Source organism: Alosa sapidissima, chromosome 18, assembly GCF_018492685.1.
Source record: "Alosa sapidissima isolate fAloSap1 chromosome 18, fAloSap1.pri, whole genome shotgun sequence".
Taxonomy (NCBI): domain Eukaryota; kingdom Metazoa; phylum Chordata; class Actinopteri; order Clupeiformes; family Clupeidae; genus Alosa; species Alosa sapidissima.
In genome coordinates, this window is record NC_055974.1 from 6537198 (window position 1) to 6681376 (window position 144179).

General features: G+C 42.4%; 7 protein-coding genes across 24 annotated transcripts; all 7 read right to left on the minus strand.

The window, feature by feature from the left end:
* Positions 1-13739: 13739 nt before the first annotated feature.
* On the minus strand, positions 13740-37949 carry tbc1d10ab (TBC1 domain family, member 10Ab). Of its 3 annotated transcripts, none has more exons than XR_006024830.1 (10): positions 36836-37949; positions 32087-32189; positions 30296-30403; positions 29794-29900; positions 29345-29459; positions 28281-28346; positions 26636-26825; positions 23224-23378; positions 21574-22768; positions 13740-13750 (listed from the first exon to the last, which is right to left on the minus strand). XR_006024830.1 is itself a non-coding variant. In XM_042069549.1 (10 exons), the coding sequence occupies exons 2-10, from the start codon at positions 37021-37023 to the stop codon at positions 22313-22315; spliced, it is 1488 nt and encodes a 495-aa protein (XP_041925483.1). In that variant the 5' UTR covers positions 37024-37046; positions 37628-37949; the 3' UTR covers positions 19056-22312. The 3 variants fall into 3 exon arrangements, 2 of the variants coding, with proteins under 2 accessions (XP_041925483.1, XP_041925484.1); XM_042069549.1 differs by lacking the exon at positions 13740-13750 and having other exon boundaries at positions 19056-22768; positions 36836-37046; positions 37628-37949; XM_042069550.1 differs by lacking the exon at positions 13740-13750 and having other exon boundaries at positions 19056-22768; positions 32087-32186; positions 36836-37948.
* An 896-nt stretch (positions 37950-38845) lies between these two features.
* atxn2 (ataxin 2) lies at positions 38846-64013 on the minus strand. Of its 10 annotated transcripts, none has more exons than XM_042071027.1 (25): positions 63485-64013; positions 61292-61325; positions 59732-59791; positions 59303-59374; positions 58729-58879; positions 57639-57653; positions 55568-55692; positions 53640-53731; positions 53216-53404; positions 52364-52527; positions 50927-51187; positions 49456-49635; positions 48924-49103; positions 47728-47835; positions 47537-47601; positions 46978-47342; positions 46065-46131; positions 45558-45704; positions 43722-43739; positions 42996-43062; positions 41975-42168; positions 41263-41389; positions 40263-40633; positions 39715-39889; positions 38846-39184 (listed from the first exon to the last, which is right to left on the minus strand). In XM_042071027.1, the coding sequence occupies exons 1-25, from the start codon at positions 63598-63600 to the stop codon at positions 39156-39158; spliced, it is 3372 nt and encodes a 1123-aa protein (XP_041926961.1). In that variant the 5' UTR covers positions 63601-64013; the 3' UTR covers positions 38846-39155. The 10 variants fall into 10 exon arrangements, with proteins under 10 accessions (XP_041926961.1, XP_041926960.1, XP_041926967.1 ...); XM_042071026.1 differs by having other exon boundaries at positions 42990-43062; XM_042071033.1 differs by lacking the exon at positions 63485-64013 and adding an exon at positions 62239-62264 and having other exon boundaries at positions 42990-43062.
* A 1314-nt stretch (positions 64014-65327) lies between these two features.
* On the minus strand, positions 65328-80595 carry mapkapk5 (MAPK activated protein kinase 5). Its single transcript, XM_042071038.1, has 14 exons — positions 79721-80595; positions 78156-78229; positions 75738-75813; positions 75282-75379; positions 74772-74880; positions 74492-74581; positions 74221-74316; positions 73561-73641; positions 73017-73204; positions 72573-72693; positions 72068-72198; positions 69891-70006; positions 69339-69443; positions 65328-68159 (listed from the first exon to the last, which is right to left on the minus strand). Exons 1-14 carry the CDS (start codon positions 79754-79756, stop codon positions 68065-68067), a joined length of 1416 nt encoding a protein of 471 aa, XP_041926972.1. The 5' UTR covers positions 79757-80595; the 3' UTR covers positions 65328-68064.
* Positions 80596-81315: 720 nt separating this feature from the next.
* LOC121690457 (aldehyde dehydrogenase, mitochondrial-like) lies at positions 81316-102256 on the minus strand. The gene is made up of 13 exons (XM_042071037.1): positions 102037-102256; positions 99214-99318; positions 98738-98878; positions 97398-97477; positions 95579-95690; positions 89750-89878; positions 89465-89578; positions 89262-89364; positions 88724-88908; positions 88168-88332; positions 87909-88066; positions 87637-87751; positions 81316-81691 (listed from the first exon to the last, which is right to left on the minus strand). Exons 1-13 carry the CDS (start codon positions 102151-102153, stop codon positions 81659-81661), a joined length of 1557 nt encoding a protein of 518 aa, XP_041926971.1. The 5' UTR covers positions 102154-102256; the 3' UTR covers positions 81316-81658.
* Positions 102257-114755: 12499 nt separating this feature from the next.
* LOC121689989 (acyl-CoA dehydrogenase family member 10-like) lies at positions 114756-121086 on the minus strand. 7 transcript variants are annotated; one of them, XM_042070262.1, is made up of 12 exons: positions 121018-121086; positions 120143-120314; positions 119913-120061; positions 119471-119665; positions 118962-119120; positions 118404-118678; positions 118229-118297; positions 117651-117823; positions 117249-117396; positions 116893-117038; positions 116344-116517; positions 114756-115397 (listed from the first exon to the last, which is right to left on the minus strand). In XM_042070262.1, exons 2-12 carry the CDS (start codon positions 120282-120284, stop codon positions 115258-115260), a joined length of 1770 nt encoding a protein of 589 aa, XP_041926196.1. In that variant the 5' UTR covers positions 120285-120314; positions 121018-121086; the 3' UTR covers positions 114756-115257. The 7 variants fall into 7 exon arrangements, with proteins under 7 accessions (XP_041926196.1, XP_041926197.1, XP_041926194.1 ...); XM_042070263.1 differs by having other exon boundaries at positions 120960-121082; XM_042070260.1 differs by having other exon boundaries at positions 120863-121082.
* Positions 121087-121291: 205 nt separating this feature from the next.
* tmem116 (transmembrane protein 116) lies at positions 121292-131990 on the minus strand. The gene is made up of 11 exons (XM_042070264.1): positions 131784-131990; positions 131497-131543; positions 131338-131401; positions 131011-131139; positions 123984-124088; positions 123773-123822; positions 123474-123557; positions 123129-123270; positions 122601-122745; positions 122434-122513; positions 121292-122296 (listed from the first exon to the last, which is right to left on the minus strand). Exons 1-11 carry the CDS (start codon positions 131847-131849, stop codon positions 122114-122116), a joined length of 1095 nt encoding a protein of 364 aa, XP_041926198.1. The 5' UTR covers positions 131850-131990; the 3' UTR covers positions 121292-122113.
* A 5187-nt stretch (positions 131991-137177) lies between these two features.
* Positions 137178-138469, minus strand: zgc:153044 (uncharacterized protein LOC751678 homolog). The gene has a single exon (XM_042071020.1). It carries the CDS (start codon positions 138004-138006, stop codon positions 137422-137424), a length of 585 nt encoding a protein of 194 aa, XP_041926954.1. The 5' UTR covers positions 138007-138469; the 3' UTR covers positions 137178-137421.
* Between the last annotated feature and the right edge of the window lie 5710 nt (positions 138470-144179).

Below are 144179 nucleotides of genomic sequence, written 5' to 3' on the forward strand. Positions count from 1 at the left end.
TCAGACTCGGGCCTCTCCAATGCTGTGGAGGTTTGTGTGTCAGACTCGGGCCTCTCCAATTCTGTGGAGGTTTGTGTGTCAGACTCGGGCTCTCCAATGCTGTGGAAAAAACCTGTGGGTGCAATGGAGATGCAAGGTCAAGTCAGTTTTTTTTGTTTTTAAAAAGCAGTAGTTTTGAGAGATGACAGCTGGCCGATATTGTCGTAGTTTGTCAGTGTGGTTATTAGTCACTTCAGTGAGATACTCCCTATTTGGTCTCAGTTTCATCTTCTACTTATTCTCTCTCTCTCTCTCGTTCTCCATCTCTCCCCCACCCCATCCATCCTCTTCTTGGCTGTTTGCAAATGAAAAAAAGCTCAAGCTAAAAGCCAGCTTCCCTTTATTTTAACACTGACCCTATTTATAAACGGGGGACTTTTCCCCCTCTCTCTGCGCAGCACACATAAGTAGGAGAGGATGTCCTGGACTGCGGCCTGCTTATCTAAAGTGAAATCGCAGATCATCAACGCCCCACTCCAACCCCACCCCTCCCTCCTGCGTAATCACCTGGCCACTTTCCTTATCACCGCCCTTTATCTTATCACTCTCTCTTTAACATATCTTAACACACTGGTAGTCACATTCCAGGGGAAAACAAAACAAATGGTCTTGATAGGCTCAAAAGAAATTAAGTGGATCATAGTGGCAACCCAAGCCATTCCTCATGTATAGGCTGGTGAATGCCTTCTAGTTTATTCTGTGCTGCTTGCTGGTGGCATGTCTTGTTTTTCCAACTGCTTGGATGGCTTGTTCCAGGTTTACAGCATTGTTGTTGTTGAGATGTTTGTTGCTTGTGCAGTGTGTCTCCCCGCAGTAAACCACACAAGCAGCATTCTCTGACTGAGGTAAACAGAGTACATTTGAAGTGGTGGGTTGTGTTCATCCCTGAAATGGGAAACTGAAAGGGTGGTTAGCTCTGGACGACGATCACGCCTGAGAAGGCTCTAATCATCCCACACTACACTCTACATCTAGTGGGCTTGTTGGCTTTAGCAGAAAATAGTCCTTTAATTTAAAGGTAGTGTCAAAAGAAGTGGTCCATGATTGTGACATTACTTGAAAATAGGCACTGGAAAAAAAGATAACCATCTATCAAGAATATAATTCTTTCATGTTCAGAGCCCCAAAGACGGCATGGGCAAAACAAATTAAGTTTCAAGTTTTTTCACCAGTAAGCTTCATGCAAGGGAGAGAGAGAGAGAGCTCAAATGCAGATTGTTGGTTGAGTTTTTTTCCGTAACAAATGATGGCGTGGAGTGTGCAAAGGGGTCTTCTGAAGGCTGTTTGAAGTGTGTCGCTCTCACACGCACACACCACAGGCGTGGCCCCCTGTTGGTCTGTCGACAGCTGGCAGTATGGGGAGGCCTGATTTTGTGATTTCTTCTGGTGTCCGTCAAACACAGCTACCATGGCAACCTCATTTGTGACCCATGACAAGCATCCTTGAAGACTGAAAAATGACTATAGAACACAGGCCATTAACTAACATCAGAAACAACCCACAATTTTCTATGGGATGATGAATTAAGAAAGTATCTATCTATCTATCTATCTATCTATCTATCTATCTATCTATCTATCATGTCATTAAAGAGGAGCAGCAGCCTTCAGTAATACTTGTGTAAATATAGTCCTGACATAAGCATAAAACACTCTCAAATACACCACCAAAAATATGACTGAAAAATGACTATGACAGCAGCCTTCAGTAATACTATCTTAATAAAATATAGTCCTGACATAAGCATAAAACACTCTCAAATACACCACCAAAAATATTCCAGTTACCCAGGATGAATGACTTTTGACTATATTTGACAGTCTAAGCCAAAACATAAAAAGGATTGGGATTTAAGTAATTTATGTAAAGACATATGTAACAATTACATGTGTAGAATTTAGTTTGGACAGGTGTCTCGAGGTGAGGCTAGACAGACTCTACTCTCTCTCTAACATGGATCCACTTTCCTAATTACCAAACCTCTTGTAGTGTTACTTTAACAAGTGAGGAGCAGTTGACTAACATGACCATGCTAAACACTAGAGGCAGACTGTTTGAACGAGCTCACACCTCTGTCTCCATTAAACATACTCCTCACCAGTTCCTTCAACACATCTTGTGGCCCCAACAACATAGTTGTTAGCAACCGTCACCTAGCATTCTCTCTAAACTGACAGCCTGTTCAAATGATCATGTGGGCCTAAGTGGCCCACACAAAAAAAACAGGTTTATTTGGCCATCCGTACGCCAATTGTTTTGGTACAATTAGAAATACAATTGGCACAATAGCTAATCTCCAATGATGCACACTCATATCCACCCACTCATGCAGATTCAAGGCCATCAGAGAGGGAGGAAGAACAAAGAAAGAAAGTTTCAAAATACTTCCAGTCACAAGTGAGTTGCCTCTTTGTCAGTGCAAAGCGACAGCTGACAACAGCACTTTGATGATTTATAAAAAGACTAACAGTGTGAATAAAAAGGGATGTGGACAAAAAATAAAATAAAAATCAATCCAACACAAAATATCCGGTCAGTTTCCCAGAGACGACCCACTAATTACTTTGGGCAAACATCCCTGGCCGGACAAAGGCCCATCCTGTCCACCTCCCTCTCTCCCCTCTCTTTAATGTATTCCTGAGAGCCCCAAAATCTCTAATTTTAGTGTCCCTATAATGCTTTTTTGGAGTTTTCCATGATAAACAAGCTGCTCTGAGACAAAAATACATAACCAGTTGGACTGACAGCAAGTACTGCCAACATCAGTAGAGAAATGCATGAAATGTTGCCAGTCTGAAAGCCTTTGATTTATATGATAATATGGTATGAGGCCATCTGGGCCTTTGTGCATATCAAGGTGTCCTTGATAGATGTAGGGTGATATTTTCTTCACTCAGCCCTTAACTTTTCCCCTCTTAAGTGCCCTCTCAGCCAGCCAGGTTAATATCAAAACAAACATCCCCTCCTCAAGTCTGTGTGTGTGCTCGGCCTAACGAGCTGTTGAACCTAATCGGATGCTAATCAAGTTGGAGTGTGGGTGCGAGCCACGTTCTGACCATTTGTGTATGTGCTCATCTTTCATACTGTGTGTCTGTGTGTGTGTGTGTGTGAGTGTTTCCTTAGGCCGTGCTCTCTGACTTCGGAAAGCGTAATCAACGCAGACTGCTTAGCTCTTTTCCTCTAGCTGTCCAATTAGCCTGAGCTGAAAGACAGATTCCTCGTGCTGCCGCTGCCGGTCCGTCGCTGTTTATCTAAGGGCCTCTTATCTCCCCGGTCACACACTCTTTCTCTCTCTCTCTCTGTGTGTGTGTGTGTGTGTTTGAGTGTTTGTGTGTTTCTGTGTTTCTCTCTCTCTCTCTCTCTCTCTGTGTGTGTGCGTGTGTGAGAGAGAGAATGAGAGAGAGAGAAACACAGAAACACACACACGCACACGCACACACACACACACAGACACACACACACACACTGAGGGGCCCACGTATGGGCCGGGTGGTTTCCAATTGCGATTTTTCTTGTGTTTGTTTGACTCTTTCCTGTGTTTGGGCCAAACCAAAATGCATGGAGCTGTGTTGTATTATATGTTTGTTGGTGATGTTTACTGGTGGTGTACATACTTATCTGCGTAAGCTTAGCAAGCACATTGCTTGCACATTGGGATGGAGAGCATGTACTTTTTTATTGTGCAATGTCCAAATAAAAGACAAACACAAACAAAAAAAGTAACAGTGTTGACACACTGACAGAAAAGAACCAAAGATATGATCTTACACGATCTTTATATTCACACTGTATAGACTTCTGGCAGTGCAGGAACAAGGGTCACAATCTGTTTCTCTGACCTCTTCCGGGCAGGTCACGTCCCTCTACTTTTGCGGATGGACCGAAACAGTGGCTCAGGCAGGAAGTGCTATCTTGAGGTGCCGTTGGGCTCCTGGGTGACGTACAGGCGTCCGGCTGGTGTTTGTTAGTTACTCTGGGAAAGCCCTTTCATTCAGGGCAATCACTCTCTCCCTGTCTGTCTGCCTGCTCTGCTCTGTGGTCCTTTTCATTCAAAGACAACAGTCTTTGCTGAGGTAAATATTTGGCTTTCTCCTAAACATCGGCTTGCGGCGAGGGAAGTCCTGAGTGGCCACTGTTAATGTTTGACTAAAAATAGCCAATGCATAACAGTCTGACAAAGCAAGGTGGTGCACCACCGAAAACATCACACATGGGGTGGGGGCTTGTGTGTATGTGTGCGTATGTGTGTGTGTGTGTGTGTGTGTGTGTGTGTGTGTGTGTGTGTGTGTGTGTGTGTGTGTGTAAATATAGTCTTGACGAAAGTATAAAGGACTTACAGGTACACCACCTAAAACACCACACATAGGGTTGGGGCTTGTGTGTGTGTGTGTGTGTGTGTGTGTGTGTAAATTTAATCTTGATGCTACAGGGAAAAGTGGACAACCCTGCCAGCTATTGTTTTAAGGGGGGAAAGGAGAAGGTCTTGGCTGCACCAAGCGCCACACACCCCCTGCTGCTCTGTCCAGGAGGACCACGTCCTTCCTTCTATGCCACTTTGACGACCTATGGCTCCCTATGGGCTACTCAGCACCAGTGTCCTCCACAGTGGGCAGCCATGATGGAGCCACTGGCCAACAGACCAGCCGGGCTGGCCAGGAAAGAGACCCAGCCTTACAGGATATGTGTCAATCTGCTGGGGTCTAACAACAGCATGGGGGGGATTAGAAACGTCACATGGGGTTGCACTCATTGATCAGGCTTTTGTTTCTCTTCCTGAGGTGGTCAGCTCTTATTGTCCACACCACAAAAATCACTATTCCAGGTTTCTGAAATAGCCATAGCCGTGCTACATGTACATGCGGTATACGCTATGTACTCTTAGGCTGCATGCAAAAAGGCATGCAGCTTACTTTGTGGTACTTTGGCCCCCTAAACATTCAGAATTCTGCAGTAACCTTCTGAGTAATAGTATAGAAATGTATAAACACACACAAATCAATGACTGTATAGTTTCAGATCTGTCAACGCACATCAGATGTGAATCCATGCTGGAGACGGACTGAGTACATGTTAAGGAGACAAGGTGAAGGCTGCAGGACTGGGGGGAAAGTCAGTGGACGACCCTTGCATACTGTAGTCCATCCGGCAGTCTGACTGATCTATACCACAAGAACACCCCTGGGACACTGAGGAATAGACTGAGGAACTGCTTTTATCATGCTGTGGGCCCGATGGGCGAGACCTCTGGTGAAGTGGCATGGAATAAACCAATCGCATGCGACCAGTGTTATCTATCTATCTTTTATTAATTAACTTCGGCCTGACAGTCCCTTCGGGCATCTCTGGCCACAGATATTCTTTCTGTGTTACAGACTGTGAGGAAAAGGATGGGAAGTTGTTCTAAACGTGTGTGCATCTTTCTTGTCGCGTTAAGGATTGTGGCAAAACATCCTGACATAATAGTTGCAATTATCATATTATGGTTTCATGGTAAATGGTATGCAGCCTGCAAGCATGAAAATGCCATTTCAGTTTCATATACACATGTTCTTGTGTTAACATGAAATGGACTAGATCAGAGGAATTCACAGTGGCCTAAAGGCTTCGCACAAATGTGTGAGTTTGTGCAGAAAACAAACGCACACATCTATCTGAAGACCTCAAGTTTTTTTTTTTTTACTGAATCTTACCATGTAGAATCTACATCAAATCATGTCTATACACAGATTCCTTTGCTGATGAAAGAAGTTCCTTCATTGTGGAAAAGTGCTGAGTAACTGATAAGGCTACATGTTTCAAATGAGAGTCCAAGACCTGTTGACCATTTGGGATCTGTAATGACACTTCCTGCTCACGAATATGACAGTTTGTTAGGGTGGCAAGTGCAACTAATGATTATTTTCATAGTCGATTAATCTGTTTATTTTTTTTAATTGATTAGTTGTTTGAACAATAAATTGTCAGAATTTGGTAAGAAAATGTTGATTCGACTTCCCCAAAGCCCAAGATTATGTCCTCAAATGCTTTGTTTTGTCCCCCATGGAGGAGTAAGTAGAAAATATTCCCGTTTAATAAGCTGTGATCAACGGTATTCTCTTAAAAAATGCCAAATAGTTTGTGATTAATTTCATAGTTGACAATTAGTCAATTAGTTGTTGCAGCCCTGCTGTGTTATTACTGTGTTTGTTGTCTTACTTCAGGGTCATATGGACCGGCTGAACCAGCAGAATAAGGCTGTGAGGTGTGGGCGTCTCACCTTTTCACCTTTGGCCAGCCGGACTGCACAAACAGGACCCGGCCAGGAAGAGTGAACAGAGGCACATAAATCTCTTTCACAGGGCCACATCCTCTGCCCATATGTTTAAACAGTAGGAGAGGGAACAGCATTCTTCTTTTCACTATGACTCTGCTTCTATCTTAGCACTCCTATACATCTCTATCTCTCTCTCTCTCTCATACACACACACATACAGACACAAACCAAACACACACGCACACACACACGCACGCAGACCCAAACACACACACATAGACATAAACACAGACACAAATGCAGACGCGTGCACTTTCTCCTTTCTCCTTAGATATACAGGTGGAATTAGAATATCATGGAAAAGTTCATTTTTACCCCCTAATTTAGTTCAAAAGGTGGATATTTCATATATTCTAGATTCATTAGATATAAAGTGAAATATGTCAAGCCATTTTGTTGTAATCTTAATGATTATGGCTTACAGCTCATTAAAACCAAAAATGATCTCAAAACATTAGAATAAGGAGGTTATAATATAGAAATGTCGACCTTTTGAAAATAAATGATCTAATCTGACTAATCTAAAATAGTTCATTTATACACTCAATACTTGTTCTAGCTCCTATTGCACAAATTACTGCATCAATGTGGCGTGGTATGGAGGCAATCAGCCTGTGGCACTGCTGAGGTATTATGGAAGCCTAAGTTGCTTTGAAACCTTAAGGTTATCTGTATTGTTGGGTCTGGTGTCTCTCATTTTCAGCAGATGAAATCATGATATGCACTAAAGTATCCTGGTAAAAGGCTGCATTACTGTAACTCTGGACTTGATAAAACACAGTGGACCAACACCAGCAAATGACAAGGCACCCCAAATAATCACGGACTGTGGAAACATCAAACTGGACTTCAAGCAACTTGGATTCTGTGCCTCTCCACTCTTCCTCCAGACTCTTGGGATATTGATTGGACCCTGATATCCAAATGAAATGCAAATTCTGTTTTTATGTGAAAAGAGGAGTTTGGACCACTGAAAAACGGTCCAGTTCTGTCTCTTCTTAGCCCAGGTATAAGATGATCTAACCTGGGGCCTATTGCACAAAACTAGGATAAGGGATTAAGCCGGGATATCTTGGTTATCCTGTCTCAATTTATCCGTGATCCAGTTGCACAAAAGCGGGATAGGGGGCAGCAGGATATGTTATGGTATAAGTTACCATGGCGATTTATTCTGTGGAGCTAGCCTGCTCCAGACCAGGCTAAATTCCAGGATCTATTTAATCTCATCCCTTATGTCAGCAGTCACCACAAACGAAAACCAATAGTTATTCCACTGCCCACTACACATTGTTATCACATATACCTAGACCCACGGTCATTATTTAAATGTTTGTGATCATTAATTAACTTTGACATACTGGCCATTCCCGACCTGTCATGCGACAATGTGACGTCACGGGAGTGCCTAACCATTTTGCGCGTGGTGGTCGCGGAACTAGTTGCAATATTCTCCTAAACAGAGGTGTTGCTGTTTGTTGCTGTTGTGAAAAGGCTGTTGCTACCTACTTCACACCGTAGAAGAAGCAATGAAGCCGCTCTAGTTGCCATGGTGAATCAGTGAATCTGTGATCGGTGGCAGGGTCTATTTGAGGGAGCCGTGAGCGCGCCCTTATCCAGGATAGGTTTCACCTGGCTTGATGAATCCGTGTCTGTTCATCCTGGCTTGCTCGTTGTGCAACCAATTAAGCCTGTACACCCTTGTTTTGGATCCATTGAGTGCAGCTCAGTAACTTATCCCGGATGTCTTAATTCTGCTTTTGTGCAATAGGCCCCTGGTCTCTGATTCAGGAGTAGCTTGACACTAGGATTTCCTGGACACATCTGTGCATGGTGGCTCTTGATGCAGACTCTAGCCTCAGTCCACTCCTTGTGAAGTTCCCTCAAGTTTATGAATCAACTTGGCTTGACAATTTTCTCAAGGCTGCTGTCATCCTTGTTGCTTGCACACCTTTTCCTACCACACTTTTCCATTCCAGTCAACTTTCCATGAATGTGCTGTCATACAGCACTCCGTGAACACCCTGCCCACCTTCTGTGGCTTACCCTCCTCGTGGGGGGTGTCAGTGAGAGCCTTCTGGACAACTATCAAGGCTGCAGTCTTTCCCGTGATTGTGGTTGTGTTTACTGAACCAGACTAAGAGCTAAAGGCTCAGGAAACCTACATTTTTGTATTGTAACCTCTTTATTGTAATATTTTGAGATACTCATTTTTGGTTTTCATGATCTGTAAGCCGTAATCATCAAGATTACAATCAAATGGCTTGACATATTTTTGAACTAAATACTGGGAAAAACTTCCACCATCAGTTTCTTGAGAACTTTAATAAGGGAACACATGGAACCATTATATGGTTCCCCTGCAACATTGCTCAAAAAGTTGCCTCTTGTCCATATCTGTGCCCATTGGCTTCAATATAACCCCATTTAGCGCTTACACAGTATAGTTAAAACCAACTAAAAGAGTCATGATCCTACCTGATCAACAGCTTTACACAGTGCAAGATCATTCTGGGTATGCATTGACAATGTCAGAGACTTCATTCTCTGCATAGCAGTATATCATGAGTTTGAAGCCGTAACTTTAAGGTGATAAAACTGCATTGGGTTCCTCTAAACCCACATTCTCTGGCCCTCAGTGGGTTCGGTGGTTACTTTGTGCCACTTGACAAGTTCAGTTGTGACTTCCTGAGTCTGATAGAGGCTATGAGATGTTACAGACAGGTCAGCAGAGTTGATCTGTTGACTGTTTGCAGATTTATGGCATGTTGTTGGCAGAGAAAAGCTGTTGCTTTCAAACACTGCCCACTTTATACACAGAATCAGTGTAGTGATGAAGTAATAGATTAAATAGACGTGTGTGTGTGTGTGTGTGTGTGTGTGTTGGGGGGAGGGGGGCATGGCCACAGGCCATCTGGGCCAGATGAGAAAGCTTGGCTGGGTTGGTTTCCTACAGGTGAGGGTGACCTTAGTCATAATCTGGGGTTGAAGGTAAACACTTAGTCAGTTTGCAGATGTTCAGGTTGGCAGTAGATGTAGGCCTACATGTAATCATCCACATAAAATTTAGGATGAATATGATTTTATTTTATTTTTTTCTTCAGCTGATGACACATGGGGCAGCTGTTTTTACATTCCCATTGATATTGGGCATCAGTTTTTCTTCTGGAGTACTTAAATCCTCAGTAGGCAAAGTATCATGATCATCCAATCAGAACACATAGAACTTGTTATGTGGTTGCTCAGCAACAATGCTCAAAAAATAGCCCAATGTATCATCACCTTTCCTCCTCAACTACTGTCTACATGTATGACGATAGCAAAAACTTATATCTGCAGGACGAAACTAATCAATTCCATTTCATTTTGCTTATTTATAATGACAACACACATTAATGAATGTTTCTGTAAATGTGCCAGTGTTAGCCAGCAGGCTATTGGCTTGCATTTCCATGGATGTAGAGATGGACCTGAAATGATACACAATGGTCTTTAGTCCCATAATGAAGAACAAGCCTGCCTCTTGTAACCATGATTAACATTCAGTTATGGTTGTTAAGGGTTTAGTTACGGTTAGTTAAACATTTTCCCAGTATTTGAAAGGCATACTCTTTGAACATATACATAGTTCAATGAGAAATGAGAAAATGCTTGATAGGACAAAGATGACATTTGTTTTGTTAGCTGAACTTGTTAGCCAACTAACTCTCTGAACATGATTGATCAGATATTGTCAATTTGCTACACATGAAGACCATTTGCTATATATGGTTACTGATGCATCATGGTCTTCATGATAATCTGCTTCAGTGGATTCACTGAAGGGTCAAAAGGTCTTTGGCAATAAATTGATATTAAAGATGAAAGACCCAGTCAGGTAATGCTATAGGAACAAATTAGAAACAGAGTATCATTTACAATGATGCACATCACATTAAGAACAGAATATTCCAATGATGCACATCAAGGGAGAGACAGCATGGCATGAGCACAAACATCCACCAGTTGCTCTAACTAAGCAGGAATATAGTCAGGGTCTAGGCTAAGTATCCTTCCAGGCTGACGGGAGATGGTGTTGGTCAACTCATTTTACGCGAGCCACAACGAAACAGTGCCAACCTGGCAATCCAGAGCAGATAGCTACTGATGCAGGGGATGCACCCATGCAGAACAGCGAAACACTGCAAATCCATAATATGCCCTCTTATCTTTAAACACAGATATACTCAGAGACATTACAGAGACAGAATTTCATCTCTATATGGAAGAACATGTAACAGAGAAGCTAACTCGAATGCTTCTATCCAGCCATAACTGTATGGCAAGCCGAAAGCCAATTGAGCATTTATTCAGATATCTTGATATCAGGCATAATTGTCATGTACATGCAAGCCATTTCTGTCCACTAGTTAACTAGTGAGCCATTTCTGTGTGAACTAGTTAACTAGTGACAACCAAAATGCTCACTAGTTAACTAGTAAGGCCCAAATTCTCTCTAGTTAACTAGTTCATATGTTTCATATCTTACTAGTTAACTAGTAATGCTCAGCATGTTCACTAGTTAACTAGTGGACACTGAAATGTGCACTAGTTAACTAGTTTAAAGACTTCTATATTTTACTAGTCAACTAGTAAGGTGCACAAATGTTTACTAGCTGACTACTGAATGTCAAATTCCCACTTGTTAACTTCTATGTAATTTGGCCAGCCGCTTGAGCATTTATTCTGATATCTTGATATCAGGCCAACATGCAAGCCATTTTTGTCAACTAGTTAACTAGTGAGCCATGTTTGTGCACACTAGTTAATTAGTGACAGCATAAATGCCCACTAGTTAACTAGTGAACACATATTAGCTTCACTAGTTAACTAGTGAGAGCCAGAAATGTCCATTAGTTAACTAGTAAAGGCCAAAATGCATACCAGTCAGCTAGTTGAAGGCTTTTGGGTCTCACTAGTTAACTAGTGACAGCCAAAAATGTGCACATGTTTACTAGTGAAGGCAAAACTCCTCACTAGTTAACTAGTTGGAGTAGGTCAATGTCACTAGTTAACTAGTGAACCATAAATGGCTTACTAGCTAGCTAAGTGATGGCAGCAGGCTCACTAGTTAACTAGTTGATGCATCCTTTGTCCAAACTAGTTAACTAGTGAGGTCATAAATGTATACTAGTAAACTAGTTGAAGCCTAAATTCACACTAGTCAGCTAGTGACGCAGAATTAAAATTAGGAGGCGGAGAACTCTGGAAATTGAGGCTTTCTATTGGCTCCCTATGTCCAAATAGAACATGACAACCAATCACAGCGCAGAATTTCACAAAATCCCACCCACAACATTTGCATGTGGCACACAAGTTAACATGCTGGCCAAAGGAACTTTAACTAGTAAACTAGTGGCTTCAATGTGACACTTACATGTAAACTAGTGAAGGCAGAACTGCTCACTAGTTAACTAGTGAAGACACAAATGTCCACTAGTTAACTAGTGAGGTCTAAAAAGTGTCACTAGTTTACTAGTGTGCACCAAAACACCCACTAGTGAACTAGTGATGGCAATTTCCATTCGACTAGTTAACTAGCGAGGTGCAAAAAGTGTCACTAGTTTACTAGTGTGCTCCAAAATGCCCACTAGTTAACTAGTGAAGGCCATTTCAGCCCCACTAGTTAACTAGTGAGATGCCAAAATGGTTACTTGTTAACATGTAAAGGCAAAAATACCCTCTAGTTAACTAGTGAGGGTGTTGTGGGCCTTGCTAGTTAACTAGTGGCATGTATATTTTGTTCACTAGTTAAGTAGTTACACCTAAAAAGAGAAACAAGCCGACCATTTTTGTCCACTAGTTAACTAGTGGAACAATTGAAGTCTCACTAGTTTGCATGTGTGGCAGTGAAGCAGCTCACTAGTTAACTAGAATCAAATCAATCAGTTGTCCCACTGAAGCCACTAGTTTACTAGCTAGAGTACCTTTGGCCTAGCCTGACGAGCCAGACCCACATTAAAATGTAGGGTCTGGACACTCACCGTTCGCAGTGCTCAGTCCGAGGGGCGGGATAATCAGTTGTCTTTCAAATTCCCTCTGCACGCAATAGGACCGCGGCAGCGCTATGAGTCCCATGCGTTTCCCACCAGCGGAGCTAGTTGGCTAGTTCAAACGTTAGCCTACTTAATAAAAGCTTAACTCGTGTCACACTGTTCGCCAGCAGCAACATCCATCTTATTTGTTTTCAAGTAGCAGGGAATTCAAGCCAAACCGTTGCAACTCTGCCATCAATCATTATGTTAAGCCCACCTAACAACTTTATACACGATTTCATTGGCCTGATTAAGTTTCGATTTCTGGAGCTCACAAGCCAACGGAGAGTTGCTAGACTAGCCCTGGCAGCAAATGTAATTTGCGCCCGCTAGGGGCGCGTCTAGATTTCTAGGCTACCTTTGGCCAGCATGTTAACTTGTGTGCCACATGCAAATGTTGTGGGTGGGACTTCGTGAAATTCTGCACTGTGATTGGTTGTCATGTTCTATTTGGACATATGGAGCCAATAGAAAGCCTCAATTTCCTGAATTCTCCGCCTCTTAATTTGAATTCTGCGCCACTAGTTGACGAGTGTGAATTTTGTCTTGAACTAGTTTACTAGTATACATTTATGACCTCACTAGTTAACTAGTTTGGACAAATGATGCATCAACTAGTTAACTAGTGAGCCTACTGCCATCACCTAACTAGCTAGTAAGCCATTTATGGTTCACTAGTTAACTAGTGACATTGACCTATTGCAACTAGTTAACTAGTGAGGTGTTTTGCCTTAACTAGTAAACATGTGCACATTTTTGGCTGTCACTAGTTAACTAGTGAGACCCAAAAGCCTTCAACTAGCTGACTGGTAGGCATTTTGGCTTTTACTAGTTAACTAGTAGACATTTCTGGCTCTCACTTTTTAACTAGTGAAGCTAAAATGTGTTCACTAGTTAACTAGTGAGCCTTTTGGATTTGTGCAATTAATTAAGACTGTGCCATTCTCTTCCAGATCTGACTGTTTGATTTATTACAACCATCTGTTTATAGTCATGCATTTCTATTGTAAGAACATTCCTTGACACCATTTCAGAAATGAGCAATTTGATAATAAATAGAATGGCGATGAGTTTAAAAGAAATGTGTCTAATGAGGCAGAACATCACTCCATTGCATCTGCTCTGTGGCCAAATGTTTCCCTCTTTAGCTCTCATATAGCCCCACTAACTTACAGAGTAAGAAGTGTAGGAGACGTAAATAACAAACAGGAAAACGACGCCTCAGAGACTTGCATGCAGAAAAGAGTTGCACACTTCCAAACGCACAGAACATGAGCATGGCACAGCCCACGAGGAGGGCACAGTGCTGGGGCAGAGTTTGGGACACTGCAGGTGGCGAGGGTGGCAGCGTGCCAACAGTAATGGAAGAGATAGCCTTCGCTTAAGAGCGCAGCCGAAACAGGAGATGGCCGAGTGGAGAATTATGGCATTTTACTGAAGTCTGTGCTTTTTAAGTGGAGTGGTGTCGTATGACCCTGAAATTCACGCTTTCTAACACAAGGTCTTAGACAAATTACACGCACGCACGCACGCACGCACACGCACATACACACACACAGCGCAAATGTATCACCCATGAATACTACAGTCGAAACACAATGAGCTATTGTGCCCCGTGGCTTCAAGGTTCCGTTGCTGGTATGGTTAAGCAATCAGTCCATATTTAAGCTGGTCTCAGTGCTTTCTCATTTTTAAAAGCTGTCACTGTGTGTGTGTGTGTGACTCACATATTCCCAGACACCGCCAATGCAGATGCACACTGACACACACCCACTGGCATGACATCACACAGTCTGCCATTGTTTAGGCTTTTGAAGTTACACAATATGACTTTGGCAATGGAGGACTTTCTGTGCATTGTAAGGATCTTAGGACAAAATGTACATTTAGGTTTTCTTTGCAAGTATTCTTTCAAGAGGAAATTTATTCTTTGAAGAATAAATCTCTTTGAGACACCCCATAACGTGTACAGAAATATATAGAGAGAAACTCTATTTCCATCGGAGTCTCCTATCACCGGCTGCTCCCGCTTTGATCTCTTCCTCAGCCCAGGCCGGACTTCCCAAGAATGCGTTTCCACAGCAGCAGACTGAAGCATCCACAGAAAACAGTCTGAACACTGAACAGTCTATCAATATTTCTCATGATGAAGGTTTTGTGTGCACCCATAGTACAGGACTGCCATACACAGCAAAAGAATGTAAATACACATTACTGTCAATACAAAGAGTGGGCATATGATCTCAATATAATGTGCTAATATTACACTGTCCAGAATACATCTAAATATACAATTTTGTTTGTGTGTGTATTTATTATGTGTAAGTACATGTGTCTGTATATTAATGTTTATTGTATGTTTATGTCTGTGTATGTGTGTGTATATTTATATTTATTGTGTGTCTGTATATTAATGTTTATTGTATGTTTGTGTGTGTGTGTATATGAGGGTGAGAGAGAGGGGGATGAATGTGTTTGTGTGTCCTGCTCCAGAGCTCCAGATATCCTCGTGGCCGGCTAAGGAGAGGAGAGGAGTGGAGAGCGAGTGCTCATCTACGACAGGAAGAGAGGAGACAGCAGGGACCTGCACTCACAATGCCAGGAAGTGACTGCAGATCGCATCGAGATTGAAGGAAAAACACCCTCCTCAGATAAAAACTAAACAAGTCTCCTCGGTGACCTGGCTGTATGTGACACACACACACACACACACACACACACACACACACTGAAGACAGTCGGATGGGCATGTAGCTCTGAGTACTCAGAAAACAGCCATGCCAGTAAACATACCCAAATGCAATAACAACAACAGGAACAATACCCATATAAATCACTTAATCTCGTTATCCATCTCTTACCATAAAAGGCCTTTTTTAATATTCTGCACAGCCAAAAGAAAACAGGCTATATGACACACATGGTGAGATTTTAAGATGGCTAGGAGGGATTAGAAGAGTTTAATCTCTTTAAAAGGCTAATTACAACCTATCCATGTTTGGAGTGTTTATGGTAGATTAGATATACTGGCCCATGCCGTGATTCATGTATTTATTTCTGTTGTTGTTTGGGATTGCTCATGTGTGGCTGGCTTGTGAATACTGCGCTAATTTAACACAGGAAGACAGAAAACCGAGGGAGAGAACACACAGTTAAGCCATTAGATTATATGAGATCATTAACAAAGATGTTTTTATGTCAATTTACAATGAATTGCTCAAATGTCCCTTCTCATCTCCCCCCTCTAGTTCCAGAGAACCTCTTTGGTTTAGGATTTTAAAATTGCTTGAAATATTTCATTTTTTTGTGCTGGATTCCATTCTCTAAACAGCTTAGATGACAATGGACCTCTGAAGGCAAATAAAATGTTTTAAATAGTAAAGGCATGCAGGGAAGCGCAGCCGAAATGTCCCCTCTCACAAAGTCATCCTGTGTCGAGACTCTTCCTGTGCAGCAGTCCCACTAAAAGCATCTGTTTGACCTTTTGACCCCTGCCTGTATCAAGCAGCTTCCTGTCCGACACATACACATGTGTGCCAGCTACTGGAGTTTTCCATGTCAGTGATGGACAAACACCAACAAACAAACAAACACACACACACACATTCTCTCATGCACACTCTTTCTTTCTAACAGACACATACACACACAGATACAGATACGCACGCATGCATGCAGAGACAGACAGACATGCGCACACACACACAGACACAATCAACTTGGGTCTTCAGTCAAAACACGTACACACCCAGACATACACGCAGCTGCACAAATGCACACACGGGTGTGCACACACACACACACACACACACACACACAATCAACTTGAGCCTTCAGTCAAAACAGGGATATGCAGATGGACGGTGTTTATCTGATGGGAATTATTTCATCTAATGAGAATAATGGCCTCAACTGTCCCTTCCTCTTCCCTCTTGAGTGAGCAGGGTCAACAAAGGAGCTCTTGAATTTGTTATCCATGCTGGACACACGATTATATGGCTCTAGACCTTCAGGCTACAGGGGCATTACCCTCATCAAACACACTTGGGTTAAACAGTAGGCTATGTTCAAAGGCTACGTGCACAAAGAATCAACTCAGCCAACCAGTCTCCATCAAAAGGCCTGTTCATGTACAGGACCTCATCTCATCTCTTCCCATTAACTAAGCTAAGGAAGGAAAGTCTTATTTCTATACAGTAGCAAAGGTCGAGCTCTATTTTTTTTCTACAAAAATTGGCATATTTAAGTCAGTTTTTGAGATGTTTATCAACTGAAATGCTAATGAAGAATGTAACTAAAAACATTTCGATGAAGATAAAACTTCCTTGCAAAAGTGCTAATCCAGTCATTTCAGTGCAACTTCAGGCACCTTTTTCCTTCGACATGTTGACATTCCTGTGGCCTCCTGGCCAGTGCAGAATGGATCAGTGTGGGTAGGGGGTTAAGACCTACGGTGGAGAAGAAGGGCTCCTGGTGTTGCACGTCAACAAAGAGGTTTGGAGGGGCCCCAAAATCCTCTTATGGTGCAAAATAATCTTGCAGACAGCCCATGCATATGTCTCTGTGAGCTTATCAGTGCCTTCAGAGTGGTTCTCTTTCAAGCATAAACAACCCCGATTTAAAAGAGCAAGGTGATAACAGTTACAGTTAGACTGAGTAGTTATTGATTGAGTTAAACTCAAAATGTGATATCACAGCACAACATTTAACACTAACTAAATCCCTGGCTGACCAGTAAACCAATGACTGAAGGGTGACTGGTAAAGACTTAAAACCTTTGAGTTGAATAACAGCCAGACATACACTGAAACTAAACAGCGTTGAGCTGAGACCAGGCTGTTGTGCGGCGGGCCCTGTGCAGTGCCCCATTGCGGTATGTCTGGCCCGGCCAGAGAAAGGGGGCCCAAGTGGAAGTCACCTGTTGAGGATTTTCTCCAGGCTCCTATTACCAAGGACGTGATGCCATTTCGCCCCCGGTGTTTTCTGGGAACGCTTGGCCTTTGTGCGTTCGATGCTGGAAACAGGATCCAGTGAAAAAAGGGGGCCTGTGACGGAATGCACATTTCTCACAGTTAAAGGGCCTGGGACTGCACGGGCCGACACACACACGGAGGCAAGGACAGACAGGGAGGGTGTGTGTGTGTGTTTTGGGGGGGGGGGGCTCTTTAAGACCTCATATCAGTGAGATGGAAGACGGGTGTTCTTACTGGCTCCAGAGATAGAGGGTGAGTGCGAGATAGTGTCCAACTATGTGTGTGTGTGTGTGTGTGTGTGTGAGAGAGTGAGTGAGTAAATGAGTGAGTGAGTGAGTGAGTGAAAGTGACTCAGTTGTGAGAAAGAGACATAACACAAATTGTGACCACAAAACCAACCAAGTTTTAACATCAGACTTCCCACTTCCTCTTTAAAAAAGATACTGCCCCCATATCGTGTGTGTGTGTGACAGAAAAAGACACAAAACCAACCAAATTTCGACGTATTATGTTGCCTCTAGCATGCAAAGCTCACCAGACTTCCCACTTTGATATGGAAGCTCTGCTCACAGATGTGCTTCCCCCTCTTTAAAAAAGAAAGAGTGCCCCATACCATGCGTATAACATTACTGGAGGTGCAGAGGTGCATTACCACGGTGATCTGACCCACCTCTCTGTGTTCTGTTCTGCCATCCTGCAGAGCTGCGCGGTGGGAGTGTGTGGCGGAGGGGGTGACCTCAGTGCTGGGACACCTGTTCCTCAGAGGGGGAGATGGGAGGAGCGCAAGGAGCTCAGTTAGCTGCAGGGAAGCATGTCAGGGTCAGGGCACTGCTGCAGGATTGCAAAGACAATCAAATTTCTTCAACTCATCATCAAATTGGTAATTTTCTGATGATAACGAGAGTTTTAACTATGCATAGGCTCAGGGAGGAAATGGGATTGGTGTAGGCTACCATCAGGAGACCACTGCAACAGTCTGGTCAGGTGTTGTTGAATGACACAGAAAGGCAGTCAGCACGCATGTAGTTAGCATAACAGACAGATTACTCCAGGGCCGGTGGGTTCCTTGTGCACACTTGAGCCACTGGAAGCGACATCCACTATATGAGCTTCGTATTTCAAAGGCTTCAGCTGTTCTGTTGCCAATTAAAATATATGAACACTGCACAACATTGCCAATCAGGAAGTATTAGAAAAGTATTTTCCGTTAAGAGGCACACAGATAAGGCATTAGACATACTTGTATTTGACAACTATCGGGGGTTGAGAGGAGAGGGGTAGATTGGGGCTACGGGGACTAGAGCTGGGAAAGCTATACAAATCAAACTGACTTGACTTGAAGCTGACGGAGACGTGGGGAGGCTTGCCAGGCCCCATTGAGATGCTAAACACCAGAGACCGACTGAAAGAGCTGGACGAACAGGTGTCCAGGGAGAGCGCACGCAGGGGGGGGGGGGGGGGGGTGGGGAGGGAGAGAGGATGCCTTGGTTCACCAGGACAGAAGAAGCTCTTTCTCTCTCTTCATCCTCCCCTTTCTTCTTCTTCATCATCCATGAATCATCAGACCATCATCATCACCACCACATCCATGGATTTCTTGAAGGTTCTATCAGATGAAATAGGCGGCACTAGGTGTAAATACGACAATAAAGCCATGCTTGTGACATAGTATCAAATTTTATTTTGAGGGAGAGGTGACAGGAATCCAGCCTTCCAAAGACACAACACTTCATTCTATTGGAAGAGTGAACATAAAGAGGACATGTGCCAACATCTTCTGGTCCACAAGGTACAGAAATAAATGTGCATAGATTGGTCCATTAGTTTCATTACCATTTCACAATCAGGTCGACACTTGTTTGTTTCAATGTTCAACTAAAAAAAAAGAGACGATGAATTTCCTTCAACGGTCTTAAAGTGCTTTGGCACAACATCTCTCTTTCAATAAAATCTCTTCATACAACTGATAAATCGGCACTCCCAAAATGAACTCAAATAAATGCTTTAGGCCTCTCTCATACATATATTAATCATCAAAAAATTCTGGTCTTACATCGATTTAGGACAGGAATACAGAAACGGTCCGATCATTTGACAAGATACAACCATGAGGCTTGTCTGCACGGTTATAGTTCCTATGCGGTCTGATGACCTCTCCAATCCCGTAGTGCTTTGCATCTGCAGTGGAAATCAGACAATCACGTAGGAACAGAACGGCAGCTAACAAGCGTTAGCACCAGAGGGAAGATGACCAACATCCCATGGATGACTGGTACAGGTTACCGTGGCAAAGGGTACGATTCATTGGAAAAGTGTTTGTATAGGGAACGCATAAAACAAGTTTAACATACAGAACTAATTAAATATGATGAAGGATCATCCCATGCAAAAACTCCTGACCTAACCAAATCTAACCAAACCAAACCAGATATTAAGTAAATGAGGGATTTGGCTGAGGACAAAGTGCTTTTCTCCCCTATTAAAATCTATATAATTGGCTAAGCAATGTACAACTTTATACACAAGGAAAAAAAATAGACTCCTTTTTTCATTGTTGTTCCCAAAGGTGCTGTATACAACATCCCTTCAAAATAGTCACAGATCTGTACATTAATAAACGTGCGAAATATTTCTCAGTAACATTACCAAAGACAGGCAGAGTAGTGCTAACTCTCTCATCTATCTCTGAAAGTCCATCATGAAGACGAAGTGTGAAACATGTCCGAGTGGTGGTCAGATGCAGAGCTTGAGTGTACACGCTAGTGGTCTGATTGTACTGCTTGCAGAGATATGTCTGGATTCATACTTAGTAGGCTCATACTCCATACTTAGATTTCATACTTCGTAAGCTACTCATACTCCATACTAAGATTTGATACTTAGTAGGCTACTCATACTCCATACTAAGATTTGATACTTAGTAGGCTACTCATACTCCATACTAAGATTTCATACTGCTGATTGACGTCGAGCTGTGAAGGACTGTTGAGGCACAGCTGCCTGGTTGGGTTCAGAGCGTGTATGTGATTGGCTAAGAATGGGAAAGGTCTGTGAATCTGGCATTCACCCACTCATTCTCCCACTCTACCCTTGCTCTCCTGCTAAACCATGGGAAGAGCCACCAAAGTGTCCTAGCATGTAAGTCAAGAAATGATCATGATCAATGCATTCTATGAAGCAGCATTGGGTTTGTTGTCTCAGCATAAAGGGTCTTTGTGTGTGTGTGTGTGTGTCTTAAAAGCTGACAGTAAAAGTCACTAAGCACCAATACACAGGTAGCTATACCTGTAAGCAGTGGGGATGAAATGTACTACAATATTTAAAGATGTGCATATGGTGATCAGTGCCTCAGGTGAACCTGGATAAGACAGCTCTTTTGTGTTCTGCATCAAAATGGCCAGCTTGCCTATAGTGATCAAATGAGAAATAAACTTCCATTGCAGCTAAATCCAGTTCGCTTTTTGCCACCAGGATTATCCCAAATCACAACCTCCAGATACTAAAAGAGGTCCACCAGGGCCACCCTGTGGCCAAACAGAGACACTACAACCAGAGTGGAATACGGTGGTCTAGTTAAGAGTCTGGAAAACAAGAACCTGCATTGATGCAGAACAGGACTATCTGGTGATGGTGTCCATTCAGACTGGGAAACACTAGCCGACTTGGCTCACAGGTTAGCACTTATACATTTGCATGATGTCTGATGTCAAACAGGAGTCGATGAAGAGATGAAAGTTTCACACGGAGTACTAGCTGTTTCATTTCCCTTTCTGAGCCACTTGGTCGGCATTAAGTAGGCAAAAAGCGGAAACTCTGTGGCATTAAATAGTGATGCAAATTTACCCAGGAAGACAACTTCCACCACATCAACACATTTTTGTCATGTACTGGAATCGAAAAACTGTTACCAGATTGAAAATGGTAACACATGACGTACAACCTCCCTAATGCCTGAGACTCCTGTTGGTCCTTCATCAACTCCTGATAACTTACGAGTCATGTATGAAATAACAAAGTTAGAGACCAACTTTATTTTTCTGCTATCTGAGAAAGTGAGCCTAGAGCCTTAACAACTGTTGTATAACCTCACCATGGACCACTTTGCTTTGATCACCACCCTTTATCTGGTGTGCTGGGGCAGTATGGATCTATATATTATAAGCCATCTGATATGACATGTGTGATAACTAGCAGCACCACTGTGTACTATCTGAGACACTGGTGTTAGAGAAACTACGAAAACAAATGGGCAAGTTTGACAAGAGGTCATCTCTTCAGGGCATACAGCTTTACTGAGAAGAGGAAGATATGGCAAAGGCTGCTTTAGCACAGAGCTAAACCAATGAGCCAGGTCAGCTGCCCACTCTCCTGGCCCTGTAGTGCATTATGGGGTCTGTATCCGTGGCTATGCATTAGCTGCAGGCCTTGGAGGAGGATACCAGATCTAGGTTCTCATCGGCTCTGCAGCATCTACCCTATGGCTGTGAGTGAGAGTGTGTGTGTATATGTCTGTGTGTACCTGTTAGGCCCCTCTCCACAAATATAAATGCCACCCAAACAAAAGTGTCTTTGATTAAAAATCACCCCACCTTCTCCCCATGCCATGTCACTGACATCCACACCCCTCTCATCTGTGCAAAAAGACACAAAGCCCCACCACGTCTCTCCCACTCATTTGATGCCTTTCACTCCTGAAACTTTGGCAGTAGATCGATGCTCCCTTGGTTGCCAAAACGTCCTCCCTTCCAGTTAAAGATCCTGAGTGTTAAATCGTGGATGGGGGTTTTCCATGGATACGCCCATATCGGTCACGCTGGATGGCCGATACAACAGCGTGGCGATGGCAGTCTGTGGCTGGTCAGCAGCAGGGTCAAATGTCCTCTCCCCACCACGCCACCCCACCCCGACCCCGACCCTACAGGTAGGTGTCGTGCTCGCCGCTGCTTAGACTCTGCTGTGACCCCAGCGTGCTCGGTGAGTCTTCGGGCTCGGCGAGCGCGGGGTACGGGTTGGTCACCTCCACCGGTGGCAACTCCGCGACCGCTGCCGTCTGTCCCCTCTCCTCGTCCTCCGCCTCTTCCTCCTTCTCGCCCTTGCCCTTCGTCTTCTTCTTCACCTTCTTCGTCTTCTTGTCCTCGGCGGATGCTGGCCGTCCCCCGTCGTTCTCGACCGCCACCGGCGACTCCACGATGATGGTGGGGTTCTGGCGGAGGTCCTGGCGGCTGGGCGGCTCGGCGCTCATGATGGCGCGGGCGCCGTGCATCCTGGGAGGGGACTTGGCGTGCAGCTCGCCGTGCGTCTCCTTCCAGCGCCGCAACTGGGACAGGTGCTCCTTCTCCACGTCCCGCTCTGACACCTGCAGCTCAATCACCTGCACACACACACACACACACCACACGAGAAGAGATAGACCATCAGATGAGATGCCGTTATGTTATATATCCTACAGTTCTGTTGCTGGTGAAGTAACTGATCATCATCCTTAAATATTACTATACATACACAATATATGGTGTCCACCTTTGTAGTGAAGTGAAGAAATTTCAAGCCAATTTTTCAATAAGAAAATGTCTATAGTACTGCTGATGCTGACCAACATTAAGTACAACTGGTCTGCTATTAGGTCATAGAGGACCAGTTCATTTCAATTCATTTGACCTGATGAGTCCCTAGCCTAGCTCAACAAAACACAATAATGACTGACTAAGACATGTGCTCAGTTACATCAGCATGAGTAAGGGACGTTTTTCAGATTAACTGTGTGGGATATAACAAAGGATCTGATTGGCTCTCCCATGTTGGTACAGGTCTGGGATTGGCTCCTACCTCGTTGACCAGGAAAGTCTCGTGCATGTAGCGCGGCTCGATGTGCCTGAGCAGCTCCATGGTCTCGTACTGGCCCTGGTAGGCCTTCAGCTTCTCCTGAGATCCCAGCATGCATCTCAACAGCACCAGCCCCACCCGGAAGATGATCTTCACCCCTGGGAGAGACAAGAGGTGAGTGGTGAGAACATGCACATGGGCTCTCTTGACATTCCTTTTACTGTATGTGATTTCAGACCTGCCAACCCAGAAGAGATATTTTGAGTACACTTTTTTAGCTCATCTTGGTCTACATGTGTGCAGCCAAATATCAGCGCAACATATACCGCTCTTGAAAAAATTAAGAGACCACTGCACAGTTTTTCTGATATCATCCTACAGTTGCTGAGTGACATTTAAACGAGTTGCAAATTTGAATATGACTCAAAATACAGCAGCCATGCCATGTATCAAAATAAAATACTGTATTTTGTATTTTGAAAATACTAAATATATTTTTTTTAACGGAGTATGAAATACATCGGTACACTGGGTGAGTTGACTAAGTAGACAATGTCTGACAGCAACAGACTTTCTACCTGACAAGGCATTCCATAATCAAATATGCTGATCCCCCTGTTACTGACATCCCAATATAACCTTATGGTCACCCAAAAAAGGCTAGTTTTAAAGTAACTCATGTTCAAAGAACTCATAATGATATCCTAATTTACTTTCTTGATGTTCAGTAATAGATAAAAGAGCTGCTATGCTACAGGAATTCTGTTATGTTCATATTTTGTTGCAAAAGAATCATATTTAATTTGTTTATCTTCTTTAGTGCTGCTTTAAGTTAAGTTGTTTACATGAGATAAAGAGTTCAGTTCCAAAACGCTATATCTCCATTTTTGAAAATATTACTAAAGTCATGTTATTTATTTGTGTATTTCAGATAATATTAATGAAACTGCTGTTGTGTTGTTTGGACTGAGTAAAGATAAATTAATTAAAAAAGATTTATAAAAAATCATTAAAATGGAGGATATATCGTTCCGGAACCAAACTGTTCAAATATTCATGGATTTTCAACATCATTGTGTTATACAGGTGCCATGTACTGAGGCATTCAGATGTACTTAGCATCGCAACATCGATGTTAAAGGAAGATAACTTAGATATTTAAGACTCATCTATTTCATGACTAGACTCCTAGACCGTTTTATGTACCGGTAACTGTAAACAAATTGGACAGCCCTTTACATTATAAAGTATGTAAATGTATGTACATTACAAAGTATGTTAGTATTGTTGGCAATCATGTTATTATTATTATTATTTTTTTTTTTTTGGGGGGTGGGGGGGTATTAATTTCCACCTAGCACTGATCCATAAACAAACATAATTCTGCAACCTAATCACTTCTAACTAACCGTTCCAGTAAGGTTCCGATAGCAATGGTTATGGTTATGGGACTTTGCAGTGAATCATCCTCCTATATTTTTTATACTCCTATTACATTTTAATTATCCTTTTATTTTATTTTATTATATAATAAAGCACTTGTATGAAAGATGCTACTGTAAATAAATAAACCGGTCTAGTGAATAAATATGGATATGAGGATAACTACATAATCAAAAGAGTCAAGAGAGACAATGATTCCAAAGATTCCATTGAATGATGCATTTAACTGGTAACAATAGTCTTGTATTAAACCATTCTGTTTAGGGTCATAAAGGTGGCTAAGCAACATCATCATAAAACAGAGCATAGGGTAAACTGGAATTTTTGTTCACTTTTGCTTGAGTTTGTGTAGAAGTTGGCTGGTTTTAGATTTTTTTGATAATTTGATAGCTGATTTCTGGCGATCTGTTTTTAATGTGGTTCTGCTGGTTCTTAGCCTGCTGCCTGGCAGCAAGGCAGGATGAAGGCAAAACAATCAAGAGACGCGTCAGAAAATACGGACTGGTGGAGTTAAAAAGAGAACTGGAGGCTTTGGGAGTTAACATTGATGAGGACGTGGATGAGACTAAAAAGAAAAACAAAAAGACCAAAAAGAAATTACAAAAGCTCCTAATAAAGGAGCTGAAGCGGGTTGAGCACGGCAAAATTGGTCTGGACAACAGGGTTTACGAAGACGGGTTCAAAATGCCCATGGAGATCCCTGAACATGTCCTAGCTGCTCTGAATGAACTTGAGGCTTTGGGAGTTAACACTGATGAGGACATGGATGAAACTGAAAAGAAAAACAAAAAGAAGACCAAAATGGAACTGCAAAGGTTCCTAATAAATGAGCTGAAGCAGGTCGAGCATGACAAAAATGCACTGGACAACGAAGTTTACAAAGAGGAAATCACAATGCCCATGGAGATCCCTGAAGATGTCCTAAATGTCCTGGATGATCTGGACACATTCTTGGACAAAGAGTTGGAAGTATCAGAGAGAAATGAGCGAGAACATGATGTAAAAGCTAATGCTCGACAGTCTCCTGTATGAAGTGGACTCGACTCTGGGTGAGTAGAATACATCTGCTCACATTGGGTGTACCCATTTAAGGAGTAGCCTTGCACCACCAAAACCTGACTTGAGCAATAAGTGAGCTATGTAAAAAGTGAGCTCATATTTAAAACATCATAATGGTTTAGCAGTTAGACTAATTTTAATGAAATGCTCCCCCAATTTGTTTAGCTTCAGAAGGACGAATGATGAGGAAGAGAAAGAGGCCAGAGGCTGGAGACAGGAAGGAGGAGGCCGAGCGGGAGGCCTGTTTCTGGAGTGCCACACAGAAGCACAAAGGCTCCGTCCCCAGGAGGAGGTTTCGGAGGGGAAGACACAGCGGCAGATGGCTGACAAGGACAAGAACCATCAATAAAATTCATACCAGAAGCCAGACTTGTGGTGATCTTTACTGTTCCCCGATTTATTTCTCAAATATAATTCTGCAACCTAATGACTTGTAGGACCAGTAAGGACCAGAAGGGAACTTAAGATCCCACTACATATTTTATTTGTTTTATAAAAAGTACATAATATAATACATAATATATGGTTAAGATTAAATTTGTGTGTGTGTGTGTGTGTGTGTGTGTGTGTGTGTGTGTGTGTGTGTGTGTGTGTGTGTGTTGGTGGGGGTGTAATACAATAATACAGGGCTGCCAAGTAAAAAGCTCTAAAGGCAGTAACACCGACATGGAGAGAGGACTGAAAGTTTGCCAGGAATGCCATTACACTGCTGGTATTTAAATGGGTTTTCCATCCAAAATGGAGAACATCCCACACAGCAACTCCTCAATGTTTTAAAGACTGAACTTGAATTTCAGCAAGCCATCTGTAGAGTCTCTGCGGACGGTCTACCCAAGTCAAGTCAGTGTTACCCAATCTTACCCAGGCCCTTCTGTGAGGGTCACTCTGAGGGTCACTCGGAGGCTCTCCTTACCCTCGCAGAAGAACATGTCCCAGACGCGTAGCACCGAGGCCCAGGGCAGTGTGCGCGAGAAGGCGCACATGAACCACTCGGTCATGTAGAGGATGGGCTCGATCTTGTGCTTCTTCAGGTGGCGGTGCGCCACGGGGGAGGCGCGCTTCAGCAGCGCAAACAGGATCTCCCCGTCCAGCTGGATGGCCTCCTGGAGACGGCAAGCAAAGTCCAGGTCAAGTTTGCAATATTCATTCCATTTTATTCATTTATAGAGGACCATTAACAGCTAATATTGTCTTATTCTTCTTTATCAGAGCAAGCAAGAGCAAGCAGGAAGGAAGGGAGGATATTAAACTGGGTGCACTAAGGTGTCTATAGACTAAATATACACATGCTCATGTGCATATCCATCCAGCAGGGGGCGCACTATTCACTCTGACAGAAAGGGGGCCTTAGAACAGTGCCTGAGGGATATTAAACTAGAGTCCTCTGTGCCTGCTATCCACATCAGTGCTAGCAGCACCCCAACAGACTGCAAAGCGTTTGACACTAAGAATGAGCCATAGTGAAGACAGTAGGGAAAAACATAAAAAGAAAGAGTGAGAGGGGAAAGAGAAAGAGAGAGAGAGAAGGAACTCATGAGTGTAATTTAATTCCTCCATTATCTACCGCAAACTGCTCCGCAATGACTGGCTGCTAATAGCTTGTTAGCTTACAAAGGTCAGCAGTGAGACGGCCTACAGTGTACATGCACGCCCACACACACACACACACACACACGCGCACACACACACACACACACACACACACACGCGCACACACACAAACACACAAAAAAAGCAGCCCAAGGGCAAAAGATTGCTCCTAGCTCAGCCAACAAACAACAAATACTTTGGTTGTGCCTCTTAAACACATTAGCCCTGACAAAACCGTGCGTGTTGGCCAGTAAATTCTCCCACATAAACACGAGTCTCACTGCACAGCTGTGGAAAGCTCGTCTGGCCTGAGTGACCAGGCCTTGATGGACGAGCTGCTGTGGAATGTCATGTGTGTGTGGACAGCTTATCTTCACTCTCCCATTAGCGGTCAGTTAAAACGCATGCAATGGAGTTAATGTGCCATCAAATATTATTACATGGCCTTCAAAAGGAAAAAGACTAATTCTATTTGCATGTCAACATTCTGGTCCTAACCGAGACTCTACAAATGGAACAAAGTTCCCTTCTGTTCCCTTTAGATGTAAAAACAAACAGCGGCAAAAAGCTCAAAATAACCTCAGTGAAGCCCAAAACTCTTTTTGTATGGCTTGTGTGTCTCTTTACAACCTGGGCTCGGTAAATGAAGAGCCCTGAGTTTTCCATTACGGCCCTAAAGGTTGTGGTGACCCTTGGACCTGTCGGCATGTGACCGCCATGCAGGGCAGACGCCCACGGGCACACGAAGAGCCGCTAACAACATCCTGTCTGTGCCAAAGCACGTGTGTGCCATGTGCATGCCAGCTGAGGGATGGTGCTTTCAGTATCAGGGTGTAAACACGGTTGTAATGTCTTGGCCTGATAATGTGTGAGTGTGTGTGTGTGAGGGTGTAATGTCTTGACCTGATAATGTGTGTGTGTGAGAGGGGGTTTGACAGCAAGTGTGAAAGGAAAAGGTTTTCATTTACCAGTCCAGCACTGTAGTATCCGGGGAGGTACTTCTCACAGATCTGCACCAAACCCCAGAATGCATCCTGAGAGAGGAAAACACACACACACACACACACACACACACACACACACACACACACACACACATGCAGGTACAGAGACGCACACAAACCGTATAAACACATTCTGAACGTTCTGTTCAAGCAGTCTTGAGAGGTACATCCTTAACTACACACAGTCAGCATTTGAGTGTGGCAGATGATTAACTCCTGAATAATATTTAATGGCAACTACAAGATCAAGAGAGCTACCCTTTCCTACATACTCATATGCCCTGGTCAGTGACAAATGCACCTTACACAGGGCATCTGGATCAAGGATCCTTCATTGCCATTCCAACATTCATAAGCAATATAAAAATTCTAGTGCTCAGGTCCCGGTGATTCAACAGTGCACACAGTAACACCACAAAATGTCATGATAAAAGTACCACAGATGAATAGAATAAATACAATAAAATAGAATAAAATCTACATCTAAAAAAGTTATTTTATCTGTGTTAATGGTCAATGTATGATGATGTATGATGGTGCATCAAGACTTGTGAGTGAGTATGACCACTAGTGTGTGTATGAAACGGTGGCTATAGACTACTGAGGTGTGTTTGTGAACGCTTGCGAACGAATTCGCGAACGCTTGCGAACGTTTGCAAACAGTTTTCCGTTAGCCTTGAGTTTTCGGCGAACGTTTGCGAACAATCGCAAACAGTCTGAGGAGGTAGTTCTCCGCGAACATACTGTGGAACTGGACGTGAGCTTGATGAAAGCAACATTGCAACTACCGTTACAATGGAATGTTAACACACAAATCGTTCAAATTTAACTGTTCAAAGAAAACTGTTTGCCAATTTTGAACGCAACTCTGATGTGTGTATGAAACGGAGGCTGTAGACTAGTGGTGTGTGTATGAAACGGAGGCTGTAGACTAGTGGTGTGTGTAGGAAACGGAGGCTGTAGACTAGTGGTGTGTGTAGGAAACTGCGGCTGTAGACTAGTGGTGTGTGTAGGAGAGTCAGCCTCACCTCAGCAGGCATGTGCATGAGGAGAACGGCAGCGATGGGAGCCTGGGCCTGGCAGTAGCCCTCCTCCGGCCGGTGGAGAGTGTAGGCTTTTAACACACGGAATAGATCCTGCTGCCTACACACACACACACACACACACACACACAATATGAATACCTCATTAGAGGATGATAGTCCGTTTTAGGCATTTAGGTTTAACTACCTGTGGAAGCAATGCATACCTAAGGCTAAGGGTACATACAGGCCTGTCTTTAAATCAGAGTGAACATGCATAAGCTATTGTGTTTCCAGGGGATTTTGACCGAATGACCCTGCTGTTATAAGTGACATGCTGTCGTCAGCTGACCCACGAGGCCCCTACAGGCCTGTTGAGAGTAAATATGGTTAACAGCTAACCCATTAAAGCGCTATGTCAGCACACAGACAGAGAGACAGACAGCAGGCCTCACCCATGGCCTCCCCGCGCCACAAACATCTCGTGGAAGGGGAACTGTCGGTGCAGGTCCTTCTCGATCACATCCAGCCAGCGTGGGTCACCTGGCTGACTGTCCAGCTCCTGGGACAAAGGGATGCATGAGTCAGTAAAACAAAAGACTTTCTTTATGTATGTGTGTGTGCGTGTGTGCGTGTATGGTTTTATATGTAACTATGCACTATTCTTGTTACATCTACATAACTGCATTGTCATACATAATGTGTATATATAGTATTGCACGTATACATCATGTGTCTGTATCTTCACAGTGTGGGGTGAGAGCACAAGTCACTTAAACACAGGTCTCGGTGCCTATATATCGGTTTGATATTATTGTTGCACCAATATCAAATGACTGCGCTTCTTTGAGTATTGAGTAACAGAGACTATTTTGAAAACACAGAACTGCTGCATGCATATGCGTGAGTCTGCATGTTCAGTGTGTGTGTGTGTGTGGTGAGGCGGACATCTCTCACCTGGAACTTGCCCAGGTTTTGCTCCTTCTTCACTTTCCCCCCTGACAGGTAAAGCCAGGCACGGCCCCGCAAAGAGGGAGGGATGCCCTTCTGACAACGCACCTTCACCTGTGAACGAGGGAGGAAAGAGAGAGAGAGAGAGGAAAGGAGAAGGAGACAGACAAGAAGGCAGTCGGTGGAGGACAAAGAGGATCAGAAGTAAGAGGAGGAAAACAAGAGTGAGAAAGTGTGGAAGAAAGAAAGAGAGAGAGGAATAAGAAGGAATGATGGACACAGAAAAAGAGATACATTTAGCAAGGTAGGTTCAGCCTCAATACTAAAAAACACATAAATAAAGCTACATTACAAAACAAACATGGTGCAAAACACAATGAGGCAGAGTTAACAGGGACCACATAACACAATTCTATATACATATTTGTAGCATTGAACTTTGGACCCATTCATAAAGTTCTAGTGGCTGTGATGAGGGAACCAGTGGCCTGTTAGCATAGGAATCAGCTAGTCCAACAGACAGTGACATAAAAAAAAGGGAACACAGCCCTGTTATCTATGTACTGACTTTAGAAAGCTCATGCTGATACAAAAATGTCTTGCCTCTAGGCTTTCGAAAGTACCCCTCATGGTATTTCAGACCTTCCTGCCACAACTTTCCTGGGTTGTGACATTTACAGTGTTTGTCAAGATATCAGTCCAAAGTTAAAAAAGAACATTTTGAAACAGACTGATTAAATAAACTGAAGAAGAATGTGTGACTACTTCACTGTTTTTTTTTTTTTTAAATGTTCTAAACATCCTAATCTAATCCACAATGTACATGGGGATAATTACCACCAGTGTGGAAGAATTGCCCTGTTTGTTTTATTATACATTTTCTTGAATTTCCCCTTGGGGATCAATAAAGTAAGTATCTATCTATCTATCTATCTATCTATCTATCTATCTATCTATCTATCTATCTATCTATCTATCTATCTATCTATAGCCACAAATCACCAGTTTGATAACTTGTTCAAAAATTACATAATCACAGTAAAGATTTGAAACAAATTGTCACAGTAAAACTGACAACATGTTCTAGGAGTCTGACGAGTCCTGCAATGTGACATTAGTGCATGCTAAAACAGCAGCCCATGTCGACACTGACAATGTGGCCTTTGTTTGCCCTATGAGGGGTGATCATCTGTGGAAACCTAGTCATAGCCACGCTGCTGTGGGCCATGGCAACTATGTGTTGCTGTAACCATGTGAGTGGCTGCAACCCATACAAGACCCACAACACAATACAATACAGAGAAATTTGGATAACAGCACAAACAGCCCACTCACTGTTTCTGTGTGTGTGTGTGTGTGTGTGTGTGTGTGTGTGTGTGTGTGTGTGTCAGTCAACTGTCATCGTTACACACCAATTTCCCAACCACTTGGCTACCAGCAGGACTATATATTGGCACATCCACATTCCAACCAAGGACTGTTGTTGTCCAGTTACACCACGTAGTTGACATCTATAGTGTGATAAGCAGACCTGTGCACCATGGTTACAAGCGGACTTTATCTTATGAGCGGAGCTATGTGCAAGCTTACAAGCATGACATGCCAACATGTGGCAGGTGGCGGGTGACTGCGTAAAGCAAAGGGGAATAGCCCAGAACCGTTTCATATGGTGGGAATGATATTAGACTGGATTTGCCACAAGATCTGGGCTTTCACTACATCCAGAATGATCCAAAGTATGCCTTTCAGAGGGCAAGCTCAGTAAATTAAGTGTGTGTGTGTGGAGTTGGTGCTCACTTTCTTGTGTCTCTTGGCCATCCACTTGTCCCAGTTGTTGAGCATGTCCAGCCACTTGGCCTCCCTCTGCCTGAGGATCTCTGGAGGAACGTCTTCGGCGCTGCTGGACAGACACAGACACAATCAGCACACATGCAGACACAACACATCTGTCAGCCCACAGCAGCCCTTTGGTCCCTGCACAGCATCGCATCTGCGACACTTAACAATGCTACAGCTTTAGCATTTGCTAACAACTTTGGTGTCTACAGCAGTAAACGCTGCAGTGTTAGGCTATATGGGGGAGACACACACACACACAGTATAGGAATGGATTCTAAAGGAGTGAATAAAGGAAGTGAATGAGTGAAGGGGCTCCTTAGCAACCATAGTACGAGGATTGGCTCAGGACTGTAGAGGAAAGCCAAGGGCTCTGAGAGGAAGTGGGTCTGAAGGAAAAACAACACCACAAGCTGCTTCCTGGAGCTATTGGAAAACTACCCCTAATACGAGAGAGAGAAAGAGAAAGAGAGAGAGCGAGAGAGAGGGAGATGGAGGAGGTCTCTTTCATGGCCAAAATCCCTTGAAAAGATGTATTATGGCAAATCCAAACTGGACAGTTGTCCATTAAAACAACATGTGGAGAGGAGACCGGGATGCAACGAGGAGGGGAAAGAGAAACAGGCAGAAAGAAAGAGAGAGAGAGAGAGGTGTGTTTTGGACCAAATGTATGGGGGGATTCTGGCAGGACCCTTTTCCGGCCCTTTGGAAAGGGAGAGCCGTCTCGTTTCTGAGCAACATTCCAAGCTGGACAGTGATCTCAGAGGCAGCCTTGATTACATCCAGCTGACAGACACACCCTCGTGCCGTGAGGGGCCGTAGATGAGCTGGGGGACACAGGGCGTGTGTGTGTGTGTGTGTGTGTGTGTGGGGGGGGGGGGGGGGGGGGGGGGGGGAGGGGCAACTTCACTTCACTGTAAGAGAACTTTCCATTCTTTAAACAGATCATGCGTAGGAACATAACACCCAGCATAGCCATAGAGTTAAGGCCTATTTACACCAAGAACGATAACTAAACATAATGATAAAAGCGTTCACACTAAACAACGATAAACAAAGTCTCTCCTTGTGTTAATGAATGTGACCGTTAAAATTCAATGGGTTCTGATTGGCTTTTAGCTTTTTATCGTTCTGAAAATCGCTCTGAAAGTGATCCCCAACGATATCGTTCTTCATGTCGTTATCGTTATGTGTGAACGTCGTCATTCATATTAACGAGAACGATATTTATTTATAGCTATCGTTATCGTTCTTGGTGTAAATGGGCCTTTAGCGACAGCCATTCTGCTGTCTCTCTCTCACACACACACATCTGTTGTGCAGTGCATCTACTTATATGGCAGAAGAAAAGTCTGTTTGCATGCGAGTAGCATGGCAGAGGAAGACCACAAGAGGTTTTCCTTGGCGAGCGCACACTGGCCAACTACAGTACACCGCACTGACTGACACACTGCAGCCCAGCTGTCCAGATAAGCCTCTCACTGGCCCACAGCCTTGACTTGCATTACCACCTGCACTCAATCTGGAGAAACACCCCCCCGCCCCCTCCCTGAACCTGGAGGCAGCCAGCAGATTTATACAGCCTCTCAGTGAAATTCCACACAGTCAGTTCCAAGTCTCGTAAATGAGGATGTGCCTGTGTTATTACAGTAGTGCTAACATACTGGAACACTGGTTAATCCGGTCAGAGACGCTAGCCATGGCTAGTGCTGGATCAGCATATCATGGCAGCGCCTTCAGAGCCTGTGAAGATTACTAAACCTGGATTACTGCAGACTATCAGCTTACAGGTGGTGATGAGTAGTAGTAGTAGTAGTAGTAGTAGTCCAGAGAAATTAGAACTAGTGAAAACCTGTGTTCACTGGAGAAGGGCAGTAGATTTGTGTACTATGTACGTGGATTCCTAGGGATCGTTGAATTGCAAGATGTCATGAAATGAAGGGGGGTAGGGTGGACAAATGAAGGCGTGGACCGGCTATAGAAACTTTATTTTCATAGGAAATCCACTTGAAGGGAAAAGAACACGAGGGCACCAGGCTGGGCGAAGACACTGGAAAACAGGAAGCTCCAGTCGCCTGAGGAGAACTTTCCCCTCCTTCTGCCCACCACGACCTCCCATTTCTGGCCATCTTGGCCACGTCAAAAACTCAAACTGAAGCACGGGCAGAACCATGACAACAGTCTAGCCCACCAGTGAACATCAAACAGAATTTTTGCTCCAGACATCACACTCTGCAGGAAACAGCAGGGAAAGACAAATATGACTGGCTAAAGTCTGAAACCCTATGTCTACATGAAACCAGTCAACCACATGATGAACACGAAAGTTATGATAGCAACAGGCTTCCACAGGACTTAGAATGGACGCCTTTAGATGGAAGACATTGTTGTCCATTGTTCATGTGTCAGCCCCCATGTCTGACCCCTTCACTTATTGACAGAACATGATGTGAATACTCGATTCACTGGCTGAGGAATTTTGTTTGGACCTAAGAAGGGGGGAGAAGCTCTGCCGTCTCTCCTGATTCCTTGACTTGAGTGTCTGCACACGGATCCATGGATCAAAGCCCAGTGAATCCTGGCCAGTTTCATATTCAAACATCTCCAGTTGTCGCGGCAGAGCCAACAAAAAGCTTTGCAGAAGAAAAAAAAACATGCAAACATTGCAAAGAAGGAAAAAAAAAAAAAATGGAGAGAGAGAGAGAACCAATCGGGTTGCTTTTTGGGCACTAGATTTCATTTATCAGTCAATGTGTTTCCGTTTGATTGATTTAACAATACAACTGTATGCAGACCTGCCATGCCAATTTTGAGAGAGAGAGAGAGAGAGAGAGAGAGAGAGAGAGAGAGAGAGAGAGAAAGCCAAACAAAAGCAGGCTGCTCTCCATGGGTTGGAGTTTCCTCCTCTCATTTCCATCTCCTGAAACAAGATGAAACAATAGGACTCCAACCCTGACGCTTACACTCCTTAATACACATTAGATGATTTAATAATAGGCCTACACTCTCTACAGTTCATCTTGAGAAACTGTTATCAGTGAACCCTTAGCTTGTTGACAAGCGCATGCTATAAATGCCCATCGGTGCCATAGCTCTTGTCAAAATGATCTTAAGATACGGCTTCGTTTTGTTTAAAAATATCCACTTCACAAACATGACTGCAGTGGGAGGTGAAGTTCTTAGAGTTGCGTTCAAACAGCTCAGCGGTGCTGAGGAACTGCCAACATTCCACCTTCAGACTCCCAGCCCCTGATGAGCTTGTAAGACTGAGCAAAACAAGTGTCCAAAGAGCAGTCTGACAGCTCAAGCTGTGGGCGAGACCTCACACCATACTGTCAGCAGACTGCCAATGAGGCCGTCACAAAAAGAGACGCAGAGCATTTCGGAGTGTTTCCGATGCCAGCTATGCAGCGTTTTGGAACCCTTCTGCGCGCATGCTCCGCCAGTGTTTTCTCGCCGAGGATATCGACCATGGAATGTTAAACAGAAATGCCAGTTATTAGCAAAGAGACCACATGGGTTGCCAATGCCTGGGTTTCCATTTATGTGCATTCATTGTAATTTTGGCCAAAGGAAATGCTGTGCGAACAGGAGTGGGTTCAAAAAATTGAGAGGTTATAGGGGAACTACAGAAAAACACACACCTCTGGTTATAAATAGATCTATGTCACACAACCTTGGAGGATTTTCTGTGAATGTCATGTTGAATGGAAAGAGTATCGTGGAAACTACCAAGAATGACGTAGGTGAAGCAGTGGCAGTCTTCTAGGAATGTTGTGAAGGCTTTGTTGATGAAGGTGGCAAAGGACTCTGAGAGGGCAGACACTGTAGACCGGGGTGGAGACCAAGCCAGACTTACAGGACAGTTGGCAGGTATGAGGCCAGGTGGGTGGCCATATATAGGCCAGCACAACAGGTTTGCCTATCCTAGCCAATGCCATTACATCCATGCCAATCACTTGTGCTATTTTGAAAGATTAAAAGCCTGGTTTCAACACTTCACATCCTGAGCCTCAGATCAGATCAAGCACAACCCATGCTTACTACTACTACTACTACTAAAATCAAAATCTCTTGGAAATTAGTGTATATACAAAAGCCTAGTTGGTCCTAGTCTCTCTCTCCACAGGCCTACAATCACCCTGTTCCAGCTCCATTTAATAAAAAGATGGGCTTCAAAGTACACTTCTATGATAACATGGCAATCTCTATTTCTCTAAGAGATACAGCTCAAGAGGAAGGAGACAGAGGCTTTAGCTCAGGAAGTAAAAGACAATACACCGTTACATGCTGCTTTGCATAAATTGAGTTGAGAGATAAGGTTGAAGACATTTATCAGCAGATCTAAGTTAACCACCAGGTAATTGCATTCTAATGGAGTGTCCAGAGACTATGGGGAACCTCATGGAAAATCCAGTGTGGGTTTATATTGGTGCTATGACAGCAGTTTAAATCCGTACCAATAGAATTAAAATAACATACTGTCAATGACATTGTCTGGTGGCCCAACGTTGTCAAAAACAAAAGAGCAGAGTGAATTCCTGCGTTAGGCTGGTCCTGTTTTCTCCGATAGATCTACTTTTACCATAGGCTTGTACTACTGTGAAGATCATGCCAGCAATCATTAGGTGCAGATTAAGGTGGGTAAATTAGGCGACTGAAAGGTGAACTAAAATCAGTATAAGCAAGCAATAGGAATAGGCTACTTACGAATTTGAAGAATACTGTTGGGCACCCTCAATGAATCCATATTTGTCGGTCTGTACTTCAGTGTTGTCAAGGCCGTTGACAGCAGATTCCGAGGAGTTGTCATCAAGCTTGTCCACGCTCTCTGTGGTGCCTCGAAAACTTTTTGACTCACTCGACAGCAATCCGTTCCCTTGTTGAATTCTGGCCATTTTCAAAACGTATCGGTGACTACCTTTAGGAGGGCGTAATAATATTCTATAAAGGCACCGATCGTAGCCAACTCCTGTAATATGGAACTCCCTCAAAACACAAACAGATCCTCAAATAACCTGATAATTTCCGACATATACGGCAAAATGACCATTGTGCAAAAACGACCATTTACGAAGCTATTTGTTTTAGTGCCAGTGAAACTGCAAACTTCATTGTAAGGCGCATTAACTAGTCTTAGCTATTAAGATTGTATCTTACTTAGCTGACAACAGCTCAGCTAAAAGAGCTTTTATACACAATTATTTCCGGAAAAGAAATATCTAAAAATGGGCTAATGAGTTAAGTTACACCTGTTATCTAGAATGCACAAAACGAGACCACTTTTCCATGGCTGTCATCCACATATGACAGACAGCTAGCTAGCTAGCCAGATCTGGCTAACAGTACTGGCTAGCATAGCTGGTGTCATACCTGATTCAAAGACATCGAATTCAATGAAAACTTACAAGCTATATAAATATATCGTATTACTAATGTAGACAGATAATCATCCGGTTAAAACACGGTACCATCATCTCGTTAGCCATTTAAACAAGTTACCTGCAAGTTTGTGTAGCTCGGCAAGGTAGTTCTAGTGACGGAGCTAGCTAACGTTACCTTTAAAAGGCAAATCTTACTTGCTAGCCATCGTAGCTAACTACATCATGTAATCGAATCGTCGTTGTGTCCGTTTACTATATTGCAATTCAATGTAGGCTGTGTTACGATTATGTTAGCAATCCATCTAATCATAAGTCGATTAAACTGCGTATAATATCAGTGTCTCCTCGCAAGTCACATTAACGTTACTCCATGCAGAGGCGTAGCAAGTCACGCACTGTTTACAATCAAGTTGAGCTTATTGACGATGCATCTGTATTTTGCAGCTGCGCATCTCCATTACCACGGCGTAGGCTACGTTCACGACACAACGATTTCTACTAACCAAAATGTACTGTTCACCAACACGCTTTGATACAAATTTGACACAAACTTCACGCTATATTTTATCAATTGTTAAAAGTCGACACAAAAGTTTTCACCACTCTTTGTATTTTGTATCAAAACGTTAGGCCTACTCATATTTCAAAACTTCCATCGTGATACCTCTTCATCTAGGGATTTCATTCAGTGCAGTTGCAGTTACTTACATTGGCAGGGATATGTTGAATCCATAAAGACAAACAAATAACAGTATAAAACTAAATAATAGTATGAACCCATATCATATGCATAGATGAAAAGAACAGGATTATTTGATTCTCTTGCAAGTGCAAAAACTTTGGATTGAGAACAATATTTCTAAATGTTATCAATATACAAGAGAAAAATATAGAGTAGAGTGAAACAAATGTTGTCCACACAATAATTCAGTTTTTAAATCTTTTTTAATGTTTTTGTATTTTTTTCTTAATTTTTTATTCATTTATATTATCTACAAAGTAAAAGTTTTCATTTTTTTTTAAACTTAACAGTTATGCAACGGTCAAGTGAATCGGGGCTTGCCATCATAATTCTTAAATAATCCCCCTGTTTCTGCCAAATCTGTTTGTTACAGGAAGCTTCTCTTTTGTTAAATTACAACATGTTTCATATTTATTTAGTCAGATATCTTATTGTTGGTAATTTAACCCCAAGTCTTGAACGCAGCGATAGCAGCAGCAGTTAACAGTAATGTTAATACTGTGTATACATTGGAAGAGTTGTAAGTTTCAAGGTGCAGACGGAAACGCAAGTTCCAGTTTTACTCTCGGTCTTCGCTCTTGGCATGCTGATTCAGGTTTTGCAGTTAGCGCCCCCTGCCAACTGCAAGATGCATTGCACCATTTCTTTTTTTTTTTAAATCGTCTAGGAAGGGTCCATTCTCGTTAAAACTTTTTTGTTAAAAACTCTGTTCAACACGTCTTTTACCTGTTAGTATTCTTTGATTACTGGGAAGAGAGGGGGATAGGGCAAAATGATGTGGGTTTAGTGACTGCCCCTTGGTTCAGGGCAAGTAAGGATCAGGGGCGGGGGCTGGGGGGAGGGTGTCTGGGGTGAATGGGTTGGTTTCTGGGATAAACGGGTGTAACACGCCAGGCATCCTCCACTATAGCTGCTGCTGATGGTGGGGTTGCACTACAGACAAAGAAAAAAAAAAGACAAAATTAGATTTAAAAAAATAAACATAATAGAAGTTCAAAATTGAGGTCCATTAAAGAGCTAACACTGAAGGCCATATGAACACAGTACCCACACTGGTAAGTTATACTCAGATATACACATAGGGCTAGTTTCCTATACATGGATTGAGCCTATTCCAACACTAACATTTCAGATATTTTCCATTAAGGTTCTCATTTAGTATAAGCAGAGTTGTGAAAGTCCAGCTTCATAAAGTAAAAGTCTTACCACATATTTGTTCCAACCATTCACTAAAGCAGCTGCTTTAGTGCAACTGCTCAGAGTCAGGCAGATCAGTAGTGGAATCATCTGTTTTAGGTGCACAGGTAGGGCCAATGCACGGTAGGACTTTTACTTTCTTACTTACTTTTACTTTCATAAGCCGGAGTCTAAGCTTAATCCATGTTTTTGAAACCTTCCCCATAATGTTAGGACACTGTGTTGTTGTGGTTACATTGTCATTTTTGGTTAATCCATGAGCGTACCTGGGGCGTGTGCCATGTAAGAGAAGTGTGTTGTGGAGGACACTGGGATGGGGTTGAGGGCGCTCTGGGGAAGCTGGGGCTGGGGCCCGCCGGGGGGCTGCGTGGCCATCAGCATCATGTGGGGATGTGATGGCGTCGCGTGGTGCGAGGGCACCATACCAGACTGCATGTGAGCCTTAACAGGACAAGAGAGAAAGAGAGAGAGAGAGGAGAGATGACCGTTACTGCACAGCCATCAGACCCAAAACACCTTCCTAAACTCTTGGATCCTGGCATAGAACATCTTTTAAAATGATCAGAACACAACATTGTCAGGACCATCAAGAACTTTTGGTACTATGTAGTAAATCAGATCCGCTTATTTCTGAAGCTGTTATGTTAACTCGGTCACAACAAGAGCAATCGGAAGTCTGCAGACCCTCAATCCTATGTGTGCTGACACAAACAAAACAAACACACACAAACACACAAGCGTAAAAAGCTCAGTTATGATGGTGACCAATGGTACTGGTAAGAAAGAGTCCCAGTGGTGTGAGTGTTGGCCGTACCTGCTGCACATGAGCCATGTGCGAGGGGTTGTAGCCGTGCTGCACCTGCTGAGGGTGGAGGTAGACGGCCTGCTGGGCCGAGGGGAAGCTGGCCTGGGGGGACTGCGGGTTGGGCCCCGGGGTCATGGAGGGCGGGGTGGGCGCCAGGGCCGAGTACATCTGCTGCTGGGGCGAGTTGCCCAGGTGCAGGGTGGCCTGCTGGGCCTGGTGCGGAGGGTGCTGCACAGGGCTGGGCGCCGGGTGGTTGCCCCCGTGCTGCCCGCCCTGCTGGGCCTGTCCCGTGGGCGTGGCAGAGGGCTGGGGGTGCTGCGGGTGAGGGTGCAACGTGGCGCTTGGGTGTGGGTACTGCTGGTGAATCGGGGCGGCTGACACTGGAGGAGCAAACCATTAAAAAATGTAAGGGTGAAGTAGCCCTCATCAACAAAGCTGCATAATGCCATCTGGTGGACAGAGGATTCAGTAGCCATACGTGTGTAGATTTGAACAAAATCTGGTTTGGTTCTTACTGGGAGTTTTTACTGCCGAAAATATCCGATTGTGTTTACCGTGCTCGGAGTTTGGTGCTGGGCTGGTGGGTGCCCTATTTCCCACTCACTCGGCACATCAACAGTTAAACCGAGAATTCTCAGTGCGAAATCAAATTTCCACTGGAGCCCCAAGCGGTTTTGTACACGCAGCCTTACAACACTGTTTACAGCTCTTCGAGTCACTGTACAAGGTCATTTGTGGTACAGAGATAATTTAGGGATGGGTGATTGCGTTCCTTTAGGAATCCGCTGTCTTGGTTTGTATATAAATGAATATTAAGTAACACATTCACGTAAAAGGGACAAAATATGGCACGGGCAGAAATCACTTTCCGATACTGTTTCTAATCTAATGCATTGCCATACTGAACAATTTACCAAAACAAATGTAGATTCCCCCATCCCTCCCATGTGCTTGAGTGTTTATTTGTGTGTGTGTCCCGATAGTGATATAAACAAAGTGAAGGTCTTACCATACATAGTGTGCGTCTGCTCGCCGTATTGTGTGGCCGAGGAGGACACCAGAGTAGGCTGGCCATGTGCGTTGGGTGTGATCATCCTGGCGCTGCCCTGCATCACCGGACTGAACACATGCTGAGCCTGCACATACACACAATTCCAAAGAGTGGCAAAAGGAAAATCACATTTCCTGATATGTTAACTAAGTAGCTGCTTAGCTAACAATTCTTGCAAGCCTGCAACACCCACTTTCCACTGCGTCTTGCAGAGCAATGCTTCCATACAAATAGAACGCGAGGGCCGAGATGCTACGACCTCCCACATCAACTCTAACAGAACACTGCTACTGATGCACCCTTGGGAAGCAACAGAGAAATAAATGCCTCCACACGGTTTCCAAATTAGCACTGGCATGACTGATCACATCTGAAACACTTCTCAACATAAACCATAACATCAGAATAACCCACAACATTATCAGATGTGGAAGTAGTCTTCCAGTTAAGTGCCAAAATCAGCAAAACACATCAGTCACAGTGGGTATTCTCAAAGTTCTGACTCAATATTTAAACATTTTGACTCAGTATCTCATAATCCACCCACCCCCAAGTGGCGTAAACGGGCTTCCATAAACATACTGTATGTGAACACATACAGGTTTTGTGTATACATGCATGTACACATACACAGGTAGCGTTCCAGCTAGGCCAGGTGCGGCTCTGGTACCTGTGACTGGTAGTGTGGCATCTGCTGCACCAGTTGCTGGCTGGTGAACTGCTGGGGGCTACAGGTGAAGTACTGGGTCGAGTACGCTGGGCTGGGTGCTACGATAGGAGGCCCAGCAGCCGTGGCGGGGTGCATCATGGCCGACGTGCCCTGAGGGTGGTGCTGTTCAGGCCTCTGCTGAGGCATGTTGGGCACTGCAGGGGGGAGAGGAGGAAGGAGAGGGTTGAGTCACGAGAACAATGTGTGAACCATTAAACAAGTTGGATTTTGACTTTTTTTTTTTTTATCTATGGTTATCATTATCTATGGTTTTCAGAGATGATTGTGAGCAGAGGCAAATACAGGTCTAGAGGCTGATAGCAGATGTGGCATAGTTGAAGCAGCACTGATGGCCTATTTTCGCGTTAGATGCCGCAAGGCCTACTATAGGACCTGCTGTACCATAGACTCTGGGTTTGGCCCAGCCCTCAGAACCTCTAAATGCTCAAGAACTAACACAGGCCTTCAAGTGTATTTATCATGACTTCTTACGGACAATGAAATGGAGGTGTATCCGCAGTAAGTAAACTGATGATGGTTTGCAAAATAGTTCTTGTTAAAATAATAATATGGCAACACCTCTTCTGGCCCTTTCAAGTGCTCTTTTAGCTGATTATTAAATAATCCCTAAATAAATGTAATAAGCCAGCCGCATTATGTTAAGTGCCAGTTAATGAAGTGATGATATAACGATTTTCCCATAGTTCTCATGCCGCCTTAAGCAGACAGCCAATCACGTGCCATGAAGCATTTTCCAGCAGCAGGGTATTGCTTTCAAATAAGCACACACACACACACACACACACACACACACACACACACACACACACTCACTGGCACTGCAGCAAGCGATTAGTGAAATGAGAGCGACAGAGCGAGCGAGAGAGAGAGAGAAAGAGAAAGAGAGAGAAAGAGCAAGAGAAAGAGAGCGAGAGAATGGGAATGTGTTATGTGCAGTATTAGTAAGCATTCTCACCTTTACCTGGTCTGTAGGGCTTGGACTGGCTCACCGTCATATGAGGCATCTGCACATGGTACATGGCTGGAGGCTGGAGAGGGGGGCAGATGGAACCATTAACTACCTAATAACACACACATTCGGCTCAGCTTCGCTTCCGGAAACATAGTTTACACTGCCGATATGGATCAATCAGTCAGTCATTGCATAACATCTTAGACAGCATGCTATAATGTTCTTCAAATGTTTTGTAATGTTTTTCTTATTCAAAATCATTATGATCACCACTCAAATATGAAAGGTCATTTGAAGGATGCAAAATTCACAAAGCATAATGGTGTTTTAAGTGTCATTTGTTATTTGGGTGGATTTGTCTGTTGGACAAACAGAAAGCGTCCTGTAGAAATATTGCACCCTATTCACATTCGCATTGTGTCATACATTAGAAAACAACTTCAAGGTCCAGCTAAACTAATGATCTTTGCAACAGAAAAATATTTAATAGTAAAACTGAAACGACTAATAAAACTAAATTTAGTAAAGCTTTTTAATAGTAAAACTGAAACCACTAGTAAAACTGAAATTCAGAAAAGCAAAACGTAAAAGAAAATGAACAAATTTAACCATCAGATTAGGTCATTGCAATAAGAAATAGGGAAACCAACATCTGTTGGGGCTGGCTAAACAATCATAGATCATACTGTACATCTTTCCAAGAAAAAAGGGAAAAAAGCTTAGAATGGCACAAACCTTCCAGATAATGCTTTTCTATTGGAGAGAGAGAGGGGGGGGAGAAAAAAAAAGAACCAGTCTTTAGATCGTCTCACTTACAAAAAAAAACGTAAAAAAATACAATAGTGACTGATGTTGGATCACCAACTATTTCTTACAGCAACAATGCAGGACAAATTACCCTGTAAAATCAAACAAAAATGGCATACCATCAACCAATATACTGACTCAGAGATATGACTCATGATGGGAAAATGGATGGCGTGGTTATGGAACTAAACTGGTTTGGACACTTCTGGCTTTGGTAGCAACTCGTGCCGACCAAGCATCACATTCCTCTCCTTAGGGAGAAGCAAAGCTCATGTCAGATTTCAGAGATGTGCTTTGGTTTTCCCTGAACACAAATAAAGGTATTGGACATTCGCCCCATTTTCTGAGTCATCTATTGCCGAACACAGAATAGAGAGGGGATGGTGGAATGGTCAAGTGGCCATTTGGAGGCAGCCGATAGACACTGCTACTCACTATGCAATATTACTACTGACACTGTACGGGTCACTGACACAAAGTTATAATATATAAACTGATCAAGACTTACAGGCTGAATTGAGACATCTTACATTTCAAGGCATTGTAGTCAAGAGCTTGGCCACTTGCTTGTTATTGGAGAGCATAAATGCATAGCTGTTAGGCATTTAATGTTGCACTTAACTCTGAAATGAAGCCAGACTCAAAAAGGGTGTATGTTGATTAATAATGATGATAAATGGGAATGAAAGAAAAGCCATGACTAGTGTAATTTACTTTATTTCATGCTAACAAATAGCTTTTCCCTAAAGATAGGGTCAGTGGAGTTGAATTAACAAACTGATGAGTTGAGTTAAAGAATCTTTGGACCTTTCATTTACTAAAAGATTAACTGCAAACAAACACCCAAACTTGATCCTGCCATCCCTGCAAACAACGTTCAGAATGATCTAAAATTGTAAAATTGTGTAAAATTGTTGTAATCCCGTAATACACAAGACAGGATTCCTTTTTTGTTCATATCAAGTTTTCACCCACAAACAATTGGTGAATTGGAGTCTTTGGAAACACAGACGGACACATGGAACACTGTGCCTATTAACTCAAAAACACCATTATTTTGAGGAGAAGAACCTGAGCTTGTTAATATGTCCACTTAGTCATTGTATCTGTAAAGATCCTTACAAGATCCTACATAGATCATTTGCCCTGGGCTTGTTAACATATTCTTGGCAGTTAATCATGAGACGTTTTACATATTCTGTCTCTTAAGTGCATTTTGTCTGAAGCCTTCTCACATTCATCTGAAGGACTGGTTTCTTCCATGCAAAGGTGAGCATGCACATTAGGGTAGCAGGACAACAGGTCAACCACATGCATTCATTAGAGGCCAGGGGGAGTTAGAGCTGTACGAGATGAGGTTCAGTCTCAGGGTCAGTGCATGCGAAGTGATGGAGGAGAACAGAAGATCACAAGATGCACACTAAACCATGACATGAGTCGGACTAAAGCTGATGGCTCCTTGCGTATAGACGGATGGACACAAAAATAAATAAAAAACGAAAAAATAAATAAATAAATATGAGTGCAAGTCAGGAAAAGGGAATGTGCATGCAATGAAGATATGGACTTAAAAAGACTGACAGAAAGGGAGATTATGTGTGCATTTGCGTGGATGCGTTTTTGAGTTTATGCTTGGAAGGGGAGAGAGAGAGAGAGCGAGAGAGAGAGAGAGAGAGAGAGAGAGAGAGAGAGCGAGAGAGAGAGAAAGAGACGGGCAGAGAGACGATGAGAAAGAGAGAGAGTAACTGAGTGGCCGGTGCTCACCTGGACTCCAGGGCTGACTGGCGTGAGCGGGTACATCTGGGGGAAGCACACGGGCTGACCGTACATCGCCGCTGGCGGCTGCTGCACCACGATGGAGGGGCTGGGCTGGCCCTGGGGCCGAGGCAGGGTTGGAGTGGCCGGCTTAGGCTGGGGAGAGGCAAGCAGGAACATTACAGAGGAAATGCAAAGCAAGAACATCACAGTGGAAAAAGCAAAGAAAACCATTACAGAGGAACGGCAAAGAAAACCATTACAGTGGAATAGCAAAGCAAGAACATTAGAGAGGAAAAGCTAAACTTGACTTTCCACTTGTGCCAAGACATAATAAGCAGCTTTATTTGTAAGAAATCTACAGAGTAATACACTACTATACAGTAGTGCTTCACGAGGCATGTCAATCAATCTCTGATGAATGCACCAACTAATTAAGCTCATGTGAGAATGTGTGGTGACACACGCGTGACACTAATTAGGGTTAATCAGGAGAATGAGAACAGGGTGGCTTACTGGTGTGCAGAATGCTCGCGGATTGAACTCCTTGGCGTTGGGGTTCAGGGTGGACTTTCTTACATTTCTGTGGCAAAACATGAACAAAACAGATTATTGAACAGATTAATAACAGAGAGCCGGAAAGTAAAGCCAATGAGTCAAAGATATTAGCTTACTCAGGAAGAAGTACTGGTTTAGAACAACACAACCAACAAAGAGCCTTTTAAAAGTTCTTACAATTAAAAAAAAAACTACACAACAAAAGGTATGCTTTTGCCATCAGGTGTCAAAAGTACATACCAGTATACCTGAATTATAACATACAACAGGCACTAGTTTCCATCGGGTGTCAAAAGTAAGTAAGTATAAGTAAGTATATATATTCTTTTGATCCCGTGAGGGATATTTGGTCTCTGCATTTATCCCAATCCGTGAATTAGTGAAACACACTCAGCACACAGTGAACACACAGTGAGGTGAAGCACACACTAATCCCGGCGCAGTGATCAGTACAAATCAGACATTAATTAAACTGCTACCAAAGCGGGTGTCTTTCTCACGGTCTCCCTCTTAATGACATCCATTCATGCCACTTCTCCTCCTGACACTGTTGCAGAGTCATCTCTTCACACTTCTCCCACCTCCTGCCTCACGTCTCTATTGCCCCCTGCCTCGCGTCTCTATTGCCCCCTGCCTCGCGTCTCTATTGCCTCCTGCCTCGCGTCTCTATTGGCCCCTGCCTCGCGTCTCTATTGCCTCCTGCCGCGCGTCTCTATTGCCCCCTGCCGCGCGTCTCTATTGCCCCCTGCCGCGCGTCTCTATTGCCCCCTGCCGCGCGTCTCTATTGCCCCCTGCCTCGCGTCTCTATTGCCCCCTGCCTTACGTCTCTATTGGCCCCTGCCTCGCGTCTCTATTGCCCCCTTTCACTCACTCGGCCATTGGGTCTTTCTTCTCCTCCTTGTCATCCTTGGTGTCCGGTTTGGCTGCACCCCCGCCGGACACCGGGGTTGACGTCTGCACCCCCTGTGACGTCACGTCTGGGCTCCTCTTCTGTTCCGGACCGGCGGCGGCCGCGGAGGGAGATGGGGAGGGTGCGCCGCCCGTCTTGCCTCCTGTCGCGCTCATGTTGGGGCTCGTGGCGGTGGTGGCAGCGACGGGGGTCGTGGAGGTCTCGTCTGCTTTGGAGCCGGCGGAGGAGGAGTCGGCTGGGCCCTTGTCCAGCGGAAGCTCCTTGGGCTTGTCCCCGGGGCCGGCCTTGGACTCGAAGACTGGATCTGGGTTTGAACTCGACTGCAACTGTGGGCAGAGACAGGAGATGAGGACACAGAGCGCAGTAGGAGAAAAGACAAAGACTCAGACTAAACGTAAAAATGGACTGCATTTAATCTCCATGAGCACATTAACCCCTGTTTAGAATCTATTTAATTCCAATATGCATATAATGTTGACTTATGGGTCAGAAAACACTGTATCGAACATTTCAAACTTACCCTGAAATCTACACTAAATTTCTTTAGATTGTCTATTTGCTTTCTGTGGTCGGGACCCATGGACCCTAGGAAAACAACAAAACAAAACATAACATTAATGAAACTCAGTGTGGTCTCTGGGCCACTAATGAAACGCAACCAGCAATCAGTGATATGAGAAGGGAACAGGGACGGCGTCTAGATGGACACACCTTTGCTGACCGTTCTGGTCATGCTGGGAGAAGACTCCACAGGTTTAACGTTCTCCTTGTTGGCGGTAGGAGAGTTCTGCCTGGCCTCTTGCACCCGCGGCTCTTTGGCTAAAGACACAGAGTGACCAATACAGAACAAACAGTTCATGAGTGTACCAAACGAGAGTGTACAAAACAAGCAGACCTAAGGGGTATTTCACAAAACCTAGACAAGGGATTAAGCTGGGATTTTTTGGTTATCCTGGATGAATTTAGCCTTAACTTGGTTTCACAAAAGAGATGGCACATAAGTTACCATGGGGATATATTCTCTGCACCTAACCTGGTCCCGACCAGGCTTAGTTCATTCTAATGTTAATTATGTTGTCTCATTGGTTCAGCCGACTGCCATTCAAATCCGACCTCCATGTGAACTTAAGAGCTTTATTCCATTTATATACCATTTCCTTAATGTATTTACTCGCAAAACTCAACAGATTGTCTGCCTTATACCATATGGTTATCATTTTAATTATGGTAATTATTAACATACTCTTTGTTTGCTTCTTTTGTTGATAGACGTTTGATGAATAGCCTACTGTAGTAGTTGATTGGAAATGGAGTGGCATTTTTTCGAAGGCGTCTTCAATGAATTCGGTTATAAAGACAATATAAAGGTATATATGGTCATACTGTGTGCATCTTTGCAGTGGCAAACGTTTTCTTAATCACATCGCGTGCCGAGATAAGGAAGCACTCACATGTGGGTGCATACCTATGTTTGCATTCAGTTGGTCCACCATGGCTACTGTCGTTTTACGCAGGGTGTTTGCCCATTCAAAAAAGAAAAACTTTACTTCATTGTTGGTCTATATCAAAAGCGGTTGTTCACTTTGTGCGAATGACTATTTTCTGCAATTTTTTTAATTCAAGTGTGGGTTCTTTGGAGAACAAGCGAAAACGCACACATATCCTGAATTACTTATACCTGGCTTGACATAGTCGCTCCTACTCATCCTGGATTGGTGTTAATGAAACGTGTTGAGCTAGGATGACCAGACAACGCTATGTCAAGCCTCACTTTATCATCACTTTTCTTGGATTTCCTAATTCTGCCTTTGTGAAATACTCCTCCACAACAAACACTCATCCATCCGGATATGGAAACGCAGACAGATTTTAGATGCAACAGAGAGGTTGAGGCAAGTGGGAGTTACCCTCCGCTGAAGGCGTGGCGGCCAGGTTGGAGGCGGGGCTAGCGGCGATGGGCGATCCAGCCGCCATGGGGGTGGCTACAGAGTCGACAGGGGCAGTGCCAGTCTGTGGAGAGGACACTGCAGAGGAGCTGGGAGACGCCCCACCCAGGCTGTTCTGCCGTGGAGATCGGGGTCTGTGCGCTGTTGGAAAAAAACATTACAGAACTGTATCTGGCTACAATGATGGTAATATGGTTATAACACAACACTATTAAATGTGCAATAACAATTTACAAAATACTTATTATTATGTATACTTTTTTTTTTTTTAACTGAACTGCATGTTTCCTTTGTGTGCTATAAATACATGCATATTGCCAATGTGAAGTAGTGGCAACTAGAGATACAGTAAGCGGAATAACATCATCGGGGAAAAAAAAAAAATCAAGTTAAAAATCAAATTAATCCTGTATTCGGGACTCCTCGGCAGCAGTTGTCCCTTACATAGTAACGATAGTAACACAGAAATGATCTGATATGTGCTACCACCTACCTCCACTGACCACGGAAGACCAGGTGCCACCAGAGGGGCTACTACGGGCAGCTGGAGGAGCGGACACCTCCCCAGGTGCACTGTGGGAAAGGAAGTCCCCTCCCGGAGGACCTCCGCCACGGCAAATGGAAACGCGCGTCCGGGGAGTGCGCTGGGATTTAGGCGACATCCTGGGAGGACCTGTGGAGGATGACACACATTGCGCATGTTAGGTTTGTCCTTAGCTCACACGGTCACCCGTTGTGGCAGCAGTGCAGTCCCCCGGTCGCGTGCCACAGTGAAAAAGACGTCTGGCCTGAGACGTCCAAGGCAAAAATGTTTAAAAAAAAGTGTTAGTAGCTGTGACCACATGTTACTTGGTTGTTCACACCGCCCAGCGTAGTGGCTTGTTGGTGTGCCCATTTGAACAGTGACAGGTGTGCACTCGTACTGCTATTCCAATGGTATGTCGAAATAATGTGAGTACACTTTTACATAATAAATGCGAAGAGCCAATTAGTCTTACTTGCTATGCGGTATCTCAACAGTGAATTAATCATCTATCTACAGCCTCCAGCATCTCCAAATTCTACCCCGATTAAAAAACTATTTTCAAATCAATGGAGGACACATTCTGAACGGCAGCGAACACGCCCACCAAGAAATCACAAATAGTAGTAATCCAGATATTGGTTTACCCTCTGTGTGATTTGTATGCTAAAAGTGCAGGAGAGACACACCAAAGTGCACACCAGGGAAGAGACACAGACAGCCCAAAAATCAATAAGACAGGACGAATGCAAGGGCTCCATGTGAGACAGTGAAATGTTATCTGGCCCACAAGGGGGCAAGCCCAGGCGCTAGTCACAACAGCAGGGTCGTTTGAGGTCAGTGCACTGGGGCTATGGCACCTCCGCTCTAAGACCTGTGCCTACGTGACAAATACACCAGATGGTGAAAGCCGTGAACCAATTCAAATCTGAGGGGCAGATCTCTGAATAAGTACTTTATCTCACCATTCCCAGAGGATATATTGCCTTTATTGGTTTCTTCCTGTAACCCAATGGGAAGAAGGAGGAGCTGGCGACATCATACAAATGTATCTTTATCTGTGCAGTAAGGATAAAAACCCTGATAATGCCTGTTGTGAATGTTGCAAGTAAATGTATATGTAGAAGATAAAGATACAAATGTATTGTGTATGAGGATATAGAAGACTAGCATTGCTTTGATAACAGTGCTGCAGTGGTGGCAAGATCAGAACCTCAGGAGGTGGAGAGGGGGTTGGGGTGAGGTGCATGTGTCAGTGTCAAACTCCTCTGCTGTTGGACAGCGGCTGCTTTTGGAAGCATAAGCCGGAGGCGTCTCCGCACACACACGCAGCTGAGGCCAAACCAAGACGCCTCCCACACACACACACACACACACACACCCCAGGACCAACGTGCGCCAGGCCTGCCCTCCCCTGTGCCAGGGGTTGGGGAGCGGGTACCTTCGGAGGCCATGCGTTTGGGCAGAGTGGAGATGGGGGCGGGCGAGGGGTGAGACTGGGGCCGCGAGGGCCTGGAGAGGGGTCTGGAGTTAGGCCTGGTGGGGGTGGCCGCCCTGGGGGGCAGGGAGGATGAAGAGGAGGAGGAGGAGGAGGAGGAGGAGGCGGCGGCAGCGGCCGCCACGGAGGCGCCGGCGCCCGACTGGTAGCGAGAGGGCGGGCGGGAGGAGGGAGACTGGCAGCGGGACGGCCAGGGATGGCCACCTGGTAGGGAAAGAATGAGAGTAAGAGGGGGAAACCATGGAGACGAGTCAGAGAAGGAAAGAAAGGGAAAGAGAAAGAAAAAGAAAGAAAGACAACAAAGGGAGGAAAGGACCTGATGGGAGGCAATCAAAAGGGACTAAAAAAAAGGCCCTGAGTAAGTCCAAACCCGTAGGCATGTAGCCAGTATTTAATAAAGGCTTTCTAAAATTATATTCAGGACTGCCTCGATTCTTTCGTTTCTTCAATATTTCAGTCGTCCATTTAATGTTACCAACATCATCTTTTTCGGTTTGCGGTTGGCACACCCAGAGTTTAGCACTGGATTAGAATCCAGAGGAGGAGAGGGAGAGGGAGAGAGGAGGAGAGGGAGAGGGAGAGAGGAGGAGAGGGAGAGGGAGAGGGGGGGGGGGGGGAGAGGGAGAGAGGAGGAGAGGGAGAGGGAGAGGGGGGGGGGGGGGGAGAGGGAGAGAGGAGGAGAGGGGGGAGAGGGAGAGAGGAGGAGAGGGAGAGGGGGGGAGAGGGAGAGGCAGAGCAGACAGATGACAGGAGAATGGGGAGAGGAAAAAATAGGGAGACGTTGACTTGATGAAAGAAAACAGAATGTAACACTTGATTACAACTAAGACTTCTGTTGTCATCCCAGAGAAGGAAGAAAAAAAAAAAAATGCACAAAACCCAAATGAATAGTTTATGAGCATTGGACAGTCTGGAGACGTAGACAGCCACCTGGTGTTCCGTTCCAAAAAAAAATAAAAAAAACTCCTTTGAACTAGAGTTTACACATTCCTGTGCAAGCTGCTTGTCTCTGCAGACGACAACAGATCAGACTTGTTTTCTCTTCACTGTCAACCTGCTAAAATCACAGGTGCTACATCACCGCATTCAGAACAGAATAAGGGAATGTTTCATCATATCAGTAGTGTGATTGTCTATATAATATAATTATATATAATTAGAAGGCAAGCTATGAATGTCATCATTTCATTTTCGTAATTTACTAATTGCTGATTTGATCATTATTATAGACTAGATTATTTTCAATCTCACCAGACTCATTAACGCACACTAATAATCAAAACTGCGACAAATCCTGAGATGTGCTATACCTTCTCTGATACCAAACTCAAATAGGCACAAAGGCAGCGTTCAAATGAGAGCTGCCCGCGAGCGACTCACCTCCGTTGACGACGCGCTGGTCCATGTTGGGTGGGGAGTTGTAGTCGTGGGGGGCGGAGCGAGGGGTGTGGGGGCTGGGGCTGCACTGGGCCAGCCGGGGGGAGTTCTGGCGCCCGGAGCCCCATGACAGGTTCCTCTGCCCGGGGGGAATGTACTTGTTCTCTCTGGTGGAGAGAAGAGAGAGATGGAGAGACGAGAAGGAATAGATGGAGAGAAGAGCAGGGCAAAGTCAGCACACACCTTCAGGTGAAAATACACTTTAAAAATATGCTAGCAAGACTGGTGATAAATGGAGAATTGAAATAAAGGAGTTAGAGCAATAGGTCTTTCAAAAATGTTTTGTTGTTTGTATACAGATCTTTTTATTCATGTGATAAAGGGGTGCTGAGAATGCATTGAGAAAAAACAAGACAAAGAAAACGGGAGGCAATGCGCTCCTCGCCTTGTGATGAATGTTTTCTCCACCACAGTTAATTGCATGTTTTCCTCACAGCCTTTGATTAGTGCACATTAAGGATGACCTCTGGGGCTCTGCTTGCATTTTCCACTCCTAGCCCTTAATGCCGCCACAGAGCACTCCCACGACACCGCTGGGTGCTATGACAGCACGCCGTACCTCTGTGCAGTGCTGTGCAAAGGCTTTAGGCACATCACAGTACTCGAAAGTGCAGTGGTTTCAGGATAATGTGAATAATTCCCACTTATCAATGCAAATGAATGGATCTAAAGAGGCTGCAGCGGAGGAAACATATCAAACATGTTCACTCATCATTTAAGTACCATGGCTAAACCATCTTGATGCAAATCTGTGTGTGTGTGTGCGTGTGTGTTAGTTGAAACCATGTGTCTGACCTGTTGAGTGTGTGCCCCTCCCTCTCTCCCCGCACCACGGCGGTGAACTTCTCCTCCTCGGTGCGCTCGTCGTTTTCTAGCGCCACGCGGGCCTTGTAGGCGGCACTGGACTCGATCTCGTCCGCCAGTGCGGCTGCCCGCGCCTCGCGCTTCAGGAACTCCTCGGAGTTGTCCCGATCCAGAGGAACTCTGCCACAGCGAAGAGAAAACGCCACAGGAAGACACATTCAAATCGACCCAATTAAGCAGCTGAATATGCTCTAAATGTGGCTAGCTTACCGGTGTTTTTGGAGATTCCCTGAAGTGTACAGACAGCTGTGTAATGACTGATTTAATTGCCTCCATGCAGCTTAATCAATCACATTTACAGTATAGGTGATTAAGGTACCAAGAGAGAGACAGAGAGAGCGCAAGAGATCCTTACGTGTATGAAGAGAGGCTGCTGTCATAAGTGGACTTGACGCCGTAGTTTTCCTCGTTATACTTGAACATGTCATCAGGATCCCAGCCATTAGACTATAGGAGCGGAGCACAAAACAGACAAGACCTTTATGACGCGACACTCAGGAAGAATCTACAGAGGATTTGGAATTACATCAGCCAGCTTGCGTTACGGGAAACGTAAGCATTTAGCCAACAAACTGTCAACACCTTAGACACAACAACAAAACATGGCATGCAGATATTGTAAACAATCAGAGACTGTAATCAATCCATTAGCTGTCAACTGTGGTCTATTTGGTCATAATCAACAACCTATTTTATAATCGATTAATCAGTTTTAGTCAATTTTCTATGTAAAATAAAAGTGTCAAAATTCTATTCTTTTAATATTTCAGGATATTATCTTAGGCCAGACATGTCAAAGTCAAGGCCCGGCCCGCAAATGAATTATCTACGGCCCCCGGGATGATATTTGATTAGTATTAGAACCGGCCCGCAGGCCACAGCCGCCGGCTGCTGTTTTGCGCATCAATACTCCATTCCCCACAATGCAACGGTAGCCCACGAACTCACTACGGCGCCGCAAGTGGGCCTCGGCTTCATTATTCATCAGTATTCAGTCAGGGCAGATGTCAACTTTCAGCTACCCCCCTCCCCAGTGTTGTGCCTGAACGCGTTCATTGAACGAAAGTCACTCGTTCATATGTATTTTGCGCAAACGTGAACTGAACGTACTGTATTAGGCTACTACTGCCTGATGAACGTTACTGTGAACTCGTTCATTCTGGTGTCTGAACGGCACGCTCTTTCAGTTTAACTTCGTTGAATAGGGTGCCAGATTTCTACAGAGCCTTCCACGCGAAAACCCGGCTAAAACACACCGTAAAAAGGCCGCAATATGGCAGCATGCAGGTCACGATTTGTCAAACTATGGGCCGCGGTCCGCAATGTGGACAACGGTGTGCAGAGTGAAATTATTCCCGGGCCATCATCTGATAATTTGCTGCGCAATTGGTCAAGGAGCCGCGGACAGAAAAAGAAAACAAACATTTCTGCAATTAGTAGGAAATACTTGTTAATTTGGTGTCATCAAACATAGAGGCATAGAATTAAGTCGTGGTATGAGCGTTTATTCAATGCATGCGTGTGCACATTGGTAGCAAAGCTAAGCTTCAACCTATTGGACGGCTAATTATGAAACGACATTTAATAGAATGATGTGGATTTATGCAACTTCCATAAAAAACAGAGCACAGACTATATAAAACACTGTTTGGCATTAAGTATTAAAGTCAGCCAAAAGCTATTAATTAGTCTTAGTTAAAGATAGTTAAAGATCTCCAGATCAGTGATTTACGCATGATCTGATCCGCCATTTACCATTCACACAAGCTGGTATTGTGTCTCCTGAATCCTTACATTCAGGCATTCAAATGAAATGTAATTAAATAACATATAAATATTCTATCAGTGTATGATGCTTGCATGAGGGAAACATCCCAAAACAACGGCACCCATATAACTGCTGTTGTTTTGAGAAGTATTTCTCATGCAAGCATCATGCAACAAATGCAAAAACAATGAAACTATTGTAGGCCTAATTATATTTTACATTAGTAAAGCAGTACTCTGATGTGCATGTTTTCACAAAATTTTGTGAACAATCTTAGCACTTTAAACATTGACTGTTTTGAAGTGCAAATTTGTTTTTTTGGCCCTCTAATGTATGACTTTGACATCCCTGTCTTAGGCTTTGGAAATACTAATACAATCTCCACAACATCCTGACAATTTACAGACCACACAATTAACAATTACTCGAGATAATAGTCGACAGACTAATCACCACTGTAAATAACTGTTAGTGGCAGCCCTAGCTTGAACATGACAGATTGTGGGCCGTCTCACCAGATCCGTGTCTAGAGACTCCAGGCTGTCTGAGGCATGCTGCTCTCCTCCATCCCACGGCTCCAGATCTTTCTCTTTGTGCTCGCCATTCACCCGTGCGCTCACAGCCGAGTCTGTAAAGTTATCTACAACACACACACACGCATAGACGTAATGGTTATTCCGTCAGGAAACGGTCAGGACACAGGAGACATGACACAGAGGGTGTGGGGGAAGACACAAACACATGCGAATGTGACAGACAAAACACAGACGGACACAGTTTTGGGAAATACATTGAAACATCAAATCATTTTTGTTTAATGTACCGTAAACAGATACCAATAAACCATTAATAATAAAGCCAAAACAAACACACAAAATAGGTTTCTGTCCACCCCCTTATTGTACCCCTTTCCATGATTGTCAGATGGCTACAAGCTTATATTGAGCTGCCAACCTATACCAACTGCCTTCACCGTTTCAATTACCCCCAAGATCACAGAACACATGAGAACAGAATGCCAAGGTAAAGGAGGAAACCCACAGTAAGGAGTGCTGAAATGAAGCCATAGCTGTGGAAAAGCGCTCTTGTGATCCAGCTGAATTATGGGTAAGCAGATCAGGTGACCAGGAGGAGCATGTTTACAGGAACCAGCACTGCAGCCTGGCACAGAAGCCTGGGGGTTTCTGGACACTTTTATTCATCGCTATGACAAAGGCCCATGTAAAAACTACAGTGTGATTATTCCTTCACAGCTATACTGCCTCATTTATAAAAACAAAAATGACATGTCTGCTCTTCCTTGTATAGTGGATAAATAAAAAAATATATAACTTACATGATTGTATATGGTATTTAAGCCAAAGGATAGCATTAGCACTATCTATTAATTCTCTATTTGAGAAACTCCTAATATTGCAGGGAAGTTAACCATTAGAAATCCAATAGGATTCTCATATACCTTTTTAGAAAATCCTAATATTCTGCATAATAACCTTCATACTAACAAAATGTCCCGAATAATGGGTCCATGCACACAGATAATTGTGCCAGAGATCCATAAATCTCAGATCTGATCAGCAAAGTTACTGATAAGTTATTGGGACTGTACTTCTTCGAACACCATTGGGGTAGCACCGGTGTCCAACACAGAGCTAGAAAATTGGCTACCCGCGAGAGCAACTGCTGGTACCATTGATGGCATGCCAGCGCTACTGCATCTAAGTTCAGGCTGCACGCACGTCAGGGAGAACAAGGTTCACAGTGGACACGGTTCTACGGCTAACACAGCAGGGATTAGGCGGAACAGGAGAGTGTCTAGGTGTCAGGAGGAGGGGAGGCAGAACACCATGCAAAAATCACATTAGATCATCACATTCTAATTCAAACAGCACATGTGCCCACCAACTGAGAACAATTAGTGTCTACTGGACAGAAAAAAAAAAACGAGGAGGCGTACGAAAATGAAAAAGGGAAATACAAATGTGCTGTAGGGCACAGAGCAGCAAATGGCCATGTGTTCACAGACAAAAGAAACCTTGTAGGGGTTCAAAGGTCAGGAATATGTTAAGCTTTTAGGGACTGTAGTCTCAAATTCAAAATGTTTGTTTTGTGCCGGAATTTGGTGAGACTTGCCAGAACGAATCTCTGGCTGCATTAGGAAAGAGGTTTTGTGTGTGTGTGTGTGTGTGTGTGTGTGTGTGTGTGTGTGTGTGTGTGTGTGTGTGTGTGTGTGTGTGTGTGTGTGTGTGTGTGTGTGTAAATACATCAGTGAGAAGAGAAATTGGTGAAACTTCACAGCAAAAGAAACATTTGTTTGAAGAAACAAGTGTTTTTTTTTTTTTAAATAAAACCAGCACAGTCACTGCTCTGTTGTTGGAACCTCCCATTCCGTAATCATATTTGGTCAAAGAGTATGCTCTTACACTCCAAAAAAAATGAGATGTAAAGGCAAAGTCTTCTAGGAAAGGGGTTTGGTAAACATAAGTAGGCCTTCCACATGTATATAGGCTATACATATTGCAGTAAATTAAACAAATGAATGTAACAAATGCCAGAAGTTGTATAAGGAGAAAACGGCCGCATTACCTGTTTCTGAAGGTACTACAGATTGGAAAAAGACAGTGAAAGACAAGAGTCAGTTGGAGGAAGACAGTCACCTCATCATCCTGGGCTAAGGCTGGATTTGGTAAAACGTGGGGTGTTAAATCATGTTTTAAAATAAATAATGTTGGTAATGTTCAAAATGTGGTCCTGAACGAAGAAGAGCCTTGATCTATCCACGCCACTATATGTGGAGCAATCAAGAAATCACTACAACAGAGGAAGTAGGGCTGGACTGCCCACTCAGTGTTTCCCATACATTGACTTATTTGTGGCGGCCCACCACAATATCAACATTGACCACCACACAATGATTTTCCAGGTTGTACTATTTCAATTGGATGGAATTATTTCATTGTAGAGCTATGTGCACCTTTGTAAAGCCTCTCCTCATTTCTCTGTCTCTCAACGAACCTACATGCATGTTTAAAGACAACATAAACAATCCTGCAAGGCATAGAGGACGAATAGAAGGCTAAATTGTGCTTAAATCTGGTTAGCATCATAACCCCGCTGTGCTAATTTGTTAAAAACATTTGCATTCAAGTTAATTCTGCAAACCTACCACCACAAATAGAATTAAATTCTATGGGAAACACTGCCACTGTAACACTAGTCTAATCTCCTTCACTGACTTCTATGTCTGTCCCTGGGTCCTTGGAAGGCCAAGCAATAAGGAACTGCATTTAGGGCTCCAACAATCTAATCTCAGAAATCCATATGTGTGAAGAATTGGAAGAGCCCTACTCCCCGTGTTCCCTTTGCTAAGTGTGTCTGGAAAGAGTTTCCATGGCTTCACTTCATGTTATGTGATGCCACATTCCTGTCTTCTCCAACATCTAAAGGGATTTTTTATTTCATTTTAATTTTCCTTATATATATATATATATATTTGGCTGACACTTTTATCCAAAGTGACTTACATAACTCAATTATATTCACAGATAAAGATGGCAAAAATGAGGACATGGCCCGAGAGGCACTTTACCTAAAATGGATATGACTGGAAGTATACAGGCTGGAGAGAACATAGAGAATGAGAATGGTCTGGAAGTTCATGTGGAGGCCACCTCACCTTTCTTCGCAAAGTTGAGGTCGACGTCCTTGAAGTGGACCACCACCACGTCGGAGGACTTGAAGATGATGCTCTCGACGATGTCCTCCCTGCGGGGGCCGACACTGGGCTCGGGGCTCCTACGGTGGGCGGCGTCCAGGACCAGGTCGCACTGCGGCCAGAGAGCCAAGTCATGAAAAACATTCAAAACAGGCCTCTCTGTCCACTACCAACGGCCAGATGCCCATTAACAGACTAACCACCCTCTCTTCCACGGTCCTCTAAGTGTATGATCAGTGTGCAGCACATTAAGCTTGCATGAATAAGAGCCAGAATCCACTTGGTGCCAATGCATCACAAAGTGAAAGACAGGTCAATGGGTGTCTGCCAATACAAGACAGAATTAACAAAAACTAACTGATGTAATTCTTGTTATAGCCAGCGCCACTGATGGCTGTAATGTTGTGCAATATGGTTGCAATTCTGCGCCGTGGGCAGTGATGCCTGTGATGCCAACGCCGTCTACAGATGGGTTATTAAGACATACCACACACCGCGCGCACATGTTTGTGTCTCCAACAGCTCTGTGACTCACCTCTGGACCATATGTTTTGAAGATTCCGTCATAAATAATACCGTTTCTGACCTTCAGCTCACACTTGGTTCCCTGTGCATCAGAGGAGATAGATTCTCGATCAGGCTTAAATATAGACGAATACAGCAATACATTTGGAATTCCAATCTGAATTTATTCATCTAGCGTTTTCTGTCTCAGTGACCACTGAGCCTTGTGGATTGATTACAGATACTATGTCAGTCACCCGCTAGACTAAGGGGGGGACATGCTTTTCTATTTCCATGTTTTCCAATGTTTCCTGTTATCGGATTATCACACCTGAGAGTTTTGTAAGGGCTTCTTCGTGTCAACTAAAGGTTTGCGAGGTTAAACGGTGACGTCAGAGAGAAATTGGCCAACGTGTGATAAGATGGGTACAGTAGCCATAGCCATTTCATAGCCACTTACCACAACTGACGTCAGGATATGAACCATTCTCGTGTTAGCATAAACGCCATTGAAAGGAGTCTGGAAAAGAAACCAATGGGCAAAAGTAGTGTGAGTTGTTGTCTCTGTAATCATAAAAGCTCTGATGTTACAGCCGTAGATGTTTTCTTTTAAAAATAAAACCTCTCTGACAATTGCAATGTGTCTGACATTAACAGGTAGTGTTTACATCTCTTAGTGCTTTAATGATGTCTTGCTTCAATCATACTTTTGTTTTAGAATATTACAAGGTCAGCGCAGTCCACAGATGCCTAGCACACACACTGTCTAAACTGCAAAAAACACTGTGGTGAAATACGTTAAACAGAACAAACGCATTGCAGTCAGCACTATGTCTCATCCATTTCCTTGTGCTTCAATAGTGACGTTTGGATTTTTCCTTTTTTAAAACTTGATTTTTATAGTCTTCAGTAACCTTACAAGGGCATTTTAAGAGAGGTGAACTCCACAGATTTATTACAAGTCCGTGCAAGTAATCTGCAGGTGATCACATAAGTCAGGTCAGTCAGATGGATGTTTGTTAAATGATTCTGCATGACTGAACTATGAGAAGAGGTTCAAGTCAGTTATCCATGATGACCTTGATTGACCAAGGCTTTCCTACCACAGGCCCAGGCCATTGAATGTTGGGTAAAACTTTTCATACAACCTGATAGATGGACACAGTGCCAACATACTGTTGGTTGTCCTACATGACTATCAAGATGCACATATTTACTTCTGACCAATAATAGGAGCAAGGGTCTGCAGTCACTTGACTGCTCTTGTTTATGTTATTCCTACATTTAATGACTATAAGGCCCATCAGGGAATTAAAGGGATGTACAATCAATTCTACTTAAGGGCATAGGTTTGGGACCTGGTTTTAACCAGGGAGTTCTCTTACATACAGTCCCCAATTCTGGTGAACGGTTGTTGATATTTTTATTTATCCACATTTGCACTCTTCTTTTTCAAATGAAAACATCAAATTTAATTAAGGTTGCCAATCAAACAATCTTTTCCTGTCAAATGCAAGCAAACATTGCCTTCGGATCTTGGCCTGCCAGATATCATTAACTCATCAGCTCTGATGGCAGGTTAAATGAATTAGGACAACCTTCTAAAGAGCTATATTCAATTTTCATCATTGCTTAAATTATGACATTTCATTTGAAGGTGGCATCACAGATGAAGGCTTAATGCAAAGGAGCAAATTGTCCACATCAGATGATGCGTACGGTAACCTGGTTGTAGTTGTCAAGATGCTGTGGTTGTTGTTTAACCACAGGCTGATGCAAATGTTGCTGAATCATCTCTACACACAATACATTACTATGAAACTAATGAGGTCATATCACCCCACCATCATTATCTGATACTAATTGTATTAGGCCTATCTTCCTATTGATTAACTGAAATGGGCCTTACTAAACTATGCCTCCAAAAAAGACTGGCACAGTAAAGTCAGCTTGGACAAACACAAAAGGTTGCACACAATTCAACAACTGTTTACATCAATATGGGCAAATAAAAACTCACAGCAGTGGGTGCGCCCTTGGAACTGTTTCGTCCTCTGTAGCAGAACAATGAAAAAAAAGTGAAAGATGTTAGAACAGAAAGCCATTATCAAAATTATAGATACAACATACAATTGATATTAGCTAATCCAACAGATCTGGCTACCAACAAAGAACACAGGGTAAAAAACCACAATTATGTCTGCTAAACCTACTTGCCACTGCCATTTATGCCAAGGGCACTGAGCCGCAGAACTGCAAACCAGACATTTTCATCTGTCCATTAACATAGGCTACAACCTTGCTTTTATTGCTGTGTCTGACAGCATCATTAGAAATGACAATTCTGTCACCTTTCCAACGACTAAACACCTCTGACAGCCTGCTAGCCCTCCACCAAACTATGTCACAGGTGCAGGACCGACTCTGCTTTTCAGTCGCGACGGCTGATCTACAGCGCACCATTTCATTATGGACCAGTAGCTGGAATGCTGAGACCTCTGGGGTCTGCCAGTTTGGCTGCTACCGATGGCAAAACGTGAACAGACGGGCTGAAGTGGTCAAAGTTGATTGAGCACATGGAGACACACCCACTGCTCAACACAACAATCCTCAAATGCCGCTTTTCTTGTCACTGTAGTGATGCTCATGGGTAAGCATACTTTTGCTCAAACGAAATAGCCCGCCGCCCACGACATATGCCGGTTCTGGATGCTGGGTAGTAGGCTGCTGCAACATACCTGTCCTGCTACTAGCCTTAATAATTAACTTGAATTCGTCTTTTACACTCATTCCACGTAGCTGGCCAGCGCAATGCACTGGCGTTAGCCAACTTAGCAACATTACACTACGCCATGCCATGTCCATGGTTAAATTCCTGGGTATTCAATTTGCTACACGTACTGCGTGACGCATTAAACATCGCTCTGGTAAAGATCAAAATCTACAGACTACAAGCACGTTACTTACACAAATGTCATGATTCAAGGACACAATTTTAAGCACCCTCGCAACGTCAAGGTTGCCCTCGCTTGACTTTCCCCTGCAGAACTCACATGCACATGCGCGCGCTCGACACTCGCTAGCTCGCAACATCGCATGATTTCGCCCAAAAATCACAAGACCCAAATGAAGCATTGGTGATGGCGACTAAATAAATGGCTTGGACAATATGAGTGCTATCAAAATCAGTTAGATACATACAATGTCAAAAGAGCTCATGCAGTAATAAGGGGGAGGGGGGCAGCTGCAGTTCCTTTCCATACCACTCAATTTGGCCGACTAGCCAGCGATAGCTAACAGTTAACCAACATGAACCTGCCAGCTGAGCTTGCCTTCACAGCAAAGGGACATGGCCATCTCGTTACGCACTCCTTAGCTGAACAAAATTGACGGTGCTTGCAGGCAAATACTTGGTCCCCGCACGGATGAATCTAACGTTACGATAACAATAATAGTATCAATACAATCGCTGGCACTGGCACAGGGTTATTTATCCAGCCAACTTAAACTAACTGCACAACTATAACGGTGACCCTAAAACAAATGCTTAGCTAGCAAGATAGCTCAATGTTTTGCCATAAACCTAACTGACCTGTCAATTGACGGCTAATTAGCAAGGATCTAGGACCATCACAGGGTAACCCAATTCTTCAGCAGGTAGTTGTCATGTCAGGCTCTCAAATGGCATGTGACACTGGACATTCCTACATCCTTGTTACTCTTTCGTTAGACGAATAGGTAACTTTCGTCTACATAACTTTGCATCGACAACGTTCAGCTTGCCAAATGCTAGCGTTAGCCAACAATTGTTAGCGTTTACGTAGCTAGCTAGATGCACAAGCTTTTTCGATATTGAGGAGCATAAAGCAAATAGAATAAACAGAATATAGCTAACGTTAAGGTCAACGCCAGGTTGGTTAACGTTAGCATTACGTTAATTGTTTGCATGGATCAACAGTGCAAACTCTTGCTTAACAAAGGCATTTGTCGGCCTGCTGCATATTGGCATCTGATGGACATTAACGTTAGCCGCTCAGACGTGACCTAGCCAATATCCGAATATTCTCTAAATTCTAAAAACAAATGTACGTGTAATTGTACTGTCACTCATTACATTGTATTTGGTTAACTACAAAAACTCAAAATCCAATACTGTCAACATAGACAGGTGTAAGGTGGGGGGAAATAATCACATATTTGTCGCCGAACCTACCTGCCAAGACTTTGTCGTCCACCAGCTCCTCCACCCCCTCCAGCTCCAGAGGCCGCAGCAGCACCGCTACTGCTACCGCCGGGTTTACGATTTCCACCGGCCTGCTTCATTGACATGATGATCCCATAAACGACAACGTGTAAAACGTATTCTAATGTTTACATAAGACACCAAAATACACAATGATGAAATATTGTTCGAAAAACCTATGCTAACAAAATTATAAACACCAGCCAGCTCGTTTGGTCGTTAGCCCTGCTGCTATGAATCGTAACTAGCTTGCTAGCTGTTCTGGTCGACAGTCTGGCTTGCTAATGTTAGCTTCACTTTATTTTTTTTTCTTAAACTCAATTAATTCCTTTCTCCGCTAGAAAACAGGAAGCGCTACCTTTAAAACATGTATACTCAATAGCAAACTAAAAATGTTAAAATAAAATGTTCACACAATTTCGTGAAATTGTATTTTCAGCTAACACGGGGTCTATTCCTTGCTGACAGTGAAAGGACCTAAATAGTCTGAAAGGAGACTAAAAATAGCGGATGGATATATAGACAATACTACGGTGTAAACTGTGGATCGCATACTTTCGTTCATTGACAACACGAAGACGGGTATTATTTAATATCAGCTATATATATACAAACTAAAACACTCTTTACATATGTAATTTGCACTGCTTAAATTAGCATTTGTTAAGCATGGATGTGGGAAAAAACGCACTATTTACAGGAAGTAGAGGATGACTTCACAATCGAGTGGTTGTAATGAGGCATCCACGTGAGCCGGTGCAAGTAGTAGCCAGTTGCAGTTCTATTGTAGTTAACATGAATTCTGATACATTATAACCAACAATCTGTCATAGAAGTCCCTTTGATGAATAATTTCGTCTCTGGAGACGCCTCCTCGGTGAAACCATTCTCGTATCTGCATTTGGAAGACATCCATCTGTATCCATGGCGTTGTCGGAGTGAAGTCATTTTCGACGAATAAAACCGACAGCATAAACGAGATTACTGTAACGTTTTCCCTAACGTGAGCGGATAAATATTACTGCAAAATGCAGATACGCATAACTGTTTCAGAGAAGTCCATGGTAAACATACACCAGTCCAACAACTTACCTAAGGAATATCTATTTTACACCTACCAGTGGCATCAGTAATTGAAAAATCAAAACAGGCCTACTAAAAGTCATATGCATTTATTATATGAACTAGTCTATCAAAGGGTCAAAAATATATCCTTGAGCCATCCACTGACATGGAGAAGGTAGTAGGCCTAGAAAAGGTGAGATAACAGTTCTAAGATTAAATCACTTGCAGTCGCTTAGTGAATATTTTTGATAGGCCTCTCTCCTCCTATGTAATGTGCATAGTTATAGTTTGAAGGATAATGTAATTGTAATGTTTACATAAATTCCTATTTGAGAGAAATGCCGTGATATGGACTCTAGCTTACTTGAAGTGGGCAAACCAGTTTCCTGTTTGTTAACATTGCTGTCAACAAGCACCTGAGGATGAGTGTTTTAGTTGTACCAAAACATAAGAAATACAATGCTGTGCCACACTGCTCGGCTTCAAGTCGTTACAAAAACAATTTTAGCTTCCACCTTTTTCCTAAAAACGCCAGCCGAAGTGCAGTGGCTGCACAAAATAAGGAGGGAAGGATTTTCGGTGAGCACACCTTTTGGTACAACTGGAGCACTCCTCTTCAGGTGCTTAGAGCGATGTCAACGAACAGGAAACTGGTTTGCCGACTTCAAGTATGCTAGTGCACAGAGCCCATTGATAATCAACCCTCCACACCCCACCACAACAACCACTCATAAAATGACACACTCCCTTTTGAACAGCAGGAATCGCTTTAATACAAACATTTTAGCATGTTCATGACTTTTCAAAGATGATAGAGGACAAATACTGACTGAGGTACAGGCCTCCCATGTTGAAATAACAAGTGCACAATTACAACATAAGAGGAGATTAGTACACAAATAAAATAAATGAAACTCAAAATGAACAAATAAAAATAACAGATGCCTTAATTCAAACAGAAGACTGGGACACAAAACTCAGACTGTTCAGCAAATGAACAAAATACAATGTATTCTCACATGACATCACAAGTGCTCTCAACTATGCCCATACGTGTCAAAACAAAGGATTATGTCTGGTTCACTTTTGCATCCCAGCTCAAGTTTGAACGGCTGACGTGGTAAAATCAACGACGACAAGAAAATAGGCATTCTTCTCAAAAACGGCAAGGCAAAGTTTGTCTTAGTGTAACTATAAGTCTTCTCTGCTCGATTAAAAGCAATTAATGATTGCAAAAGTAACCTCATTTCCAGAAAATATTTTTGGACGTACTTGACAGAAACTATGGCGATTCCATTCCATAGTACGGAGGCCACTATCGCTGAAGTGTTCTCTGAAAGAGGCTATGCATGGACAAACGTGATTATGCTGCAACATGGAAGACTATTGAAAATATGCATGACACCTTGCTGAGAGCTCTTTCCCAGCCAATTGGTTTGTGTACTAGCCAGATTCAGACAACCCAAAAAACACTTTGAGATAAAAACTGAACTTATGTTCAGGCATATTCCCTGGAAATGAGGTGCAATGTGCAGCATTACAGTAACTTCCAGTCTCGGTTCGGTCAAATTCCACCTCCTCAAACAGCAAAAAAAAAAAGTTACCATTTCATTAATTATGTTTTTAGCTGACCTGAGGTGTATTCTGCCAGTAGTGAAAACTGTCAGAGAGCTGTAGTCAGGTGAGGGGAGATTCCAACATGGATACATTGTTTCAGAAAGCTTGGATAAAAATGTAAATATTTAAGAATGTTGTCAGCTGAAAGAAGACTGGCTGAGATTAAGTCAAAAGCCCTTCCCCTTACCAATCAGTCATCATTCAGAAAACATCTGAACACCATGATTTTTTTCAGTCTCCAACAAGTCACCACTACTGAGATGTAGATACAACAATGCCAAACACAAGGCTGAATTCATGAGATGCCTACTTTTAGCAGAAGCCAGACACAGCTTCAGAGGATTTTCTTTTCTTTTTTTTTTTTAAAAAGGGAGGCTATCCACACTTTCTTCCTTTCCTTACAAGTGTCATGTTGCCATGACGAGTCCTGAGCTAAGAGGTCTAATGTGATTGGAGAATGTGGAGTGCCACAGGGAGGAAGCTGTTGTCAGAGACTAAGGTGCTACATTGAAACAGCCACTGACAACAGCTTCCTCTGGTGCAGGCTTATTGGGGAAGCAGCGTAGACTTGGTAAGAGCGATCACTCGCATGTGTACTCACAACACATGTCCAACACCCAAGAAGTTGCACTCAAACACACACACACACACATTCAATACATAAACCATACGCAAACACACAAAAAGGAAGGCTCGAGGGTTCTTCCTGAAGTCATTATTTTGGAAATTAAAGAAGGAAAAACAGGATTCAGTTTGCTTGAAAGAACACATCCTAAAATTGGCATGAACCTCTTGAACTCTTCTCCTCTCTCCCTCTTCCTCTCTCTCCCTCTATCTAACACACACACACACACACACGCACCTATCAGAAATGAGGCTCAATACAACCGGGTAACATACAAAGACTGGAGTGTCCATGTCCAAGTGACAGTTTCTAGTGTTTTTCTCTCTCTCTCTCTCAGCCCACTCCATCACCACTATCACCAGGGGAGCAACAGAGAGGTAGGAGGCAGGAGGTCGGTAATGCATCTGCATTGCACTCAATAGGATTTCTGATCAGAAATATACAGCATTCAGAACTACTACACCTCTGTTTGAATCCTCGACCAGGAAGACAAGCAACGCTCACCTCTGGCTGATATCAATTTGAGTACTTGTCTAGTACGACAGACAAGACAGAACATTGGACATAATGCAGCTCATACTGAAAAGTTTTTTAAAGGCATGAAATTATTCCTTTCTGTCCTTCACATTTCACATTTTTTTTCTGGATAGATAAGAGTGGAGAATAAACTTTTTAAATGAAATGGATCCTTCCATCTTTTCTCTGGCTCTGATTTGTTCATAATCAGCGACATGCTGATTCGTGCGTCTGAACGTCAGGCGTTATGGTACAAAATAACAGCATTTTTTTCTTTGTTCATTATAATTATTTATCTTAAATAAATAGATTTATGAGAATTGTTAAAAAGAGAAGGAGACTGAGTAAAGCTAAAATAAAATATGTGGTATCTTGGACAAGCAGGTTGTAAAAAAAAAAAAAAAAAATCTCCCTTGCTTTTCCAGTGCAGGCTGTAATTAAATTTTGCTGTCTTTTTCCTTCTCTCCTTCCTTTAAAAAAAAAGAAAAAATAGACACTTCTCTGTTCTTTTCTTCACCGTCATTTGTTAAAAAAAGCTTTTCGTACCAACAATTCCTTGAATATATCTACAGTTTTACAGTATTTTTGTTTTTTTTCGAGCATGTCCATTTAAAAAAAAAAAAAGTTTCAGCACTTAAATTTACATGAAAAAAGGTCTCTTTACAGTTATTTGCTTAAGAACAAATATAATAAAACAGTACAAAAGGAAATAGAAATTCAGCACTTGCTATTGAGACTCCTGTAAGTTTGTTTTTTCCTCAATGGCTTGTTTGACGATCTCAGCCAGCTTCAAGCGGTCCACCTTGTCGCAAAATGCCCTCCCTGCAAAAGAGATTTGGCATGTGGACACTAGGTCAGATATAATTGTACAAACTAAAGAAGAAGAAAAAACTAGTTACAAACAACATGATACATACAGTATATGGGAGAGCATGGTCTACTAGCAAGAACTGTTCCTGAGCCAAGTCTGCCCGTAGCTCCTCCCACCTGTCCTTGAGGCATCAGGAATAAACACTGACTTGGGTGGCACTAACCAACTTTACTCAGTAATGAGGGGACAATCTTATTTTTTGTTAGCAGGACACCTTTACATGCACATATGTCAGTTTTCAGTGCTTTCCTCATCATCTCTCGAAATAGGTTGGTCTTAATATTATGATCTGTGCATATTTGCACTCATAAAGCAGTGTTTGCCAATACATCATTAACACTTACATATAACACTTACCAAACAGGCAATTTTTATTAATAACACACCATGATGTGGAAGATTAATGACTGATGTTATTTGTCCAAAATTCCAACATACTCCATGATATCTATATTCAATTGGTCTTATATGGTCACCCTTAAACTGTTCATTAAGAATTTGAAGAAAGGACAGCAAGCTAATTCTACAAGAGCAGTGAGGAGTCACATAGAGAATAATGCCCTGGTCCAAAAAACAGCCTAATTTACAATAGCGAGTTTAAACTTTAGTTGACTGACAATACAACAGCGTTGTGCTCCATAGGGCAGTTCAGTGTGACTAAGAAGCACATTGAGTGGCTGTCCTTACAGCTCAAGCAAGCACACACAATGGTTTCTGACCAAGCGTTTTGGATATGTAACCTATCCTATGTATGTGCACCCCTTCTTTTAAAACTTTATATCCCACTCTGCTTGATACACATGATATACCCACCCCTAGCATCCACACACATTCTCGTCCACACCCACTAACATTTCCATCCACACCTACTCTCATCCACACCCACTCTCATCCACACTCCCTAACATCCACACCCACTCTCATCCACATCCACTACCATCCACACCCACTACCATCCACACCCACTACCATCCACACCCACTAACATCCACACACATTCTCGTCCACACCCACTAACATTCACACCCACCTTCATCCACACCCACTCTCATCCACACCCACTCTCATCCACACCCACTCTCATCCACACTCACTAACATCCACTCTCATCCACATCCACACCCCCTCACCATCCCAGCTGAGGCCCTGGAGTCCGTCTCGGAGGTGCTTGCAGTCACGGTTGAAGCGCCAGGCATCGTGCATCACCTCGTTCAGCTTCTCATCCTCATTCTCTCCTGTCAACAACACAGCAGCATTTCCATGGCCGTTCTGCATAGCTGTGTGTGTGGGTATGTTCTTTTTGCTTTCATTAAGCTCAAAAAGGGCTCTGTACATTTGTGTCTGTGTAAGAGAGCACGGCACAGAGACACCCATTTTATGAGGGACCTCTGACAGGAAATCTTTCAACTGGCAAATTGCAGGAGAATCCACACGATTTACATATCAAAAACGGATGAGCCAAAATACTGAGTAACCGCCTAATCTGGTGGAACTTGTCCAATTCTCCCTCATTTGGCATGTCACATGGAAGCACAGACTGTTGCTGCTCCACATACTGACTTAGTATTGTTGTTACAAGCTGATCAATAAAATATTCACCTCCCCTGTGAGTGGTTATAATATATGGCTGGCTCATTGGTATACAGTGTGTGTGTGTGTGTGTGTGGGGGGGGGGGTCTCACCAGCCTGTGGCAGGATACACTGGGCGATGACGTCTCGGAGCTTCTCCAGAGCAACATTGGAGTCGTCTCCACCATTCTCTGGGTCGTGGATGAAGAACCCATCACTGGGCTTGGTGCTATATGGGGAACAGCGCAATAACCCATTAGCCCTTAAGACTGGTCAACTCCATCAACAGCATTAGGACTACATGAAAGGGTAAAACTTGATAAGCATGTTATTGATCATAACCAAAAGCTGCCTTTGAATGGACCTATGTTATTGAACCTATGGGCCGCCCCCGTGGCCCACTGGTTAGCACTTCGGACTTGTAACTGGAGGGTTGCCGGTCCGAACCCCAACCAGTAGGAATGGCTGAAGTGCCCTTGATCAAGGTACCTAACCCCTCACTGCTCCCCGAGCGCCGCTGTAGCAGGCAGCTCACTGTGTCGGGATTAGTGTGTGCTTCACCTCACTGTGTGTTCACTGTGTGCTGAGTGTGTTTCACTAATTCACAGATTGGGATAAATGCAGAGACCAAATTTCCCTCACGGGATCAAAAGAGTATACTTACTTATACTATGGTACTGCTCTTTCAACTTAACACATGGCAACTGCACAATTGTGATGTGGTATTAGTCTAAGATGTCAACTTGACTGAATAAGAGTTCCTGGATGGAAACATACCAAAATCAAAGTACTAATATGCTACTCATTTTGCCACGTTCGAGTGCTTAAAGCCCTGCTGTGTACCATAAAGACAGGCCGTGCAGGCTCAATCCATTGTCAGACACTGCAGCACTCCTGCACTGCAGTACAGCAGCAAAATAATTGTACTTACACACAAAAGCTTTTCCACACGCAGAGAGATAAAGCCCAGTGAGAGGAATACAGGGGGGGGGGGGGGGCGGACAACAGGAGGGGTGCAGGGCCAGAGAGAACAGGGATTGTTTAAGGAACATGGGCATGGGGAAGAGATAGGGGAACGTAGGGAAGAGTACACATGACAACAAGCATATACAGAAAGTAGGGAAATGAACTTGACACGAAACGTTGATTAAACGTCCAGCTCGCCGCACCTGAACCGGTAGCGCGACAATGTGACGTCAAAATTGCGTAATTTCCTCTGTCGCATGAGAAATTTCAGCCTCCGCAGGCAGGTCATGCACCAGAGATTTTTTTTCAGATGCGCGCGACAAGCAGGATGAGCTTGAAGCCAAGATCAGGGAGCATGCGTGCCTCTATACAGACATCAACCACATTCAGGCATTTCATATAGCCTAGCCCACATCTTAAATAAACATGTTTGAATAGTCAGTTTGAGAAGAGAGGGAAATTAACCTGGCTAGGTTACCAGCGAGAGTTCGTGATTTTTAAATAGTCTGCTGGATAAGTTAATGAAGCTACCAGAGAGAGGGAATTAAGATGAAAGACCTAGGACCCAGGGACATGCCAATAAGCCAGCAAAAGGTAACAAAGATATTTATTTTCAACCAAAGGATATCTAAGACCTGAAAAAAATCTCATTCCACCACAGGAAATTACACAAACTCATTTCTCAGCACCAGCCAGCTAGCTTACTTGCTAAAATTTCCCTCGGGATGAATAAAGTATCTATCTATCTATCTATCTATCTATCTATCTATCTATCTATCTATCTATCTATCTAGCTGCACACACCTTGGAAACTAGATGGTAGTTGTGAATAGCAGCAACCGAAGTCTGAAGTATCATTACAGAGGTTAACCCTGTGACGTCACATTGTCGCGCTACCGGTCGGGAGTGGCGAGTATGTTGATTGAAGCCTTTAGTATGCCCCCGTCTGCTGTATCCTTGTATGTTGAATGTGACCTAGACCTTTGACCCTATGACCTTGACCACCTAATCACGTCATGTATGAGTAAATATGTAAATGTTGGAGAAATCACACAGTGCGTGTCAGCAATATATTTTGCATTACCCCATGTGTGACCTTTGACCATGTGACCTTGAGTGCTTAATCAGTTCATCAAGCCCTCACAGTGAATAAGAATGCAGGGCTTGATTAAGATCCTTCAACCTGCTTGTGTGAGATATCGGCTATGTGCCTGGCTATGTGCCCTAATGGACAGAACCATGCATGCACTCATGGATAGACAACAGGAAAACAGAATGTCACAGCAGGTGGAGGTCTAGACTAAAGTAAAGACTAGGGACTAACCCAAGAAGTTTCCTTTTCCTCAGGATAGGGTTGTTGACAGAGTTGAGAGGTTTAAGGCTGACGTTGAGGTCCTGGATCCTCATGTTGGCGAGTTGCTCAGCATGCGCCTGCTGAATCCCAGCTACCACTGCCTACACACACACACACACAAACACACAACAGATACTAGGAGTCATACAAATGATTTCTTACTATCCTGACTATAATAACATGCAGAGAAAGCACACTCGCAAACTTCACAATTTTGTGGCAAGTGGCATGCTCTCACCACAACACACACACATGCACACAGACACACATTTGAATGCTTTTATTTGGATCTGAAAGGCAAGCAAGTAAAATAAGATCCAAATACTCTGGGAACGAACACACACACACACACACACACACACACACACACACCCTTCCCTCTAAAATGCTGAGGGCCAGTTAACGAGCTCCTGCTGTTCCATAAAGACAACAGAGCCAGGCCCCTGAGCCTGTGGGAGCGCTCTGCACTGCTCACCTTATCCATCATCATCTGGGCCGAGGGCAGCACATTATCCAGCGCTTCTGTGCAGTTGAGCCATGGGTGGGCCAACACCCCCTCGATGGTCAGCCTCTCCTCCGGCTTCACCTTCAGTAGCCTGCCACAAGAGGGACCAGTGTCAACAGTTCCCTAGTTCAACTCCACATGATTCAAACGGGGCCACAAATAGCATCTGCACTGTGGTTAATGCTACAGAGCTACACACACACCACATGAAGCAATACACAGGACTGGCATTGCAATGTGGTGCTGTTTGTAAACAGATCTACTGATGATGTAATAATAACATTTATAAATGCTTAACTGGGGATGATGAGGACATTCATAAGAGCATTCAGTAGTGAGAAACACTTGTAATAAACTTTACCAAGTGGCAACATAAAAACCCAGAATGCCATCTTATTATAAAATGAGACCTACTTGCGCACTATGTCCTTGGCCATCTCGGAGATCTGGCTCCACTCATCCTCAGGGAAGTCGAAGCTGCCGGTCATGATCTTCTTGCGCATGTCCTTGGGGATGGTGCGGCTGTGGTGCTTCGAATAGAATGGCGGGTAGCCGCACAGCATCACGTAGATGATGACCCCCAAAGACCAAAGGTCACAGCTCTGACAAGGGGAGGCAGAGAGGGACAGATACCGAGAGGAGGGGTAAATAAGGGAATGTCACTCTTGGAAATGACCATTAGCACACATACCTCAGCCAACTAAGCTCTTTTACACTGAGTGCAAGTACCCCTATTTGCTGTGAAGCTCATCAACCTCAGTGCTATACTGAACAAACTTTCATGCATTGTGTTTTCCAGTAGAATTTATTTAATTATTTTAATTATTATCTTATTAGTTTTGGAACTGAGATGTGAGGTCCTCTTCCTCTCCTTGATATAGGTGTAAGGTAAGTGGGTGAGGTAGTCTTGCTCAACCTTGTTACAGGTGTAGGGGGTGGGTTAGGTAGTCTTGCTCACCTTGTTATAAGTGTAGGGGGTGGGTGAGGTAGGTATTATTCCAGACTTTTCTTTCTGGTGTCGCCTCTGTGCCTCCAGAACCTAAAAAAGTAAATTACAATAAATAATAATTACTATATAGTATATTGTATAGAGTATAGTATACTGAATACTACAAAACAAACTCTATTGTATAGAGTATAGTATACTGAATACTACAAAACAAATTATTAGCACACATGACCAATGGCTTTTGCTACAATACTGAATGGCTGTAACCCTATTACTTCAACCTATTCTTGCACTGACATAGTTTTTTATATTACCTTGTCTACATTATACTTTACTCTCTTATTTGTCCATATTATTTATGCTGGTCTCTAGACCTTATTCTTGCACTGTTGGACTACTGTTGGACTACTTTTTTCACCATGACACTCACTCTCTTGAGCACCTTACCATGCACACAGAACTACAGGACTACTGTTGGACTACTTTTTGCACCTTCACCATGACACTCACTCTCTTGAGCACCTCACCATGCACACAGAACTACAGGCCAGTCCCGGCCCCGTCATTGCAAGCGTCTCATGCTTGATCACCCTCAAGCACACATCTATGAATTTTGGAGGAGGTACAAATGTTCTACAGTTGAAATAGTTTGGTGATCTGGTGCCTCACCTGAGGTGCTACATAGTAAGGAGTGAACTGTGGAGTCATCAAGTCGCCTTGGTCTATTTTGGCAAAGCCAAAATCACACAATTTCACAGGAGCATCCTGAAAGAGTCAGAGACCTAATTGATTATAAACAAGCAGTCTCAAGTGCCACAATTCACCAAAAATGAAATTTCAATCTCTTATTCCTTTAGGGTGTAGTGGTGTGGTGACTGACACATGGTACTGATAGCAAACGCTGCAGACAAAGCCAAACTACACAGAATCTGCCACATACCAGTGAATTGTCCTTGAAGAGCAAGTTTTCCGGCTTCAGGTCTCGATGAGCAATGTTGAGCGAGTGACAGTGTTCCAACGCTTGTGCTATCTAAAACGGGGGGAAAAACAATGAAATTAAAATTTCTCAAATACTCCTAAGTCCTAAAGTCACACACTTGAAGACCTGAATCCAAACTACAGTGGCAATGTATACTGTTCCCTATGGAGATGAAATGGCAGGATGATACACATGTTTAACAACGGATGTACTAAAATTTGCTTCATCAGAGTGGCATTACCTGTTTTGTGACCTGGCTAGCCATCTTCTCAGTAAAGTGTCTGTGTTGACTTATTCTGTGGAACAGCTCACCTCCTTCCATCATCTCCATGACGATCAACAGCCTTGCTCTGACAAGAGAGGAAACAAACACATAGATATTAAAGATTATAATTATAATGTTATTACAGTAGAGTTGTTGGGGGTGGTGCGTGGGGTAAAGGTGCCAGGTGAAAATGCGATCACGGTTTTAAATATTTAAAGGTGTACCCTGCGATTCTGGCAAAAGTTGTTATCTGAGCTCAGTGGCCAATCAAATTACACCTCTCCCTTCCAACAAGCAACATGGTGATCTGCTGGAATAGTGTCAGAGCCACTGTTTGTTTCCCAGAAGTCCATAGTTTTTCATATAAAGCGTGTATGAAGGACAGTTAGAGGACTATGAAAAAAAGTGTATTAGATTACAAATGCAAACTCTTCCTTCAATTCTGTGTGTATGTCTAAGTGTGTGTGTGTGTGTGTGTGTTGTTACCTTGGACTGGACTCATGTGGAAACTGCACACTGTTGGCATACACCTCCATTATCTGGACAATGTTGTGGTGTGCTGCACACATCATATGAAGCCTCACCTGCATGAGAAATTGAAGAAGTCAACTGCCACAACACAGCCATTTAACAAAGCATTCATAAAAGAGAGAGAAATACCGAATTACTAAAAGACGTGAGGGGGTGAGGTCTCCCTGCTGCTGACACTAGTGTTCTCTGAATGACAATAAGTGACTAAATACGCAGCTAAAGTGTTACTCCAACTCACGGTGCTTCTAAAGGTCAAAGAAGCACACAGAACCAAAACACAGAGGCAGACTAACTGAAAACACAGACAGAGCGCCGTCCAGAAACAGACATGGAAAATAAACGTTGACAAAAAGAGACACACAGCTAGGGGCCAAAAAGCAAACAGAGTTATGTGAGAACATTCAGGTGTACCTCATTGCGAGCTTTGGGCCGGTCAATCAGGATTTTGAGGGCGAATCTTTCTTGTGTTGACTTCTTCACACACACCCTGGATTGAGAAAGCAAACTCAAGTTTGACACTTACTTACACATTAAAGACATCATAATGGTAATTTCACAAATGAGAATACTGAAAGGACCCAGGGGAAATAGATTGCAACAAAGTAAACTTGTCAGGTTCTCAAGATTTTCAGATGATTTCATTTAGGGTTGCTCCTAAAATAGTAAAAAGGAATGGTTGACTGGGATATTTTATAAAGCGTTTCTGACCGGTGTCTGGACGTGTGGAGTAAATACTCTGCTCTCTGATTAGATGGTGATCCAGGGATCCTTATCAGATCAAGGTGACTGCATATTAACATCAACTGTACACAACAAGGCCTTGGTGGAGGCAGATGAGGATGTGGAGAAATAGGAGAGTCTTTGGGGGTTTAATTAAGCTTTTCAGGACACCATGCAATAAACCTGAGCTTCACACAAAGCCAGCCTATTCAATCCATTTAAATGGGACACGACATGATGGGAAATATTTCCTCTCACCTGACATGACACTGAATAGACTCTCACAGCGAATGCAAAGGAGCTCTATCGTGATGTACCGAAACAGCAACAAGCTGCTACTCATTTTTACTCTCAACCATCCAAATGAGTCACACAGGAGCAGTGTTAGGCTATTTTTTCAGCGACTCCACCTACTCCCTGCTTTGGTGAGATGGAATAAAACAGCACTGATAAATGCGTCTCTGAATCCAGCACATTTAGTTAAATATAGGCCGTGTCCATTACAGTAACATATCCGCTACTTGAGTGAAGGGCTCACGAAGTCCCACCATTTTTCATAAAATAAACTCAACGGGTAGGTGGGTGGCATATCCAGCACCTCTAAAAGTAGACATGTATGGGTCTAAGTGGCTAAAGATAATTTCACTCACATTTGTAAATTGGGAATTCAGGGGAGGAATTACTTTCTCTCCTCCTCTGCCATTTGCAGCGTCATGCAATTTCCCAAAAGTAACCATTACCCAAAACCAAAACCTTTTGTGGTTACGCAATAAAGGCTCACCAAAGAGAATGACTAGCTTCAAGCAAAGTTCAAGACCGAATCTGAAGAAAGGGGGAGGGAAGTGAACAAAGTTTAGGGAGTGGAGAAAAAAAAGTGAGAGAAAGAGAGAAAAATCAACAGACAGACAAAGTGCATAGTGAAGCCGCCCCCCCCCCATGCTTTCACTACATGCACCCCATCGTAGATAGGCCCTAATCAGAGAACCACCTTGTACCGCAATATGTGTACACACTAAACAGTCCTCGACTTAATCTCTTGCTTGCACTGGCTATCCCACCAGAGGTATGCCTCTCAAAGGCTTTCTGGACGCATGTGGCTTATTTATGTAATAGCCCAGGGAGAGATGCGGGTTAGAATGGGTCAGAGGTGGAATACACTCCACACCACACGTATGCACGCTGGGAGAATTAATGGATATCTGTACTTTGGCATACACTGCAATACTGTGTGTGCACCCAACATAAAAAGGTGTGTGCTTAGACAAACTGAATATAAACTCCTTACCAGCAATCATTTGTTTTATAATATTTGTTTCTACAAATATTAGGCTACCTGACTCAACATCAAGGTGTATACACTGTCGACTATATAAGTGCAATATGATGAGCTTTGGTCCAGTGCTTTATAAACTGGAATAAAAGATCATGTACTTTCTCCATGCTTACATAATCTTATTTCTTTCAAATGACATGCAAGTCATATGTAGCCATACTCACATAGAATCCAGAGTACTGCCTTATGCTTTGACTCATGTCCTTGTATGAACAATAACTCATAATAGTATGCTCAGTGTACTTCAATCTTGTTTATCAAGAATATAGATGACTACATTATGAAATGAGAAGTTGCTACATATGTGTATGACTTGCTCATTGTTATCCTTTAACCTTGATAACAAAAAACAAACCAAAACATGCTGCAGTGTTCATCTAAAATGTCAGCACAGCTAGGAAAAGTGTGACTTTCTTAGTACTAAATGTCTTTGAATCAGCAGGCATGCCAGAAGCACTGTATGTTCTATGACTGTCTAGATGAGGACTATAACCTCCTAAATAGTCTCAAAAATGGATCAATCTGTCAAGTAGACTTTGTCTTGTCTGGGTGCCCAGTCACACCAGAGTCACAACTCAGTCTTGGACTTAGGTCACAGATAAATTTGGCAAGCACGTTTTGCACTGGTCGAGCAACAACGAGGGTGACTCAGAGACAGTCTAGTGACCATCTGAGGGACAGAGGACGTCTTCCATGACTGAGCCGTGTTTTGGTCCTGCGTTCTCCTCTGTCGGTCCTGCGGCACCAGGAGGACATCAGTGTGTGTCATCACTCACCTCACGGGTCCGCTGATGCCGGCTCCGAGCTTCTGTGTCCAGTTGATGTTGTACTCCTCCAAGATGGAGGTTTCCTGAGGACAAAGCGCCCATGCCACTTTTAGAGATTTAGCATTACACTCAGAAAAAAAAAGTAGTGATTAACTAAAGAGGGCTTGAAAGAGATGCCAACTGTTTTACAGGTTGAGCACAAGCACCCAGCAGAATGGTTAATGTGCAGCTCACTGATACTGGCTAACAGAGGAGAAGAAAGCCCAGTCTCACTTTAGTCAAAGCATACAACACAGACATTTTAACTGTAGCTTAACATGGCCACAATCAATGAGATGATTATGAATAGGCTAATCTATTGGCAACATTATACAATTTTTATTGCTAATCTAAGGTAGCATAATAAAACCTGGCAGGTGCGCAGATCACACATCAACCACCTGCAGGCTAATAAGATCACAACGACAATATCCTTTGATCATGACATTTTACTGTTGTTGCATCATAGCCTTACCACATACGTTATTCCTGGAGCAACATAAACAACAATGTAATGTTCTTCTAATTTGTGAAATTCAACACAAAGTACTGGGCCATTTCAAGGCTGCCCTGACCTGATTCCTTCTCCCACTGTTGATAAGGGCTAGGAACTGTGCATTTTAAGAAAAAAACTTAATCTAAAAACTTGATCTAAGATTCTAATCAATCAACCCTATTCTGCAAACTCTTAGCTAAACTTACTAGTGCTATGATGTCTCCTGAACAAAACCCACTGCCATGCATTCTGTGGGCCAATGGGTCAAGTCCAAGATATTGCAAGTTTATGGGAGATAAAGCCAGCATCTTGTTCAATGAACCAGAACTAGATAGGCTCGGCTGCTTGGTAATAGTGGTTACCAACGCATGAGAGAAAACCAAGCACCAGCTCAATTGGTTTCTTAAAATGGCCTAGTTCAATACACTTTAGGAAATTGGTTATGATCCTTGCCATGGACAGTTCTATGAACCTCTACCTTACTTTCAACAGACACCTGACTCCACTCCAACACTCTCTCTCTCTGTCATCAATGACTCTCTCACTCACCCCCCCCCCCCCCCCCCCCACTTCAATGGTCCTCCCTTCTCCTCATGCGCCCCCCCCCACACACACCCCAAATGTGCACTCTCTGAGATCACATTTTAGGGCAGCTCTGGTCTCTGTGACACGCTGGTGTGTGCGTGTGTTGGTGTGTGTGCGGGGGTGGGGGAGAGGGCTGTTCAGGGGGACTGAGTGGAGTGCACAGGGCCCTTTTCACTCACCAGCCTGTGGCTGTGAGCATGCAAGAAGGCAGTCAGAATCCTCAGCAGCTATGACTCATGAAGCATACGGTCAAGTGACATACAAATAAGGTCTGATTTCACAAAGCTGTTGTAACATATTATTAGTGTAACGTTTGACCAAAACTATACATTTCGTCAGAAAGTGCGTGCTGTACCACTCTCAAAATAAAAAAAAGCTGAGTTAGAACGTACACTTCACAACTCCTTCAAATATCAGCGTGTGCATAGATGTTGTGGAAGACACGTTTACTAACCTTTATAAATTTGTCAACGTTGTTGTCGTCCGACATAGCGCCGTTACTTCAAATCCGGTCGTTTATAAATGCAAACCTTCAGGACATGCAATTAGACCTGCTATTCCATCCAACTTTGTTACTTGCAGTAGTAACTTTTGACAAGACCACCGGCTACTGCATGTAAAATGCAGATGACATGACTGACAACTTATTTTGGGTCAAATGGCCGCTTCGGTACACGTCGTCTTGCATTTGTCCTCGTCGGACAGAGTTCGCTCCGACTTTTCGATTTCACGACCTGCTGGGACTCCGTCAACTTCCAGTCTTCTGGACTGAACTAACACAAACATGAAAGACAACGGGACACTTGAGTAGATGTCACACATTCGCATGGACAGTCTAACGTTGGCTTGATGAGATCACCACTTTTGATGGTGGAAACAAAGAGATGTATAAATAGCTAGCTAGTGAGTTCGTAGCAAGCAGAGGGTTTCCTACGGGATGTCACAAATTAACACCAGTGTCGGTCCTCTCAATGGTGCATTTGAACTGGTTTGTAAACTTGCTGCAGTGCCGATCATTCAATGTCTTCCAAACTGCTGAGGGGAAAAAAAAACACTAAAGGAGGAGCAAACGGGCAGCGGAAAAGCCCCGGCAGATTAGCCAACATAAATCGTCGAGATGGCTTGCGCCATAATAACCTATGGGATATGTATTAATTACCCTTACTTTACACGACACTCACAACAGCGACCAGTAAACACAAAGACTACAGCAGCACTCCAATGGAAGAAATACTTATATTGACCATACTATGGACTCGACAACTACTCCGTTACAGAGCTAGCTTGTTGGCTAGCCGCTTGTACACCAAGAAAACACTGACGAGTTCTCTGGTGTAGCATACGCAATCATAGTAAATGCCTGACATAAATTACGTAATTATTTTGTTGTAAATAAATATTTAGGTTCTATTTCTTTGAAAGAATCAACCATATTTATTAAATAACGTTAGCAGAATACATAATCATTCGTATACGTGACCAAGACAATGTTTTCAAGTTGTAAAACTTTCAGGCATTTTATAGACTACTAATTACACGGGGCTTCATACCCACGCATGTTTGTTCGCCAATATCTAGACAGATCATTCAGAAATCAACTCGGGGATACATACAAGATAACGTTAATGCAGTGTTTATGCCGTGAGCATTTAAAACATGTGACTTTGAATTACTGCGTATGTATTTTCTTCAATTTAGGCTACTGCACAACGGGTTTGATGAGGGCATTCCTAGTGGTCTGGCGAAGGCAGTCTTCTCAAATGTTTCAAGGCTATAGCTACAAGCAAACTTAACGTTAACATTTGATAACTTTGACTTAACTATTGGCCTACAAGGGATCTCTTCTAATGTTACAGGTATGCCTAACTTAGCGACAAGTGATTTTCTCAGTGTTCAGATTGGGCGTTTAATTATTGGCCTAAAGTAAAACATTTTGTCCATGGAGGGCATGAAACTGCATTACTACGTTTGCCGTCATTTTGGTCAAACCTGCCCTCTAGGGGAGGGAGAGCCACATCAGAAAAAAAGAGAACTTATTGCGGTCACGTCTCCATGAAAGGTCTTTTAATAACTTTCCGTATACACTACAGTGTTCAAAGCTTTTATTACACAAAACAGTCGGGTTCAAATTTCACATTTTTGCCATAACAATGCACATATCAAGCTTACATTCAGAGAACAAAAAAGGCGTTACTGTTTAGATTCACCTGTGCAACAAAGACTTATCAGCCAATTGTGCTGTGGCTGGAGTTCCCGACTGCAGTTCAAGATATGGCTCTGACAGAATTAGGACAATTACACAGTAATTCTGAAGAAAAGAAGCGCTACATTGTGTAGTGATAAGTCAGGGTATTAATATATCTTCTGTGGACTGGGAATCAAACTTCCACCCTTATGAGTTTTTCTGGGGAACTTTGATTGTCACCTGCAAGAAAAGTAAATACATCATTAGACCATGAAAACAGAACACAATCTTGAATCACTGGGAATGTCCACATAGCTATTAAGAATTTTATGGCAGTATAATACAGTGGCACAATACAAAAATAGACTTCTCTACAGTGTTTATAAAAAGTATTCAGCCCCATGCTAAAGTTGACTAAAAAGAGGAATAAAAAAATCTTCTCTCTTATTAGCTGGTTTGATTTGCATTGAGCTCAATGAGCATCAAACCAGCTAATGTGATTTGCATTGAGCTCAATGAGCATCAAACCAGCTAATAGGCTAACTGAAATACACACCATGCCAATCTCTAGGTATGGTGAAGGGTATGTGATGATGTGGGGCTATTTGAAAAGGCCAAGGGAATTTTATCAGGATGCATAGTATCCTGGATCCATTAAATAACTGGCCTTTAAAAATAAAAAAAGCTGCCTGCCTCTATGGGAATTCAACATAGGGGTATGAATACTTATGCCCCCTGTATTTTTTTTTTTTTTTTTAATTGCAAACACCATTGACATTACAGAAAATGCAACACTACAACGACATGCACAAGAATACTACATCGGACAAACAGATGTACTTTACACAAACACATACTGTAACTTAACAAGACATCACATTGACATGGCTTATTAACACACATAACATTAATAACAGAAAGGCTAAGGATGATTTGCGTCCAGGATGATAAGATTATCAGGGATGAAATTGATGACCGGAATGACAAGAAGGGGGGGGGGGGGGGGGGGGGGGTGCGCGGATGGTAGCTCTGAGAGTGTGAATGAGGTGGTGTTGGGATGGGGGTGTGGGTGGGGGGGTAAGGGGTAGTGAGTGTGTGAGGATGTATGTGTGTGAGTGTGTGTGTGTGCATATGTGTAAGGTTGGCTTGCTGTTGGGCCAGGAGGAGAGAAGCTGGAACACAGAGAGGGAGGGTTTCAGAGGAGAGGAGTTGTAATTATTCTGTTAAAGATGAGTGTAATAATAAGAATAACTGATTGCCTGACTGATTGACAACCTGGGCACCCATTAATGGCCACAGTTCCACCCAGCCCCGGCAGTTATGGCGATGAGCTGACAGAGAGGAGGACCTGCGTGCCACCCATCCCCCCCCATCATATGCACACGTCCCCCACTGCCACGACCAACCACACCTCGCCCCCAGACCTCCATCCAACACGCCACTCTTGACCTAAATATGTATTTGAATGGCTAGGTTAAGAGCTCTATCTAGTGTGTAGCATTAAAAGAAGTGGGCATGCATGGTGAATATCTGTCAGGATCTCCCCATGCACACCACACTTACCCTGTGTAAGATGTATGCCTCCTCTGTAATGTGTGCATTAAAATAAGTGAGGGATGCAGATAGACACCTGATGAGGTATCTACCTGCACTCCACCCTTACCCTAGCCTGTTTTGTGGTTTTGTTTATGTTTTATGAATGTCACCTAATATGTAGTGCAATTAAAAGAGAGTAAGCGTGCTGTGTGCTTCCAGAACAAGGCATGTGCATGAGCGTATGAGGAGGGTGCACAACGGGGGCCCAGGGCCAATAGATAACCCACAGGACCCAACCAATGCCAAACCCACACAGCGACCCGGCCCCGGCATAATAACGATGAGAGAGGCAGAGAGAGTGAAATTAGAAAAGTTATCAGAGAATGTAAATAAAAGGGGGAGGGGAAGAAGGGGATGCTATTTATTTAATAAATTATTTAAATAATAATAATAATAATAATAACAATAATAGTTCCAGCTACCATCCCCTGCCCAGTGTTCGAGGATATGTGTGTCTGTTGATGAAGTGTGTTGGTGTGGAGATGGATCTCAGGCAAAGAGGGTCAGGACTGTAGGTAGGTGATAAAGGGGTACCAAGGAGAGGTTGTATCCTGAGTATTGATTACGTTTGTAGTTGATAGGTTTTCTAATGATATATAGTCTGTTAACAAGTTTTTCCAATGGTGTGAACATTGTTCCTAGATTTCCAGTTCATGAGGATTGTTTTCTTGGCGATAGTCAGCGCTGCCAGCAGTGTTTTATTGCAAGAGTTGCTTAAATTGACTGTGGATGTATCACCAAGTATGCATAAGGAAGGGGATGCTGGGATGTGACAGCCAAAGATGGAAGAGAGAGATTTTGTGACACTCACCTAGAAGTGGTTGATTGGAGTACAATGCCAAACCGCATGGATGTATGTGTCTGGGTTATTTTGTGTGCAGTGAGAGCATAGATCCGAACCAAACCCCATTTTAGCCAATTTATGTGCAGTGAAGTGAAATCTGTGAAGAACCTTGTATTATATTAGTTGTAGATTACTATTCTTTGTCATGAGGTAGATGTTTTTGCACATTTTGGACAGGAAGTCGGCACCGGGAGTAATTGATAAGTCTGATTTCCATTTGTGATATGGCAGGCCAATTGTTTTTTCTGAACGAGATATAATTTTGTAAATTTGGGAGAGGGAATATTAAGCAGCTCTGAGATTGGTGGGGGAATGTCAAGGTTAGCTGTCTGAATGTTAATTTTTGCTAGGATAGATGATTTAATTTGCAGGTATTGTAAGAAGTGTTTACTCTTGATGCCGTGCATCTGGACCAAACAGGAAAATGAGGCCAGATTATTGTCTTGAAGAATGTGTTGAAGGTGATTGATACCCTTTCCCATCCATGTGTGAAAGTTAAGTGGGTTTTTTTTGACGGTGAAATCTGGGTTATTCCAAATCGGGGTGCAAATTGATGGTGCTATAGGTGAATCAGTGATGTGGTAGAATCTCCGCCAGGCTGTCAGAATAGATGAAATTGTTGGGGCTTTGAAGGATGGATGTTTTTTGATTGACTGGCTGCAGAAAGGGAGATCTGAGATTTTAATTTCTTTATAGATTGTTTGTTCTAGGTCTAACCAGGTGTTGTCTGAGGGGGTAGGGTGTAGCCATTTGTAAATGAAGTGGAGCTGATTGGCCAGGGCATAATGCTGGAAGTGTGGGGCCTCTAGTCCTCCCAGTGCTTTTGGTTTTTGGAGAGTGGCGAGTTTGATCCTTGGGGTCTTATCTTTCCAGTAGAATTTAGTGATTAATGAATCGAGAGACTTAAACCAGAGTGGGGTGGGCTGGGTTGGAATCATAGAGAGTAAATAGTTTATTTTGGGCAGTATTGTCATTTTGATTACTGAGATTCTGCCCATGATGGATAATGGGAGGTTCTTCCAGCGTTGAAGGTCATCATCTATTGAAGTGAGTAGAGGGGAATAATTTAGGCTAAATAAGTCTGACAGCCTGGGGGAGACTTTTATCCCTAAGTGATATAGTTAGTGCAGAGTGGAATAGGTGAAGAGTTGGCCGTCACATCCCAGCTGTTGGGATGTAATGGGAGAATTGCAGATTTATTCCAATTGATTGAGTATTCAGAAATTTTAGAGAATGTGTCAATTAGTTTGATGGTTTCTTTTACTGATGTTGTGGGGTCTTGAAGAAAGAGAAGAATGTCGTCGGCATAAAGGCTGATTTTGTGATGCATATATGGAGTCTGGACACCTTTGATGAGGGGGTTCTGACGGATGGCAGCTGCTAGGGGTTCAATGAAGATTGTAAATAGTGAGGGGGAGAGTGGGCACCCTTGTCTGGTTCCCCGGTGAAGAGTGAAACTTTGTGATGTTAGTCCATTGGTGATTACTGTGGCTGAAGGAGAGGTGTATAGAAATTTAATCCAGTTAATGAACGACTCCCCAAAGCCAAACCTCCCTAAGGTGGAAAACAGGAAATTCCAGTTCACCCTATCAAATGCTTTTTCTGCGCCCAGAGTTGCTATGATGGTATTATCTTGAACATTTGTGGAGTGATGCATTATATTAAACAGTCTGCGGGTGTTGGTGGATGAAATTCTGCCTGTAATGAAGCCTGTTTGGTCTGGGTGGATAATGGATGGGGTGACCTTTGCTAATCTGTGTGCTAGCATTTTTGCGATTATCTTATTGTCCACATTGAGGAGAGAGATTGGCCAGTAGCTGGAAGGCAATGTTGGGTCCTTATTGGGCTTGAGTAGCAGTGAAATTGAGGCTGTGGTGGAACTAGTTGGAAGACGTCCTTTCTGTTTTGATTCATTAATCATTCTGGTGAAAAGTGGAGCTAAGATGGTCCAAAATTGTTTGTAGAACTCAGCAGGGAAGCCATCCGGACCTGGTGCTTTATTATTGGGTATCTGTTTCAGGGCATCAAACAGTTCTTGTTGAGTTATAGGTGATTCCAGGTTATTTATTTGGGTCTCATTGAGTTGTGGTAATTTGATGCTGTTTAGGAAAGAGTCTATGAATTCCTGGTTGGGGTTTATTTCTGAAGAATATAGTTTATTGTAAAACTGGTAAAAAACATGATTTATTTCTTCAGGTGAACTGGTTAGCTTCCCTGCTGAGTTCTTTATTACTGGATTGTTGATTTTTCTTTGTTACGTTGAATTTGATTTGCACCCTGTATTTTAATGAAGAACATTTATTTATTTACGATACATTATTCATTCACAAAGAAAATTGGTGATTGGTAAAAAGATGATTTTTTTTATTCCTCTTTTTAGTCAACTTTAGCATGGGGCTGAATACTTTTTATAGGCACTGTATATATAATGTCAGATTATTTTGTGGCGGGTCATTTTGTCATCAAAAATTAATGGGGAAACAGCCTGTTTAATAAAACAATAACATTTCTGTGTACAGTTTTGTATTTGTTTGCATGCATAGGCCCTCTAAATCCATCTAATGCATAAACAACACCTCTTATCTAGTAATAATAACATTCACAGAAACAAGTGTCAACTAATTAACATTGTAGACATTCAGACATACACTATAAGCCTTGAAGCATTTTATTGTCTTCACAACTAATACCACTGACTGTCTTTAAGGTTTGAAAGAAAATTAGAAAATGAATGATATGCAGCGACTGTATGTATGATGTAACATTTTTGAAATCCACACAATAGATCAGTGGTTATCCACCAGTGTGCCGAGAGGCAAAGGGAGGTATACTTTGTAGAGCAACAGAACAAAATCACCTCTCCGAATCTGTGAACAATGTCATAACTTGCCTGTCTTTTGTGCTCAGCTCATGAACACGCTCTATGTGTAGAGAACCCGGCTATCATAGTCTATATAGTGGGCAGCCGTGGCCTACTGGTTAGCGCTTCGGACTTGAAACCGGAGGGTTGCCGGTTCGAACCCCGACCAGTAGGAAGCGGCTGAAGTGCCCTTGAGCAAGGCACCTAACCCCTCACTGCTCCCCGAGCGCCGCGGTTGTTGCAGGCAGCTCACTGCGCCAGGATTAGTGTGTGCTTCACCTCACTGTGTGTACACTGTGTGCTGAGTGTGTTTCACTAATTCACGGATTGGGATAAATGCAGAGACCAAATTTCCCTCACAGGATCAAAAGAGTATATATACTTATTCTTATATATAATAATGTTTGGGACATTCATCATAAGTTGGCGTTTTGGTTTGACCTTTGGGAGTAAGCTCCAAAAAGGCTGTGAGCCCATGCACAGAGCAGTTCCATAGGAGGTGCAAACATACTTATAATCATACATATAATCATACATATGTTATATGATGTTTACCCAGCAAACTCTTTGAAGAACTTACTATAGAACATTCTCCAGTGGCTTGTTAAAATTATCTGGTATATACAGATATCTGATCTGGGGGTTGTGCAACACCCATCATACCAAACTGTGCCAAGCTTTCTGCAGACTGGAAGCCAATTTTAATTTTGATGGAACACTTGAGGGACAGCAACACAAGCTGTGTCTAGTCCCAGGGCAAACCACAAGCTGTGATCAACCAACCTCTGTCACCATCTTCACTGTAACATTTCCCATTACCCAACAGAGAGTAGGGTTTGCCTATTCCTATTACCATAACAGATAGTACCCAATAGTTATTCTTACTGTTTTGACTTCTGTGTAGTTATCCAGACCATACTCTCCCAGTTCACGGCCATTGCCTGAGGCCTTGTAGCCTCCGAATGGAGCTTGGGCTCCAAATACATCATAGCAGTTGATCCTGACAAAGCAAAGAATGATCAATACTTAGCAGTTAACCACACTGTCGTGTATCTCCACTACTTATCTTTAACAAGTAGCAAGAACAAGAAACCTCAAGATCTGACACAAAGCAGCTTTCTTGTGGTAAGAGGGCTGTGAGACTAATGAAGAATTACCAAACTGTTCCTGCCCGAAGGCCGTTGGAGATGTAGTGGGCTTTATCTATGTCCTTGGTGAAGATTCCAGCTGCCAAGCCATACTTGCTGTCATTTGCCCTCTCCACAGCCTCCTCGATTGTCTTGAACTTCAGGATCTGCATGACTGGGCCGAAGATCTGACAGGCAAAAATGTGTATTCGCTGAGCATAAATTCTACTAAATGGCAATGTCCCTTACCTCACAAATACCTCACACCCACAGCCACAGGTCTTCCTACCTCCTCTCGAGCGATGGTCATGTTGTCCTGGACGTCCCCAAATATAGTGGGCTGGATGAAGTAGCCCCGGTCAGCTGCCACGCCTCCCCCACACATCAGCTTAGCGCCCTCTTTTTTCCCACTGCTGATGTACCCCAGGATCTTCTTGAACTGCTCCTCGTCCACCTGAACGTGAAAGGAGACGGCTCAGTAAGCTAGCAAACAAGTGCAAGTACTACATGCATACTTTGAAATACATGTGCAAGTGCACGCACACTCTGAAATGGCTGTGTTTTTCCCGTCATGTATAAATACTTATTTTGATGTGAGCCTGAGACTGAGAAAATGAAAGGTAAAGATAGTTGTTTTTCAGTTCAGGACGTTTTGATGTCTTGTGTCACCTTATGTGCCTGATGTGCTTTTAAACCTCAATGATAAACATAAAGTGCCACTACAAATTCTTCTATTCTATAGAGAAACCAATGCACAGACATCACTTGGTATGAGTAAGTGTGTAATTAAGTGTTTAATAACTGATTCATCCCACTATAAGCAAACGGCGTCTTTCAAAACGTACCTGAGGTCCCTGCTCAGTCTTAAGGTTGAACGGATCTCCCACCACTCTGTTTTTGGACCTCTCCACACTGCGCGCCACAAACTCGTCATAGATGCTCTCCTGCACATAGGTGCGGGATCCAGCACAACAGCACTGGCCCTGGTTGAAGAACAGGGCAAAGTGCGACTGCTCCACAGCCTCCTCCACTGACACACACACACATTACAGTGAATTCAGGTGACCACAGTAAAAACACACTCAAGTCGTTCTCCTTTCATCAAGCAGCGCCCCTGAACAATACATAGTTTTTTGATATTAAGACTAATGATTCATTTTAGTATTATGATGTGGAAATATCATTCCTCCCCAAATTAAACAAGCATTATTATTCATAGGTTTCATCAGGTCCCTTGCCACAGGTGTATAAAATCAAACACTTGGTTTATGAATGCAGACTCCATGCTTGATTTTATACACCTGTGGCAAGGGACCTGTTGAAACCCATGAATATTGATATTGTGTCAGTATGACAAAGCAGAAGGGGGAGGGGGCAGCTCACTGTTAGCATCAGACAAGATGATGTTGGGGCTCTTTCCTCCCAGTTCCAGGGTGACCTTCTTCAGGTTACTGGTGCCTGAAGCCTGCTGGATCAGGTGGCCCACCTGCAGAAGGCACACAATAATATAAACACATCATCTAATCCCCACCTGTAGAAACAGTGGAGTTACATAGAGGGGGGAAGAGATAAGGGATGTTTCTGACCTCTGTGGACCCTGTGAAGGCCACCTTGTCCACATCGTGGTGCGAAGCAATAGCAGCCCCAGCCGATGGGCCCATCCCAGGAATGATGTTCACCACACCAGGAGGGAATCCCACCTGAAGCAAGCATGGATATAGAGGCATGCCTAGTGTGTATACTCTTGATTATGATTTAACTTGTGAAGGGTGTTGTTTATACTTGATTAATACAATGATCTTTGTATCTGTAAATCTCAGCATATGTAAGCATGAATCCTATATATATATGTTTGTGGTGTATGTACGCACCTCCCTGATGAGGTTGGCCACATAGAGGGCAGTGAGGGGGGTCTGCTCGGCCACCTTCATGACCACAGTGTTGCCTGTGGCCAGAGCAGGGCCCAGCTTCCACGCCTGCATCAGCAGCGGGAAATTCCACTGGGACAGGAGAACAGAAACAGGGGAACAGTGGGAGAGAATGGAGGGAAAGGATTTCAGATCAGATCTATACGCCAGTTGTTTGTTATAACCAGGCTTGGAATTTCACCATTCTGGGGGCAAGGCCACTTGGCCTTCAGTTGGGCATATTTGGTGGGGGGCACAAAGGCCACATGTCAGGGCACCAAGGCCAAAGTTAACTATACAGTAGTGAATGATCAAAGTTGTATTTAGCCTATTCACTGCAGTAGACCTGCATCACTGTATGAAACATTACAAAAACATGAAACATGACATATTACATAGAACTGTAAATCATCTGATCATCTAATATTTACAGATATCTAAGCTATATATAACATTTATTTTATATTTGGCCTGTTATGAAATCATGTATTGAACAATTTAAGCACAGCTCAGCTTTAAGAAACTCAAATAGCCTAGATGCATGCTTAGCATTTTGTGATCATTAAGGCTACTTTCACAAACTCTTAGTCAGCTGTCCTCTGATTTACCTATATCTAGGCGATATTTGTAACATTTATTTTGTATTTGGCCCGTTATGAAATCATGTGGAACAATTTAAACACATTGTAAAACTTAAAGCCCAAATTTGGAGACATCCATGTATGTCGAACTTTACTGCAAATTCAAAACTGGATTACTCTGGAACGGCTAACTGTACAGGGGACTGCTTTACACCTTTGTGTTCGGTAAGGTCTCCTGTTTATTCTGATATATGGTTTGTCATGTGTTAAAAGAAGGGTTCGTAAAGTATTCCACCGAGATGAATGGGTAGGGAGAACATGGGACGCAAAACCTTCAGTAGAATGTATGATTAAATTGAATTATATTATTTACTTTTCTCGCGAACCGTTCAACACAGCAATTGTCGGCTAACATTGTTTAAAAGCTGAGAAAAAGCTCTTTCGTTTGATACTTGTGATGTGTGTGATGAATAGGCTACTTCGCGAATAGTTCAACTGAGAATGGGTGAATTTGGACGCACTTTCTTGCGCTGTCACTTTCTCCACTGCGTAAAAGACTAAATTAATTTGCACTGTGAATGCTAAGATTATTTTGACAGGCCACAGGCTAAATAAAAATCGCTATTAGTAGGACGCAAAGCAGAATATTGAAAAAAAGGGGGCACCAAGCACCAAGGCCACCGTGGCCTGTAAACCTCTGATTTTCAAAGGGGCCTCACAGCCAACGCAAGGGGCTACGGCGGCCATGGCCGTCGTGGCCGCCGTGAAATTCCTACCCTGGTTATAACACAGTTAAAAGCAATTTTAAGCCATTAGGAAAATAGATGCCATGACAAAGGAAATCATTACTGAACTAGAAATGCAATTCCAAGGAATTACCAGTGCATGAAAATGCTTAAAGGTCCAGTATGTAGGAAATAATGGAAAATAAACTGTAACCATTCAGAAAATGATCACCATATGTTGTCAGAGAGTAAGGAAACACGATGAATTGACGTAATGGCTTATTTGACAACATTACTCTAACCCGTAAAACCCCGTAAAACCCATGAAAAAAATGAGTTACGGGGCGGAATCTCTTGGAATTTTCGTTTATGTTTTGAATGATTCATTCTAGAATAGCGTATTAATAATGGGCTAGCACGTCCTCCTATTTGGGTTGCCAAATTAGCAAAGGCCAACTGTCAACAGCTGTCAGTTGTAGTCATGAACGCCTACGAGAGGCAGGCAAATTTACAAAATTAAAACAAGAAACAAATTAAGTGGACATCGGAGGAGCTTCCTGATATGGTGACGTCTTCGTCAAATGAAGAATATCAAGTCTGACGCAGAGCTGGCCATATTTCTCCACAACAGGTAGCCAGCTAAACTTCATCTGCATCGCTGACTTCAGCTAAATATGTTACGTTGGTTAGAGAGGTATTTTTTGTTTTCATTGTTTCCTTAATGTGTAGCTGGGTCATGGTTGGAGAAACGTTAAAGCAGCTGCAGGTCAACTAACGTTAGCTAAGTCTTCATTCCATCTGGCAACCCAGAAGAGGCTTGCGTCTGGTAGTCTTGAGAACGTTCACCAGTGTTTTGATTTTGGCCTACAGAACGTTCGGTAACAATCCTACAAATCGCACCTTTAAGTTGTGATGTAAAATATCATGAATAGTTAAAACAGATAATACAGAGATGGTTACTACGGTGATGCTAGGATAGACATGGTGGTTGCATAGCTTAATAAAAGTTGATAGTTTAAAAGTAGACTGTTTAAAAGCTGAATGTAGATAGTTTAAAAGTTGTTGATAGACAGTAGATAGTTTAAAAGTTGTTGATAGACAGTAGATAGTTTAAAAGTAGACTGTTTAAAAGCTGAATGTAGATAGTTTAAAAGTTGTTGATAGACAGTAGATAGTTTAAAAGTTGTTGATAGACAGTAGATAGTTTAAAAGTTGTTGATAGACAGCTAGTTTAATAGATAGTTTAAAAGTAGGCCGTTTAAAAGTTGAAGGTAAATAGTTTAAAAGTTGTTGACAGACTGGAAGTTTAATGAATGTTGATATTCAAATAGTTTAATGGCTGTGTATAGGTAGATATTTGACGATAACTGAAAGTTGGAATGGCTCTGATGTTTCCTAGCAGTTATGCTAAGATTTTTAACTATGCTAACCATGCTACTTAGCTAATGTTTTATAGCAGTGCTAAAATGCTAACATGCTAACCATGCTACTTAGCTAACGTTTTCTAACAGTTTTGATAAACATGCTAACTATGCTAGAAATGCTAACTATGCTAACCATGCTACTTAACTAACTTAACTAACATTTTCTAGCAGTTTTGCTAAACATGCTAACTATGCTAGCAATGTGACTTAGCTAACCAAGCTAATCATTTTTAGTAGTTATGCTAATTATGCTAACTAGCATGCTAACAATGTTAACATGCTAACTATGCTAACCATGTGACTTAGCTAACCTAGGTAATCATTTTTAATAGTTATGCTAACTAAGCTAACTAACATGCTAACAATGCTAACCATGTGACTTAACTAACCTAGCTAATCATTTTTAGCAGTTTTGTTAAAAATGCTAACATGCTAACTATGCTAACATGCTAACTAGCTACAGTGGTTAGGAGTCATAGTTGATGACAAGTGCAGACATAGTTGATGACAAGTTAAAAGTTGTTGATAGACAGCTAGTTTAATAGATAGTTTAATCATAGTTTAAAAGTAGACTGTTTAAAAGTTGAATGTATATAGTTTAAAAGTTTAAAAGTTGAATGTAGATAGTTTAAAAGTTGTTGATAGACAGCTAGTTTAATAGATAGATAGTTTAAAAGTAGACCGTTTAATAGTTGAATGTAAAAAGTTCAGTAGTTTAATGGGTTACATTGTTTAACAGTGGATTATTGTAGTGAGGACTTTTATTTTGAAACAGTTTTGGGCAGAGGAAACAGTTGAATAGGATGTGTAGTCTTAATTGACCCAGATTGTATGCTTAAAGCCTGAGGCTGCAGGTGGCCTGAACACCTGCCATAGGATTCTAATTGCTTAACGGCCGTATTATGATGTCACAATCGGCAATGTTAAGTCTATGGGGATTTTTAAAAAGTTTTTCTTTAATAGTTTAAAAAGTATAAAAGTTTCAAAGTTGAAAAGACATAGCAGCTTGGTCCGTTTGAATACCTACGTTACAAAGTTTGAATGAAGTTTCTAAGTTAAACTGTTCAAGAGAAATAGCGTACGGAAAAAGTGGTAAGCGGAATAATAATAATAAGAAGTTGTTGAAGTTGCCTAGGAAGAACAGTACAGTGCATTTTCATGCACTGTAATAAGAGAGATTAGTCCACATTTCACATTGAGAGTTTACAAACAGATCGATAGATCATAACAGTTCCATTGTAAGTGAACTAACAGTTCCATTGTAAATTAACTACCCAAATAGTATTACTACTTATAAATATTAGATAAAAAAAAAAGTTAGAAAAAAGTACAAAAGTTTTAAAAAAATCTGTCCACATCTCTGTTTAACTGATTAATTTGTCCAGTTTATTGGAGTTTCCTCGAAAGTGCCTACAGATAACGATGGTTTCCCCTGTGTGACTACTGAGTGTTCTACTGAAGATCACAATCCCCATAAACTGTCCTATTAAAAGGGCAAATGCAGTGTGGCTAAGGATAAGGTTCAAGGGCAAGCACAGTCAGTGGGCAATTGCAGCATAGGGGTATTTCTGGGCAATTCGTCAAAACTGTCAAACCTGAACAAAATGAAAACTGAACTCTGAAGCAAGCTTGTGAAAGACCAATTCCAACAGACTCCTAATACCTCTGCAGCAGAATGTGTGTCAACACATACCAACCACATAATTACACATATAATAACACACAGAATTAGGCGACGGGGAGGCATTGCCTTTTGCGGCAATGCTATCAAGGAACCATATTGCTTTTGGGAGCCATTGTTGTTTTGGAAAAGAATTTCCAGCAATTATATTGAGCAGGACACAGGGTGTATGATGGCATCCCTCAAGAATAACAGCACCCTGAGGCCTATATATGCTTGCATTACTATGTAAATAGTACTGTATATGGCAACCCCTTCCCATACCCCAATCAAACGGCATGATTCACAGGTGGACACAGTCAAGCCTGCAGATAAGTGACTTCACAAAGCAGTTACAGGAAATATGTTTGAGCGTGAAGGTTTAGGCATACAACATTTAACTGCTTTATAGACGAAACATTTGTTTAAATGTACACGTTGTACAAATTTGAAACAGTGGTAGGCGAAGGCAGTCTGCGGTCCATCAGGGCTATCTTTTCTTCCTCTTGCCTTCTCCTGCTGCTGTAGCACTTATTCTGTCAGGAATGCATTTCTATTCTGTTCAGCAAAAACATTTAGTTATGTAACCTATTACAAAAAGTCTATCGTTCCTGAAAGATATGCTGCATGACATATGTACCCCCCCCACCCGACACAAACACACATATATACACCCCAAACACACAACATGCACTCTGCAAGAATTTCCACAGGAGGCGCCACACTCATTTTACACAACCTGACCAATGGCTGTGGTGAACGTTTCCGTTACACAACCAGGCAGCGTTCCAGTGGAATGTCCTCGACTGAACCCATCCCCCCTTCCTCCATCTCTGCTTAGATCTGTGTCTGTTTCTTCTCTCATCCTCCGGTTCCTTCTCCAGGCCCACCATCTCCTTTTCTACTCCAACCCAAACATCTGCAGACCACTGAGCACACGGTGACTGAGCTCCACTGCCTTCAGGCACCTCTCTCTCCATGTCTCCCGGATCAGTAAGACAGTTCACTGAACTGTGGTGAGCACACATGTCTACAGAATGTAGGATCTGCATGACTTCATCTTCAACAATATGTATTACAGTACCTTGTTTCTTCAACCATTTGTCAGCCCCTCATAAAATATCATTCATGCATTATGTTTGTGCCTGTGCTGCATTCTTATATTTAGGCCAGAGCCGTTTAGGAACCCAGTTACCAGTGAATCATTATGCTGTATTTGTGCACCTCCTCATCTGTTTCCATTCACTAGGTACTTCAAAAGTAGCTGGTTTCTGAGAGTCCCTTTTTCCTTTTTGTCTAGCTGGGTTTTCGCAAAGTCAATAAAGGTGTTCCCAGCAAGGTTCCCAGAGAGTCTATCACAACCCCCCCCCCACACACACACACACACACACACATTAACTTACAGGAATGATCTGGCCACACACTCCTATGGGCTCATGTCTGGTGTAGCAAAAGTAATCTCCATCAATGGGGATGGTCTTGCCCTCCCACTTATCAGCCCATCCAGCATAGTACCTACACACACACACACACACACACACAGACACAGACACAGACACACACACAGACACAGATACAGACATACACACAGACACACGCGCACACAGAGAAAGAGAGAGAGAGAGAGAGAGAGATACAGAATCAGAACAGGTAATCCGACATGCATTTTATTAATCTGGGGACACTGAAAGTTTTGGAGGATCAGTCTTTAATCCTGGAAAAAGTGACCGTGTCTGTTGAAATCCATTTATTACACTGATTAGATTAGTGATTACCAAATGGGTAGTTTCAATACCCATTTGTATTTAGCTTCTGCTGACTTTGCTTGTTCTGGTAAACTACATCTGGATTACATAATTCCTCGCTAAGCCCCTGAGTTTAGGCAACAGAAGCGCTCATCTGTGTTTTCTGAATTTAAGATATGCCAGGTCAGAGTTCAGAGAGAGGTTCTCACATGCCTGTCATGTGATGCAGGAGAACTAATAACTGGAATTTCTCCTTAAACTAGTCATACAAGAAGCCATACTGTATATATGATTTCAATAGAGTAGGTTCAGTCTGAAACACAGTGACTGATAATGCAGTGAGACTGAAAGTGTTTCTGGTAAATTATTCAATAAACAAAGTTAAACAATACTTACTGAACTGCACTTAACTCTCTTAATATATTTGGCACATCCTCATACTCTGAGCATGCAGAGGATAACTTATTTAGGGTACTTAAGTATTGTCTTTTTCACCCAAGCCACACAGCTTCATGTCTCAGATGTCACAAGGGTAATGCTACTCAACTCTGCTTTAACACTTTTAACACTGCTTTAAAATATAACTAGGCTGACACAACAGACTTTGTAAAATGTTATCCAGATGGTGACCTCCAAAGGCGTTACCACATAATTACTATCTAATGGCTGGCTGAACGGAGTAAATGAGTAGCCTAATGCAATACAAGTGACTGTAGAGCCCAACTCAAAGTAGTGCAGTAGCCATAGACAGGGACTGAAGCAAGTACAGCCATGAACCAAATCTGTTCTCTTTTTGTCATTACCTTCCACTCTTCATGCAGCTTTGCATCATTATAGCTGCAGACTTTACACTAGATTACACTAATACACTAATAATGAATTAGTTATTAATGTAATCACTAGTGTAATAAATAATTTGTTGTCATTTGGAGAATTTCTCTGTGTGTTCCTCATGCCCCTCCGTTGTGTGTGTGTGTGTGTGTGTGTGTGTGTGTGTGTTAACTCTCACGCTAACTGGGTAAGAAGACGTAGCCTAGTTCCCGCCTTGACGAGTGACTTGACAGATTGCAATGCGTTTGGCAGATTGAATGGCCATTCGAATTTTGCAACACAAAGAGCGTGACCAAAGTGCAAGGCAATCACTAAGGGGCGCTATTTCTTTTCCATTTGAATAAAATGCCTCAAAACGTCACTTTGCAGATTAAAATACAATTTGTTGGATATTATTGCAAATTGCAATATTAAATTGCATAATGAATTGTCAATTGCATAATGTAATGTCTTTTTGAATTGCATATTGCAGACTGCATTCTCATTTGAATAGAGCTACTCATATGCTTCCATAACTGTAGGGTTGTAGTTGATTGGCATATTTTGTCAGGTTTGAGGCTTGCACCACTAATTCTACTCCTCGTAAGCTCTGCAGCTCCCTAGAGTCAGTAAGTGGAGGATCTCTGTCCCGCATGCGGACACATACCTGAGAACCTTTACGACCATGGGGACATCAACCATAAAGGACACGGCATAAGGCTTCCCATTGTCAAGTGTCTCTAGTTCCTGGAAAACAAGAGGTCAAGTTAAGCCATGGACCCTGGTTATGTAACTTCAAGTAGAGTGAAGTGAAAAGCATTGACCATAGACAGGCTAGATTGTAGTTAATCTACATGACCAACAGCTCAACGTCTACCAGTCTAGCCATCAATCAATACATGCTATGTATGATCTACAATCTTCTCTGTATGGTGCAGCCACACTGCTACAAAGATTAATGACCACAGTCAACTTTACTTCCTGAGGGTGGAACACTTTCCTATTTCAGCTATTTCACAAACTCTGCCCAAAATAACTCTGCAACTGCAACTGCGGCTAACTGTCAAACTGTGAACTGTGGTTCTGCAGTTTGGTTTAGGGTCTGTGAGAAAACCACTGAGAGCTGATAAAGGCAACGTTGTAGCAGCATGGCCACAGCAACCCCTGAAAAAGGCATGAGGAAATCCAGCTGATCATGGCCCTCCCAAGCCTATTCACTGCTGCTAAATGATTCAGCAGTTTAGAGATTGCATAACGTTAGGTAAACTGTAAGGTCTTTACACCACACCTATTGAACAAAAAATTCACGATATCTCTGATGAATCATATGTGAAAACAATCGCACAGTACGACACAATGAGCCAATTTCCCAACACACTATTAGAGCCCAAAACAACACCATGCCATCAGTACCTTTGTTATCTATTTGAACTGTATACAGCTCCCTTGCTGCTGTCTCATGGCCGTCTAGTTAGACAAACAACACTGTCCAGCGCTAAGCTGATAATTCATTTGTTGACAATGAGTAGTAACACCTTTTTATAGACGGATATATAAAATATAATAAAATGAAACAGTCACCGACAAAACAAATGCATTGGTGTTTTCAGCACTAGGTTAATATTATTCCATCTGGCCACATTCATGTGTGGAGATCCTGTTCAAAGGTCATCTTGATATTCTTATCCATTTCTCAATACTCAGTATTTGAGTTGCAGTCATTTGAGCAGGAGCACCAGGCAAGACGTTGACATTTACTTTTACTATTCATTTAGCAGACTCTTTCACAGCAGACTTACACAAATAAGGAATACAATTCAAGCTACAATGCATAGGAGACCTTAGGTAGGAATTAATACTACATCAATCAGTACTAGAGGATAAGAGTGCATATGTTTTAAGTACTAGTGTAAGTGTAGTAGAAAGAGAAAGTGGTAGAAGAAGAAGAAGGAGCTAGAGGAGGGGAGAGAGGGACGTGCATGAGACGGAGCAAGTGGTTACACTTACGGCCAAATAAGCAGCGTCTCTCTCGATGGCGTCAGCCAGACGGCTTAGGAGAAGCCCACGGTGTGATGCATCCATCCGCCGCCATGGGGACCCAAACTTGAAGGCATCCTTGGCTGCCTTTACTGCCTTGTCAACATCAGCCTGATTGGAAAGGAAGATGGGGAATCGTGGGAGAAGGGAAAGAGAGAAAGAGAGAGAAGAGCATAATATCTCAGGGAGGAAATGAGCTGGGTCATTAACCAGGCGTTCAGTAAACACTCAAACTAGCCTCGCTCACACACACCCCAACAAACTTCATTCAAGCAGCACCACATGCCATGTTTCTTGACACTGTGAAATGTGAGAATCATGACTCCAAGGCAACTACATTCAACATTGCCACTTACACTTCACTCATGCATACAAGTCTCTCACTGTCTCTCACTCTCTCTCTCACACACACACACACACACACAAACACACACACACACACATACCTTGTCTCCCTCTGCAACCTGGCAAATTACTTCTCCAGTGGAAGGGTTGATGGTGGGGAAGGTCTTCTTGCTGACCGCATCCTGCCACTCATTGTTGATGAAGAGCTGAGCAGAAAAACATAAACATGCCATTCAGACCACTGAGACAGGATCCAGTGGTCTGGTCACTACTCCATACTCAGTAACTGTACTCTTGTTCTATACTAGCACATAGAGCTACGAGAGTTAACGTCTTTACAACACGTACATGTTTCCATCTGCAAATATTCTAGTAGCCTCCTGATCAACACAAGAAATGCATTATTTCTCCCAGTGAAGCGTAATATCATATTGGTTATATGCCAATATAGAGTAGCCAGAAGAGAATTGTATCTACTGCTGAGGTGGAAACTATTGCAATGTTGTTTTTGCGTTGTGTTTAACACCCCGAAGTTGGTCAAATGTAGAGAGGCCTAGTGCCAAATACAGGGGCGCAGGAGGCACAGGGGACATGGGGGATATGTCCCACGCAGTGCTGAAGAGACGGCCGTCGTCCCCCTCACTTTTGATAAGGAAAAAAAAAGCCTTATATACGCTAAATAAATAATAACCTATAGGGTTTGCGCTAACTATGTAAAACTCCCCATTAACAGCATCACATCACTAACCCCAGCCATCTACAGTACTGTAAGACTGCAAAATCTCATATTCACTCTGTTGGATATCTGAAGCAAGTTTGTCTACTAACAACCATCATTAGAGATGCTTTTCGTTTGGAGCGGCATACTGGTAGGCCATCAAAAGCATAACATTTTCGGTTTGGTTTTGGATCTAATTTACTTTTGGACTGTTTGATTATATTGCTAAATGTTGGGACTGATGGGCACTGAACTCTGGGAGATATTTGATGGTTCACTGTTATGTTTCATGCAGTTGAAAAAGTGTCGGGATTTCCACCGCTGTTTATTGCGAGACAAGGCAGCCATTCATTGAATAGGGGTTGTGCTGTAATAGAAACCTTTTTGCGTAGCCAAGTAGCCTAAATTGAGTTAATGTTTAATTATGCATGATTTAGTAGGCTACTTTTTATTAAATTCGTAGGCTGGAATGCCTTGAGTCACGCAACAATTGCGTTAAATGTAGTATAGGCTTCAGCCTCTGGCATTTAGCTCGAAAGGGGCGGCAAGACAATGAGCTTGAGAACGTGTGTTGGAGACCCATGGTAGGAAAACGACTTTATTAATCCAACCAACAATATAATAAAATATTAAGAAGAGGTGTTATTTCATTGACTTAAATCGAAGCAATGTCGAGGCTAGTGCTGGTGGACTGATGGCAATTGTTGGTATGGTATAGGCAAAAATGGGAACCTGCCTTTATTTGGCTATAAATAGAATCAATCCCGGGCATAATTTGAGGATTTATGGTAGCCCATCTCCTGCTCAACATGACATTAGCTGTTATGTTTATTGATAACAAACTCAACTAGCCTACTGATCAACTCGTTTTCACTAGCCTAACTATAAAATACAAGTATATAGGCCTACCCAACGTTTTTGTTCTAAGACATTTATTTCAAACATAATTTCAAGACACAAATTGGATACTTCAGTTACCTTGGTGCATAAATCCCAGAGAGTAGGCTACCACACCCCAGAGTGATGGGCCTTTCTTACGCGTTCAGTGTGGGGTATAAACAAGCTGAGAATTTAGCGGTGTCACGTCTGGCTGTCACAGACATGGGGAGACATCTGGCTGTCACAGACATGGGGTAGTTGATTATAAAGGCAACTTTCTGGTGCAATTTTCTGTGTGTTCTGGACTGGTAACTTGTTAAGCCAACATGTTCTAACATTGCATAAATATTAACTGCAGACACATAGTGGAGAGTTGATTTGGTTTATACCAGACAATTTAGGTACTGTAGGCCTAACTAGGCTATTTAATCATGTAGTCTATGTTTGGATCATAAGCATGATGATTCAGTCATGGCTTCATAAAATATCAACATCATGTTGCTTTTCATGAGTATTCTACCATTGGCCCAAGTAGTGTAAAATAAACACAATCAATGGTAGCGTATTATCTTAATATTCTGGCAAGTTTAAAATATGATGGTCGAGAGTGGGCCAGAGGTGGCGATCCGATATCCGGAAATCTGATCTCACTATGGGTTTGTGTTCACAATTTGGTACCCCTCACTTTCAAAATATCTCCTGCGCCCCTGGCCAAATATATTGCTTTCTCTGAAGATAAGGGAATGACTGATAAGTGTGACTATGGGTTCATCCTACAAATCTACGAGCTTCGGGTATTGCGTTGCAATGACTGTGACAGTTAGATGGACTACGAGTTTATACTTTTTCACCTGAGCTTTGACATGAGTTATGATATTGACCCTCCTAACCCTACAGATCAGGAATTTCACATGACAGGTAGGCCTACACTACTTCATCTAACCAGTTTCACATCCTGGAATGCACATAGCTACACAAACGTTCTGGAGTTCACAAATTTCAAAAGATATTTTTATGCCTTCAAATGAAATTAGACAGGGCTTCTTCAGCAAACTGGTGTAACTAAATGCTAATAGGTTAAGTCAAATTAGTCTACAGTAGACTTTGATGAAGTGCGCGTGACAGCAATCAAACATATAGCAACACTGTTTCAAAAGCAACAAGTTGTCAATACTTTGCACGTCATTCCAGGAATCTATCGAGCTACAACATGCAGTTGCATAAAATTAAAGCTAGCCTAAGTTGTCAAACTTTTTGGCACGCTGAGGCGTCTCTGTTGCGTCTCGCACGCTACGTAGGCTATAGGCTACTGTATTCCTGACATTACCTTGTTGAAATGCACATCGGGATGAGTGTTCGGTGCAGGGATAGCTGCAGCGGAATATTGGCACGCCGAGATCCTCGACAGCTGGGGGAAAGTTCGAGTCAACACGGTGCGCAGCATGGCGTAACTTGCTATTCCTTCGTGCTACGGGTCCGGAGAGAGTTACAACGTTCACAGGGCCAAGTTTAATCCGAGTCCGACGCTGACGTCCAGTGCCCGCCCCTGAATGCTGATATGGGAATCTGAGTCTGCGCAGACGATAGCGGCACGAGGGCCGAGCAATGCACAACGACAGTACCAAAACCAGTGTGATATAATTGGTGACAAAGCAGAATGATCTGTCAAATTAAGCATTGTACAATGCAATGCAAACCTATTTAGGTTTATGTTACAATATAAGCCTACTCAATGATCTTTTCCGTAGGTCAATACAAATTTATATTTATTATTATACCCACCCATACCAATGGTTCCAGATAGATAGATAGATAGATAGATAGATAGATACTTTACTGATCCCCAAGGGGAAATTCAAGACAGTTCCAAACAGTTTGTTCACACTGTTAGCTACCAACTGATAAGACACATTGCCTGAACATGTCAACAAGTTTTACCACTGTCCAGGAATAATTTGTGTATGCTGTCTAAAATCATGTTCAACCATGTAGGCCTATGTAGACAGGGCAAAACCCAGAACGATCTGATTAAGGTCACTACCAAGCATTTCTCAATTGATTCTATAGTACTTTTTCGCGTAGAATTAGCGAATATAAATGCATAATAAAGAAATGTACTGATAATCAGGGGCGCCTTAATACCACCCGAGGCCCCTGGGCTATATGTTTTTTAGCGCCCCCCCGCAAATATTAATTAGGCCTATGATTAAATGATACATGCCCCGCGATCTGAAGCGACACATAGCATGCGCTTTTGGTTAATAACATGCAGTGTAGCCTATCATTATTGAGCCTATGTAAAACCTTTACATGAACAGGAACAGAAAGCCCTCGAATCACGTCCGCCTACCCATGACATCGCTTGTCAAAAAGGCTAGCCTACTGCACGAAAACAAGCGTTGAACTTTTACAACACTGGCTGTAGGCTAAGTTAAAAGATGGGTAGGCCTACACATATGGACGTTTAAAAGCTTTTCAAAAGTGCATGTGTTTGTCGTGTCGGGGGGGTTCCCCAGGAGTTTTTTTGAAAGTTTACTTAACACACCAGTTTAACGCAGTTTGGGAGGGACAGAAATACTTTTAGCCTACAGAACAAGCTGGCTCATGTGACGTGAACATGGCTACCTTATGCATTATCACTACACTGCATGGAGACATATCTCACGTTAACAATGGAGAAAACATAACATTATATGTGCGAATGGGTTAGCACAAACTTAGCTATTGATGAACGGAGATGCAGATTCATTTATTTGCGCCACAGCCCATGTTCTGCGTTCACTCCAATGAGACAAGTGAAATACATGTTTTTAAAGCCGTTTCATTTCCAGGCTATTTGCTACGATATTTGCTATGCCTTCTGTTTTCATGGACAGTTACACGAATCCACGTCATTCGTTTATCGTTGCTTTAATCCTACCCACGTTATCTCCAGAGTTTGTATGATAAGTTTGTCAGTCAGTTTTAGCCTCTCCTCTAGCTCCTCTACACCTGTTGGGATTTATTACGTTTTGTTACATTTTGTTACACTTTAGAATTGGAGAAGACAAAGGGGGCCTCTGCATTGATGTAACTGTAGAGCAGTACGATGTGCTCAATTATTTAGGCTAACTCCAGAGTAGGCTATGACGCCGCGAATACGGACACGCCGTTTATTATTATTGATTATCAGTATTATTATTAGGAGGCCCCTCATTGGTCGAGGCCGCTGGGCTGAAGCCCAGGTAAGCCCCTGCATTAAGGCGCCAGTGCTGATAATATGGCTGTAAATAAGTTAATGGCTTTAGGCCCAAATAATATTCAAATTGTATCAAATATAACAAATGATCATACAAAAGTATGTTTTTAGATAGGATATTGCAGTTACATTATGCAAATTAGGTCATTTTTTTTACCTTTTTCGTTCATGTGCGACTTCACCTTTACAAGAACATCATGGCAAAGCAATTATGGATGTTTTTACTTAATTAGTGTAAATATACACTCTGTGCATTATTTGTGAGAACTAATTTGCATATGGATATCATTTTATCAACTAATTTGCATGCAAGGATGGGTTTGTGAAGAAATAGATTCTAGTTTTGAGGCTGTATTGTAACTGATCTTCCCCTGCAGTCCACTGATTTTAGTAATAATAAATAGTATATAGAAATAGCAGTAATATTCAAATAAAAAAAGAAAACATTTTACTATTCAATGTGAATTGGTAATCAACATTAATTTCTACGAAATGTATACCTTTTAACCAGTATTGCCATCAGCATAATTAGCTATTAAATCAAGACTGGTATGTCCAGCTAACATAACGTTTGCATAGTAGGAGGCAATGGTTTACATGTCAAAGAAATCTTATGACAATTTAAAGGTTTTTGGTCATATTTTCAGTGCAGTGACTTTGTACACTGGCGCTTGTTTCATTCCTATTTTGCATTTGAGCCGAATACAGCTGACTTTTCCCTCCACAGACGCACATCGGTAAATTAGAGAATGAACTTGCGCTCCCGGGGGCGGTTCAGAAAAAAGAGGAGGCGTGTTCTGGCACAAAGGTTCCCTGGTGCTATTTTGGTATGGTTTTGCTTGGCAATAATGTAGCGTGTGCACAATTTGGTTAAGATTGCTCATAATTCTTCTACTGCGGAATGAGATGGAGTACGTCTTGGGACAGAGAATTAGACACGAGAGGGACAGGGTCTGCCGGCCCAGACAGACCTCTCTCCCCCAGTGAGGAGGAATGTAGGCGTAAGCTACGCCTGACCCATCAGGCTGTGACAGATGTCTGCCATCTCCTGGCAATGCTATTTAATCGAAAACACACACAAACACACAGTGTAATTGAATGAACATTCGGCATACTGAAGATGCACTTCAGGTGTTTGGATAGGTCAGTATAGAGCCTGGTATTCTAGAAAGATTAAGTGTCTGGCCACAAATAATGAAAATGGTCCAACTCGAGGGCCGGCACCAAGCATGCATTTGAAAATCTCACTGCACGCAATTGGATAACACTATGACCAATGTTTACTGACTGATTCCGGACTTCAACACAATTGGATAACACTACGACCAATGTTTACTGACTGATTCATTGCAGCATTGTCGTCATCTACAGGGAAAAAGGTAAGGTAAAGGTAAAAGTAACATGCATCATTACTCGTTGCCAGAGTGTCTTGCAGAGACAATTCAGATTGTGCTTTTGCGAGCACTTTACAGTACAGTCCGAAAAAAGTCGCAGCATTCTTTGTGGCATGTTGTGTTTTACACAACATTTCCATTAATCATGGATGTGCTGATGACACAAATATTAGAGGACTTAAGGAGACATGATGTTGAACTGCATGTGCCAATGCCATTTAACCCAAATGCCCCAGCAGCAGCACGGAAGAGGAGAGTTTATCTGACAGAAGAGATGCATTGTCTATAGTGAGGTATAGTGAAGCAAAGTAATCTCGGTCTAATGTTAGACTACAGTGCAAAAATATCACCTTGCATTCATAACATTGTGATTCAGTGAGAGTGAGCTCAAAACATCGGAAAGAATGTCTTTGTGACATTTCTTTATTTACATGTACAAAGAAAAATGCCAGCCATGGAAACAATTGTGGCAATTTCCTCCCATGCCTATTTAACCAAAGCTAATTTGGGTGGTATTCTCCCATCCCCATACAATGCCACTTCTCTGTCTTTTACGGCCCTGACAAGAACGTCAGTCTCATCGGCTGTGAACCACTCCTGGCGTGCACCTGGCAAATCAGCCATTATAATAGCAATCCGCCATGGGACAAGCGCGCCTGCTTTTAAAGGGAATGTCAGAAGACGCTCTGATTGGTTTGTGACGCCCAAACCACACCTATGAGTAATGCCAACCCATTTTAGATTTGCGTCGGTAATTTATCCTGGCGGTATAATATAGCAACAGTGCCCGAGATCCACCCACAAAGCTACTTGTGTTTTGCATTTGATAAGCTACTTGTGTTTCCGATCGTTAAGATAGGGCCCTAAGTCTTCTTTTGAGTGGACAATCATTTGATGTGTTTGCTGTGGATGTGTTCTACCATGGAAGCTGCTACCTGTCATTTGCCTTCCCTTACAGCCGCTCAGAGACTACACTGGACAGAGAAGAAATGGAAAAATTGAAATATTGGGCTATATTTTGGCGATCTAAAACGCATGGTTACTGGCAAATAGCTTTAACAAATTTCGAGGTTTGTCCAGTCCAGTGGTGGTGGGGGGCAGCTGTGGCCTACTGGTTAGCACTTCGGACTTGTAACCGAGTTTCACTAATTCACGGATTTGGATAAATGCAGAGACCAAATTTCCCTCACAGGATCAAAAGAGTATACTTATACTGTTTTGTTATCAAACGTCGGCGCTTAGGGCAAAAAGGTTGGTCTTATGTTTCTGAATCAGTCATGGGTGTGGTTTGGGCATAATCTTCTTTAAACCAATGAAAATGACATCTGTCATTCCCTTTAACAGCAAGCAGCGCAACTTCAAACAGCGCATCGGTATTTTGATAGTCAGCGGCGCAATTGAAGGAATCTGCTTGCACACAAGACCATATGGAACAGGTATTCTACTAAACCATTACTAAAACCTAGCAGAGTATAGCCTACACGCTTCTGCATTCGTCTATTATTTGAACTCATTGGCAAAGTGAAACTAACTTCACAGTGGTGTCATAGTCAAAGACAAAACAGTTATACACAGTTAATTACTTTCACTATTGACTGACAATGGGTTACCATCGAAAACATAGCCCGCAAAGTAAAAACACTTTAATAATAATATTATATTATAAAAATTAGAAAAAATAATATTCGAAAGACTTAACAAAAAACCAAAAGGACATTTACCCTCCAGATGAGTTGCTGCTTACATCAGTGACAGTGCGTCTTCGGCTGTGCTCCATATATCTTTTTAGATAGTGTACGATAGCAATAGTTAATTGCTTCACCCCTTAGCGCATTGTTCAATAAAAGAGACGCATGGCGAAAAACTCGTGTACAATCGGAATATGCTTTGCTTCTTGATAACAACATGCTTTGCATCATATTAGAGCCCATAATGTTACTGAGGACTTTCTGAAATTGATCAAAAGGAAAGTGAAGGATATGGAAGCTTATATGATGAAAGATCTGCCGGAGGACATTGAACATTTGATCACTGAAAAAATGGGTTGCAAGTGCTTGCTATGTGCTTACTTAGCAAGCACTTGCACTGCATTGGCATTTTTGTTATATATGCATTATTATGACCGCCGCTAGCGAAGCGGTCATATAGGGATTGTCAATTTTTTTTTTTTTCCCCGTCATCTACTTCCTGAAATTTTGGTCAACGATACCCGGGGCACCGAAACACCGGGGCACATGAAATTTGGTGGGTATGTAGCCCCACTAGACTTTTACGGAAAATTTTTGTTTGGTCTCCGGGGGCCACTCCCCCTCCGCGCTGGGCCCCCGAAACCCAAAAAATGCAGTTTTTCCTAAATAACTACCTGAACCGTGGCACCGAGGATGAAGAAATTTTGATGGTATTTTTGTTGGTCTCAAGGGCCCACATCAACCTAGCCCATAATCACTCATTTGTGATTTGCACCCCCCCAGTAAAAAATGAAAATGCAATATCATTCTGCTTTAATCGCCCCTCTCTTCAGTAAAGACGTTCAGAACTGCACCACATTTTATGTGTATGATTAACCTGACATTCTCTGGGGGTATGCCAAGTTTCGTAGAATTTCATCCATGGGGGGGTCTAAAAAATTAAGTTATGTGTACATTTAGTGACTGTACACTCATTGGCCTGTAGATGGTGGTGCACACATATACACACGCACACACACACACAGGCACGCATACCATCAGTATCGGCAATTAGAACGGCCGATACATAATTACAAATTCAGTAGGATTAAAGGAAAACCAAATATTCATCATAATAATAATTTGGCTGCATTTCCAGTATTGGCGTCACGTAGTCGTTTGTTCACTAGATGGCGCATAGTTGTAGTGAGACGTAATGTTGTTGGAAGTTAATCTAAAGTGGGTTGGAAAGACACTACGCTTCCTACAAGGACAAGACTGTACAGTAGTTTACCGCAGAGAACGTCTAAGGGTAGGATGATTTCTGCATGACATGTAATTCCCATTTCCTCTTGAAGCCGAAATAAATCTGAGAATGTTTATCGGACATGCTTGTTTTTTACTGCAGGAAGGCTACGTAATCCTATCAATAGCAGAACGTAGGTAAAATAATGTTACCGTTAGCATGGTTGAGTGATGGAGGCCAATTTGATTATTGATCTATTTGTAGAAAATCATAAATGCGTTTATAGGCTACCAAGCAAATTGATAACAGCACTAATTGTATCTTTCGACTGTCATCTCATTTGCTTATGACCATAACCTAGGCTACTAACAGGAGCTAAGTGAGTTAGCCACAACACGTTCGCTACGTGATGGTTTTTTAATGGAAAATATATAGGCTACCTGAAAGATAACCTGTCTATGATGCATCCTAAACACCGGGCTGGGACATTTCTGCTCAAAGTCTCAAAAAGCATCTGAGTCAACCATTCCCAAACATCGCAAGCTACAAGCTACTTCAATCCTCTATTTTCAAAGGTGATTCAAGTAAGGAAGAGCATGGCTCAAAGTAAAGTAACTGAAACTACATAAATTCGTCAAAGTGAATAATTTGTGTCAACTCGCAGCAATGTAGATTTATTAACGTACCCGTGATGATCTACATCTCCATTTAAACCAGATGTTTTGGAGCGCACGTTGAGATGTATTCAGGGCAGGGCTGTACCTACACATATTTGTTGCACGTGCTACAAAAATCATTCTTTGCGATGGATGATTTAGTACCAACGTTACACCGGTCAGATACAGTTTTGCCTATGGCTATTCCGTGAGACTGAGGCGCTTTTTGTTTGTTCGAAGTGCGGGTTTAGGGTGTGAGAGGGGAGTCGATGTGCTTTGATTTCAGCTTGGTAAGTTGTAGTCTATGCGATTAAAAAACACGTGTGTGTGAAGTATCCAAACCATAACGCTTTCATTATGGCTGCTTTAGCTACAGACCTTGAGCTACTGTACAGTGGGTTGGGTTCCATTTAGAAGTGTCCACTTCATTCGCCCTTTCCGTGATTCACACAGCTACGTGAAATGTATTACTGATATGCAAAACTATTAACTTTTCGCCAAGAGGTGGCAGCTTGATACTGTAAGGTAAGCCATTGGTTCCAAAGGAGATTTTATTTGTGTCGCCAGCATAGCAAGTGTTGTGTAATAGGCCTAGCATAGGGACTACCTTATATAGCTTATAGTTTGTTAACAGTCACGGTTTTGTCATAACTCCCTCTATGCATTTTTGCATTTAGAATAGCTCTGAAACCGGGGGGCGAACACGTCGCGGGGGGGGGGGGGGCATATCCACCGCAGTGCGTGGATATCTCAATCGCAAAATGAAACAATATTTCTATCGGGCGCCTACCATGGACTAGGCTGGGTGAAAATCAAAAGATTGAGCTTAACCATGGACCTCATAGTTGCAAAATGCAAGGGAACATGAATCAGCATATTATTTGCACAAATAATAACGGACAGTAGCTCTTCAACTTTGCCCGTTAAAATGTGTATGAACAGTCTCGCAACGCATTTCATGAAGGCCCTTTTGGACATGTCAGTTATTTGCACCACTGGGTAAAACGGCATTTTGTTTTAGACTACTGGTATTTAATTTGTGCATTGACAATAAAGCTTAATATCATTTGAACTAGATGACTAAACGTATGCATATGTAGAAGAAGAAACATTCACAAAAATCCATGACATGACCTCTCTTCTTGATAGCTGTTGAAAACTGCATGGAACTGACAGGGATTGTTTTGTTTAATAATAAATAAATAAATACATTATGCTGCTACCTTCTACTTTTCCCAAATACAATGTAGCCTACAGGTGTACCTTTCATCAGTCCAGTTGCAATGGATGGACTGTGATGAACTGCCCTACTTGTGATTGTTTAGAGATTGTAAAGGTTTTATAACAATGCTACAATTTTTTTGGCCCAAAAACAAATCTATTCACCTTTGCAGCGCCAGTAGGCTACTTTGTGTGCGGAATGTGTGCAAACACACATTCCAAACTATAGACTGTATATATATATATACAGTCTATGTTCCAAACAAGCATACACAAAAGTTTCAAGAGTGGGGGATGGAGTAGAAGATGGAGACAAATTCATTATTATGGTTTATTTTCGCGGAATGGCTGTACAGGACTGAGCGGCGGTCATATTTTGTACCGCTATGCGGTACATCTAGTTTATGTAAATTTACTAATATAAACATGACCAGAATTTACACTGCAGATAACTTTACACCTGAAAAAGATAGAATATTCTTTAACTAATCATAAAATGTCACCCAATCGATACCCTTTATTTCTGCTAATTAGTCAAAATAGGCAAAATAGCTCATTAACTATGTTAATATAGTAAATATAGTAAAACTATATTTACTATTACTGTACTATTTCTATAAGTGTTTTACTATTACTAAATTAAATGGACAACTGGAGGGGAAGATCAGTTACAACACAGCAGGAAAACAATATTTGTAACAATACGAATATTTCTTCACAGTCCCATTCTTGCATGCAAATTAGTCAACAAAATGATGCCCATATGCAAATTAGCTCTCACAAAATAATGCAAAGAGTGTATATTTGCACTAATTAAGTAAAAACATTCATAATTGCTTTGCCATGATGTTCTTGTAAAGGTGAAGTGGCACATGAACAAAAACGGTTAAAAAAAAATCTAATTTGCATAATGTAACTGCAATATCCCATCTGAAAACATACTTTTGTATGATCATTTGTTATATTTGATACAATTTGAATACTATTTGGCCATGAAGTCATTAACTTATTTACTCGCAACCATATTATCAATACATTTCTTTATTATGCATTTATATTCACTAATGTATTCAAATATGCAAATTCTCATTAACTATGTGTGATATAAAAAATGTCCCAAGCGGAAATGGATTCTACGCGAAAAAGTACTATAGAATCAATTGAGAAAAGTTTGGTAGTGACCTTAATCAGATCTTTCTGGGTTTTGCCCTGTCTAATGCTACTGTTACTGCTTTGGTAGCCTAAATGCATAGGCAACAAAGACGCCAGTGATGAACTTCAGACTGGCAAACAAGCCCCAATCTGTTAAGAATATGACACTGCTAGGGCTGTTTAACATAAGGTGTGTGAGGGTATGACCGGGAGATTGAAATGGCACAAACTAGAAGATATCATACCCTCAAATCTATGTTAACATTTGTTTAGCCATTTCCTGACTCTTATGCAAGAATATAATTCTCCACTGGGAAACCCTGGTTGCAGTTGCAACTGCTGTACATTTAGCTTTTGCACAGAATGCACAAAAATGTTCAGAAACACGTACTTTAATCATGCCCTTTAAAACTAGATGTACTGCAGAGCGGTACAAAATATGACCGCCACCCAGTCCAGCACATTTTTCCACAAAAATAAATCACGCTGAAAGGCCTATATGATTCTAACTGTCTCACTAAATTGCATTATCCACACTCAATTCTCACTGGTATCTGCTAGACAACAAGTACCAAAACATGATTACAGAAATTCTTGAATTGTGTGCATGTGTGCGTGTACATGTTTATGTTTGTGTGTGTGTGTGTGTGTGTGTGCTTGTGTGTTTGCCTGCGTATGCATGCGTGTGCATGTGCATGCATGCGTACATATGTCTACTGTGTGAGTATGTGTCATACGTATGATTACTGTGAATGTATGTGTGTGCGTGTGTATCTGTTTATGCACATGTGTGCACATGGAATGGGTTAACATGACCCCTGGAGGCAAACATACGATATTCAGAGAATATCTTCACAGATAACTGTGTCTGCCCTACCCTCCTTTCGGGGGGTCCAGTACAGGGGGGCTAAAGATCAAAACAAAAAACGATGGTTCCATGCTATCCATGTGGGGTTACATGCCCACCAAGTTTCGTGTACCCCGGTCTTTCAGTGTCCCGGGAATCCTTGTTGGTGTACGGTCACTAAATGTACACATAAATTATTTTATTGTAAGGCCCCCCATGAACGAAAGTTCACAAAACTTGGCATGCATTCGGAGGGTGTCATAATGATCCTACACTTTCAATTTTGTGCAGTTTTGACCATGTCAGCCAGAGATATTGTGATGAAAACACCTAATTTTTTGCTTTTTAATTTTTAACTAGGTGGCGCTATACATGAAATAAGTGGTAATGGGATGGGTTGACATGCCCCCTTAAGACCAACATACAAAAAAAAGGTGGACCTCCTAGGCCCTACGGTTCTCGAGATATTCACAGAAAACTGTCTCCGGCCACCTACAGGCCAGTTGGTGTATAGTAACATAAATAGTAACATAAATGAATTTATTGCGTGGCCCCCATGAACGGAATTCCACGAAACTTGGCGTGCATTCAGAGGGTGTCATAATGATCCTACACTTCCAATTTCGTGCAGTTTTGACTATGTTAGGTCACAGATACCTGCGATTACAACACCTCATTTTTACTTTTTTGTGTTTAACTAGGTGGCGCTATACATGAAATGAGTGGTTATGGAATGGGTTGACATGGCCCCTTGAGATCAACATACAAAAAAAAAACGGTCCTCCTAAACCTTACGGTTCTCGAGATATTCACAGAAATATCTGTGTCTGCCCTACCCTCCTTTCGGGGGTGCAGTCAAGCGGGGGGGCTACAGATCAAAACGAAAAACGATGGTTCCATGCTATCCATATGGGGTTACATGCCCACCAAGTTTCGTCTACCCCGGTCTTTCAGTGTCCCGGGAATCCTTGACGGAAATTTGGACATGCGAAAAAGACACGCAGCGAAGCAGCGGTCATATAGGTTTAGTCAGATTTTTTTTGAACAGTTTTCAAGTACAAGCATTTTTATTTCTTTAAATGTAAAAGATCTACAAACTGCCCTTTTCACATTTCTATAAAATAACAGGAAAATATTATAGACGTTATGAGGTTTTATCAAAACGGACACGCTGACAATTCCACTCAGTCAGCACTTAAAGCAACACCAAAGAGTTTTTTGTACCTTAAAATAATGTTTCCAAAATTGTTTCCGTGGTTCATCAACTCGTAACCGGGTGAACGGTAGCCTAGAAATCTAGACGCACCCTAGCGGCGGCAAATTAATTTGCTCAGCCTGTACGTCTAGTATCGAACCATAGGGATTTCTATTGGCTTAGCACCGTGGATGTTCTCCAATCACAGCGCTCTATTTTGTTAGAGAGTCTTAAGGCGGGCTTAACAGGATAACGACAGTCCTGCGACTGTGAACAACAAGGAAGGTGGCTATGGCGAACGAAGAGCGGTTGTTTGAATCGGCGTTGGCGTCAACTTTGGAGGAGTTGGACTTTTCTTTGAAAGTTGAGCAACACAATGCACTTAAGTCATTACTTTCGAAGAAGGATGTATTTGCCGTTTTGCCGACCGGATACGGATATGGTCGTAGCGCTGGTCTATTGCATGCCTAGGCAGTTTGAAAGACAATTCTCTGCCCGCCCCTTGGATTAAGCGAGGTGAATGGTTCGATGCCAGACTATACATCTCAATGATATAGGATGGCCCCGCCAGGCTAGGTGAACGGCACTTCTGCATTCGCTTTGCGGCCCTCTATCGGCTATAACCGCACTATGTAAGTTTGCCAGATCAGGTAGCGGGCTTGTAGTTCGATGGAATGTGTCAGGATCCGGCCCAAGATCATTAGGTCCTGGCCATGCATTTTTGTTTTCTGTAGTGATTTGTATTTCTTGTGTGTTTTGCCTTGTCTTATATCTTCCTATGTCACTTCCTGTTGTGCTTTAATTTACTCCCCGTGTCCTGTACCATGTGTTCCTTGTTTTACCCTTGTCATGTGCTTTTGCTCCTTGACCATACCCCTCACCTGAGCCTTGTTCCCTGATTATTGCCTTGTTCCTTTCCACCTGTGTCTTGTTAGTCCTGTTTGGTTCTGTGTATTTAAACCCTGTCTCTTCTTGTGTTCTTTGCTGGATTATTTTGAGTCTTTCAGTCACATCATGTAAGTCCTTGTCAAGTCCTTATCTCCAGTGTACTCTGTGTCAAGCTTTGTTTTTTGTGATCTTCGATTTTGGATTTTGTGTTTTTGGATTTCGTGTTGCCTTTTGGAATTGAATCAGTTTTTTGAAGTTTTGAAATCTTCTGAGTGTTGGACTGTTTTTGCCCTGCTTTTGTGGAGTTTGTTCCTGCCCTGTCAGGGTTTCCTTATTTTTTAACTGCCTTTTTGAAGCTAAGTTTTGACATTAAAGTCTTTTCCCTTCAATTCCTGATTTGGTGTCTGCTATTGGGTCCAATCCTGCGTGCCGGTCCTCAGGCCGTGACAGAATGAGACATAAGAAACTACACATTTGACTTGCATGATGTCGCAATACATAATACTTTCATAAAATCATGCAACATATTCTACCTTGTCTATGGACATCATTATTTGCAAAGCCGTTGCTGGATAGCGTGCGTGCAACAGAGGAAAAGTTCTTTGGTGTTGCTTTAAATGTAGCTTTTACAACCTTTCATGTTTACATACAAGCTCTTTAATATATTTGTATTAAAATATAATTTTATTTATAATATGAATGCAATACTAATAGTGCATATGTATGGCAAACAGGAACTTGACAATTACGTTGTTTTCCCATTCAAAGAATAAATATGGACTCATCTCACATTATCAATCTCAAATTCAAACTTCAACACACTTCTGCTGTACAAGTGTGCAAGTGCTATTAGTCATATTGGTGATGAGGGGTCAATGATGATTGTGTATACTGTGTTTTTTCTTGTGGTCAAGGTGTTCTGAACACTAGCTCTTTTTTATATTCCTCACTGCTCATTCACAGATGCAGAGTACTAAATGTAATCCAAACGTGGAGACGGTTTTCTTTGTGCATTAAAATAATGTAATAAGATATGATTCACACTTAAGTGCCCAGGCTGGAGTTGGCTCTGGGCATGGCGTTGAACACACGAAACCCCTCTTTGGTAGCGAAGTCCCAGGCCAACTCTGCCACCTGTGTAATGAGTTCATGTCTTCTGTCCACATGTCCTGTGGGTCTCTCTCCTGCAGAGGGTGACACACACACACACACACACACATGAAATAAATCCCACAGATACATCAAAGGCACTTAAAACAACGCTCCAACCATAATGTACAAAAGGCCATTCTAGAGATCATCCATATGTGTCCTTTGCTATTTTTGTAGTGTCCAGAAATAAACAATACCAACTGCAAACATTCCGACATCACGGTCTGTTACTTTTATAAAACCTTTCCCCTTAAAGGATAATTCCGGTATTTAGCACTTTGAATCCCTTTTCTAGTTTGTTTTGGATGAACTAGAGTGGTGGACACAGAAATGTTGACGATGGGTCCTGTCTCGACTTTTTGACTCGTTTAGAATCGCCTTTGACTGCTTCAGCATAGACAGTAAAAAAAAGGTCTCGCAGGACAGTCACTGTCGAGCAAAAAGACTACAACCAAATGTAAACAGCCCCCCTTTCCTTTTTTGGTAGCGCAGTAATATCAACGAGCAATGAGTCTTCCAACAGTGGGATTTTACAAAATGGCAAATAAAACACGACAGAAACTGTATTTCGCTACGCTACTTGTTTTGGAACATCAACAAACATCACTAACCACTCACAGTTTTGAAAACGAACGTTAAGGGTTGTTTTAAGGACATGTTTGTGCATGCCTGTAGTCAGCCACTCTGAAGCAGTCAAAGGCGATTTTAAACGAGTCAAAAAGACAGGACACATCGTCAACATTTCTGTGTCCACCACTCTAGTTCATCCAAAACAAACCAGAAAAGGGACTCAAAGTGCTAAATACCAGAATTATCCTTTAAGTAAAAAACAAGATGAGCTATGGCCTTTGCACCACTTTATAACAAATCATCACCTTCACATGTGTGTCACTGAACAACACTGTAAAAGAACCACGCACTTAAAGGTAGACAAATTGTGTCACAAAAAAAGCTGGTAAAATGGTGAAGCATACATACCTGTACCAACGTCTGTGCTCCCAACCTGTAGGTGGACTGCCAGGCGGAAGAAAGACAGGGCCATGTAGACCCGCCAGTGTGGTGTACCCCCCAGTCCCATTGCATGGCTGTACTGCTGAAAGACCTCAGCTGCATCAGGGATGCCCGTCTGAGCAAGATCTCCTCGCGCAAGTCCTGCAAACAGAAAAAATAACTATCCACTGAAACTCATCAAACATCCGTGCAGGGCTTTTTCCTTCCCCCAGGTGTCACTGCAAGTCATCCATTCAGATACATGTGATGAGGGAACTGTACAAGCAAATGACCTCAGAGATACTTTCCCCCTCTCAATCAGTAGCATTTAGATTTCTGTCAACACTAGAACGGAAGGCATTTGCTGAGCCAAAAGGTTCATATACGTGTATAGTGATGCAACGACACTTAGAGCTTTGTGAATGAGCGCTGTAGTGAGGTATTCTACTATACTTAACATTAAAATCAAAAAGTGATTTGTGTTTTTGTGCTTCACCATGTTCCTGCAATCATTAATGGTCATGTCATGCTACTCACCTGGTTGGATGGGCGAATCAGGGGGCAGGTAGTGGGCCGTGCAGAGAGACGCCAGGTCCATGAGAGGGTCCCCCAGGGCACACCTATCCCAGCCCAGCACAGCTGCCACCTGGGGCTTCTCCACATCAAACACCAGGCTGCTGAGTCTAACAAGCACAGAGGAACAGAACAATATTCACCTATTAACCAAAGCATAGACTATACATGACATGGACATAACTCGAGAACACCTATAACTCGAGAACACATAACCTTCCCCATGTTCCACAGTTTGTGATTCTGTATAGCTGTGTGTGTGTGTGTGCATGTGCTTGCACGTGTGTGTGTGTGCGTGTGTCTGTGTGTGTCCATCCTACCTGAAGTCTCCATGCACCACCTTAGCTGGTTGCTCCGTGGGGAGGTGTGCTGGGAGCCATTCCATCAGTCTCTCCATGGCCGGGATTGTTGGGCGTGCACTAGCTCTGTACTGCTCAGTCAACATGGTCACCAGCTGCCCCACACGCTCTACACAGAGAGGGCTTAGTCATGTACAACTCATGTCAAAATATACACTTCACATGTCTAATAACCAGCTCATTTTGCATTATACATTAGCTGATGTATTAGTAGCTCATAAGATAAACATTTAAAATTCTGTCAACAACCACTCAATGCTGCGTCCTGCCGTAACATTCTGTAGGACAGGTTGTCAGAATTATCCTTGAGCAATGAGGAAAAAATGGAAAGTTGTAGTGTAAGGTATTTTATAAATGACTTGCCACATGTGTCCAGGTTTGCAGAGTTGGGCTCCAGAGAGTGTATGTGGCACAGGGTTTGGATCACGGCTCCATAAACGGCTCTCCTCTCCTCCGGTTTGAGGTCAGGGAGGGATGGATTCTGGAGGACCCGGCTTCCTCTGGGCTCCAGCAGCAGAAAAGGGCTGCCCAGCACACTATGCCAACACACCAATCATACAGTACATCAGCAAAGACAAAGTCAACAATATTCTGCACCAAAAAAATGGACACCTAACTCTAACCCAGTCTCTTTCTGTGTGTATATGTGTGTGTATGTATGTGTGCATGTGTGCGTTGATGCATGTGTAACTGAGTTGAACTGAGCTAGCATGATAGTTGCTTGTGTAAATCCTCACACCCCTAACCTTAAGAACGCTTCTAACCGCTGAGTTGGAAGCCTGGGCTTTTAGCTCAGTGGTTAGAGCGTTCGACTCCCATGCCGGTGTGTGTGGAGGTGTGCGGGTTCGAGGGTCGTGAGCGGCGGGCGGACAAATTACGACCTTGGTTACACATGTGCGTGTGTGTGCGTGTGTGTGTGTGTGTGTGACCATCCAGCTCACCTAGCATCCTCACAGAGCTTTAAAACATCAGGAACTGGGACTCTTGATCCTTTAAGTGCAGTCAGTGTCCTGCAGAACAAAAATACTTCATTTCAGTGAATTAAGCTTTACAACATACACTGAAATAACTAGAGACAAAAAGCTTAACTACATTAACAGAGACATTATCACTAACCTTTGCTCTCTCTGTGCTGCCTGCATGTGAGGTAACATCTTAAGGACCATCTTTCGCCCCCTGCTATTCAGAAGGTATGTGTGTTGTGAAGAGCTATGGCTTATTTTCTGCACAGTCACTGGATCTAGGAGAAAACCACAGTCCCTGAGGTAGCGAGTGAGTTGGTCCATAGGGAGCTGATGCTTTTTTATCAAGTACGCCCCAGGGACGCTGTCAGACAGCGAGAACTGAAGCAACTCCTCCAGCTCACGTATGGCTACGGCAGGATCTGCCACCTATAGAGACGAAACAGCACAAAATATGACATCCAATCCAATGTAAACTTGGCCTGATTGGCCATAGAAATAAATGGTCCACCCTACAAGGCTGTTGTGTTAATGCACAAGTGGAGTAAACGGAAGCATAGAAAAGTGGGACATTATATTTAGAAGTGTTTTCTGGCGGGAACTGAATATGCAAATTATTTCCAAAGTGGACAGTCACAAGATGTAAGGAGGCCAAATCTAATGTGGGCGGGTCGGTTAGGTGTGTCAGGAGAAGTAGCTAAACGTGTCTCACCTGGATACCTCGCATGCCCATCTTAGTTGCAGCTTCCACGTTTACTGGCAGGTCATCCAGGAACACAGTCTCCTGTGGCGAAACCCCCAGTCTGTTTACACAGAGCTCATATATCCTGGGGTCAGGCTTGCACAGACCCACTCGACAAGACTCGACTATCTGGAAATGAACACCAAAAACACTAAAAGCCCAGCTATGGTTTTAGAAAAAGCCTTCTGAAATATTACACGATTGAGAAATAATTCAAGGGTAAACACCAAAAGAATCTACAGTCAGTGTATGTGGAATTCCAACAATGGACAAAGCTTTGAGGGATTTTTTTATACTCCTCCTCCTGCATCCAAAATCACAAAGAGGTGCAACATCAAACAAAGCTAAAGAAACTGAAAAGAATAAGGGGAAGCGGTGGCTATTAATCAGAGAGAATGAAATAAACCAGAGAAAACCCCATCAGCTGCCAGATCTATTTTCGTCCATCTTAACTCTCAGTTTCTCTGTCTACCACTCACCACATTGAACATTCTCTGGTCCAGTGGTAGGTAGGATCCCCCGTCGGGCAGGAGGAAGTTATTGCTGAGCACAGCCGTCTTCAGACCGCTGGCACGGATGTTCTCCACCGCCTCCATCATCCCCGGCAGAGGCTGCCTCATGCCACCGCTGGTCAGAGCCTCGAGGAATGAGTCCATACAGACCGCACATCCAGCCTGCACATACAGACATGGACAAGGCATGGAGGAGGACATTATGAGATTGGATGTACCATTTCAAAGAACTCAAAGACCATTTAAATTCAATTGATTGTAATGCAATGAAACTCTATGTGGAGGTTAAAGAGCCACCCCCATGATACAGCCTGTGGGCCTAAGCATTAAGAAATATATTGTATTATTATTGTCCTTGTCATGTATAATACAGATCGTTCACATTGCCCTTTTTTTTAGTATGACTCACAATTGTGCTGCATTCTTTATTGAAGGCCTTCAAAAACTCCTCTACACCCAGCTCTCCTCTCATAAACCTTTTCCAGATGCTGGCTTCACCGCCCATCCTGACGGCTTGACCAATGGTGCCAGGCGGAACTCCATTCCTCTCCTCCCACTCTAGAACAAAAGTAGAAACTAGGCTTTAAAAAGCATCTTTAGAAAAACTTCTCTTTTAGTTTTTTTTTTTAGTTGACTCACCTTTAGCCTTTGGCATGGGAGATGGTATCAGCACCCCATACATGTCAAATATGACTGCTTTATACGGTTGAGAGCTCAGATGGCGTAGGTGTGAATGCCATGTAACAGCGCACAGGCGCACAACACGACGAGAGCGAAGCATCACCTTTATATTGGTACACGCCGTATCACACTATGAAATGGATTGAGAACGTAATATTGATTACAACAATGCACTATATTGAATTCACACCTTTATTACGCATTGCAATGATTACATTGGTGCAAAACATGATCAGATCAATTCAGATTGCATCATTAAAGCTTTTAAATAATTTCATGCGCAGGTGATAAAAACATTTTGGCCAGACACATAATAAGATATCCCCGCTGTAGTTATGCACATCACTGATCTCTTTAAGGAAAGCCCTAAAGACCATGACAAAAGTAGCCAACTACGGAAATGGGAAACTGCAATTTCTCTCAATGACTACATAAAATGGAAGACGCACACCTAGCAGATTACACCACCGAAATGACACGACAAGTGCACGATATAGGCTATAAAGTGGTATACGCCAACGCCAACGCCAAAAAGATAGACTACAGTGGTTTTATCTGTAACTGCAATGACTGGGGCAAATGAAATGTCACCTTCGTTAACTGTTAGCTTCTAACTGTTAACTGTTCGTTAACGATTACATGTGCTGTGGTAAACAGTCGGACTACCTGCCTGCCTGCCTGCCTGGTTGTGTTAGCAGCTGAGCTACTTCCTCACAGGACTCACAGACACTGTTAAATGGGTTTTGCCAAAGACTATCTGGTTTCGCGTTCTCACATTTCACTTCTTTTCATTCAAACGTGACAAAGACTGATATCACAGGTTCATCTCAAACCTTTCAAAACATCTGTCAGAAACCTTCCAGGACAACTACAACACAAGTTCAATTAAGTACTGTCACGTGGTAGTATGTTTGGTCACGTGAAACTACTCGCTTCCAATATTAGTATCACAATAAGAGTTCTCTGTGGCTCACTGCAAGTTCCCATAATAAACCTGGCTTTGGCCTGTTTTATTTTATTAGCTGAGAATGTCTGTTTCCTGAAGAATGAGTTAAAAAGTAAGAGTGAGTTGAGAGGTATACAAGTTATGACTATACTATACACAAGTGTTGTAAAAATCTGTTTATTTTGGTAGTCAAGTGGAGTACAAACTAACAAAAACATACACACATTTCAAATACATTAACACAATGAATTCAATGCTCTGTATTTACATCATAGAATGCCAATTTCTTTGTGCAAAATGTGTTTCTAAAAAACATTAACAAATAAACAAAGCAACATGAACAATTAGTTCATATAACACCATACAAAATTGACAACATTTCAACTTACACCATGTAAGTATGTACAACTGCATGAAGTATGTGCAATTTACATTAATACACATTTAAGACTAACACTGAGTGCAACATTAACGTTCAGCAGCAGCTGAGAGATTTACCCTTTCTCAGTTCATTTAAGACAGAATTTCCCTTTGTGTGTGTGTGTGTGTGTGTGTGTGTGTGTGTGTGTGTGTGTGTGTGTGTGTGTGTTTGTCTGTGGCTGTCTGTGGTTTTCCCCCTTTTTACACTCTGACTGGTCCTTCTCTCTGAACTTATAATTGCTGAAGTTTTGCTATGGCAGTCGGGCAGTTTAAACTGCTTGAGACAGCTGTGAGTGAAAACGAGCTCTCGGCAGCTGCCTCTATCTTCGGCTGTGCAACATCACCACAGGGACCCAGTTGTGCCCCCAGAGACACGAACGGCACCTTTTACTCAACAGCACATAGCTTCACATAGCTTTAAACAGTCCTATTTTCTCCACATGTGGAATGGCTGTCTACACCGGAGTTAGACAACAGCATTGCTACTGCTGTTATGTCAGAATGACAGACCACTGGCTGGGAGTACCTTTCCTTTCAGTCACACGGACGTGTTGTCAGTGGTCTCACACACCCTGGAAGCGGTCCACACTGCACAGGGCAGAGTAATCTCTCCTCTTCTGTGAGCGCAAGAGGGGAGTCTGGGTGTCTGCGTCCCGCCTGGTCGTAGTGCCCAGGGAGCGGAAGTGCTTCTGCGTCCAGCCATACACCAGACAGTTCAGCAGGCCCTGAGAGGCGGAGGTACAGGCCTAACAAGAGAGAAGAAAGGAGAGGTGATACTTACTGTAAACAAATGCAGCAAGCAAGATAAAACAGACAGAAAAACAAAACGCTCAACAGTATTGCTCTTACTATTAGTTTTTATTCTTGTGTCACGGTTACTGACCTGTACGATGTAGAGGAAGACTCCCACGCCACCTTCTACAGCGTCTGGCTTAATAAGCATCATGGTGGCCAAGAATGTTGCTGTAATAAATACATAATCGTTGAGGGAGCGTAGCACTATGTGTGTGTGTGTGTGTGTGTGTGTGTGTGTGTGTGTGTGATGTGTACCTGGGCCCCAGCAGCAGAAGAATGCAGAGGGGTAGAGGACCATGCGGCCCTTTAGGACACGCAGAGTGGCCCACTGCTGGTCACCAAGGAAACCGTGACAAGTTACAAAGCGCCTGTACAGGGAACGAGCTTTGGCCATCAGCACCTGAACAAAAGACATGACAAATGCACCTGTATGAGTGTGAAGTAGAGTCACTGACATTCAAGTGATGCACCTAAATAAGAAGCAGCTTACTCCATGTGGCATAAGTTTAAGTTTAAAGTGCCTGGTAGATGGTTTTGCTCAAAGCAACTTACAAAACAAAACAAAAACTGGAAAAAAAAAACACCTTGTTGAATTAAACTGATTTATACAGACACACACGCACGCACTCACTCAGTCACTCAGTCACTCACGCACGCACGCACCCACGCACGCACGCACGCACCCACGCACGCACGCACACACTCACCCGCTCACTCACTCACTCACTCACGCACTCACGCACTCACACACTCACACACTCACTCACTCACTCACGCACTCACCACGATGCCCAGCAGTGTGAAGAAGAACGTAGCGAGGAACATGGCAGTGCTGTAGATGCGGGTGAACTTGCAGGCAGCCGCCACGTCCTCCCCCTCCAGCCCAGAGCTCAGGTAGAGCGCGTCGGTGTGCATCAGCAGACACCTGCAGAGAAACAGTACAGGATATCAGAGACACTCTTAATGCCAGCAGGTTATTACATTATAAGGGCATCTACAGTTTCTGTAGATGTGTGTGTGTGTGTGTGTGTGTGTGTGTGTGTGTGTGTCTGTGTGTGTCTGTGTGTGTCTGTGCATGGTGTAATATCACAGGTAATACATTAGGGTATGTGATCTTCATACACACACCTGTAGGGTTTGGTATGGTTTGTGTAACAGCGCTTCATGTTGCCAGTGACGAACACTGGAGCTGTTAGCAGGACAGGCAGCACGCTAAATTTAGGCAACAGGGAAGATAAAGAAGGAAGAGCACACACACCACAACAATCTGTTATTGCATAAGCATGTGGAGAATCCATCTTTCCATAGCCACTAAAAATACAATTTCTCATCGGTTCCAACATTGACATTAGTACACTAGGGTTTGACACGTGGTGTAGAGAGTAATTATAGCTCTTCATACAATATATGACAATGTCTGTACTCACCATGAAACAATAGCAGTCATGATGCCGAATGAGCTTGTACTGGCTGCACTCTGAGAAGGAAAAAAGAGGTAATTTAAAACCATGAAAAAGAGGTCAGCTGATCAAAAGTCAAACACTGTGGGCAAACACTGTGACAAACATTTGCTGTTTATGTATCAGCAATTACATAGCTCTCACTGTGGTGCAACCAGAGCACCTCTGGGATCTGTACCTGTGCAGGAAAGCCATTTATTCGCCTGCGATACTTTTCCTTTAGGCCAGTATACAGGGCACCCACGTAGTTTAGAGTGTAGAAGAATGATGCCATGTACAACATCTGTGGGGACAGAAAACAAGCAAATGTAACAAAAATAAATAATCAGTGATTCAACACCTGTTTCTGTTGTGTTGTTTATGTCTGGCATATTAAACATGAACCTAGTCCAAAAAAAAAGAAGAAAAATATATTTTTTTACAATGGAGTTACAATTGAAGTTTCTTGTGTCTCAAAGTGAGAGAGAATAATAAAATGTTTGTATGGTTGTGCACTGAGGGAATCCCCCAGTTGGTTCTCAACCGTTTCCTTGTCCAGATAGATTGCGGCTGCCCATTCTGTTTACTTTCGGTTTTAATGCCACTTGGCACCAACAGGAATTTCACAAGTTGCTCAACTACACAAGTAATGTGTTATGATAATGATCTCTAAAAATGCTTTTTTTCTGTCTCCTGTCTTTCTGTCTCAAATGGGCCGTCAAAATTAGAGCAGCATGAAAACAAAGAGCTTGGAATTCCCTTGTGGCTCAGAAAACAGAGAGAGGATGGAGAAAACGGAAACTCCACAGTTGCAAGTCTGAAGTTAAAGGCTGATCTGTAATTCAAATCTCGTAATTTATTGGTCAAATTCAGCAAATTGCTCCTCAGTCCTCTAAATTGTCTGTTTAGTCTTTGCACTCAACAAAACTCTAGTGTTCGTACCATAGACTGTATAAAATAGGTTCATACAGAATACTGGCTTTGTGAGTGGGAAACAAACATAGTGGACTTGGACAGAGACATAAACAATCCCAGCCAATCACACAGTGGTTTAGGGTTACCAACTGCTATGGGACCTCTGTACCCAGTCAGTGTATAATCCCAACAAGATAATTATAGTGGATGGAATCCACTATCTTGAAATCTCCTGGCTTCTTCTTATTATTATAATTACAGTGCATGAAAATGCACTGTTCTGTTATCCGAAGTCTTCTTCTTCTTCTTCTTCTTCTTCTTCTTATTCTTCCCACCAAATTTCTGCGTCTAATTCAGCATCAACCGTTTAACGTAGAAACTTCGTTCAAACTTTGTAACGTAGGTCTTGAAAAGGAGACTTGAGGAATGTATTTTTCACTTTTGTAAACTTTATACTTTTTGAGATATTAATAAAAAACAAGCTTATTTTTCCACATAGACTTTGTATGGGGACTATGACATCATAATGGGCTAATTAACTTGATTTGCACCTGTATCAACTTCCAGCTGCTCAACTAGGTCCCAACTCTCTCTGTGTATCTCCATTCTACAAGGATATAAGGCACATTCCATCAACCTTTCTATCCATTTATCCTCTTCAAACCATTCACTCATCTACCCATTAAACTATCCCATCAACATCCATTAAACAATCTGCCTATCAACATCCATTCAACTTTCTGTCTATCAACATCCATTACACTATCTACATTTAACTTTTAAACTATATACTCTGTCTCAGACTTTAAACATACAATCTGGCTCTACAGATCCTGTTCAACTATTTCCTCTGCCCACAACTGTTTCAAAATAAATGTCCTCACTGCAATAATTCACTATTAAATAATTTAACTATTTAAACTACTCAACTATTTAACTGTTCAGCCATTTCAACTGTCAGTTGTTATCAACTATGACTTCTGCCAACTGTTATCAAATAAAAGTTTGTTTTGCATTTTATGTTAATATACAGTATGTTTATATTTTCATGCACTGGTAATTTCCTCGAAATTACATTTTCTAGTTATTATAACCTTTTCTTTGTACCTTTTCAAGAATAAATGTGACTCTAACCGCTTAACGTACAGACATGTTGAAATAACCGTTGTGTAGGTCTGGAGTTGGACAAGAGAGTTATTTTTTCAGATTTTTTAAAAAGTTTATACATTTTGAGAAATAGGGGATTAAAAATGTTAAAAAGCTCATTTTCCCCCCATAGACTTGAATGGCTGTGATGTCATAATAGCCTAAAGGCAGCTGCGCTTGTTAAGCTCCCAGAGTAGTTCCCGGGCTAATCAGAACACTGGCACAGGTGTCACCTGTGAATTCAACCAGAGAATGTCTAATAAGGGGAGAACTTTCATTCTCGGAACTCTTCCGGTGTGGTACTGCATCTAGGGGCGCTCGCGGGCGAGTCCAGAATGAATGGAGGTCTATGGAGCTGTACCCCTCAAAATCCACTTTTCTCGGGAGATAATTTTTTTTCAAGTAATTTCAATATTGTATTCGAAAGGGGAGGCAAAGACAATGCACTTGGTTGAGTATTACATTTTTTAAAGTCACTTACTTGTTCTAAAAAGCCTTTCAAACGTGTCAATGACGTCATTCATTAGCATGATCATAGCATAGCATAGCATCAATGCTAGCATGTTATAGGCAACAACAACCCAACCTGTAAGATAACGAAAGGACATGACTCCCAGATTATTTCACTTTTGATTGATAATCCATATCCATTTTGCGAAAAATAAAATAAAATCTGAGGATTTTAGTTGTTAAATAGGTGAAAACAATAAATTTAGCCATGTAGCTCCATAGGACCCCATGTATTTTGGACATCTAGGTGAACTCTGGTGAACTGCAGCCAAATTCGGTTTGTATGGGATTAATAGAGAGTGGGGAGGCTCTCCGTAGACGGGCTCTAATTCAACTGTCTCAGCTTCTAATGCATACAATCTGGTGCTCCCTAAAACTACACATCCTGTTTGAGTGTTTCCTGTGTGTCAAAATAAAAGTCACAGCCATATTTCATGCTTTGCGCATTATATCTACAGAATGGCTTGACGCATATGCTTCAAATTTGGTACAAGTGTTTGTATGGACTCAAAGATGAAGTGAGTTGATGTTGGAGGTCAAAGGTCAAAGGTCAAGTCCATGAATACTCTGAGCGCGATATCTTAAGAATGCCTTGACATACATGCCTGAAATTTGGTATGAGTGTTTGATTTGGACTCAAAGATGAGGTGAATTGATGTTGGAGGTCAAAGCTCAAAGGTCAAATGTCAAGGTCAAAAACACCTTGAGTGAGGGTTTGTATGAACTCAAAGATTAAGTGATTCAATCTTTTTTTATCAGGAATCTCCCCACCAACATTAACCCTTAGAACCCTAAGCTGTTTTTAGGGCATTTTCACTACCTTTATTCATAAGGATTTATTCTGGTCATTGTAAGTGCCACACACACATATTATATATTGTTTTTTTTAGCAGAGTCTAGGCTAATATTCATTTCATGTATTAGTACTAGCATTGATTTTATTTTGATTTTTAAAGAATTAAAATATAAAAAGTGTATTATAAAAATTCTTATATTTTGACATGTATCTCACCACAGCAGGCTCATAGCTCTACATGCACTCACATCATGTGTGTGTAGGGCAGACTGTCCTGAATCGGGCAATATAATTGCCATGTTGGAGGGATACTCTGGGGCTGAGCAATTTACAGAAATGTGTGGTGTGTGATTTACGGAAATAAATGCCATTTTTTATTTAGTGATGAAAAATGACCTTTCTGCGCTCCATATCTGTGACACGAACTGATCTGACCTGACTTGACCCGAGTTTGCGTGTTAGCCAGTGCGTGCCTAGGTGTATGCACTCATAATGATTCTCAACTTTTTACTGCATTGCCATGAACAAAGTAAAGGCAAAAAAGGTGTTTCTTTGTTGAACAAATTGGGATGCAATGTGAGCCTCGAATTGGATGCCATGCAGGAATTTGCTAGGATCTCAAAACCGGATTATGAACATGGTTTGCCATAGAGAAACACACGATAGCGTTGGATTATAAACATGCCACAAGAACAGACAAAAATGAGGGGTAAGTCCAGCTATATGAAGTTATTATTTTGCTGTCACTTTGTCTGTTTTATAACCCAGAAGGATGTACTTGGTATCAAATGATAGCTCTGACTGTCCTCTTTCATCTGCGTGGCATATCGATGCGATCACGGGTTCGCGAGTAATTCAAACGAGAGTAATGGGTGAGCAGGTGAACGCAGAGACGTATAGACTGCAAATATGATGCAATTTGATTTAATTTCATGATTTTTTTTTTATTTTCATACTTAATCGTACCTCAATCGGGTTCTAAGGGTTAAGCCAGCAGCTTTCCATCCACTATTGTAATTCCTCTGGCATTACATCTCTAGTGAATATATGACTTGTGACTTGTGATTCCTAGTTGCCATAGTTTCCATTTATTTTCCAACATAGCTAACATATCACACAAAGGACTCTATCCAAAAGGCCTTTCACTTCGACTGAACAAATAATACTGGGGCAGTGAATGAAACAAGACAGGTGAAAAAAACTGAGCGCTCCTGGAATGCACCTGGAGCGTGATGAAACAATGACACGTGCAACAAAGGGGCATGCAAAAGAACTCCTCACTTGACTGCTGGCAAGCTCTTATAACATACAGTGCACGTGCCCTGATAAGACATTTACTGCCTATGCGAGGGAGTAATGCCCTTTGCACAATCACCTTCACAAGGTTCTTCATGTGTCCATACAGATACCCAGTTTACATATGACTTATCACTAAAGGGTGGATTGTCGCTGTTAGACACGTGCAGCAAAGCAAACACAGTGTGTCCACCTGAGAATGACTGTTCACAGGATAAAAAAGCTCAGAAAAGCTCAGAAACCACATGGTGTGATGAGGACAAGAAGTCCCTGGTGTTGGGTGATTGGCTATTGTAGGTGAGGAATTCATCGGTTGAATGTACCCAGTTCTCCAGTGGTGTAAGTGGTATTCAGGCTCAGGTTTAATTCCTGCTTAGTTCATGTTCAGGAAATCAGGAGCTAGCTAGCTAGCTCATCCAAGACAGCAATCTCTTCTGCTTGAAAGAAAAAAAAAACAAGGGGGGTGCTGTGGCGCAACAGGCTACAGCGCCCATACCATGTAAGGGTCCAGGTGTCCACAGGGGACCCAGGTTCAAGTCCGACCTGCGGTCATGTCTCGATCCCACCCCGTCTCTTTCTCCCACTCACCTCCTGTCACTGTCCTATCCAAATAAATGCTCAAAAAATAGTGCAGAAACAAATGATGCATTTGGATTCTTGGAATTCCCAAATGCCCTGCATTTCATATGGTCACAATCATGCCATAATCACAAACCATCTAAAAAATCTCCCACAACTGAAAAGCTTGAACATGGTTCAGAAACAATACACCGTTACCTCAATATTGACGTATACAGATAAGACAAAGTAAACATGGCAAACACAATCCCTACCGACTGGTTCCCTGGTGCTTTTATTACGGTCATCCTGCAGACCAGGAAACTCCATGCCCTGCGGTATGATTCATCAAGAAGTAGGTCAGGAACTGCTCTCATCTGGCGTCGTTCAATCAAAGCAGCCCTATGGCACTCTCTGTTCTTTTGTCTTATTGGGAGCAGGACACCCAAACTGGGATAAAGACAAGTGTGTCCATTCCACCCCGGCAGCATTCTTCCAGAATCAACGTTCTCCCAGCAGATAAAGAGGGTTCACTGGACAAAATCATGTCAGCCTAAATGCCTGATAAACGCAGAGGGAGCACCAGCCTGTGGTTGGGACCCAAATTTCAGACCAGTGAACTGTGACTGGTTTTGCATGACCCTATGACCTTATGAGATTGTACACACACTCCCGTTTGTGGGAACTGGCATACACAAACATATACGAGAACAACAACACACACACACACACACACACACACACACACACACACACACACACACACACACACACACACACACACACACACAATAACAACAATAACAAATTCAAACACAAAGCTCCTCGTCACTGTAAGCTGAACACCAAACTGGGTCCATCCCACCTGTCTACACCCACAATGACTCTGAGAGCACGTGAGGGGAACTTAGGAACTGGGTCAATCATTAATCCATTTTGTCACAACAATTATAATCAGAGAGCTAGAAGACAAGGAAGAGGAGTAGGACATTTGCTGCTCTACTTCAACCAATTGCCCCAATTCCAACTTAATAGGCGACATTGCTGCTTGGAGGGATCTTCTGTGGGAGCTGGGCCTTTGCCTGGACTGGGAGATGTAGGTCCATTTGCATAAGACACTGAAAATCTATCAGTATGACTGTTTCATGCAGTGGTCATAAGGTGGAAACAGGATGACCTGATTCACCCACAAAGCAATATGAACAAGACAAAGCTCACTAAGGACACATGATCCACCCACACAAACACAACAAACGTTGCCTAAATAGTTCTCTTTTACTCTGCAGGGTTTTCCCAAACAAGACGCAGATGTTGGCTCGGATAGTGAGCTACTTGCTCATACTTGTACTTGCCAGCTTACTTAAAAGAACTCGTGATTTGGGTGTGGCAAACATCTCATGGCACCCAAATCTACACAAAAGCAAAGAACTTCAGGCTTTTGCAGCAAACTACACTCAAAACATTGGCTGTATAGGCTGCAGTACAGTGCATATTGATTATGGAACCTGCCGAATACCTGTCAAAGTGTAATAATAGCAAATCCCATCTTCAAGCATTTCACTGCTTTGTGTATATTGGTTTAATAACTGCATTATTAATCCACATGGTCTACAATTACGGTATGTTTCAAATCATGTACTCATAAGGAGGATGCTCAGGGGAGCAGATAGCCTGGGGAAAAAATGGGATTTGCTCTGCAGGTCTTACTGGTCAAGAGGCCATTGACGGCCATTTCTAATGTCCCTAAAACACGGGCATGCAAATACAAATCGCTAATCTGGCATGGACGTGTATTTATTTGTAACAACTGCATTTAAAACCTTTATTTACAAGATTGCTACACTTTTGAAACGATTTGGTAGGAGTTTAATGTACCAATTTAGGTTTAATTTCACTGCTAGTTATGCCCCTGCTGGAAGTCGTAAGTCAATGAATGTTTTCCAGACCCACTCCCAATTGTACAATTCTGCATGTTCTACTCTGACTTTAGGAGACTGACGCATACCTGTTCCACCGTGTGGAGGTTGTAGCAGGTGGCACTGCTCTCACAGCCCTGGCTGAAGAGAAAGGCCCCGGTGAGCCAGCTCAGGGCCAGCAGTAGGTCGGTCACACTCAGCAGGACCAAGGGCTTCACCTGTGGGCAGAGATGGACAGAGATAGAGAGAGAGAGAGAGAGAGAGAGAGAGAGAGAGAGATAGGCTACCATTATATGAATGAAGTAAATCCAATAAACACATACAGTAGGACAAGTTGAAATGACCTGACTGTCAGACAGTAACCTGTGATGCAGCTTTAGTCTTTAGCCTGGTGATGCACCTATAGCCTTACTCACCTCAGGTTTTCTCATCAGATTTTGGAAAAATGTGTACAGAATTATAGAGCCGGCACCCAGCATGCTAAATAAACAAAGAAGAAGGAAGGATGCAATTAACTCTATCAACAGTTGTGACTGTATTAATCAAGAATCGCTGTTGTGCTGATCAAGTCTCACCTCAGAATTGCCATGACCAGTTGAATCCATCGCACTATTGAGTACACCTATAGAGCGAATGCAGCACGATGGTTCAGAAAAAAGTCCTCCGTTGTATTACATTGTTTTCATTTAGTGAAACTAATAATAGGCTAAGTCTAATAGGCTATTATAAACATGTGCCGTGACAATAATGTAAACTCCAATATTTAACAAGGTCATGCAACCGTCTCACATATGGCTGACACCTCAAAATTAACTTGATGCACAACTTTTAGAACCAGAGAAAACTTCAAAATATTACTTACTGAAGTCCAGTTTTCAGTCGGGGATGTTGTATTGTGTTGGGTGTTGTTGGAAATAAAACTTTGCATGGCTAATTATAGTCTGTGTGGTTTCCGATTTGACTTTGTATTTCGATAATAGCCCAATTTAAGATTAAACTCTATGTATGTTGCCTTGTACAGTAGACGTTGTTAGGAGTCCTCTCCAAAGACTTTCACAACGTGGTTGCGCTGGCGTTTATATGTGGAGAGAGACGAGGCGACAACCCAGTCATGCGTAAACAAAGCATGCCCCTGCCTCGTAGCTCCACCCGCTTGACGCGCAAAGAACCGCTTTCCCAACAAGTGAGAATTCCATCACTCAAAAAACACCATCGTGACATCTATGTTCGTTCATTTAAAACATGATTGTTTATTTCTCTGACTCTGTAGTAAAACTCAAGAACTACAGAAGTTAGAAAGATACTTTGCATCTTTAAAGGGCAGGTTATAGGGTTTATGCTGAAAGGAACCTTCTTTTTCCCAGAGACTGGACCAGTCTCATTACTGATGGAGAACAATGGGCAACTTAATAATAGTTCAGAGACTTTCATACATATCCATGCCTGCACACTGTGATTGGCTCTCCTACAGTTCAACAGGAGCCTGAGCCACTTCAGATGTACATGCGCGCGCACAAACACACACACACACACACACACATTCACACACATTCACACACAAACACACACACACACACACACACAAGCATGTGCAGAAACATACAGTGGACACACAATACAATATGGGAAACATTCAGGAGGAGTTGCAGGATAATGAGGTGGTAGATAACGAGAGGTGACTGCGGTTCACTGACTCCTTTTATAACATTCCACAGACTACACACAGAGCAAGATTCTGATGGAATGAATGTATTTGAAATCTTGCATGTTTACTTACAATAATTATGAAACAGAAATACAAATATGTTTCCCATTAACACCAAGCACTTATATTTGAACTGATACTGAAGCTGTAGCATTTGCTTTGTTTATTTGTTTACTTAACATTTTTAATCCCTAACAAGCCATGGGAAAACCATACATGTTAAAATCAGACGTCTACATAGTCTCATGAGGAAAAGCTCTCTCTCAACTTCACACTTGAGTGTTATCAGCAGAGATAAGTGGACAGCTAGCTTGATGCACTGGGGGCACGGGCTGACAGCATAACACAGTGGAGCTGAAGCAGCAATGTTAGAGTACGAGTCTTCAGCACAGTTAATGGCATCTGCACCATTATCTTGTACCTGAAATGACCCTATGACTCAAGGATTTTGAGTTCTGTCCCTGATAGATACCATTCACATTGTCATGCAGTGAGGTGGGTATTTTAGATCATGTACAGTCTAACTAACCCGCAAGAAAAGCTATAACCTGTATTTTCTATAAACAGTTTTGACATGACTATACATCTACCTTTTAAGCCTGATGCACCACATAGTTGTAAATGTTTTACTGTTGTTTTACTGTTGTAAAATGATCTAACTGAATCATTGCACACAGTAAGTAAATCTCACAGTACACAGTCACCCTAAAATGCATCTTGAACAGCAGTGCCTTTGCCTTTTGTGTTGGTAGGGAAAATAATTTGTGTAAAAGGAAAAAAGAGAAGGTAACTGGATGTCATCTGGACATGGATGTATGCCATTTTCAGACTTTACAAACCCTCAAAAAAGCCTCTAAAAAGCTTATATGATAGATCTGAGACATAATTCAAAATGATGTGGCTCAGGCATCAACATTTCAGAATATTCACAAACAAACATTCAGACTCAGCATGAGGAGTTTCCATTAGACTGCGGGTGTACTTTCCATTGGTGTTCAACTGATCAGGGAATGTTTGAAACACAATGACATCATTTAAAGCCACAATGCATGCACACAGAGAATGAGGAACTGGTGATAGTGAAAGGAAGACTTCTATTCCTCTTTGCATTTTAGCGCATTACACTACATATTTGGTTAGGCTATGCCATGATGCAGAGTCTAATAGATGCACCTTAACACCTTTGGAAACCACAATCATTACAAAAGAGTTATTTGCAAAGTCAAGTATTTCACACTCAATACACCATTTTGAGTTAGGAACGTTCTTTGCATTGACCTGTTTACAACAGAGCGAATGCCCAGAAACGTCATGGTTGAAATCTAGGGCCGTACCGACCGCAGCATGCTCTGATTTTTATCAGCACTTAAACAGCAACCATCCCATCTCCCTTGTCATCCCCCCAACACACACACCAAGATCCCTGGCAGTTGGGTTAGCCCCTTGAGCCGTGGATCTGCCCAAGGTTTCTTCCTTGCAGGGAGTTTTTCCTTGCCCCTGTTGCTCTTGGGTGCTCCTTGTTGGTGCCCCCCCCCCCCCCCAATCCCAATCCCCCCCCACCTTTCTTATGCAGCCCTTGCCACTTAATCTACAAATAGGCTGACACCAGACATAATTTCACTGCATTTCTTACTTCCAGTAACTATATGCATGTGACAATAAACTTCCTTGTATCTCTTCTGTATGCTTGGTTATAGCCTATAACAACACCACATCAAGCCCATTGTGGAGGCTGGGGGTGTCCCTCTAGAATCAAGTTTGGAACTGAATATGTACCTCAGTAATGATCATGTGATGCGACATGTGATCTCAAACCCAAACAAATATGGACACAACACTGGGCAGCGATGCCATGACGTGGGCGCCCGGCAGAGCTGGCGGACATCACAGGCGCGCGGTAGCCTTGCAAGGGGACCGGACCTAAACGGAGACTTTATGGAGAGCCCGTTGGCAGATGGTCAGAGGGGACCGACGCACACAAACAGGCACATTGTGCTGCCGACATGCGAGTGCAACATTACGTAACAATCTCACACGACTTTGCTGACCTCCAATGTTCCCTTCTCTGTCATAGTGGGCCCAGAGTGTCCACCATCAATCCTGTGTGACAGCAGTAGCCAAATCTACTGATAAACACAGGGTAGGTCCATGCACTGTGGCTCTCATGCAAGTTGTGGGACACCTCTGTTGTTTAGGGAGCAGACAATGGTCTGAGAAATGAGTGACATGAAGGCATCTTCATTTCACACTTCAGCAGTCACATCATTGTCATTTAAGCATGCACATTTATTGATAGGTAATGCCAATGTCAGAGATTGACACAAAACTGTGCTCATTTGAATCCCAGTGTTAATTTATGCAACATATGTTGTTTAAAGGCAGATTTTGATGGGTAATGCCAAATCTGCAAAATGGACAATGTAAACTCTGAATCTCTATAACTATTTGAAGGCCAGATTGTGACAAAGGCCAAATTTTGATGAATAACAAACATGTTTCACAAAAAATGGAACCTTTTGCTACAGCACAGGGATGTATTCAACAAAGAGCTTACTGAGATCACACTCTAATACCGACTCTAATGTTTTCAAATGAGGAACCTGGACTGTATGCTCAGAAAATTGATACTGTAATCTGTCACCATCAAAACCACATGGGGAACATATTGTGTCTAAATCCTCCTGTGTGTGTCACTTAAGGTGACAGTTGCTCAAACTGGCCATGGCAATCATTTATAAGCAGTGAGTCAAGCCATTTGAATTTGGTCTGAATCACTTTCACAGGTTGCCATGGTAATCACTGCAATTTGTTATATCAGGCAGATTATCCTTATGCAAACCACTGCAAGTGTGAACAGCAAACTCCTGTGTGAAGGTCAAGACATCCATGGAATGATGTAAATGATTCAAGGAAGACCCCAAACATGACCAAATCACAATGGAACAATAAACAGGTCAGTGTGAAATTTGAATTTGACTCTCTGTTCCTGTTCTCATGAACTCTAGACAGACTTCATGAGGCGGTTCAGAAAGATTCAGAGGAAAGCAGATTTGCAAGTGAAAGTCATACCTGACAGCGAGAGTAATTCTTCTGAATATGAAGTTCACTCCACATCTAGAGATGAGATTATCTCTCACTCATCCCAGATGTGGTTACAATCCTAGTGGTGTAAGCCACACTTACGGTGATGATGATGCAGCAACCACACGAGTGCTATTTCAAGAAAAAGTCCCTGTATATCGCTCTAGAGCATTTTTTAGTTGTCGTACTGCATCAACAGAATCTGTTCTGTGGACAATGTTTCTGAAGATTTGATCGTTTCCTCTGTGAGTTCACCAATGCCCAAGTTCTTCATCAAATGTATGGTGCCTTTCAAAGACCTTCCATGATGATTGTTTGTTGTGATTTGCAATGTAAAGGTGGTGTGACATCCAGTCAATGCATGAAATGCTTTGGGGAATCAGATCGGCCGCCCATACTGATGGCACTGAGTCCCATTCCAGACAGTTGCCTCGGGATGCTAGCCTGTGCATGTAAGAAACAATGCAAGACACAATGCCGCAAATGCAGGAAATCAGGATTACAATGAATATCAATGTGTTTATACCAGCAACAGAGTGATGAGCAGACTCCTTGCATGAATGCAGTGTGATTTGCCTGAAAGATTTTAGTCAATCAATCATTTGAATTGATTGAACAGAAATTTGGTTATATAGTGGAATGATGGAACTTCTAATGAGACAAAATTCAGACCAGATGGATTGGTGTGTACAATTTAGGATTATAAACTATTTTAAACTTTACATTTCATATCTTTCTTGACCCTCAAAACATAGGTCTCATTCATCAAACACGCCTGCTCAGTCATAAAATTTCAGCATTTTTTTTCCAAATAGCAGTAGGAAGGCTTAAAGTAGCATAGGCATAAAAATAGATTTTTTCACAGCCTGTACCTTCGATCTATTTTGATCTATTGCACACATGTGAACAATATGCATTTATTTACATGGTATGGCCTATAATGATGCCTGCATAAAGAAAGTGCCCAAAATTGCCATTTTGGCAATCATTTTGTTAAATTCAGCTACTTGAATTCAGCACACTTTATTTATGATAAAAAAAGCCCTGTTCCCAACTTTTACAAAGAAATGCCTCTGATGCCTATATCTCAAAAATAGCGCTCGTCTAACAGGTTGAATGCTGGTTCAGAGGAAGGGGGACTTGTTTGTAAGTGAAAGTCACACAAGTGGATGATTCAACAGCATCTGACTGAAGGCTACGGCCTACACCTAACCACAAATGGCATTATATTGATGACCAAAGTCATACTGAGTTTCTAATGGTTAATTTCCAAAAAATGCAGAATTGAGAACAATCATTTTAATTGCATAGCGAACATGAACCTGGGCAAAGACTTTCAGTAGTCCAAATATTCTGCCATAGCCTGCTTGATTTGACCCAAAGTCTGCATGGTCAAAAGACCTGTTTAACATTTTCCACCAGTTAACCATCAGTTCCAAAGCCATGTCATATGTCAAGAGACTAATTCCATGGCTGTGGGGCAGATAATCCATATGGGCATATCCATTGACCAGCAACAACTTAATTCAATAGAGCCGCAACAGTTGTTTTTAAAAAAAAAAATGAGCATGTTGTTTATTTATAAAATGACACATAATGCACACAATGTAAAAAAATAAAGAGTAGGCTAGGCCTAAAATAAATTCCACAGAATCTTTAACACTTTGTAAAAGTTTTTTTTAAAACTTCAGATAGTGCAAACCGTGAATTATGTCTAAAAAGTCAAGAGATTTCCCAGGGCTACCATATCTTTAACCTCTTTCTCGTACAGGTCAGGTACTTCTCCAACAGATGACATTATCATAGTGACAGTGATGATTCCGCGGAGCCTGCGTTCATACTCGATTAGCTGTTTCCAGAAACCGCTGTTGGGTCTGATTAGCGGCCTGCGGGCTTTGACCCAACGGTGGGCCTCGACCAGCGACATGTCTCTGTACTTCATCAAGTATGCCAGACAAAGCGTTGAAGACCGACTCACACCGGCGTTGCAATGTACCAGCGTCCGACCACTCTGCTCCTCAACAAGATGGATTTTATCCGCAATGACATCGAAATGGTCGATAATAGGGGCCGACGGTGAGTCCAAAACTGATACACGAACGAGTTCAACAGTTGATGCGACGTCGTTCTCAACATTCTCGGTGGCGTTGATGATGCAGGTGACGTGGAGGCTGGACACAACTGCTTTGTCATGGGCTGCCCTGGCACTTCCAAGGTAAAGATTCTCGGTGATCTGGGCCAGACCCGAGAGTTTCTGTGTCGCTGTTGGGAATGCCATGTTTCCCCCCCCCAATATCATTGAATGTGCAGTAGCCTAATACACAATACCAGCCTCCTAAATACCCTAAGACAGAACACACTTTCAGTAGCAGATAATGTGTTTAATTTCGCCACGGGTTTTGTGTTATTTAAATTCGTTGTAGGCTAAGCCCTGTGTGCTGCCTGCTAAACTTTGGAGACTTGAGACCAAAGATTCTAGAACAGCCTAGCTGGCAAGGTAGCCTACAGAGGAGCCTAGCCTACTTCTCCACGTGTTGATATATATTCAAAACGATGGGCAACAGCATTTCCTTTCGAAACTTTCAAGAATAAAACATTGTAGACGCGCTGCGTCTATCTACAATCGAGCTACAGTCTTCCGCACTCACTGCCGATGTTGTATTTCCTTGTTGACTACAGCATCCCGAACGAGACAATTTTAATAGAAAACGCATTTGACTGACCGGATGTCCTGCTGGTTAGACTCATAGACATGTCTATGCACTATCAGAACCGTCTGCCCCCTGCTGGTAAAGAAACCATTAACGGCAATCGCCTCCAGACAAGTCCTCCAGAGGCATTTTATAGCTGGCAAGAGCTTGTCACCTGTAGCAAATTTCGTTTATGTTCAGCCTTGAGCCAGAGGGGTTGGTCGGGCTTACCACCATAGACTTAGAAAATAAGTGATAGTATTGCATTGGTAGTAGCTTTTTGTGTTTTATCACCCTGAAGGGACATAATTACATGTGAATCTACTGAAACATGCAACAGGCCTAATTTGCACATTTCAAGTAGGCCTAGGCCTAACTTTGAAATTCGATAAAGTCAGGTTCAAATTCTTCTTTTTTATTTTGGTGACATATTAGCAAAGATCCTTGCTCCGCTTTAACCCTCTCTGATATTAGTGTGTAAGTAGGCTAGGCTGCAATTGAGATATCTGGGTCAGAGTTGTGAAAATGGTGAAAATAGATTTTTTTTAATGGCTGTTGGCAGTATTTTGATCTAGCCCTTACCCAATTACAAAACACCCACTGTAACAACATTTCACACTAATATGTCCAAAATAAAATGTATTATGTAATGCATAATTCAGTAGATAATGGCTCATTTATGTACTTATATAGTTTCAGAAAACTTCCAATACAAAAAAAATACTTAATGTAAATAATCAGCTGTGGAAGCTTTCTGGGTATATCAATTAGTTAAAGAGTTTTAGATTCACCTGTAATATATCTCTGCATAGAGACATAATATAAACATAAAAAGCTAGGGTCGTATACTTTGTCAAAAATCACTATGATTTAGGTGGTCTGGATCAAGGACTATAGGCCTATGTCATCAGCACATCTAATAAAAATGTGAAATCAAGCAAGTTAGGCCAATACTCTAGGCTACACATTTTCTATACTCTATGCTTCAGTACATAATATGCATCAATATTAGGGCTGACAATTGATTAAAAAAATAATCTAATTAATTACATACTCTGTGATTAATTAATCTAAATGAATCACATATATAATTGTTGCTGTGAAAGTATTTTAAATATTTAAATTCAAATGAATCATTGAATAATCAGCATTAGTGACATTAAAGTTCAAAAACTCTTATTGTTATTTTCACTGTTCAAATAACGGCCATAATAATCTATGATATGACCTAATATGCTTAGGAAATATTCAAAATTGTATAAGTATATATACTTATAAAAAGTGTATAAGTATATATACTTTTTTGATCCCGTGAGGGAAATTTGGTCTCTGCATTTAACCCAATTGGTGAATTAGTGAAACACAAACAGCACACAGTGAACACACAGTGATGTGAAGCACACACTAATCCCGGTGCAGTGAGTTGCCTGCTACAACGGCGGCGCTCGGGGAGCAGTGAGGGGTTAGGTGCCTTGCTCAAGGGCACTTCAGCCACAGCCCACCTGTCGGGACTCGAACCGGCAACCCTCCGGTTACAAGTCCAGAGTGGGCCACGGCTGCCCCAAGTGCTTTGGGAAGAAGTTTTTTTTTCATTTCAGGCCACAGATATAACCTAGGGGAAACAATGAAAATAAATTAACACTCCCCTCAATGTCAACACTTATTCCTTTGCATTGTTGTGCGACTATAGAGTTGATGAACTCCGGTGATATGCAAATTCCTTGCTGCAGACATTGCAAAGGACTTTATTTTCAACACTTTGTTTTTATCAACACCATCAGGGCGTTTTTTAAAAGTAAATGTTCCAATCAATGATCTAGGCAGCACGTTTTCTTCTCTCTCCTTGATTCTGCAATCTAATTTTTACTGACTAGAACGGCTTGGGTCAAAGGTCATAAGGAATTGATTAATCTGCACTCATTTTTTTAATGTTATTTTTTCTCAAATTAATTAATCAAAATGAATCAGTTATTTTGACAGCCCTAATCAATATGCATCAGTACATAGCCTAATAAAAGATTCTCAGAGGAAATTCTCTTGAAGACAGTAGCCTATCTGCAGGAGAGAGAGAACAGACCTGAGACCTGGCAGTAAATCATTCAAAGACAAAATCGATTTTTCAAAAGAAGGCCAGATGTCAGGAATACAGACACGTGTTCACCCCAGGTAGCACCGTTCTAGAGCACATGATGCAGTATACTAACCTAGGTCTGGCAATGACTGCATTAGGAAGTTTCAGCATGGCAGTGAATCCACTAAAAAGAAAAAGTCTGTAGAGCCCTCTATGCTATAAAATCCAAATTTGACAGTATAGATATACCAATCACAATTTGGTGCAAATTATTTGACAGTATAATACAGCCTATTGTGCTATATGGAAGTGAGGTTTGGGGTCCACTCAGTATGCAGGACTACACTACAAGGAGGAACAAGCAAACTAAAACACCCAACAACACATGTAGGGCATGATTTAGGCCGTTATCCATTGGCTTTACCTATTCAAAGAATATCTCTTAAATTCTGGATGCACCTGAAATCTAGTCCAAAACACTCCAGTTTGAGGCACTAAAAACACAGAAACTGAACCTATAAAACAGTCCCCTGTGCCAGCTTGCACTGAAGCTCACTAACTCCATAACAGTTCTGCTTCCAAACCACAAATCTGTGTCAATAAAACAATCAAACAAGCCAAAGAAGTCTATTTGGAACATTGGAGAAACCAAACTACAAGGCAAAGTAGAATGCAATTCTATCTAACCCAGTGTGGCTGCATTCAGCAGTGTTCTATGGAATTCTATACAGTCTATGAGAAAACACTTTTCACCAAGCCATGATAAGCTATTGCGCAGCACCAAGAGATTATAAATGGGCAGAGTATCTCATCTCTGTCAGAGATACAAAGCAGAGGCAAATCCTGACCAAGTACTGGCACAGTGACCACACCCTTGGAGTGGAACTGGTAGACATAAAAACACCTGGATGCCAGAAGAAGAAAGAACATGTGGTCACTGCCAGACAGGGAATGTTGAGACAGAGGAGCATACTTTCTCCTTCACTGTGACAAGTATAGAGAATTAAGAAAAACGTTTAAAACCAACTATATCCAACCTTTGAAGACCTTTAAAAAAGACTGTCCTCTTAGGAAAACATATATTTCACTATGCCATAACCTGAGGAACACTAGTTTACGTAATGTAAATGTAGATGGTTTTAATGTGGACACATGTTGTCTACATGTATGGTCTTGGTCTATGTATGTGTGTGTTGTGTATTTGTATGTCTATATGTATGCATATACTGGTATTGTACTTTTTGTCCCATATCCCTTTTTCTCCTCTACTACCTTATCTATGGTTATTTTATATTAGTTTACATCTACATGTTTACATCTGAATAGCTATTTCTATACATTCATCTGAATGATTGATTTGGCAATACAAATACCTATTTTGTCATGCCAATAAAGCACCTTTTGAATTTGTGTGTGTGTGTGTGTGTGTGTGTGTGTGTGTGAGAGAGAGAGAGAGAGAAATCTGACATACATTTGTGTTCAAGAAACAGAGGAAGGACAGATGCGATAGGGAAGTTCATTGTTTTCAGCATCCCCCTCACACAGATGCAGGTGTGTTCCAGGCTCTCAAATAAATCAAGTTTTGAGGTGTGTGTGTGTGTCTGTGTGTGTGAAGGGGTGTGATGGGGTGAGGGACTACCTATAGGCCACTATACTGTTAGGTTAATAGATCATTAGATCATCTAACATGCATGCTAACTTATACTGTACATTTAGCTTGGCAATTACTGGAAGACGCGTGTGTATGTATGTGTATGTGTGTGTGTGTGTGTGTGTGTGTGAGAGAGAGAGAGAAAGAGAGATATTTTAAGAGGTCCTAGAGGTACTAGGACAGCATTTGTTGGGACCATTTCACATCTCTCTGACATGGGACACTAGCCTACTTTACAGTTAGGCCTCAGAATCAGGAAATAACCTGCCAATAACCTGTGAAGTTTCAGCCAAATTAACAAAGCAATCTGACACATTTATTCAGCACAAGGCAAAGCAGTGTCCCCTGGTGTGTGATGGTGCAAGTGTACTACCACCATGTATATTTCCTAGTCTTTAACTTCCCTGATATTGTTTCATATATTTGTTTCATATGTTATTACAGTGCATGAAAATGCACTGTTCTGTTATCTGAAGTCTTCTTCTTCTTCTTCTTCTTCTTCTTCTTCTTCTTCTTATTCTTCCCACCAAATTTCTGCGTCTAATTCAGCTTCAACCGTTTAACGTAGAAACTTTGTTCAAACTTTGTAACGTAGGTCATGAAAAGGACACTTGAGGAATGTATTTTTCACTTTTGTAAACTTTATACTTTTTGAGATATTAAAAAAAAACAGGCTTATTTCTTCTTACCTTTCTCTCAAAATGAAGTGTTTGAGGCATTACACACTATTGACACTAGGAGTGCTACTGGAGAAGATAATTTAGATCCTTTTTTCCTTAAATTATCTGCTCCTATCATCACAAAGCATATAACACATATATTTAATCTTTCCATTGTGATGAGCATATTTCCCAGTGCATGGAAACTAGCACATGTGACACCTTTGCACAAAGGGGGTGATAGAGATGATTTAAATAATTACCGTCCAATCGCCAAATTACCCTGTTTATCAAAGATTTTTGAATCATTGGTTAATAACCAACTCAAGTAATTTCTTTCATGCCATGACATATTAAATCCACAACAATCTGGTTTTAGAACTAACCACAGCACTATCACAGCTACCACATTAGTTACTAATAACATATATCTGCCTTAGACATTAAAAAGCATTGTGCTGCCCTTTTTGTTGATCTGTCAAAAGCATTTGATACAGTTGATCATCCCTTACTGTTACAAAGATTACATGATATTGGTTTGGATGATAAGGCATGTAAATGGTTTTGTAATTATTTGTCCCAGAGGTTTCAGTGTGTTAAGTCAAGAAATGTTAAGTCAGAGTTTTTGCCAATCACAAAGGGTGTTCCACAAGGGTCTATTTTGGGCCCAGTTCTCTTCACCATCTACATCAATGACATTGTCTCTTTTCTAAATGGTTGTCAAGTCCACCTTTATGCTGATGACACTATTTTGTATTGCATCGCTGACTCTGTTCAACTTGCAATTGATAATCTCCAGCTTTCATTTAATGTTCTTCAAGAAGCTCTCATTAATCTTAAATTAGTTCTAAATGAGAAGAAAACTAAATGTATGTTATTTGGTAGAGCAAGGAACACTGAGGTTAATGGCATGCAAATAACCACTGTAACTGGTTCAAGGATTGATAGAGTCTCTGAATACAAATATTTTGGTATCTGGCTAGATGAAAAACTCACATTTACCTACCATATAGCCAACCTAGCAAAAACACTGAGAAAAAAATAGGTTTCTTCTACAGAAACAAAGCCAGCCTCCCTATGGAAAGTAGGAAACAAGTTGTTGAAGCAGTTTTCATGTCAGTTTTAGACTATGGTGATGTGATATATAAAAATGCTACTGCTTGTTCACTTAAAGCCCTGGACTCAGTCTACCATTCTGCCCTGAGATTTATTACTGGTGATGGCTATAGCACTCATCATTGTGTCCTTTATGGCAAGGTGGGTTGGTCATCTTTGACAGAGAGGAGACAAAATCATTGGCATCTATTTATTTACAAAGGTATTGTTGGGAAATTACCAGGTTATATTTCAGACATGCTTGTGTGGAATTCTGGTCCCTATCAGACCAGATCAAATGACTGT

Bases quoted from the DNA above. Each gene is read 5' to 3' on its own strand.
- tbc1d10ab (XM_042069549.1), bottom strand. From the start codon at position 37,023: ATGGCCAGAATTCAACAAGGGAACGGATTGCTGTCGAGTGAGTCAAAA. The intron at 32,190-36,835 runs GTAAGTAGCCTA...GTGTCTGTCCAG, and splicing joins CAACAGTATTCTTCAAATTC to CAGCGCCGAAGACGTTCCTC. The intron at 26,826-28,280 runs GTAAATGAAAAC...TGCCGTCTCCAG, and splicing joins GATACTACAGTGCTGGACTG to GAGGCCATCCAGCTGGACGG.
- atxn2 (XM_042071026.1), bottom strand. From the start codon at position 63,600: ATGTCAATGAAGCAGGCCGGTGGAAATCGTAAACCCGGCGGTAGCAGT. The intron at 47,343-47,536 runs GTAAGTTTGAAA...CTCTGCCCACAG, and splicing joins AATTTAGTGTAGATTTCAGG to TTGCAGTCGAGTTCAAACCC. The intron at 46,132-46,977 runs GTGAGTGAAAGG...GTTTTGCCACAG, and splicing joins AAGAAAGACCCAATGGCCGA to AAATGTAAGAAAGTCCACCC.
- mapkapk5 (XM_042071038.1), bottom strand. From the start codon at position 79,756: ATGTCGGACGACAACAACGTTGACAAATTTATAAAG. The intron at 74,317-74,491 runs GTATGTGGCAGA...TGACTCTTTCAG, and splicing joins TCTTCAAGGACAATTCACTG to GATGCTCCTGTGAAATTGTG. The intron at 72,199-72,572 runs GTGAGCAGTGCA...GTGTGTGTGTAG, and splicing joins CCCAGATGATGATGGATAAG to GCAGTGGTAGCTGGGATTCA.
- LOC121690457 (XM_042071037.1), bottom strand. From the start codon at position 102,153: ATGCTGCGCACCGTGTTGACTCGAACTTTCCCCCAGCTGTCGAGGATC. The intron at 88,909-89,261 runs GTGAGCTGCCCC...TGTGTGTGTCAG, and splicing joins CATCTTGTCTGATGCTAACA to TGGAGGAGGCTGTGGAGCAG. The intron at 88,067-88,167 runs GTAGGAAGACCT...TTTGCCTGTCAG, and splicing joins TGACCATCGCTCGAGAGGAG to ATCTTCGGCCCAGTCATGCA.
- LOC121689989 (XM_042070262.1), bottom strand. From the start codon at position 120,284: ATGCTTCGCTCTCGTCGTGTTGTGCGCCTGTGCGCTGTTACATGGCAT. The intron at 116,518-116,892 runs GTGAGTAGCATG...TTCTGTTTGCAG, and splicing joins TGATTCGCCCATCCAACCAG to GACTTGCGCGAGGAGATCTT. The intron at 115,398-116,343 runs GTATGTATGCTT...CACCCTCTGCAG, and splicing joins GAGCACAGACGTTGGTACAG to GAGAGAGACCCACAGGACAT.
- tmem116 (XM_042070264.1), bottom strand. From the start codon at position 131,849: ATGCAAAGTTTTATTTCCAACAACACCCAACACAATACAACATCCCCG. The intron at 124,089-131,010 runs GTATGCGTCAGT...CTGTCCCCACAG, and splicing joins ACCTCCACACGGTGGAACAG to ATGTTGTACATGGCATCATT. The intron at 122,746-123,128 runs GTGAGTGCGTGA...TCTTTTGTTCAG, and splicing joins TCACACTGCTGGGCATCGTG to GTGCTGATGGCCAAAGCTCG.
- zgc:153044 (XM_042071020.1), bottom strand. From the start codon at position 138,006: ATGATATTGGGGGGGGGAAACATGGCATTCCCAACAGCGACACAGAAA.